The sequence below is a fragment of the Amblyomma mixtum genome, chromosome 2, assembly GCF_055824585.1.
Source record: "Amblyomma mixtum isolate Tamu chromosome 2, ASM5582458v1, whole genome shotgun sequence".
Taxonomy (NCBI): Eukaryota; Metazoa; Arthropoda; class Arachnida; order Ixodida; family Ixodidae; genus Amblyomma; species Amblyomma mixtum.
Genome location: NC_143013.1, coordinates 38108384 through 38252562, shown reverse-complemented (window position 1 = coordinate 38252562; position 144179 = coordinate 38108384). Strand labels below are relative to the sequence as shown.

The following is a 144179-nucleotide window of genomic DNA, read 5'->3' as shown; positions in this document are numbered from 1 at the left end:
AAGGTACGAGTGCTAGAGGAGATGAAAATGCGACAAAAACGTTTTGTTCATGAAGCGTGTCTGCATTCTTCAAGCACAAACATCAGGGAACAATTCCAACAAGCATGGAACAGTTTTTATTCGCGCTAGTCTGACTACGTTTACATACCTGTAATGCTTGATGCATCAGTCCTACTTTGAAGTTCTTCTCTTTTTACCATCTGGCCATTCTCATCATCATCATGAACAACAGCAGCAGCAACAAAATCCAGTTTTATGCAAAACAAAGTCCTCTACTAATGACCTGAAAACCTTGCCTTGCGCCAGAAGCGGCTTATGTAGTCTAGCAAATCTTCTGACATCACCTCTCCATCTGAGCCAACCTTGTTTGTGTTTTCCTTTTATTGGTAGTCTTTCTGAGGCTATAATCTGCCGTAGTGCTTAATTTTCTCGTAAGGACATTTAATTTGGCTTTGCGATATTAGTGTCACAAATAAAACACATACGCACGTGGAATCTAGATCTAGTACGATGAAGGGTTGCTAACAGCGTCCCTTCGGAACGGGCTGGTGGTGGATTCCACCGGGAACACGTTCTACTTAGGGCAGGCAGTGACTAACTAGAAAATGAAATGAAGAAAGAAAGTGAAATGACTAGAAAATCAGCAATGGGGTGGAGCTCATTTGGCGGGTTCTCTCAGGAAGTTTGCAATATCTCTCAAGAGAAAAGCATACAACAGCTGTATCTTACCGGTACTCACCATAGGGGCAGAAACGTTAATGCTAACAAAAAGGGTTTAACTATGAATCTATGAAAAGTAAAATGATAGTTGTAACTTTACGAGAAAAAGAGTGGGTAAAATAGGTCAGCGAACAAACGCAGGTTAGTGACATCCTAGTCGAAATCAAAAAGAAATCGACTTGGACAGGGCATGCAGGCAGAATAACCGACGGCCGTTAAGGACAACGGAGTGGACACCAAGAGAAGGCAAGCATGCCTGAGGGTGGCAGAGAGTTAGGTGGGCGGATAAAATTAAGAAGTTTGCGGGGAAAAGGTAGCTGCAGTGAGCACAGAACAGGATAACTGGAGAAATACTGGAGAGGCCTTTGTCATGCAATAGGTGTAGTAAGACTGATGATGATGATGATGATGATGATGATGATGATGATGATATTACCGCATTCTATATTCCTTCTCTCGTTTCTCAGCATTTATATACGCTGACCTGTATTCATATACCCTAACCTGTCGTATCCTGCTTGGAAAAGATGGTTTATAGAAATTTTGAATCATTGTCATTCGTTCCACCGGATTCATTAACTGTAAATATGATAGCATTGAAATAATCTACATGGTGTACTAATTGAATACCAGTCAAGCTCCCCAATTGAATTAAAAAAGCACTCTTTTGAATTTGACTTCAATAATTTCAGGCTGCCCGGTTTGCTCAGAGTATGCGAAAAATTCATTGTGAGTGTGGCTTATGGTTTTGGCTTTTGAAGCACAAAAAAAAAATATCATAGAGAACTTTCAGTAATGCTCCTGAGAGTGTTCGTATCACGACCAATACGCAAATAATAACAGCACGCACTGAATTCTGATTTTCTTTAAGCATGTTTTGTGATGCTCGAAAACACTAGTTAGCATATTGAGATGATATCGTCAACTGTGTTCCTGTGACCTTTATTTTCCGGAACGAAAATTCCAGTATTATAGAAAATTATTACAGCATAACAGAAAATTAGTACATAAAATTAACAAGTAAACAGGGGGGATTCTTGTTTTCACAGCGGAAGTGCAGTGACCGGAAAACTAGTTGCCGGTGAGGAGGACGGACAACTAGTCAGCACTGGTGATGGAGGGTTCCGGTTGATTAGGTGTCGCCATGACGTGAACGAGGGCTCCCGAAAGACTCTACCTCCTGCCGACTACTTTCGCGGGCGGGTACAGCTGTGTCTGCGCAGTGACTGGACGGAGAGTTTCCATTTGCTGCAGAGGCTAATCAAGGCAGTAATTACTTATCGCCATCCACCCGAATGCCGCCCCTCTTTCAGGCCAGCCTCTCGCATTGCGCTGAAAGAAGGGCAGCCTGAAAGGAGCTGTTTCAGAATGCTGTGTCGGAGACACCGAGGACATCTCCATTTGGTTCGGGGATTATTCACGAGCTTGCTGCGAACGGTGGTGCCATACTGTGATGGACATAGGCTTTCATGGACATGAGCCGCGTGACTTAAAGTAGCTGGTTCACCGCAAGTCAGAGTGGTCGCGAGGGTGGTGTTGTGCGCATCATGATTTACAGGCGAGGCGACATGGTCAGCCCTACGACAGACTCGCTCTCATGTCCTGGTAACGGCACTGTCTATGAGCGCAGTAGTATAAGGCCTGCGATAGTTTGGAAAGTATAGGTATAATTCAAATCAGTGACTTAGGCGGAGCATTTGCTAACAGGCCACTTTTAAGGCTAATCCCCCCAGTAAGTATGAACTTTGACATCACCACCAATAAAAGGTATAGGTCGGAGGCTTTTGAGTGTCCAGATAGATCTCCATTTAAACCGTATACAGTATCTCTTAAGCTTCAAAATCCGGGCTGTTACCAATAAAATCTATGCGAATGAATTTCAACTATCTTTTTTCCCGTTTACATAGCAAGAACTGTTTCATTGACTCTTCTGAATGACCATTTCGCGAAAGCACGCTGGACACAAAACGAGTACATAACAAAGGACCCGTCAGCTGGGCCTGCGTTTTCGTAGAGCGCCTCATGTCAAGTAGAGGTCGTGCGAGGAGATTTGAGATATTTTCGCCAAGCCGTGAAGGCGCGGATTTATACTGAGGTCGTAGCTTTTATTTTTATTTTTGCATCATTTCGAGTACTTAAAACCAGCGCTCCGCTTCATCGAAAGTGTCTCGAAAGCGAGTCACGCGCAAATAAGCTTGAAACGGGGTCACTGCCTAATCTTTCGAACCGGGCCCGCCGGCTGGCTTTTAAGCACAGCAGGCGCGAACTCCCCAGTCCAGCTATCCCAGCATCGGCGCACTATAACGCGCTTAGCCCCGTACGGTCTACTACCTACATCAAAGGGTTTACACACTTCTTCCGCAAAACTCCTTTACTCCCCGACTCCGGAGATTGGCCCCGCAGAAGGCGCCCGACGGCTACGAGATTGCGAATTTAGTCGACGGCTCTGCACAGGTGCGCTCAAGGGTCGGGGGTGCTGAAACGAGCCTGGTCGCAGTGGTGGTTCACTATTACTTTAAAGCGGCGTAAGCGGAGTGGAGGCGGCGCGAACGCTCGCATTGCCTCCGAGCTCAGCTGAAAGGAACACACACACACGCGCGCGCGCGTTGGCCTGTAACGCCTCTAACGCGAGACGCCGTTCTACTCCCTTCCGATAGCGGCGCCGGGCTCGGCGGCGTTTCAGTCAATATTTGCGAAAAAGCGTAGGGCGGCGCCGCTTGGCGCGGCGATACGCGCGCCTTTCGTGGTGCCACTCGCCTCTGGTGCGGGGTCGGGAAAGAAGGTCGCAAAACCGGGAGAGAGAGGGTAGCTAAAGCTCGCAGCCTCGATCTGAGAGCCTGCGGGTGAACTGAATCCGGCCGAGGGAGCACTAAAGAGGTGGAGGCAAGAGGGGAGTCATGATCTGTTGACATGGCATCTGCTTGGCTCCTGATCTGACCGCTCGAACCTTTACACACTCCCCCCGTACCCCTTTTTTCCCGGCGAAATGTTCACGTGCCTACCATACGCCGAGTCCCTGTATTGTCGGAGTAGGCAGGGCATTTCAAAGTGACTTTTGTAATGCTGGAGTGTGCGGCTAAAGAGCACCAGTCTTCTTCCGCACGCAGGATTATATTGTTTTGATTTGTTTACTTTGCAGGCGCACTTTCACATACTTGATAGGTTTAATACTTCTGCGATTTTCTGCGTGAGCAAGCGTGTTAGTTATAGGAGTGCTTAGACCTTCGTAGAAATCGCGTGTCTTTCCATCCGTCATTCAGTGGCCGAGGGCTAAAAACGCTAGAATTGTTGTTACTTGCACAGCTGTGACGGTGCTCCGGTGAACCAATGAACGTACAGTCAGCAATGTCTACGGAACTTTCTTTCACTTTTCTGCTCCTTGGAATCCCAGAGATTTAGAAAGAGAACATAGAGCTGGACATTCAACAATACATAGAAAGGAAAAGGTTTCACACATCAGCTTGTTGATTCATTCACAGGTTCATCATCATCAGCCTGACTACTCCCACTGCAGGGCAAAGACCTCTCCAATGTCATTCAAATTAACCCTGTCTTTTGCCAGTTGCGGCCAGTGTATCCCCGCAAACTTCTTAATCTCATCCGCCCAGCTAACTTTCTGCCGTGTCCTGCTACGTTTGCCTTCTCTTGGAATCCACTCCGTTACCCTTAAGGGCCAGCGGTTATCTTGCCTTCGCATTACATGCCCTGCCCAAGCCCATGTCTTCCTCTTGATTACAACTAGGATCTCATTAACCCGCGTTTGTTCCCTCACCCACTCCGCCCTCTTCCGATCTCTTCACGTTACACCTATCATTTTCCTTTCCATAGCTCGCTGCGTTGTCCTTAACTTAAGCTGAACCATCTTTGTTAGCCTCCATGTTTCTGCCCCATAGGTGAGTACCGGTAATATACAGCTGTTGTATACTTTTCTCTTGAGGAATATTGGAAAACTACCATTCATGATCTGAGAGAACCTGCCATATGTGCTCCACCCCATTCTTATTTTTCTAGCTATTTCCCTTTCATGATCAGGATCTGCGGTCACTACCTGCCCTAAGTAGATATATTCTCTTACTACTTCCAGCATCTCGCTACCAGTTGTGAGCTGCTGTTCCCTTGCTAGGCTTTTGAACATTACTTTGGTTTTTTGCATGTTAATTTTTAGCCCCACCGTTCTGCTCTGCCAGTCTAACTCATTGATCATGCTTTGCAGTTCTTGTCCTGAGTGAGGTTCATCCCTGTCGAATTCACGAGAACTAACTTGACTAGCTCGACAACCTTCACACTAATTCGTACCTCAACCCGCGTGGAAATATCCTGTCTCTACTTCGGGCACATCAGTGCGTCTAGTACTGCCCATAACACACCTTTAGAGCTCTTTGAATGTATCAAGTTGGGCGAGTTAGCAGCGCTACAGCCAAACGAACGAGTTTGTAAAGCATTACCAGAGCAACAGCACGAAAGGCACAGACGAAAGGGAAAGAAAACGCAAGAAGAGCGCTCAGTCGCAACTGTAGTTTAATCCCAGGAAACCTGACGAATATGAAGGAGCCGCTGTAAAAAAAGGAAGCGACTAAACCAAACGCAAGTTGTGCTACATAGAATCAAGGTGTACAACTTCACTGTCGTGTACGAAAACAGAGGATGTGCTGATTCACAATCTTGCTTTTTCTTTATTTGGTGCGCTTCCATAACTTACCTTGTTAGTCGGGCTACATGCTTAAACAATATATCAATATGAAGTAACTCGTCCCGTGTTTCGTTTCCTTTCATCCACGTCTTCCGCGCTATTTCCGTAATAGAGTTAACAACATTACAGCATAGTTAATGGGAACAGCGAGATAAACTGAACACATTCAAGAGAACAACACCTCCTGTGGGGTGCGTGCATTTTGTGATGCTCCATATAGGTTTTGATGTTGTCATGAATTCAACGAAACTAACGATAGCAAGCGAAGGGGGTTGAGGCAAGAAATACGCAGCTACTGTCTCACTCAAAGTGGACGGAGAAAGAGATGAAGGAGGATGTGACAGGTGACAAAGACGAAGCCACCTTGGATTGGGCTCGGGATTAATTTCTATAACTTTGAGCTCTTGCACTGCAATCGCAAAACACGGACTGTTTTCATAATTCGTATCACATCAAAATGAGGGCTGAGCGACTGGGATTCGATGCCAGCTTCAATGTAGGTTTGCACAGCGGACTGCACAGCTTAAAGGAGTCGCCACTATATTGTTCACCCTGGAGATCTGGCAGAAGGTTGTGGCCGCATTTTGACGCGGAGTTCCTTAACTAGTGAGATTAAAGAACCCCAACGCGCATCACCCTGAGTGCTTCGTTTTTGTTGTCTTGCAGCCAGGTCGGAGAGACACGCTTGTCAGCTTAATAATTGAACGTGCCGTCATCTCGAGTAAACAAGTTTCTTACATCGCGCCGACTCTGCCAGCTAGGCGTGCAAACGAGCTTACTGCGAAGTTTTTTCAAGATTTGCGAACTCGGGACACGGAAAAGCAAAAGAGCAGGGCGAAGTGCCACTGACTCAGGGTAGTCGCATGATGGCGCAGTCGTCGCATCGACCGGGGGAGCGACGAAATTAACGCGCTAATGCGATTATGATTTGCTCTACCCTGTCATCTGCTCCGGGCGCGGGGCTCGCCGTTGCCGTCCTAATTGTGAACCGCGTGTGCGTGCTAGGCGCCTCTGATTATCACTTTGGCCGAAGCAACTAGGCGCCTCACCCGCAATCCCGAGCCGTGACAGTCATCGTGGCCTAGAACGGACTCAGTCTTGGCTGCTCTTCATATTGCTGAATTTGGATATGCCTTCTTTTATTTTTTCGATGTTGAAATTTCTTCTATGTCGTATAAAAAAACAAGATCGTTGGAGATAGAACAGAAGTCATTCAGCACACACGCAGAGGAGCGCGCGTGTGCTGTGCGTAATAAGGCCCATTTTAACTGCGAGGTTTGATGCGGGGAAACAACCAAGTGAAAACTACGTTCAGTCCTTGTTGCGGGTCAAAGAATAAATGAGTTGCCTGCGCGTGAATGCCGTTACTTACTAGAAAAAAGATGAAGTAGGAGGTTAACGAGAAAAGGGCAGCAACTGTGGACGGAAGAAAAAATACGCAGGTGATCATATAAGGTGATGCGACATATGTGCGTTTGCAGTACTTGTAGGCTTCACTGCAACCATAGTCATCTTTAGCATACCCTGTGCCGTGCTATCGTTACCGTTATTGGAGTACCAGGATCCTGCACATCGTCTGCGCGCATGCGCAGATCGCTTTGAGGTGCGCAATGTACCTGGGAGCTGCGTTCACGCCTACTGCATCGGGATCAATCAACGCATGTGCACTGGCGGTGGGCTTACTACCGATATTCCGGTAACAGTAATAGAAAAACGGCATATGGTATGCTGAAGGTGTCTAAGGATCCCCTTCCCTTTGTGGATTTGAACTGCATTTCGCATACGCTTTTCCGTCCCAGTGCTGAGTGGGCTTTCTGTGGCTGCAGGCATCTAGGGAGTGGAAGTGAGGGAATGGGTAGTGGGTAAGGTCTTCTGGAGGATGCATGGCTGGTGGCGTGTGAAGCTTCGGTATGGAGGAGGTGTTCCGGTTCGTTGTCGGTGGCAGCTTCTTGACTATGAAGGATGGCGGGTAGTGAGAGGAGACCTTCTGGAGGAGGGAGCTGGGTGGTTGGTGGAGTAAGAAAATTCTCTCAGGCGAAGGTGTGTTATTTGGTGGTGGGCGAAGGATTCATGATGGTGGAGATGGGTGAGGGCAAAAATGACCGGGTAGTGTTTCAACTGTCTGTCTGTGATTGTGATTTCTTCTTTGACTGTGCTGTGACTGGTTATTCTATGTTTTCTTGTTTTTTTTTTACTTGCCTGCTTGTCTCTTTAAATTGTGTTTTTTTTGTAGCGTTTAGCTCCTTTTCATTTTCCTTGAATTGGCTTTAAGCCCGGTGAAGCACTGCTGGTCCAGGTTCCCTCTCTCTTTATTATGTTTTTTAAAATATTTTCTTAAATGTCCAATAAATAAACGGTAGTGGACGGAAGCCTCCAAGAAAGTGGCGGCATCACGCAAAAGCCGACGGATACATTTTGAGAAAGTAAGGGCAGTAATGCTAACGCATGAATAGAAATTGGTTTTGAGGAAGGGGACTGTGCACTGTCTCACTTCTTGGTGGACACTTCAACGGGGTCATTAGGGAAGAGAAGAGCGTAAGAGTAAAAGAAAAAAACAGAAACCAGTGCCGTAGTGGAGGGCTCAGGAGGAATGTCGACCGCCTGGAGATCTTCAACTCGCACCGACATCGCACAGCAATGGGCTCCTTTTGCGTTTCGCCTCCATTGAAACACGGCCGCCGCAGCCCGAATTGAATCCGGATCCTCCAGGTCAGAAACCTAGTTGCCTAACCAGTGAGCAACCCTTGGGGGAGGGGGGGGGGTGTTCTGGGTGAATCCCGAAACTCTCGTAAGGAAAATGATGAAGAGGGGAAAGAAGGAATAAGAGAGACGAGTCAAGAAAGAAGCGCATTCAGTCAAGGATACATAGTTATGGGAAGAGTCAAGTGTGAAAACATTGTCTCATTCTCTTGCAAACACTCTCCACTTGCTCGCCAACAGTGGAGGGAGCCTATGGGGCAGCTCACGAAATGCATCCGGTAGTGTGCGGAAGAAATTGGCCGCAAGTAGTACCACAGATACTTTTACTTGGCAAGCTCCGCCGAAAGTTCTGATAGAGGGACAGCAACTGCAGCTAGGAGCGTCGCTGACCGTCTAAAGGCATGAGATCGGCACCGACACTGGCGCCTTGTCGTGTACGTCGCAGCTTAAAATATCTGTGTCGCATTGCGAGCGAAATTAATCGCATCCTATTTGTGTGGAACAGAGATTTCGTGGGTCTTACCGGCCGAAATCAAAGCTTGAAGAAAAATTTTAGCGTAGGCAAACGGAGGTTATATCAACTATGCAATATTGCGGCGGAATAACAAAGATGTTTCTTCCGGCTTTCATACACGCGTTTGACTGGTTTCGCCATTTGACTATCATACATCGAAGTTAAATTCGAAACGGCAGCGGTAACGTCCAAATACTGCGTCCGATAACTTTTTAGTAGCTTTTTTGTATGAGAGCCCTTTTGAGAACAGAAAGGGGAGCGTTCTGGCAAAATAGTCTAAAAGTGAAGCTGTCATCTGAAAGTCACGCAAAAAAATTTTGCTCCAGCCTGAGAGTGCGGTGAACTACGCACGCAATCTGTATGCAAATGAGACGCATAACTCTATGCAGCACGTGACTCGAGAACGGGCGTGTCTCGTTTTTAGTCTTTAAGCGAAGGAATTTATGCGTGGAGAATCGTATTAATGGTTGTATACGACCCGGCTCGAGTAACGCAATGCTCTTGTGTCGTGCGCATCCCGTGGGCACTGGTTAGTGCGGCATTTCACGAATGGTTGAAAAAAAAACTTTTGCATCTGACCTTCATCGCCGGAGCTTTTATGCAAGGATTGCATTGCTTCGAGCCAAATTTGAGAACGCTTCTTAGCTCATTCGGTTTCCCTTCCTCTAGGGAGGAGCCCTTCATGCTGCCTTTACTCAACGAGGCATTGAAGAAAGCCATTAAGTTTAGAACCGTCCTCAGCCGCTCCTTGGAGGAGGAGGCGCACAGAATGACGAGGTCACGCTGATGGTTTGGTTTGGTTTATAGGGGTTTAACGTCCCGAAGCAACTCAGGCTATGAGGGACGCCGTAGTGAAGGGCTCCGGAAATTTCGACCACCTGGGGTTCTTTAGCGTGCACTGACATCGCACAGCACACTGGCCTCTAGAATTTCGCCTTCATCGAAATTCGGCCGCCGCGGCCGGGATCGAACCCGCCTCTTCCGGGTCAGCAGCCGAGCGCCGTAACCACTGAGCCACCGCGGCGGGGCTCACGCTGATGCACGTCTGGCGCCCAGAATATGTGTCTAACACTAGAAATATATTTGTACAGATTGAAAAAATAACAAGCTGACGTCTTTATACCCTTATATTTATTTTGCAGTACGTGAATAGGTGCGCTCGTTTTGGTATTTTCTTTGTACTGTTTCAATGCCCTAATAGGCTTGCCAAGAAAACAGTGCTCTGGCAACATCAAATTGCTTACGGTGCAGCGGCTCCAGTGGTCGGTGGTACATCACTGTCGGAGACGAACATGCATGCACACTGCCATTCGCCAACTCAGACGCAGGGAAAGCATACCTGGCGAACACTTCGAACGTGCAGGCTGCGGTTACGAAGTCTATGATTGAAGAAGCCGCCATCTTGAGAGGAGGAGAAACATTCATTTAAACCAACGAGATGATTGATCGCGTTCGAATCGTCGTGTGGGTGGCTTCCTCATTCGAGGATTCCACTAGCCATGGCAGCTAGATGAATTTGCTGGACGAGCGCCTTTTTTCCAGCCTAGGTGGCGCCGGAATGATGTCCCTCCCATCGCTGAAATGTCATGCTAGGCGTTTTTAAGTGTTAAGGTTTGTACCCCCACCCACCCACCCTTCTTTGAGATGTGGAAGAGTGTGGGACGTGTGGCTATGCACCAGGAGCAGACGCGGCGATATTTAAGTGGGCACACTTCGTTGTTTCTGTGTGCGTTTGGAAATGTATTTGCTTCAGTAAATTTGAGAGCTACGGCGTCTTCAGTGCTGAGCTTTTTGTGGAGGGAGGATAAATCTTGTGGTTAAACCCTGGAATCTCCAGGTGTTCGCCGTAATTGCATGGCAAGGGCACGAAGGTAAAAAGTGGGTAGGGGGTTAAGGCGAAGGGGAGAGGGTAAAAGGTGGCCCACCCTGTCGTGGTGCTTGATGACTAGCGCCGCGCCTATGGTTTCAGCCGCGGCTGGGCTCTTTGCCCTGACGGAGGACGGGAAGGTCGAGGGGTTATTTCTTCACCCTACTGTGCAAGCGCTGAGTGAGTGGTTATGCAGTGAAGCGTGTGTTCAGATCTGCGAATGAGGTAAGGAAGCATGAAGGTAACTTTGTGTTTACCTCAAGAAAACGGCACTCCAAGAAGACCTCCTTAGTAAAGCATATTTAAAAATGGACCTAAGGGAGATCAGCCGATCTTAAAGCATCCTCACTGAGGCAAGGAGGGTTAGTGCGACCTTGTAGGTAGTCACTAATACGATTGAAATTAACCACTTGAGATAACAATTATTCTTCTAAAGTGGTTATCCGCAGCATGTATGAAATCTAGAAACATAATCCGCGTGCCCGTCAAATGCCAATAAACAAGCTTGTTTTTATTGCACAGAAGAATTAATACAGGACATCCTGCACATAAACCACTGTGTAAACTGTACCCGCTTTCTATGAAAGTTGCGCACTGGTGACACTTCATTACGTTTCGGAACTCCGCACTCCAGTTTCCTACCTCCAATTCTTTTTGGCGCCATCAGAGGATCTATATTTTAAACAAACAATAAAATGCATTTATATTGTTACTGGCTGATCAACCATCTAGTGCTCTCACACAGCGGTCGTCTCACAGCCAGCATCGCTGACTTAATTCTTGCTTTCCTTGAACGCGTGGTTGTGGGCTAGCGTCTCGTACAGATCGCACGTGAAATAACGCTTGGTCTCTTCTATGAAGTAAAGGCGCGGAAAAGTGCGGAGGCCTTCAGTGGAAACACCATTCGCAACACCTTCATTCGCGACACTTTTTGTAACAGCAGCTCCGTAGAGCTGAATCATCAGCAAAATAGCCATAGAATCGACTGTTGTGATCGGCTGACGCTCTCGGCGGCGTTTTGCTCATTTTCGCTGCTTTATCGGCCTAGCTCTTGATTTCGGATCAGGAACTTTTTTATTTTGAGTGGGAGGGTGGGGGGGGGTAAAAAACAAACGTTATGGTTTTCTTACTGTTTTGAAACGTGTTTTGCAAGATAACAAGGAAGATGACATCCGAGCCCACCCCAGTACAGTGCAAGGTCTGAACAGCCAAAACTCTACCATATTGGCGCACAGGAGATTCGTGACAAGTACTAAAACATCAAGAAAGTTTCCCTTCAGTGCCCACTGCCGTCGATAATCGAACAGCCACACTGTTGAAAGCGCCGTTCCGCAATTCACGCATCGTGCGTTAATTACTAGCCGTTATTCGCATTTTATACAGTCCAGCGCGCTTTAGCTGTCTACAAATGTTGGCGCCATCAGAATGCACTTTATTCGGTTCTTCCTCCAGCCAACCCGTTAACTTGCCCCCTACGCTGTATCCCACGCGGGGCTGTCAAGGCAGCCCGCGCGAGACGCCTACCGCGTGAGCGAACAGTAACTCGCTGATGCGTGCGAACGCGACTGTCGGTGGCGGCAAGTTCGACTCTGCGCGACTGTTCCACGCGCGTCGCGTCTTCTCCGAAGCGCACCAATCATCGGCTCTCTGGGCTGAAGCAGTGCGATCTCGTACGGTGAGCTTCCGCCGTGTCCTGCAGTTGTTCGCAATCCTTTCCCTCTCCTACTAGGCCTAGCGACACTAAAAATCTGCAGCTCTGTGAAAGTAAGAGCAGGCTCCAGTTAATCGTGGGCCAAATTCACAAATCTGTCTGCAATCAGTTGGCACCATACTTATAGTGCTGGTGTGCTGACCTGTAAATCCAACCTGCGTCAGTCATCCGCGAACCGTTTCTTTAATTAACGACAACAGGTCTTGGCTACTGATTGGCTAATTTCTCTTCTAGCCTGTACAATGCTGCACGACTTTTAATGGGAGGAGCGAATCTTCACTGCAATAAGTATTTGCGGAAAAAAGTGACTGCGCTAGCTTGAAGCCCCGTAGGCAATGCCCATAGGCAGGTTGAGGGAGGCTTAGTACATATGTAGGGAAGGGGAGAGAGGCAGGGAAGGTGGAGAAAAAGGGGCCAGATAGGGGAACGCAACTTCAGCAGGGCCGAAGCGGCGCTCCACAGCGCGAGCAGGCCGCACGCTCGTGTGGCGGAGCTAGGCGCGGCTAGCGCGCGCGAAACCGGAGCCAGTCATTACCGGTCTTTTGTGCCGGGGATAACTGGCTCGTGAAACGGCGTTGCTGGCTGGCGGCGCTCAGAGCGCACCGGAATTCCAGCGGACGCTGCGTCCTTTGTGCTTGCGCCCAAATTAAGGCGAGCGACGATAAGCGGTCCGAGCTGCTGCGCGTGTCTGTGCTGCGCTCGCATAATCGGCTAGTCAGCGCGACGCCGCAACGCTGCGAGTGAATTAAATCGGCGCTTCGCTTCCGGTGGGAAAAACGTTACACGAACGCCGCTGCTGCCGGCCGTGAGTGTGCGGGAACGGCGAGTTTAACGCGGAGGCCGCTCTGTAACTGGCGCGGTATCGCTGTCCGCGCACCCGTGCGGGCTCACCCCACCGTAATAGATTCACTGGTCCGGGGCTGGCACTCTGGCAAGCTGACGTGGACGGCATTTGTCCACCAAGGCCCGAAGGCCTCGTGGAATGCGCCGGTTCAGATTGAGCTAGCAATCGCCGAGCTGATAAAATGGATTGGAGTATAAAGGGTAGTATACCTTGTCGGGCTCGCTGGAATGGGCTATTCCGGAGCGGCCGAAATCTCACATTGCTATGCCAACGTTAATTGTCCGTATAGAGTCAATTTAAAGATGGTACTACGCACAATGAGTGCGGATATAAATACAAATGAGGTTTTGGTCTTTAAATATTTGCTTCGCGTGTAGTACCATATTAGTTAAGTAACATCCTTTAAAGGCGTTACATTCAAATCTGAGTTTTGATTGTCCTCTTTCTCAGAGTACAGCACTTTATGACGCAGTGGCAGTAGTCTCTGCATACTAGGTTAAAGGAATGAAGACCTTTCTTTTCTCTCACCCTACCTACACCCCGTACCTCGTGCCATCAGCTAACGTGCACTTTCGGAATATGAGAGAGCATCCCAAGGGTACGCCATTCATCTCAAAAAAAAAAAAGACATTTCAAAGGTGCTGCTTTTTAAGTAAAGCTTTAATTACAATGCAGCACCTTTGAGTTCCGTCACATGTTAACTCAAAGTAAAATCTGAAGGAGGCGAAACTTATTAAACTTTTCATATCTGTAGGAAGCTTTCAAAAGATGGAAACGCGTGCTTTCAAAACATGAACGATAAAAGATCTGTTCGGGACGTTAAGTGTTTTTGCTACTAACTCACAGTACGTAGCAGCAGTGCTCTCTCAAGTTATTCAAAAATTTTCTAGTTTCAATCTCACCACCACTTCTCTCGGTTGCCATTTTCAACACTCCTTTTGCGAAGCAACTGGGACTAATATATTTCAGCTGTCCAGCTCACAATGTTTAAAGTAGAGGGACGTAAGATATTCATGACGCTTCAGTGCGAAAATGTACACACTAAATCTTATGGAACGCAAGGTTCTGCGGATAGACGCACCGAAGATTAAAAGAAATAATTTAGAGACCATTGTTCGCCTTGTTTGTTTTCTCCGTACAAATACAAACACTCGGCCAGGGGGTTCGAAACATCAGCCGTTTTTCGCTGCCCGGGGGAAGAGCGCCGAGTGCGGCAACGTTTCACCTCCCGGGCGTCTAGATTTGTGGCGGCAATTTCTCGAGGGCGGAAAGCTGTTCCAGGAGGATGTGGAGGAGACACTGATAGCAGCAGGGAGAAGTCTAGGCTCAAGAACGGCTGTGGTGCCATCTCTAGAGTAGCCCCGAGATACAGTTGGCAACCGTAGAGCGCGCTCGCGCAGCTGCAGCAACTCGCTCGCGCTGCTCGACCGGGCGGAACACGTTTTAGAAAAGGGCTCGTCCGGAGATTGCGGTCATAAATTCGCTTCCTAACGCCTCGGCCACTTCTCCACCACTCTCTCAAGACACTCGGCCGCCTCAGCCGTCAGCTGGGTGGTGGGAGAGAGGGGGTTGCGTAGGAGAGGGTTTCTTCGAGCGCCGCCTCGGCCTTAAGGTAAGCGCACGCCCGCGCGCAATAATGAGCCAGCGGCTTCCTGTAAGAGAGGAGGAGGAGCAGCAAGAGAGGAAGAGGTGGCAAAGGGGAGAGAGGGATAGTGAAGGGGCAGAGGAGGGTTTAAGCTGGAGTTCTAATGAGACAGGCTCGTCGTCCGTGACGAAGAAGTGGGAAAGGGTCAGGCACAACGGCGGCGCGTCGGCGTTCTCTCGGGCTTCCCTAAACGGTCATTCGTCTTAGGAGTCCCAAAATCCTCGGCTCGAAAGCTCTCCATGCCACGCACGGAAGCCTGCCTTTTTTTCTCTCTCTCTCTTCTCTTCCCCTCGGCTGTGCCTTCAGCGAGCTGGTCGGGATCTGCCTAGGTCAGTTCTGGACGGCATCACCAAGAAGCTCAGTGCCACACTCCCTCCACTCATCCGAGTCCAAAGAGGAAGCAGGTTGAGCTTGATATAAGCGATTGGCGAAGAACAGATATGAAGCCGTGCCGAAAAGGGAAGAGGAAGAGAGTGTCAGGATGAAAGTAGGTGCGCGAGAGAGATAGTGAGGGAGGGAGAGGGATAGCCGCCCTCGTTTCCCGAACCGTCGCGGCCCCTCTGGTTCCAGCTTGGCTGTAACCGGTGGCACTGAGCGAAAACTCAGCCTATGCGTGCCGCTAGGTGGCGTGCGTTACCGACGCTGCCAGCGCTGCCGTGGCGGAGGCCTCTTCCCTCCGTCGCAATACGGGACAACGGAGGCGAGTGCGGGCCGCGACTTTGAGATCCAGAGTCATCCATCTTTGTCAGAGCCGAGATCCTAGCTCCCTCTCCCTCCAATCGCCTCCCCCTTTTCAGGCTTCCAGTAGCTGAGCAGTGTTCCGAGGGGAAGAGAGGAGAGTGGTCGTCGGGAAGCGCTGTGCCATCGGGCCCCGATAAATAAAGTTGCCCAGCAGCTCGCCCGCGCGAGTATAGGGGCCTGGAGGGGAAGCGTGCAGGCATAGGAGGCTGGCAGTTCGCGCTGACGGCCGGCCGAGCGTAGACGGTGGCTGCGCGATACATGCCGCCGGCCGCGAACAGGCTGGCCCTGTATTGAATTTGCATGTATAAACTCTGGTCCCAGGAGTGAGATGTCCGACGACGTCGGGCCGCCCTAACAAATATTGCCTGTCCGGGAAAAAATAAGGAAGAAGGGATGATGGGGTCGAGTATGTAGCCAGATGGGAGAGGTTTATGCGCCTTTACTTTGCTTTTTTTCCATTTTCTCGGAAATCGGTCATAGCACAACGCTTATTTACTTGTCTGTCTTTTTGCTTTCAGTTTGCGAAGTTATTTCCAATGGTTTCGCTTCTCGCGGCTGCTGCTCAGAGCGTCGCGGGAGCTACATGCATTTATATGTAAGTTACGGTCATTTCGTGGTTCCGGGGCAAGAACGATCCAGGTTTTTTGTACCAGTTAGCCTTGAATGTTCCCTACTAAACATTAACCTAAACTTGAGAGGTTAGTCTCCAGGTTTTGTACCTTATCAAGAAATCGGACACCAGAACTCGGTATCCTGTGCTGTTACTCTCCAAATGTTTTTTACATGGTGAAGCAACTTGAAACCAACCTCACCTACAAGGTCAGCTCTCAGCATCCTTAAGTTTACCACCCCGTTGCGATCAGAAAAAGAAATTCTTTTAGAGAAACCAAATTCCCTGACGGGCGTTTAGTAAAAAGAAAGGTATGAGTGGGTTTTAAACTTTTCTAACATCTTTATCATCCAAATAGTAATATATAATAAACACTCAGTTTGACCAATTCTATAAGCTGAGTCGAAAGAAAGCATTAAAATTACTGTAAATTAGCCGTATGAGCTTCAGTAGGTTGTAATTGATGCCTATGTACCTCCTTTTAGAAACGAGAAAACGGCAACAGAAGATCGATCATTTGGTCGTTTGCGAAGCATAAGTAAGTTGATTGGTAATTATGTTGGACGTATTGGATGCGCCGCATTAGAATATCGCGCTTGATAAAACATTAAAAACATGAATGATGACTATTGCCAGAATTAATACCCTTTTTGCTACTCTCTTCGCTAATACGGGTAATATAATTTTTTAGCTTTTTTTTTTCGTAGTAGCATAAATTCAGTGGGGGACAAGTGCTAAATTAAAGAACAAAGCTCTATTAAGGCATTGGGGTGACAATGCGAAGAAAACAAAATTTTACATTTCCCTATATTCGAAATATCGCAGTGAATGTTTGTCATTGTGTCACTTTTTTCTTCTTAGCTTTTTTCTTAGTTGCAATGCTAAAGTTCATGCTTACCGTTTACTACACGGCAAGTTGAAGTCTGAAGTTAAATTTGGTTTGAGTTTTATTGATACACCACATTACGTGCCTAATTTGACTTCGAAGGTTCTCGTTAGCGTTTCGTGCTTTTTATCACCAATATCAAGTCTCTCTTCTTTCATTTTTTTTTTTACAAAAACCTTTAACGCACTCAGAGACGCCGTTTAGCAAGAAAATAATGGTCCGTGTAATTATGCATATGATACTTTCGATGACAGCTTCGTTGCAACGACCACCCTGGCAGTGAAAAAAACAAAAAAGAGTCTTCAATGTCTCTTGGGCTTTTTAAAACCCTTAATTGTGAGTGTCAGTTCTGCAAGACACCTTTTATTTTTTCTGAAGCCCTGAAGGCCTGAAAGACAAATATTAATGAGAAATTTGCAGATCTGTCCTGGAACGTTTCACGCAAGCGTCACTTTCGGCGGCATGAAAAAAAAAAAGGGCGCCTGATGTGTAACATTTTTAGCATGTTTTCAACTTGCCCGCATCTGCAGCGCATCATAGGTATCAGCATAATGATGGCACCTAATTAAAACAGACTACATATATATTTTTCGCGACCATCTCGTGTTTCATTATCAGACACTTCGAGACTCCTGGCGCCTTGTAAGCGTTATAAATCGCAATGCTATAACGGGTGAGCAGGACTACTGGTAACGGGAGACGCATACATAACAAAATCGAAAGGATGCCATCCAGCTTCATATTTCGCGAAGTGTCAACACGTTTGCAGCGCTTGTCTCCTTAACATTTTCTGAAATAACAGAATCAAAAGGGGAAATAAAAAAATAGGAAGAGAACAATGAAAGGTGAGCCGGAGAAAAAAGAGAAACGAGAGAGAGAGAGCTTGAGAGAGAGAAAGAGGAAACTCCTTTAATGCAGAAAGAGACGATGCCGCTGTCAGAACTGCAAGCTTGCGCGCAATCATCCAGGAGCTGTCTCGTGTTTCCTGCCTTTCGCAGAAACGAAATGGGGGCGTGAGAGAAGAACGGCGGGGGTAAAGGAGCCGAGACACTGAACAAGGGCAAGTTCAATTTTTACACGGTACATAATGTCGAGCAGGACTCTGTAACGAGGCGGTACGAGACTTCAGCGCAACCAACTACTCGCCGTCGCGCCTCTGCTTGCTGCGCAATGCTTCTTTTGCACGCTTCCTCTCTCACTCCCTCTTTCCTTTCCTCTCCTCTCCCAAGCCTCCCTTGCACTCTAACGAGTAGCGCCGTTCAGCGTCACACGGCGCTCGTAATAGACGGCGCGGAGCACACCGCATTTGAGATGACGAGCGCCGACGGCGACACGTAAATTGCACGCACGTACAGCCTCTATCTCTTTCTTTCTGTGGCTTTCTCTTTCATTCTTTCACCGTGGAAGGGAAGAGAGAGAAGCGAGAAAAAAAAATGTACGCGTCCCTGTCGTCCCTTTCTCTGCGCCGCCAGTCGTTGTCCCCGTGACGAGTTCATTTCGCGACAGTATGGAGCGACGTCGATGAAAGCTATGATTGCTCCACGTGTAGCGGCTGAGCGGACATCGTCCCGGGCTGACGTCGTGGCGAGCATCGTCACGTATCTCGTCTTAGTTTATGCCTTTCCCTTGCGGTGCGATGCGCTGGGAGGGGGGTGCTGCCTACGAGCATCGAAAAAGAGCGTCTGTAACACGCTCAGAAAATGCCCCATATACTTGGAGAAATAAGAGAGAAGGAAGGTTCCCTAATCGTAGAGAAGTAGCCGGTAAAGACTGAGAACAAAAAATTCGGCACAGAACCTGCCGTCTCAAAATGTGTTGGCAGTGGAGTTGAAGCGACGAGTGAGACGGGGCGATTGCCGAGAGCCTGACAAGAAAGCACTTACATAAAAGCCATCGTCTCGAATTTGTAACTTCCACTTCATTTCGTACAATACTGAGGCTTGGATATGCATGGCGTACGGATGGCTCTAACACTTACGCCGTAGTTTTCGCGAAAGGCCTCTTTTGCAAGCAGTTAAAGACAGAATTTTAACACAAAGTATCTGCTGCGTTGTGCATTGTGTACCACGATGACAGTCTTTTATATGTCCGTAATAACAAACATACATAGTTCTTTTCTTTCGTTTGGTTTTTCAGTTTTTTTTCCCAGATTAATGCGACGCCATGTAATTGATATTGAAAACAGTTAGTACGTAGTGCTGCCGCTTGTGGAGCTGTTGTTGACAAGAGTATTTCTCTCAATCAACGTGAAACATGTGAAACGATTAATAAGTGCGCAGTCGAGCAGCTCGCGCACTAATTAGTTCAAGTAAACTGCTCATATTTAGCGTTGCTCAGTTTGGTCGCAAACGATCGCACAATAATATAGGAGCCCGATGACAAAAACGAAAGATAAAAAGTGTTCGTTCAGCTGCAGCTCGGCCAGATATATTTTTTTCCCTTATTCTTTCCAGAGAACGTTTTCTGGACGGCCTCAATTAAAGGTTCTCTCGAAGAGCACCGCCTCACAAATTTCCCCGCTTGCGAAACGCCCCAAGACAACTCTTAAGATAGCCTTGTAAAGACAATAGACAATAATTTCTAACCGATTATCTTTTTTTCCCATGATTCTTTTCCTCTGTAAATAGGGAAGACGCTAGAGAAAGAAAGCTTCTCGAGAAATCCACCGTCTCCTGTTTTGTCGTATGCACTGAGTTTTTTAACCCCCGCGAAATGCCGGCGCCTATGATAAGTGTTTCGTTGGTGCGCCCGTGCGCAAGTTCTAAATTTCCCTGATCACGTACTCTTCACCTCCGAAATTTTTGTTAGCTTGTTTTTCTTTTCGTTTCTCGCTCGAGAAAGTATACTCTCAGTTTCAGCAGCAATTCGCTCCATTCGTTACTTTTCCCCTTTTTTTTCTATTTTTGTTTTTGCGTCTGTACTCCCCGGCCATGCGAAGCGAAGGGCAGTTGTGCAAAAGAAACGTTGCAATCGTTCTTCCAGGCAGCTTTTCTCTGAAGCCGCCTGCTGCCTTGTTTACCTTATCTGCCGCACCGCTTGGCCCCATCCGCCGTCTCGTTTCTCGAGAGCGGCCCGGTATTTTCAAAATTACAGCCGTGGACGCTGTGAAATATATCCGTTCTAAATGAAGCTGCTGCGAGCGAGAACGAGCTTCTGTTCTTTCTATTTCATCATGTAGCGCACTTGATCTTTCCTGCCTGGCACAGTTTTCACATTTTTCTTTTGTGGCCTGAAGTTTCTTTTTCTTTTCGGCAAAGCTTCTTGCTTCCAGAGTTGGGCGGTATTCGTCCTGTCCTTGAAGTCTATTGTTCTCTTGAGAGGAAGTAAAAAATTACAATCACAACGCTCTATAAGGAGTGGCCTATTGTCGATCTAACCTTGCTTCTGCGCGAGGAACTGAAGAATTACGACAAAATCGACAGACGAAGAGCGGGCTATATTGTCTGTCGGGCAGTGGAGGTAAGGCTGGAGTGCTGTCGGAATGAGCCAGAGAGTCGAAATGAGGTACAGACGCTGCTCGATATGTGTGCGTGTGTGTGAATGTGCGTGCTTTTGCGTGTAAAGGCTTGAACGCAGCTCTTCAGCGCAAAATTTTAAATAACCAAAGAAAAATGAGAAAATCCCACGCTGAGCCCATCGATGAAAATTTTAATGTGCTTTAATGTGTACACATAAGATTCTAGCGTGGGAAGTACAGCCATTTGCGCCTGTTTTCAGTTTTTTGTATTAATTTAGTTTTCTCGTTATCTTTTATATTTAACAGTTTCGTTTTAGATACCTTCGATCATCTTTCACTTGCAATGAAGAAATCACTTGTTTTAGAAATGAAGAGCATTTTTTCGAAAAAAAATGAAGCTCTTTCTCCGAAATATTGATTCCCGTTGTACTCATTTTCGTAACTTCTGTGGATTTGAAACCGTTGGTACCGCCGGCGACCTTTGCAGCACATTCGACGAAACTGCGAGACCATTTTAGAAGCGTAGAAAAGTATTTCTGTGAATCTTAACGTGCCAACTGTCTATAACTGCCACAGAACTTCTCGTTAACCTAACCTAGGAGCTAATTTTCAAAAGTTCGCAACGTTACGGAATCTAACGCCCGCCATGATTCCTTTGGTGAATCCGCGAAGCACCTCGCGCTCGAGCCAGCAACTAACTCATCTGTGACGCTCAGAGAATCCGTATGTCGTCCGCAACCTCCCGAACAAGGAATGAATTCGTTACGAACGTGGAGGCCAACCGTTTTCACGCCATTAAAACGGTGAGAATTAATCTACTCTCGAACTTGCGCTTTCACGGCAAGCTGCGTACCAGAAGAGGCTAGGGTGCCTCGATGCCAGCGCCGCCGTCCAGGGTGGTGACACGCTTTGGCATGCGCCGCGCCGCCGTTTTCTCCGCGCTCGCCATCTTGGGGCAAGTCGCTCTTCGTGCCGCTGCTGGGGAGGGTTCGAAGCTGTGTTTTGCGCTGGATTCTGAGCTGATGAACTGCTTTAATTCACGAAAAATAGCATGCCAGGGTGTTGTGTTCCATTGTGTGCCGGCTCGGCGAAGAAAGGAGCGCGACGTTTTCTTTTTCCACGGGATGAGGAACCGAGAAAAATATGGGAAGCGAAAGTGAAGCGTGAGAACTGGAAGGCGAATGACAACGCGAAGATCTGCGAGGCAAGCCACAATGTCTGTGCTGTTTTTATGCATCATTAAAACTTTTTTTTGGCTAGTTTGTTCATATAGATAATGTAAAAAATTTAGCGCGAACATACACAGACCACGAGGAAGATGAGACACACACACACACACACACAAGCGCTTGTGTTTGTGTACCGTCTTTCTCTTGGTCGTTGTCTGCGCTAAAGATTTTAGAACTTTTTCTAAATGTCGCTAGCAGTTATGTGCTTTCAGTAGGAATAACATTATACCACACCGCTCCGCCCATCCGCTTGTAAGCACTGACTTTGCGCGGTTTGAATATATGTTTTTGCCTTGTTCGCCAAACTCGCACTGTGCGCAACAAGAATTTTTGTGTGCCTTCAAAGCTGCAGCTCGAAGCGTAGTTAGAAACGTGAGTACAGCACGTGTTGCATCGTATTGCCTGGCATTGGAAGTAGCGCGCTTTGTTTTTGAGGCGGAACATTTTGAATTACCAGTTATGTGAAGGCTTACAAGCTAAATATATGAATCATTGCGTCTTTTCACTTTCAGTGAGCTACACTCATTCCGTATCATTCACGGAGTGTCTCACGATGATCTTTACTCTCTCGCGATCGCACATTTTTTTTTTTTTGTTCAGAGCCGCGGTGAAAACACGTGAAGCAGGTGGAGCCCGGTATTTGTCGAAGGAATGCGCTATTGTACTCTTTCAACAGCTGCCCTTTACACTCGATCTTGCGAGGCTTCCGGTTCACGCAGATTAAGGAGCATTCCCCTCTCTCCTTTTCAAAAAAGAATATAATAGAGGCTGACGGGTGAACCTCCCACGTGCTACCTACCCACTTTTTTGGCCAGAGTAGGAAGTGAAAATGCAGTCTATGAACAGGGAGTTTTGGTTGCAAAAACCTGCCTACGAGTCAGCCGTCCTGGAATTTTGCAAGTGGTCTTTTCGCAAGTGCTAAATTCTGCGCAGCACAAATAATAAGCCCCTTCACCTTCCTTTTCTCAAATTATTCGCGGGAATAATTTTTCTAGGTATTTGCGATTCGCAACGAACGCAAACGTTAGGCCCTCGCGAAAATTAAGTCGGTTGCAGTATATGGCTGGCAATCCGACAAGTCGCGAAGAAACTTCTATTGTGAACTGGCCGTCGCTTTAAGAAAGCGGTCGCGAGGAAGCAAGGTGCCCGCGCAGTACAGAAGTTCATCCCGAATACAGCTCTTTCTTCTCCATGTAATGACACATCGCGAGGCGAAGTGCACCGTTGTCAAACGCGCAAATACCGGTCCGAGGTTAAGCCAAATTTAAGTGAAGTTAAATTTGCCCGTCCGACACCCGAATTAGTGCTGTCGCTTGGTTGGCGTCCACAGAAATACTTCGTGATCCTGTGCTTATAATATCGCACCGCTTCCTTAACGCTTTTTTATTATCTCATTTGTTTGCGTGCACACGACCAGGGGCGCGAAATGACAGTTTCATCGTCTCTCTCATTTTAGCGCCACTTCGAGGAAGATCAGTTTGAGAGAAACAGAATGGATGCACGGCGGCTCTTCAAGTCAACGGCTGTCCCGACGTTGTTTGATTTTAGACGTGTTTGCCCACATTCGGCTTGCTAGCCTAGTATCCGCATCAGATAATCTGAGGAGCACTAGAGCCTCGGATATGTTTGGGTACTGATGAATTAATTTCTTTCTTGCGCAAACAGCGCAGCCGAAGCGAAGAAAGCCGCCTGCACCGCGGCTTTTTCCTGGTAGTTCTACACCTGACGCCACAAAAGGCTCTTCGCCAACCCCTGAGACGCCACCTGACCAGGAAGAGACCCGAGCCGACTGCGATGCAAAATATTTTTGATATGCGCGGCTGACTAAAACGTCAACTAGTTGTTCATCTGCATCAACAGACGCAGTTAAAGCCTTTTGCATGTCATGCACCTTATAAACTCCGTCATGCTCTGGCAGTACAAAACGCATTGCTCTGTAAAGCAGTCACTGCAGTTAAAATAACCGCTTTGAGCATCTGAGACGGCCAAAAAGTAAGTGCTGTCCTAGCTGCACAGTGGTCATTTGCTCTAAAAGCTGCGCTTGTAAGCACAGGCTAGCTCTTTTCTCATTTATATCACTAAGCAAAAAGTGCTCAGAACTGTGAGCATATATGAGAAACCTTATACAGCTCAGCCTGCTAGCGAAAGCACGTTCTAAAGAAGGATACCGGCCGACGCTCCGTAGGCCCGCATTTCAGCGCTTGCCCCAATATGGCGCCCACGAAGGTCGTGTCTCCACCCTGTACGGCGCAGCGCTGGGCATCGAGGCACCCTAGAAGAGGCAATCTGCAAAACTGCGAGTGGGAGTGAGAAGGCGTACGCAGTAAGAAGGAGGGAGGGAGAGCGTGGTCTGCATTCGTTTCCGTAATTACTTCGCTGCGGCCCATTACGCGCAAGTAACTAAAGCCGACAGGCAGAGCGCCCGTAAGACTGAGAAAAACGCTTTTCGACTGAAAACGAACGACGGCGTTCAGAGCCGGAGGAGCAGCACCTGATTGCGTCTTGAAAACCTCGCGCTCGCGAGCGCTGCGCCCGCCGGCAAACGGCCGTGAAACAACGCTTCCCAACGTGCCAGAGCCATTGCCTTGCCCGATGAGGCGCGAGGAGCCGGTTTCGGATTGAAGGGGAAGAGGAGAAAAATGAGGGAGAAGGCAATGGCTCCACGGCGCTATTTTCGGAGGCGGCTGGCATGGGGAGGGGGGATCCGCGATTTCGGGATTTCGGCTCGCGACGTGAGGACATTCGTTGCGTTAGCAACGACGCGGAAGGCTCCTTCTGGCTCGCAGATATCGCCTTCGGCACGGGCCTTTTGTTCGAAGCGCGCCTGCCGCTCGTTTCGAGGAGCGATGGAAATTGGAGAAGTGCCGGCGGTATGGCGACGCTGCGCGCGTACGCCGTCGGTCTTGCGAGAACGCAGCGAAGTGGGCTCGAATGTACAATATTCCTTGGAGCGGCCCACGCGATATAGAGCTGCAACTTCGTCGTTCCGCGCCATTGCTATACGCCGCCGGAGGCTGGGAAGCGAGAGGTCTCAGTGCACTCTCTACGTCTGCTTGCAAGGCCAGCGCGAGCTTGGTAGCATTTCGTCACCCTTCCGTTCGTGGGAAGATAACGGCTCATTGAACACGTCATCACGAAAATATGTATGTCGCTGCAAGACGGGCGTTCTCAGTGAGGGGAATGAGCTGTGGCAGGATTTAGTAACGTTCATCGGTGCGCTTGACGACACGATATCAGTATAAGACAAAGAAGGGAAACGCGCATGCGCTGAGGGCGTCTCACCAATTCTTTCTTCCTCCCTTGCTTTCTCCCTGTGTTGTGCTGGAGCCTTCCGAGAAGGCATGCGGAATGAACTGGATCACAATAGTCTGCTGTTCGGTGGGGTTGTCAATTTTTTTGTGTGCATGTGATTCGGCAAGCTTACATATGCCTTTCTTTCGGTTTTTTGAGCTGGCGGTTTTTATGTTATGCACTGCGTACCAAATGTCTCCTTTGGTTTCGAAGATGATTTCGGGCTTGTTCGCAATCTTTTGCCGCTAGACAGAACTCGTAGTTCAGGAGATCATGAAAAGCTAATAATAGAAGCGATAGAACCTACAATCGATACAAAACAAAATATTTGTAGTACCTTTCGCTTGTAAGCAGATAGCAGGATCTATTGCTATGTGTTACGGAAAACGGCTTCTAAAGTATCCGCCCTTCTACTGGGCAAAGATATGACCTCGATTATTGTACGGTAGGCAGTGATGTCATGTAGTGTGCAGTTAAGAAAAAGAGCAAACATAGCGATGGCGGGGACCGAATCCAAAGAAGCCTTGTCCAACATAATTTCTTACCAGTTACTGTTTCTTTTTTTCTGCCCTTGAAAGTCTGACTGACATTTGAACTTACCAGAAACATTTACAATGGTGTTGGCTGCGCAGGAAACAAAGAAGTTTGTGTTCGCGTTCACAAGCACTTTACAGATATGTGTTCAAACCCATCCCGTCTAGTGCTTCATAAGGCGTACCGCTAATGCTACGTATCATCTGATTTTGCCATGTTTGTGACAGCGAAGTGTTGCAATACTATGTCCCATATCACATATCGCCTCTTCACGGACGTCATGAGCAACCTACGCCAGTTGTTACAGCCAAGCCCATGTGAATCGATATGTGCAGGTATTACTTTATGCCAGCAGGTACGCTGTTGCAGTAAAGAAAAAAAAAACTTGTCCAAAATTTTACACGAATGCCGCAGAACGGCATTGTTTTCAAAACCCGCTGTGTTGGCTCAGATGCTACGGCGTTCGGCTGCGGAGAATCAGTTCACAGGTTTGGCGTGGCGTCGAAACTAGCTCGGAGACTTCTACCATCACTAATATCATAGTGTGTAAAAACCTAATTAAAAATTAACCGCCAATTATTAATGAACTGGTGTTGAAAATGCATCATGCAACGGCTTATTCCTTCTGAGCAGCCGAGAGTCTCGCCGATCCAAACCACCTCCTGGAACGAGGACTCTCGCAAACTCCGATCGTCGTCTCTTGGAGCAATCCAAACTCCATCGGCCGCTCTCGCCCGCGGAGTAGGATTTATGGGGCACCGCTTGAAACGTCGGTGGGTCGCTGGCAAACAGCGCTTGGGAGAGAGCACTTACAAGATTGCACGGTGCCCTTCGGGGGGTCGCCCCAGCTGGCAGCGAGTAGCAGTTTGCTGGAGCAGTGTGCTATTGGTCGTATATATACTGCCGCAGCCGAAATGGATCGTTTGATCAGTCTACATGCCTGGAGCCTTGAGTAATTCGCTTCAAGCAATCATTGAGTTTTCGCAAGAGATGGCGAGGAGGGCAGCAGAGCCCATCGGCTTGATATTGAAGGGAGGCGATTTCTGCAGTGCAAAAAAATTCTTTAGGTAGCGCACGTCGAGGCACGTAAACTAGTTGAAGTACGCAGGGATCGTCATTTTTGACCCACTGTTGCACACAATCATCTCTGTATTGGTTGGTTGGCTGTGGTATATTTAGGATACCTTAGTCTATAAGTTCCTAGAGTCCTACATTTAGGACACAGCTTTTTTTTTTCTCAGTAGCTGGAAACGTTGACTGCGTAAGAGCTTGCACCCGTTACATAATGTCCACGACGCGGTTATGTTTTCTTGTGCAAGCACTGCGCAATGTGCATTCAGGTTTTTGTGTTGTGTGCGTTCGCTAAGAATCGCCAGTATTGTTTGGAAGCAGTCAGAACACTCAAGCCCATTGACTACATAGATTGTGATTCCACAAGAAAAGTAAGCAAGAATTGCTCATTATCGTGAGACAACCACCACGCATGATGTGACATTAGGGTCGATGTTACTGATTTCTAGCTATACCATACGTAATAGGTAGTGATTTGCCTAGTTTTCTACCTTGTAGGGCAGCTCAAAGTTGCTGGGGTAAATATCTCCAGCAATAAAATTATTATTCTGAATCATTAAGTTTTCATTAGAATTTTATATCAAAAATGCTTTTATTTTTAATTCCTTAAAACTGGGCACATAGGCGTCAACACCGGTAATTTGAAGCCATGAAAATGATTAGCCTTAGGTTATCGCCAAAGGTATAGACCTCACTTTATTTTACTTATCGATAAATCTGGCTATGAATTACTGATTACAAATTTAAATTAGATATATATTTAAAATAATTGATGAGTATTTTTCTTTGTATTGTTTTCTTTTACGGAATGGTGGTTTTCTGGGGTGTAAAAATAAGAACTATCCCAAGGGGTATACTTACGTCTGATCGAAATACAGTCAACGTAGGATCCATAAATTCACGTTTCTTTGATGCGGGTACACGAAATATTATTCGCACTACTTACTGCGGTTGGGGCAGGAAGGCAGCAATTTTTGTCTGATGTAACGAGGATGGCAACACATTGCTTTTTGTCCATTTGTTGCCATCTTTCCATCTCGTCTTTTACCTCTTTCTAATTGCTCGCAAGGGGTTGCGTATCGACTCTGCACTAAATGCTTCACTCGCTGGTGGAATACCAATTGCATTTTGCAGATTTGAACAAATTTGCAATAATTGCAGCCCCCCCCCCCCCCCCCCCCCCCCACCCCCCTCGCCTGGAAAACATCTCTGATGGGTATTTGCAGAGCATTTCTAAAGACTGAAAAAGAAATAGGAAGTGTTGTCTGTTTTGTGTGATACCTTGCCTGCCTTAGAAGTAATCTGCACAGGCACTTTTTTGAAGCACTTCAGGTGACTGCAGTTTGACCTTTTTTTTTAATGCTAAAACATTACTCCACCCATTACGAGAAAAGCCGTCGGCGTGTATGTGTTGGTTTGTGTACTCGGAGATGGTAGAGAAAATCCCAGCGATGGCAAGAAAAGTAGGGTGACGTAATGAAGTGGCCGTATGACACCCACAACAAGCCAAGCACCGCAACTTCAAACAATTACGTACATGTCTTTCGTCTATATATACTTTCCACTGGCCGACCTTGATGTGGCGCCAGTTTTCCCGACAACATTCGTGCCAAAATTGTGACGCAATCTTTTCTTGCACAGCGTTCCCGGTGGTGTAATGCGATTTCTCGTTGCATATTGTTTACATGGGCTAGTCAAGTTGCAGGCTAACTTGCGACAGGGATTCGAACCGAATACATATGAACCTTCACATGTATGCCTTCTCATACTTTGTATGTACCTATTCCCTTAAGGCGCGGTTGAGGTGTCCACCGAGATGTGACAGTTACTGCGCCATTGACTTTCCTGAAAAAAACAATTTTCGTACGAAAAGTATAATGCAACAGTTCGTCACACAGCGTTTCGGGTATTGTCATACGCGCATGCGTGTGTGTGTGAGTGGGTTTAAATGCTTCGTGTAAGAGTACTGCTTTCGCATTCAAACACTTAAGCAGTCTTAAGTGTGTGGGCCGAATTTTGTTTTTGGAAAAAATGATTGACATCATATTTCATGACCAACAAAGCAATACGAAATACTAACTGATCCTATTTGGAGATAAGAATATTGCTCTTTCGCTTTGCGATTCCGAAAGCAGGGTCGAACTCTCCAGCAGCAGCGGGAGCAATAGAAAACGAGAAGAAAGCGTGGTTTCTCTCTTGTATGGGCGAACACCCTGTGTGTGGAATTCTGTGACAAGCACACCGGCAGGAAACAGCTGTCCACTGGTGTCACATGCACTGAGGACGCAGTTTCTATGCCTGCAGGCTAAGATTACGCCACCTGTTCAAACTCTCCTAACCCACTTCCTTTTCGACCGGTCAACTCGGTACTTTATTATATGGGCTGGCAGGTTTATTACTCTGAAGGCACAATCACACTAGTGTGGAGCTGGATTGATTCGAAGTCGCGGGACTTCGGCTGCAATATATTATACAAAACCTGAAAGAGGCATAATGCAACGCTATTGCGAGGTATTTCACAACTTGCTCAAGCGGCCCCAAATTGCAGCAGGGCCGCCATTTAGCAATAGGTACGAGGTCACAGTGAAGTCAAGCTTATCATTAATATACATATTCAGAAATGTACGTAGTACGTATACATGTACATCAGTTTTTGTGACTGCAAGATGCAAATATTCTGTTAGCCCACATCTCACATACTCCACAAAAGCTTGCAGCCCTACGTCGGCGCTCTTGTCACACTATAGGATAAAAGCGTGAAAAGTCCTCAGTGCAGGACCGCCAAATCCGTACTTGCCAGGTGCAGCGTCGTTCACAAATAATTGCCTTCAGAAATCTCGCACAGCTGATAAGGTGAAACAGTTTTTCTCCTCGCCTTTTTCCTTTGATGAAACAACTTAATGAGCGAGAAAAATGGCGGTATCAAGCGCACAAAATTCTGCCCTCCTGCCTGATGTAGAAGTGTCTCCGTGCACAGGCTCTTTAAGAAGCAAGGCACTTTAACTTGTGAACTGTCAAAAATTTCGCAGAAATATAAGGCAGTGTAGGCAGGAATGCGTTCACCATGTCTCTTCGAGAAAAAATTAATCTTTGGATGCTTTGTAAGAAGCAGGTTTTGGTACAGTACGGGCGTATGAAGATTTCCGCACAACGGGCGCAGGTTACGAGACCGTTCTGAAAATCGCCAATGGAATTATAGTGCATAAACGCTGTTGAGGACGTGTGAAGGACTTTCACGCCTTGCAGGAACTGCCAGCATTCTCGGCGCATGCGCATGTGTTATGCCGCATTCTTCAGGAACCTAAACTGAACCATCGCATCAAGAGCTTTGAGTATATTAGCTTTGAGTGGCAGAGTTCTGGCCTCTTGAGATCTTGCTAGGTATGGGCAATTGAAGACCACCGGTAGAGACTCTTTGTCCTGCAGCGGCTGCAACTGAGTCTTGGGGTTGAGTGTTATCAGAACTTGTTGTTGGCTGTACGATTGGCTGTATCGATTGTGCGTGATTGGCTGTATCGCTTCAGAATGGGCGGTGTTTTGAAGCGTGGATGACGAAACGCCCAAGAAAAACATGCACTGGCGCTCTCGTAAACAATCTCTGCTGTTTTCTTCCTTTTGGGTTGCATAGCATATTAATTAATAAGGAAGCCACAATACCAGGATTTGAATTATCATCAACACTTTATTACTGAAGCATTCAGCTTTTAACCAACTTTATCGAAGTATAGATGGACATTTTTTTTTCCAGTGGGAAAAAACGACTAAGTTTTCAGAGTGTTGTTGTGTGAGTTCAATAGATATCTTTCTTGGAGGCAGTTTTGTTTCATACTGAACCACAAATACCTTAGTGTGTAAACAAAAACTGCAATGTAGAACGCTTTGAGAAAAAGAGAATGGGGGCAATGAGTAATGGTTTCAACTCGACAGCCTCTTTGTCTGACTTGTATGCTAGCTGCATACGTCTTTATGAGTAAATAATTCTTAAAGGGACGCTGAAAATAATTTTATAAACGGACCCTTTGTGTTCTCACGCATGAACAAAACCTTGATAACCCCTAAGTGCACATGTTTTCATTCCTTTTGTTCTTACATCACTTGTGACGTCATCTGTGACATGATAATAGAAACCATTTAGGCCGTGATTCGGGTGGTAATACTTGTGATAGAATCGCTTTCAACAGCGTGTTAGCAGCACAAGGACAGAGCATAAAAAGACACGAAGACCAGCGAGCGCTGAACTTTGACATTAATTCGGAGAATTGTCAAACCACTGCACGTGTGCCCGCAGAGACAAAAGGAATGATTTGGAAATTCTCCGAATTAATATTGAAGTTCAGCGCTTGTTTATCTTCTTGTCTTTTTGTTCTCTGTCCTGTCCTCGTCCTGCTACGCGCTGCTAAAAACAATGCAACACCAACTAGCCCGGCAGGTGGTCCTGTTGTGACGGAAGGCGTGTGCATGGGCTGAATTAATGACTATGAATCAGTGAATGCCGGTGCCGCTAGTTGAAGGGTCACTGTGGACCACTCCATCCAGTTTTTTGGTCTTATTAAAAATGAACTTCTCTGCCTTTGTGCCTCTGTTGACGGCCGTTCGCAAGCAAAATATGAATTTTTTCGCCGAGGAAATTAGGCTTAAGAACACAAGGTTTATTTCCCACCTCTCGATTCAAACTGGTGACGTATATGTTCGGAGAGAAATGCACCGCTGTCAATGGAGTTAGTTTTCGAAAACGGCGTGAGCTGGCGATACCGTGTTGCAGTTCGTGGTATTTTTAAGCTTTAAAAAGCTCCGATTTCCGCACAAGTAACTGTTTAATTCGATAAAGCACGCTAATGTGTCGTTATATAGAAAAACTTGAATTCGCATACAGTGTTCTATTTAAGGTAGCGTGCTCAATATAAATTGACCAAATAAACATGAGATGTATATTACACTGTCGGAGGACTACCCTACGCAGACAATGTAGGAATTTCCAAGGAATTTTCCTCACTTTTGCGCTTTCTGAATGAATGAAAACCCTGGTCAACGACTTTGATTTTTTTTGTATTCTATAAACTTTTTAACCGACTTAAATCTAATAATAAAATTGACTTCAGTGTCCCTTTAAGATTGGAAGTGCCAAATATACTTTAAAAAGGTCTGCTCCGCGAGGCATACGTAAAGGCTAGGCATTGCGAGCGCAGACTGAGATCCAAATTTTGCATTATTAGTTACCTCCCTGTATTGCAGTGTTTGAGCACAATGACAATTCAAGGTTTCTTTATTCGACGTGTATCCAAAGCTGGCGTGAGATTAAGCAGTATCGAAAGTGTGAAGTTACGTCCATGGAGCTTCGTGTCTGTCTGTTCTGAAGGAAACTAAAAACGGACTCCACTTCACTTGCGATACAGCTTGAGCGATGCAGAACGACCAGTATATATAGTTAGCGCAAGCACGAAGTTCACTTCCAAGCTTCGTGTCTGCACCTTCTAAGAGCGGCCCACGCTTCGCTGGTGCTCTATCGCTGGCGATGGGAGTCACGAACTAGATCGAGTTTCTACTTTGGAAACCACGATTTGTTTTATCATCTCAAAAGAACCCTTTTTTTTCGGACGCGTGTGCTCGCGCTCGTGTCTGTGTGTTTTCCCGAAAACAGTACGTATATATTTGTTAAGAAAAAAGAAACAACCGTTAACGTTATATTACAAGCTACAAAGATGTTTAGCACAAGTACCGGCAGTACGTAGGCGTGCGCATGCTCAGCTATTCACATTGTGCCGCAACGCAGTGCCCTCCCTCTGTTGTCTCCCACTCGAAAGCCAAAGCCCGTGCACGAAGAAGCTAAAGTTTACAAGCGCATGCTCCGTTACAATGGTAATGATTGAGGCGTCACCTACACGCACAAATGAAAACAAAAAAGGAACGATAAACTCGCAAAGCAAGGGATGCTACGGTGAGCTTACGTGTCGGAGATGCGATACTTTGCTTTTAGATGATGTCGTTGAGTCCTTTCTGCCACCTGCAGGCGCATTTTGCTCTTTTGTGTGCACCACGAGAAACTTGTAGTCTAGTCGAACGCGTTACCTGTCTGCGCTGCGAACCATTTCGCTCTCGCAAGAACTTGAGGTCGCCTGACAAACGGCTCTGAGCACAAGAACCCTCATACTGCCACTATGTTTCTGAACCCACTAAAATTTCTTTCCCGCCTGTAATGACTGACGAGTTTTTAACCTCAGGAGTACTCGTCTTGCCGGGACTGTCGAGTTAGCATTAAAAAGTTGCCCAGAATACTTATTAGCAACCCAAGAATTCTGACAGCGCAACGTCCCTTACCTGTGCATGTGGAACACGCTTGACACGAAATGCGTAGCTTTTCATTTCAAGACCTATCCCCACTACTTTCAACATGGCTCCCAGTTTTTTACTGGTTTTGATAACGGTTCCAATCACTGGAAAGCCCATTCTGAGTCTCGCGCCGGAAAACTATCATCACAAATCACTTGGCTGGCTGCAAAGTGAGCAGTTGTTTCAATAGCCCCGTCTTTTACAAGCTTTCTGTGGCTCGCGCATAGTGTACTCAGTTTGAAACGTTCGTGCGCTTGTGCTGTTAAACTTGAGCCTTAATTGTGTACTGGGCTCCCCACGGTTCCCGGACGGCGCTACACAAACTCGTTGCGACTCTTTTCGTGCCTCTGCCCCCAAAGGCTCAACGGGCGCGTCGAGCGTTCGCCAGGCGACAGTCGTACGCCTTGCTGGCGCAAAACGACGCGCAGTGCGGGCCCTCATGAGCCTACGTTGGCCATGAGTGGACTGTACAGACTCTCGAGCGGCACGACCTGCGAAGCGGTATTGCTGACGAGCGATTTCTGCGGCGTCTCGTACTGCCTGTGCTTGTAGCGGCGCGCCGCCATCGTAGCCCCGCACAGCACGAGGATGGCGGTGGACACAATGCCCAACACAACGGCCACGGCCACGTTGCTAGTGTAGTGGATGCCCTGGAGCATGAAGCTAGCGTCCCTAGTTCGGGCGCGTGTGCACGATATTTGGATGTGCGCGTCACCTTCATCGTCCTTTACGGCGATGCAAAACACGTAGCTGGTCTCCGGCTGGAGGTTGTTGATCGTGTACGACCTGTAGAAGCGGCTCACAGTCACGGACTCGAAGCGTCCTTCTTCGTCGCGGCTCACTGACTTCGGACTCGCGCCGACCAGCGAGTCCTTGCCGTCGTCCGGTTTGTACTGGATCTCGTATTGGGGGAAACTGTTGCGCGCCGTGCCGTTCCACACCACTGTCACGGACGTGGAGAGGATGCCTTGCGGGAAGATGTGGATGTCGATGTTCTCGACGACGAGATCGACCACCTTGACCACGCGTCCGTGCCTGTTCTCAGCGATGCACGTGTAAGCTCCCACGTCGACCGGCCTTAGGTGGTAGATGGTGATGCTGCCGGGAGGCTTGAACTGGACGTGGACGTCGTTGCCGGTGTCGTTGCAGACGCGTCCGTTGGGGAGCAGCCAGCGGACTTTGGGCGGCGGGAGGCCGAGGGCGTAGCACTGAAACACCTGGGCGTCACCGATCTTTCGCTGCACCGTGCTGTTGACGGTTCCGACGAGGAAGGGTGGGCACTCGGTCGGCATCTCGGCCAGGGATATGTTGAGGAGGCCGCGGCCGACCATGGGGGCCGGCTTGTGGCAGGCCAGTTCCTCGGGTTGCATAAAGCGAACGGACGTGTTTGATAGGGCTGACACGGCCTCTACCACCCAGCGGACGTTGCAGTCGCACAGGAGCGGGTTGCCGTGCAGAGAAACGTTCAGAGGGGCAGACAAGTTGCGGAAGAGCTCTTCGTTGAGCGCCGAGATGTTGTTGCGATGCAGGAGCAGCTGGCTAAGGGACGGAACGTTGACGAAGGCCTGCGCGTCCACGTACTGCAGCCTGGCGTTGTCGTGCAGACGCAGGATCTCCAGTCGCGGCAGGTCCCGGAATGCGCCTCTTTCAATCACTGTCAGGGTCGGCACGTGGTCCGCTAACAGCTCGACGATAGGCAGGCCGACGAAGTTACCCGACCGGAACCCCGTAAACGGATTGCTTCCAACGTGAAGCGTGTGCAGGCCATGCAGCTTCTGCAGAGCCGAGGCGGGCACCCGCGTCAGTTGGTTGCTGTCCAGGTGCAACGTGGTGAGATTGTCCAAGCCCAGGAAAGCCTGATCGCTGAGGCCTCGGATGCGGTTGTGAGCGAGCGACAGGTAGCGCAGCCGGTGCAGCAGTAAGAATACGCGAGGGTATACGTAGGAGATGTGATTGTGCGACAGGGACAGACTCTCTAGAGCAAGCAGGTCCTGGAACCATTCGGGATAGATGGAGGGCAGGTGGTTTCGGTCCACCGTCAGCACTCGCAACTGGCGCATGCCGTCGAACACGCGCTCTTCGATGAACTTGATTTGCACACTGTTCATGAGGAGCGTCTCCAAGTGCACAATTCCCCGGAACACGCCGTTGAAGAGAGTTTTGAATTCGTTATGCGATAGATCTAAGAACTTAAGCCTGCTGATGTTGTGGAAGATGATGCCGCGGCCGAGCTGCTTGATATGATTACGCGAGAGGTCCAGCTCCACCAGATTCCGCAGCGTCGGTATTTGGTTATGCAGGTCCGTCAGCTGGTTGCTGTTCAGCAGAAGCGCTTGCGTGTCAGGTGGCAGGCCGACCGGCACGGTCCTCAGTCCACGCCCGGAGCAGTTGGCTGTCCGCAGGTTGAGACCCATGTTCATCGAGGGCTCCACGCTGCACTTGCACACCACCGGACACTGCACATCCCACGCGGCGTCACCCGTTGCGTTGTGGCACAGCGCGTAACCGCACGAGAGTAGAAAAACCACCAGCTGGTCCAGCCTGGCGAGTGCCTTCTTGGCCTGCGGCGCCGGCACTGCCGTCGTGATGAATGAGGAGCTTGGACGGTTCATGCTGCGTCACGGGGGATCCAGGCGACCTGGGCTCGCCCATATGATTCAGGTGTGCGGCTTGGAGGCTTGCCAGCGGTAACCGTCTGGTGTTGGCCAAGCGGTTGCCGGCCACCTCATGGTGTCATCCAGGAAGTTCATCTACGCAAAGCAGAGGGAGAACAGAACATGAGCACTGAGCAGAAAGTGATGCCACCTTGCAAGTGGACGTCCGCGCGAGAACTAAAATGCGCGCGAAGTAGATTCAGTCGCACATATTCTTGCATTATTTGTCACTGGTAATATGTTTAGGGGAATCCTCCAATGTGTAGTAGATTTGTAATAACGGAGTAATTACTCATTGGCGTCAATTCGCTCTCACCCTACCACAACCTTACCGTTCTGGTTAGCTCGGTACTCGAAGAGCTACGGCTCCAGAGAAATGGTGGTCCTGCGATCTAACACGTGACCAAGACGAATTCTTTAACTACGAAGTTTCTGAGAAAGCCGTACAGCTTTCCTGTGTAGCCGTATGGCTGCTCTTGGGTGGATGCCAATGAGTAATTACTCCTTTATTATATGTCCTTGCATGACTCGTCCTAAAATCGCCTCGGATTAACTTTCTTTTGAGGTGATCTTTCCCAATTTACCTTGTATCACGAACCAACTGTCCCAAAAAGCTGCGCTTGAATCACCTATATTCGTGTCACACCATTTTGTGTCTTTCATATCACCACGAAAGGCTTCACGGGGAAAGAGCAATTTACGGTCCTGTCGTTCACAGTACCGTACCTTCCAATTTTCTAGATATATACTAAAGGTGTTTTTAACCGAAGTCTAGACGGCTGTTTTCATTTTACCGCACCCCTTAATACGCACGAGTAAGCACACAGATTCACATTCAAATATAAAGAAGTGAGGCAGCCAAAGAGGCAGTAATATAACACACCACGACGTTCTTTAACCCGCCTGTTTCAAACTTTGTTCGGTAAGTGCCAAGCGGGCGGAGTTGAAACGGGGAAGAGGGATTGAGCCGTAGGAAGGTCGCAGAAAGGGGCTTACAGGCGGCTCTTCGTGTCAAAGGAGTTCCAGCGGTGCTTCTAACACCTCCTTGCTTCACCACCCATTTATAACGGCACAGGAACGCACGCAGCAACAAACGCACACGCGCACATACACAGCTAGAAGAGCTAGAGGAAGGACAGGAGCCGCGTCGCTTCGATTGGAAAACCGAGGCCGGTGGCGGAGGAGGAGGAACGTTCTCCCTCCTCGGCGCGGCGTGGAGGTAACACGATTTCATTTTCTCGGCTCTGCTCTTCGGTCTCATTTCGCTTGATGTCGACCGCTCCTAATGTGCGCCTCGGAGCCGCTGCTGCCAGTGGTGTGGGTTGGCGGGGCGCCTTTATTCCTCGCAATCCTTTCTCCCTCCAACTCCTTTCCTTCCCCTGTTTCTCTCTTTTCTCTGTGTTCTCCAACTGGCTTTGTTTCGTTTTTCACCCACCGCCATCTCTCTCTCTTTTTTTTTCGCTCTGTAAACGCTTTTTTCCTTTCCAGCTACGATTCCCCGACTATCGATTCTTTTTGTTCCTTTCATATACCCTTATCAACTTCCTCCCCTCATATCCTTCGTGTCCCGTTTCTTTTTTGCCCTTCCTGTGTGCGTTCAGACAGCGGCTTTATGACGTTTTCAGGAGCTCTCCCGAAGCCTTTCCGGACTGTCTTTTCGCTTTTCTTTATTTTATCTCACCGACCTTCCTTTATTTGTCCTCTCGCGCAGCGTTCAGCAGTCTACATTCTCCCCCCCTCCCCCTTTTTTTTCATTCTTACTCAGCGTTTCAATTCCTATTCCCCTTTTCTCTCCCTTTCTTTCCTTATTCGGTGTTCCCTAGTGCAAGGAGTAGGAGAAGGTGATGGAAGCGCGGCAGGAAGAGGAGGGAGGAAGTTTCATTTACATTAGTTTTTTTTTTCTTCCCCGTATATCTGGATTGCGCGTCTTTTGCTTTTACCGCCCAGCTCATTCGTGGCAATCGGTCATGGTCGGTTGGAGTGTGTGCTTGCGGTCTTCTCACTAACGCCGCTTCATCGGGGCTCATGAATTCCTTGCGCCTATTGGATAAGAGATTGCCCCGCTGTAGGCCTAAGTGTGTGCTTTCGGGATTTGGTCCTATATATTTCCTCCCTTACGCGTCTAAGGGCCCTGCCGTGGCTGCTTCTATTCCCTCCTAATCCACTTCTTTTCCCCTCATTTTATGCTTCTCCACTTGGCTGCTGCTCCCCGTTACGACACACAAGTCGTGTTGACTTTGCTTAGCGTCCTTGTTATATAGCCCCGTCTTTCTCGTCAGCGGCTCCCCGGCCGTGGCAGGTCAAGCGTTGTCAGACGTGGACTGAGTGACGCCATTGTTTAGACCAGATTTCGCAACGAATATTGATGGGTCACTTAATTTTCTCTTCGCCTGTGTTATGAGGTTTGTAAGGAACTGTCGCATAGCCTATTAATTTCCTTAACCACGCGCATGTCGCGCTGTCTTCGTTTTATCCTTTCTGTTTTTCTTCTTTCTATGTGAGACGCGTAAAACTTTCGTGGCGAACCATATCTCGGCTAGCTTGCTTATATATGATCACGTTGAAAAAAAAAAACAAAAACAAAAAAGCCTGTTTGCCACCGGTTTACAAAGGCTTCCGAAGAGCACGCATCAAATATAAGGCGGCTCAGTTTTTCGTTTTTCTTTCTGTCGGAGGAAAAACACTTTGGTGGCTATATAGACTGAAAATTGGAACCGCTGTTTCTTCACATCTGTCCCAGGAGAGGGCAATATACAATGCAAAAATAACAAAAAAAAAAGATGAAAACTTGCATAAGAGAGACGTTGCGCAAGCGAGATTGATCTTTCTGTTCTTCCTCCTCACCTCCGCTACGCGTCGCGGGGGAAACGAAATGATCGCCCGCTGTACACGCGGCGCGAAGAGCGTTGCGAAACGCAGGACATATGGTTATGAAAGTGGATGGTGAGGTGATCCACTCTGAAAGGTGAAACAAAAATAAGTTGGCGCTTGTGGGCTCTGATGTTAGCTGCGACTTTTGCCGCGTTGCGAAGAGTATTGTAAGATCGCGCCTCGTACACGACTACGCTGGCTCTCCCCTTTGTACTGCCCGCGTGGCTCGCGCAGTGCAGCAACAAATGCGGAAGCAATTACCGGCATGGGGAGGACGCCACTTTGGAACGCAGCCGTGACGCCTCGGGCAGAGGGCGCGCATGCGGCGTGGCCTTGCCGTCCCGAAAGGGGTGGTCTCCCTCCCACCGCGACTGATCAAAGGACTGATCCGCTGACTGATAGCGTTGTAGCCATGCGGGGAGGTAGACAAAGGTCTTCCGGTTGGACGCAGCACGAGAGGGTGGCCGCCTTGAGGCAGTTACGCACGTGCATGCACTTAAGATGAAAAGTGCGTTCTCGGGGGGAAGGCGAGGGTGTTGCGTGGAGAGCGTTTTACGAATGTTTTCTTGATTTGTTTATTTATTTATTCGAGCCCTGGTTTCGAGGCTATGCCCAACCCACAGGGCCGTGGCTACTGCGAAATTAAGTAGCGATTGGTTGATCAAAGACTGGGGCGGGTCAAGAGAAATGACCGCCCCAGCGCCTTTGTTTATGTACGTAATAAAAACGGAAGGAAAAGCCAGGTATGGCAGTCCTAAACAGGCTCCGTGCTTCGCACGTACGGAAAACTTCTAGGCTCTAACCGAGACCGCCGGTCGATGAGTAAGATTTTGCGAAGTCGCATCTCTGTGTGAGATAAGTCCCAACCAGGCTCCGTGCTTAGCACGTAAGGAAAACTTCTAGGCTCTAACCGAGACCGCCGGTCGATGAGTAAGATTTTCCCGAAGTTGTATCTCTGTGTGAGATAGTATCTCTGTGTGAGATAAGTGCCTTCTAAGTTGCAGTACTTGAACGTCTGTGTGACTTCACGCTTCTGCAACTGAGTTTGCCTTGTATATACTCTGTAAATATAATTTCCCTTTCGTACCTTCTGCTTCTGGACTCCTGTGCTTCAAAACACCACCGAACAACTCACGTTTGGAGGAGGCTGAACTCCCCCGAAGAAAAGCAAACGAACCTGAAGAAGGAAGAGAATTTACTAGTATCATTCTGTCTCCAGTGATCTGCCACATAATTCACCATGTGAGAAACTGTCTCGATGGTCGGAGTTGCGATAACTGTCGCTAATAGAAGCGGCTGAGTGAAAAGGCAAGTATACGTATATCAGGTGAGCGAACAGGGTGAAATAGGAGAGACTGGGAATATTTTTGGAAAAAAGATGCGGCTAGCTGCCGGCGGCATTATGTGGCGGGCTAGTAGTAAGTCCTCGCTTGCTACGTGAGCTTAGGCTGATGTATTACTCACTACCGCGATTACTTAGCGTTGGTGTACCGGCCATGTGACACATCGCTTTTACGTAACAGAGCTTCCGCCAATTAGGCCGCTGGTTGCTTCACAAGAAATAATGTACTGACGCCTTAGAGAGAATTCTGCGTGCCTTCGGAACTTTCTGGTGGCAAATGTTGAGCACGCGACATGTGAAACCGCGCGTAACTTTCGGCATCACCTTTCGTGTGTGACTTGTTAAAGAATGTACCGCAGTTCTATATGTGCTAGTAGAAAGGCTTGGCGACATCACACCATCTGTTTACCCCTCCCTTCTCCGAAACCCTGCTGCTTGTGCTCTTCTCCTTCAAATGGTTCACCTCATAAGTAGTACAATTCCAAATTATTCACGCTGACTTCTGTCTTTCCTCTAATCCCTCTTCCCCAAGCTTTGCACAGCGGAGCGCCCCGTGCTCCTTTATTGAGCATAGGTGGCTTTGTCGCGGCGTGACTGTGACTGTGACTACGTACTTGACTGTGTGACTGCGACTCTGTTTTGACTGCGTATCTGTGACTGTGTCCTTGACTGAGTGACTGTGACTTCGGTTTTTTTTTTTCTTTTGTCTTGATTATGTTTTTATTTTTTCTGATTTTTATTATGTGGCCGGCGCTCAGTGCTTTCTTTGACTGTTACGGTGACAATGACTTTGCAGTGACTTCGGTTTTCTCTTTTTTTTATTACTATTATTTATTTCGCGGACTGCACGCTGTGCTTTGGCTATCTGCCTGCGTCTAACTTATTATGACGAGACTTTTGTTTTCTTTTCTTATGAGTTTTTTTTTTAATGCTCTGTTTTTCGCTTAATTTTTTTTTCTCTCTTCTTTGGAACATTTAGTTATTCTTCATTTATTTTGAATTGGCGTTAAGCCTGGCAAAGCATTGCTGGTCCAGGCATCCTCTCTCTTTCTTTTATGTTTTTTTACCTCTTTTTGAGAGGACCAATAAAAAGGGTAAAAAGGGTATTGTCAGGCGTATGTACCGGTGGCAGTAGTGATTTGTTTTAGAATGGAGACAGTCTTGTCTTTCAAGCGTTACTGCTCTGCAACGTATAAAATATAAATGCTTCAGAAAGCAGCATCTAGAGGGGAACTTTTTATAGAATATTTAAACGAAACCGGGGGAAATTTTATCGTTTTAAATTCAGCATAACATAAGGTCATAGCCGTGTATGCTCCGCTTTAAAGATTTATGCATCATTTAGAAAGCGTACATTCTACGTCTGTGTAACTGAAACTGAAGTTTTAAAATGAAGTGTACCTGGTCGGAGAAAAAAAAAATCACACATGATAAATGCAATGCATGCTGCCGACAATGCGATAGCAACAGTTTCCCTCCCGAACGACGCAACCGCTGGCGGGTTCAGACCATGCGAGTGTGACGTGATCCAGTTTATCAGTCGCCGTGATACATGCCTAACCACGGCTCTACTCTCCCAATCCAATGCAGCAAGCATTGCGACATGCCCCGTAGCCCCCTTTCCATCATCCCCACCCCTTAAGCTTATTGGCGACCGCGGTGTCTCTCTTGCCACCCACCCTCTCTTTCCCTTGCCTCTCCCACTTTTCCTCTTTATCCTCTCCCCTGAGAGCGGAAAGGGCATTTCATTTTGTCTAGTGCGAACCGAGGCTTGACACTCCAATGTCAGCGCCGGATACTTTTTTTGATAATGAACGTTTTGACTCTAGTGCATTAAAAATGTGCTTCTTCTAGTCACCTGGTAAAGTTATTAATATATATTTATTTTATGATAATTTTTAAAGTATGAGGCTATCAGATATTAAAATATTAGCCATTTGAAACGTGAAAAATTTTGGTCAGAATGGTTAAAGCCGTGACAAAGTCTATTCAATTGCATCATTTTTTAAAAGGCAGTTGGGTATAAATCAAATGTAAAAACTAACACGGATCAACGAAAAACAACGCCTCTTCTCGTTTCTGTGGCCCTGACTAGGCGTTAATACTTGTAAGCAATTTTTGCACGCCGTAACTGCGCGTAATCACTGAGGTGCTCTGCGGGGCCTGCTCGAGTTTTTAAATGAGATATGCCTCCACTCGGGGCTACGGAGGGGGGGGGGGGGGGGGGGGGGGGGGCTTTCCTGATTATGCGACATGTCACGATCGGCTACACTCACCCTCCTTCTTAGGAACCCCTATTTGCTATGTACGCTTCCTGATTTATCTTCTTCTTCCTTGGATTTTAACGCTTCACAAAACTTCGGTGCCTAAGCCCTTAAATCTGTAATCAATAAATTGCTCTATCAAACTCAAAAAGTAACTTAAAAATGAGCAAAAATACTTCTTCGGCACGTTAGATAAGAACTAGGAATTTAAGGGGAGTAGAGGATTTTACCGTGTAATTCAGTATGTTATTAAACTTCATTTTCACATTACATGAATAGCATATAAGCGTTCTCGTGGAGGTAATCTTGAATCCTACCCAGTTCTAGGCAAATATTTCGAAGCTGCGAATGCACTTTGAGATAACACAATTCAAATTGAAACCTCTCTCTCTCTAGTGCGTCGACCACTGTGCATAGTTCATAAGTTTAAACAAGCAGTAGAAAAAGTATATGTGAGAAGACTCAGACAAGGCTAACGGCCCGTATAGAAAGTGGAAGAAATCAATGCGAAAATGCACGATAGATGAAAACATCCTTACTTTTTTTGTGAATGGTTTTTTTTTTTACAAGGTTAGTACTTTTGCGTAAGAAAAATCCGTTCACTGTCTTTTTCTATGCCAATTCTCCGGCTGCTATTTTTTTAGTTTTTGGTGTCGCAATGTAGATTACGGGTGCCATTTCTGCGTTTTCACTCGGATTTGAATAAGACATGGCAGCGTCCAAGTCCTCTTCCAAGAGTGAGAATTGAATAACGTCGCCGAAGCCATGATGGCGCCGTTCCAGAAAGGACGGCGTCTTGGAGCTTAGGGCTGCGTCCTTCTTCATTTGCTTCACGCATCTTGGATTCAGTTGCTGCCTGCTGTGGCGGCAGAATCTTTTCAAAAGTGACATTCAGAGCAAGTGACACAAGGCGGGAACACTGATAAAATACTGTAGCCATAAATAAAGATATAACGGAATCATAGATTCTGGCATTTCGTATTTCACACTTACATTAGTTTGCGAATAGCGCGACAGAAATAAAAGCGAGTGAGGAAAACAAGGCCAAGAGCTCCAGGGCAAGCTTCTTGAGTTATAATTTGTGAAATTAATTTCCAAGGGCAAGGCAGGAAGAGAATATGGTATAGGCTCTGATTTGTTTATGGGATGTTATTCTTGCCAAAAAGGCGCTTTTTGAAGAACAGCGTCCAATGCTGTCTGTGCATAGCGCACCTTAATTGGTGTTCATTTAAAGTACTAACGAAAGAGAGTCCCAGTGTACGCTCGCAGTGTTTATGCACTGATCCAGGACATTTCATGCAACAATACAAACGTGGTTTTGGTTACGTACATTGCGAGCAATTAGGTAGTACTCCATAGGAACAAGTATTTAGGAAGACTAAACAGAAGCCGAGGCTGAGTCGCAGCAGGCTTAAGGAAACGATAAAGTTAAGGCCCACCATTGGGAACACACCACAGACACGTCTGAGAGTATCAGTCTTGCTTTGATAAAAGCTAGTATTCAACTACATGACTTGTTTTTGTCGTTGACTTCCATAAAGTTTAGAAAGAGAACGTCAAACATAAAAAAAAGAAAAAAAAAACACAGCAGGGCTTTGCAAACACGGGGGCCGTTGTTATTATTCTCCGGATATTTACTCTGCGTTGTTTTCGCTTGTTCCGCTCCTGAGAAGCTTCCGGAGCCGTTCTGGGCGGCAGCGCATGAGGCATCTCTGGGGCACTTTATTCTCTACCCAACCCTTTCTCTCTTCTTTGCTTACTTCTGTTTTTCGGCATATCTTCGTTTAACGTTTCGGAGTGCGCCCCCGGAATCAAAAATTGAAAGCGTAATCCAGAATTGTTTCGCTTTCGGAGGAAATCCGATTAACGCACCAGAGATAAGCGTACAGAGGAGCCACGGGGTGGGAAGGGAACCGACGGAGGCTTTGGGGGGAAAATGGGGAAAATAGGGAAAACTCTGGAGGCAGGCGTAAAATTTGGGAGGAAGTAGACGGAGAACAAGGATCTTTCCGCAGGGCTGGAGAAACGGATCACGACCGAAGGAACTAGGCCTCCGATTGAACGCTGCGGGTTGTACCTCCGGCCGCCGAGGCCGTTCGCGAAACAAAGAGCTGAAAAGAAACGAACGAGGGAATAATCTGCAGTATGAGGCTCCATGTAAGGACTAGAAGAATAAGGCCAGTAAAATAACCTATATTTCTCTCGTGTGGGAGTGAAAGAGAGAGACGAGAATGCCATTTGTGTTTGGCTGCTTTAATCGGCACTCGTTCTTAAAGAAAGCCTCCACTTATTCCAGCGCAAGCCTGCACCACTAGGTTGGGCTTGTATGGCAGTGAGCAGTACACACTATACCGTCGAATGGGGCGGCCTAGGACAGACATAACAAACATAAAGCAAAGATGTGGAGGGAAGCATGCTGCCCCGCATTATTTTCCTTGCAAAGCTAGCGACAAGATAAGAACGCTATTGGAGCAGGGAAGAGCCGACGCGTATTTGGAGAAACGCGGTACAGGCAGCGCCCTCTGAAAGCGCGCTTTAAGCATCAGCGCTGCGTTCGCACTTTGTCGCGCTCGAGCAGTGAGGGCGTTTGTTGATCTTCGGATAGAGTGGCGGCGATGGCGAGCAGTTCACAAACGCACACGGGGTTTCGCGGCGCCGTAAGGAAAACACAGCTCTGTGCTTTGCCGCTGCTGGTGCTACTGCGTGAAGGCAGCAACAGGGACGAACAGTACGGCGCCGCTTGGAATGAGCGCCGCGAAATGAAGAACGAGAGAAGGCGGCTGAAAGAGAGCTAAGCGAAGAAAACGAGAGCGAACACACACAGATGTGCGCACGTACAGAAAAAGCAAAGAAACAGTGCTGGGTGAAAGGGGAGGCAGAAAGAGGCAGAGAAGAGAAGGAACACGTTCGCGCTTCGGATCTTGCGGCGAGAGAGAACGCATTCCTGTCCTGGTTCGATGGGGGTCGTTCTCTGCTCCTTCCAAAGTGGCCGGAATTGAAACCCGAATCCCCTGTTTTCCCGAGAGAAGGGAGAAAAGGAAAGCGCGGGAGATTGAGGGAGAGGAAGTGGCGAGGAGCTGAGCTGTACACCAGGCGCCTGCCGAGAAGAACCACGGCTTCAGTTCCCCCACGCATTCTCTCCAACCTCGCTTGGCTTCGCGCGCCGGGCGTAGCTTGTAGGCGCTAGCATCGAAACGGCTCGTGGTCGTCGCTCTACGGCGTTCCTTCCGGCTTTCTCGCCTCGCACAGACGCCCGAGAGTGCCGTCGACCATGGCGGACTAATTTCCTGTTGTTTTATTGGGGTTATTTTGGGACCGGGGAAGAGAAAGGGATGCTCCGACGCAGCGTGTTCAGCGAAAGGTGCGGTCGCAAGATAGAAGGCTTGAGGCGGGGGTGCGTTGCAGGGAAGGAGGTGGTACTAGTCTCTGGGGGGCGCTAAACTCGCTGCGGAAAGTCGCTGTACCGTTTCGACAGTGCCGCGTAAAGGTTGTGCGTTTCATGAAGACAAATAATTTGTTCTGCTCGAACGGATCGGCTCGGCATTCTGGAGAGGAAATGAACTTGTATTCTAGCTTTCTCTTGAAAGCTTTTTTGCTTTCAGCTTTCTGAGGCTCACTTTCAATTTTTTTTTATCAAGGGCGCTTTTCATATCACTCTGCGGTCGGCTTTTTTGAACAAAGTAGACAGCTTTAGAACAGCCGTGAACTACATGGCGACGCCATTGAAGGCTGAGGAATTCTGTAATATGACTAAGCTGAGAGCTTTCTATATGACCTGTGTCGTCCAATTTATTTATATACAATCGCAATTATTTGGTAGTTCAGGAGCAAGGTAGTCGGCTCGCATTTAAATTTCTTATATGTTGCTGCACCCTGCTGGTGATTCGAGATGTGCCCCCCCCCCCCCCCCCCCCCCCTTTTTTTTTGTCAGGCGAAATAACTGGACTTCTAGGGGAAATAACAACCTCAAGCCAATAAACGCAAGAAAATGTGTATAAGTTTCTTTTAAAGTTTCGTTAAAATAAAAGCACCATGGCGGAAGATGTTTAATTGTTCTTTTCTTAAACAGAAAGCAATGTGATGTTGCTGTTGAAACTCACGAAGGGCACAAAGTTGAAGCTCCTGAGAAGGAGACTGACCTTCAGCTAATTCTCCGGTATACCAGAAATAATAACGTGGCATTACGTATGCACCAGTTTCACTATCGAAAGCGTTTGTGATGATATCGGCAGTACTAAACAGCCCGTAACGACAAAAAAAAAAAAACGCACGAAAATACAATTATGAGTTGTAAGAGCGTTCAGCAAGCATTTCTGTCTAAAACTGAATGAAAGAAAGAACAACTCGTTCCCACTTAATCTTGTGTTCATCAGACCAAAAACATGAAAGAAAAATTAATTAAAACACATGTTGCGAATGCGATAGGAATAAAGTCTGAAGTCCAGTCGGCCTCATTGTTCTCCTTCGTCATTGGTGCTCGTCGCACACAGTGAAGCTGTGCGGCCGCCGATAGTCAATCCTCAGCTACATAAGTCGGTAGCCGCCCTCTCCTCTTGCGAAGATTTTCCTCTACGGCAGACAAACGTGGCGTTGATTCCGCCTTCATTCCAAACTGATTAGCGGAGCTGTCTGCACCCGTCTGCACATAACTAAGCGCACCTGCCAACTAATGCCGAGCACTGCCCCCCCCCCCCCCCCCCCCCCTCGCGCTCGGCCATGTCGCGTGACCATCGCACCTACCAACTCGGTCATTTCACGTGGTTTCATGACGTCACTCACCACATCGCCCAATCAGCGAATTCAATTACGGACAACTCCCGATGCAGCCGGGTTTTTTCTCTGATTAGGCTGTTATTGTAATCACATTAAAAGCGGCCAGTCTTCTCAGGAGCATGCACTCAAACAAAATTATGAGATAAAATTACAGGCGAAATAAACCGCTCTTTGACAGAGCTTCTATTCCGCTTCGTTACATACAGACGGTCTTCGCCTTCGAAGCGGGACTAGGCGGCGAGTGGTATGAAGATCTGGGCACTAACGGCGGAAGAAACAGATCTAATTGCTCAGAAGTCGCCGTCTGGGCAGGAGTGGCTCGGCTTAGCGGCTAAAGGCATCCTAAAATTTAGCCGTCGGCTCCTTTCACGGGTTTCTAATTGAGCTCGAGACAGGAGCGAAGAATAAAAGATGGAAAGAAAGAAAGAAACGATGAAACTATCGTTTCACGCACGTAACCTCGTCTCCCGCCTAATCTGTGCACACCGAATGCCTCCGCTTTCCTCTGATAAGGAGCTGAAAATTTTAATGGAGGACAGGCTCTCGCCCGCGTAGTTTTAAATCCCTCACGTCTCAACGCTGCTGTAGAAAGTGGACGTGCCGAGAGGACGGTCATTTCATTTGCACCCGTCTTAAGACCCACACTTTTCTCATTCTTTCCTTCTCTCTTCCCATTCATTTGTCTTTCCTTCTTTCTCGTCACCCTCTCTCTCTATCTTCGCTGTGTCTGGTTGTGGTTGATTTATGTTCCCTCACCTTTCGAATACTGCGGATGCGGTAAAGCAAAAAAAGATAAAAGGTCAGTACGAAAAGTGCGCACACAAAGCCGAGAGAGGGGAGAGGAGGAGAAACAAGGGGGAGAGGGGCAAGACGACAGGAAAAGCTTAATCACTTAAGAGCGCGGAATTGGGCGCGCAAAGTGAGGAGAAAAGTTTGGTCTTCTTGATGAATTCGCTAATGGCGTGCCCCAGCCCGCTCGCATGCATTTCGAGGCTCAGTCATGACTTATATGAGAATGAATTACCGGGGTCGTCCGACAGGGCCCCAAAAGGGAGGTTGCACCTAAGTTCATTTTTCACGATTTTGTTTTAATGAACGTTTTTATTTTTCGTTTGGGAATTGCTGTCAGAAGCTGTTGAGTGCATCGCTTTCGGCCTTGGGGCCTGCTTTAGTCCGCTGGTCGGTCCGGTTTATTAAATCGGAATATTTCGTAGCACAAGCGACAGCTCTCAACAGTTCTGGCACTTGCGTAGACTGGACAGCTAGAATACACACACAAAAGAAATTAGACGTGCAAGGGACGGTAATTTTGTTGGTGAGGAAATTGGCAGCCAGGATATTAAGTGAAGGTAAGGAGGAGGCTTGTCCCGTTGTCTCTGCATTAACTTGCTCATTTATATTTATTTCTCCGATAAAAAAGCTTAAAACTGTATTAGAGAAAATAGTACGATTAAGAAGCTTAAAACAAAATGCGTGTCACGTGCTGATCTTCAGCATGCCCAGCTATCTGGAAGATCGTTTTTAATTCAGCTACGACAGTCTGTGCCATGTCTGTGCTGGTAATGCAACAGCCAATGTGCCCATTATCAAAATTTGTTCGCGTAATTACGAAAGATAGGGACAATATTATAGCAATATAACACTATCGTCAAGGAAATTTGTACCTTTTGCAAGAAATCAAAACTTTAGGCATTACTGCATTCTTTTTTGTTGGAATCTACAGTGAAGATATCAGTAAAACGTTGGCATTAAATGTTTGAAAACACGCGCACGTGAATCAATGTATTAGAACTTCACTGCTCTAGGCCTCAATAAAGCACATTTACTCTTGCATCTCCCGCAGCCTGTGCTTAAATGAACGAGTACGAGCACAAGTCTAGAGACAGTGAAAAAGTGATAAGAAGCGCATATTTCGTGTAGTCTTCGGCGGAATGCCAATGACTGGGGAGGGGAGAGGCGGGAGAGGAGGCACAAGTGCGCGTGGTATAAGCTTCATTCTTTGTGGGTTTATCTTACACCGAGACGAAGAGCATCCATACATACAGGACAGCTATCTCCCGGCAACGTGGTCTTACGTAATCCCTCGCTGTGCACATTTGCACCCCTTGTCCCGAGCGCCTATTGCGTGTGGGAAACAAGGCGACGCCATCGGCGCTCAGGACATAACGGCCCAGACGGCCATGAACAAGACTCTGCGGGCCGGCTTTGTGTTCCCGCGGCTTTGTTTCGCTTAGGCAAGAAAAAGCGAAATTGCTTAGAAAGAAGGAAGGAAACTGGCAGAGAAGAGAACTGAGCAGTGCCTCTTCCCCCCTTTTTCCCTGTCTCCCCTTCTTTCCTTGTCGGCCATGGGTTACGGGGCAGCGAGTTCCCGGGAGAGCCCTGTCTTCTCCGCCAAAATGAAGACAAAGCTGAACGTCGTTCCCCAGCCTTCAACCCTTCTTCCTTTTTTCCCGCTGTTTTCCTGGGTTCCGAGGAATCAGAAGACGATAGAGGCTAACGTCTTCTTCCAGCATGCTTGTATGGCACCCGCTTCAAGCCTGTTGCGAGCGACATTCGAGTTTGACCCCGTTCGGTAATCTTCACCCACCCTGCTCATCTTACTGCTCCCACTTCCCCACTTCCTTTACCCTTGGCTCCCTTCGCCAGCTGTCCCCAAGTCCCTTAAGCTCCGGCTCAGAGCCTAATGCGGAAGGGGACTAGGGTATTCGCTCGAGCGTAGGAAAAGTTCTCGTATAAGAGATCAGATTAGCGGGAGCGGCTTTCCCGCACAGCAGCACGCGGCGTTTATGGGGAGACAGTTGGATACGACGGCCTTATCTGGGCCCGAATCTCGCCCGACGACTGGGCTGTTTTGTGCGGCTCGGCTAATCAGAGTTTGGCTCCTATTACGCTTGATTTGAGCGCCGTCCACATCGTAGTCCTTCGATAGAGATACCAGAATCCAATCTCTTCGGGAGAAGAGGAGCAGGGGAGATGGAGGGCTTCTTTTCGGCGTCACTTCTTATATAGTTTCGCTCGATTCTCATTTGCCCTGGACCGGGCGGTAAACATAGGCAAGCAGGGGCGCGCTGGGTCCTTCGAGAAAGTAGTGCAAAGCGAGGGCGCAGGATGGTTCGACCTCGCTGTAACGAGTTTGGGTTCCGTTCCATGAGAGGCGGATAAAAAAGGAACTGTCGAAAGGCAAAAAAGCAGGGCCCGCTCATTAGGAGGGCCGGTACACTCGAACGATATAAAATAAATACTGATGTGAGTTTTTGGAGCAACAGGCCACGGTGCTACATCCTTTTGGTCTTTGCGCGTAGCGTTTCTGGTATTAGCATTGTATGCCTGTTCTGTGCTGCACAAGTTGCGTGGTCGTACTCATTAGGCTACGCACTCTTTCCTATTCAGAAGCAAGTATCGCTAAATTATCCGAAAAGGCCAGGCCTCTATTTAGTTAGGAAAGCGGCACCAATTCGATTTTTTTTTAACAGAGATGGACTTTATTTAGTGATTCCGTTTACATTGAGGACGACCTGATAGCAAGTCGAACATACAAGTCACCGATGGGAAGCGCACCGCCGACCTCAGCGTGTCCCGCGTCGCATTTTACCAGCTGAGGAGCAGAGATGGTTGCCTCGTTTTTTATGTTCATCGCATACTGACGCATAGTGATGCTATTACCAGTCCTAGCCTGTGTTAACAAGCACCTTCACTGGTAAAAACAGTCAACGAGACTGAAATGCATGCTTCTTGTGGAATGTGGCCTAGTTAGTACTCTTTTTAACATGCTGGTTTTTTCCTGGAATGTTACATGTTGTACTAATACAGTCATATTGGATACTCTAGCTTTGTAACTGATTGACAAAAAAAATTAATGCGTCAGTGGCTCTTCAGGTACCTATGACGCACTTTCTTTTCACGCGAAAGCCCTCTTGAAGTTTCCCAACAGTTGAAAAGTTCAGCCCTGCATGTTCAAGTTTAGCTGCTTTTGCTTGACCATGTTATCCAGAGAAGCTTTTCATAGCCTATTGCTACAAGCCCCAGTCGCAGTCGGCGTGTTGCATTTTAACCGTTCAAGAAGAGAATTTTTCTTTTGTTAAATTGAAGGAGGTAGGATGACACTGAAATTGTTTTAATCTTTAGGTGATCGGTAGATGCGTCGGTTGTATTGCCTTGAATCAATCAAATTGATAAAAACTTATTTTATCCCTGTGAACCATGCCCCCACCTTGACCTATAGCCACAGTAGTGGGGAGTACACTTGCGAAAACGGTCTCGATATTTCATGGAGAAATCCTTCTCCTGTTCTTCTCTTGAACGTAACTCTAGAGGTGACGGTGAGGGTCTCAGATGTGAGGTTTCAGTCGCTACTAAAATACTGCCGTATTTCTTGACTAAAATCACCAATGTATGCGCTTATAGGCGAACTTGCCTTAGGAGGAGCACCCTTTAGCCCCATGCAGGTGTATTTTCCTGAAAGGACCCTTCGCTTTTTTGTCATCGATTTCATCATTGGTGATGTCATCATCGTTACACCGTCGTCAGTACCACAGTGGCCGAAGTCTTCATAACTGCAATTTTTATCGCTCATTTACGGTTTGGATGACATTTATTCAGCCGTTTTATTTCCTTGGCTGTGCACCCAGGCGCATATAAAGTCCGCTGGAGCGCATCAGAGCAGCCACAGCATACTCAATAAAACGTGCCTCAAGGGGTCGTTGGGCAACAGAGCTCTTTCGACTCCTCGAACGCGGCCCATCGAAGTTTCGTATACGGAAGAGAGGAGTCGGCGCGGCGTCTGCCGAACAGAGCGCACTCAACCGCTCGCAGAGCAGTAGAGATTCTCTGTTGCCATCTTTATACGATTCCCACGAGCAGCTCCCGCAAATAGATCTATGCGCGAGTTGTTTCATAAGCTGGCGGCGCAGCGATGATCAGCGCCGGCCCGGTTAGAGAAAGGCGATGAAGGACTCAAGGGGAGAAAACAACGCAGTCGGCCGAGGCGTCGGTTACGTGAACCGTGTAGATCCTCGAAGGCAAGCTGCCGGTCTCTCATGCGGAGACAACCGCTCTCGGCACTCTGGTCTGGACTGGGCTCGGAGAATCCGCGAGAATAAGCTTCGGCAGAGAGGAGATGGCAGGGTGAGTGAGCGAGAAGGAAAAAGAGACTGGATCTGAAGGCCCGAAGGCGCCGATGGAGCGCGTAATTTGATCCCTTGTGTACTAAGGGAATGCTGGAAACAGAACCACCAAGAAGTCTGCTTTGGGTTCTCTCTGGGGATTTCTTTGTGTGGCCCTGAGGTACCGGGGGGGGGGGGGGGGGGGGGGGCATTTCGCTCTCTCTACCCGAGCGCGCTTATGTGCGCCGTTTTGCCTGTGCGTTTTCCTGGCGCATTGACGCTTATATATACATCGCTGGGTGCTGGAAGTCGGGAGGAGCTATTGGCTCGAGCACAACTGCACTTCCTTGTACAATATAGACACAGCGGAGGAATCGAATCGGAGCATGCGCAGATTCTACTGCCGCTTGCAGGCGGAGCTTTGATCTTGCGCCGCAAGTGCCGGGAGAGGGAAATGACACGATAATGTAGTAGAGGCGTTGTATCAAGCTGTCTCATACAGACACTTGCAAACGCACATCTACTTTGGCCGCTGACGGCGCTGAAATCGAGTTGTAGGCTCGTAGAAGGAGGGAAGATGAATTTTTTGTTTAGTAAAGGTAAAAATGCCTACTACTGTTCCATTTGATATGAAAATGAGGGCGTTCACTCTGGCTTGAATACCAGTGAATTTTGAAGAGAAACACTTTGCCGTGAGCTCGCGAAGCCGGTAATCTGCTGAACTCAACGAGGCAGGTCAGTCAGCCCGAGTCTGGTTGCCTTGACGAGTTGTGTTTCGAAAGAGAAACGTCATCGTTGCGGCCTTCTTTTGTTTGCTTGGCTCTTAGGAAAAGTGACACGGGCCTTTTGTTGGAGTCTTACGTCACAATCGAGTACCTTTCTCGTCTCCGGTATAGGCTCGGACATGAGCTGAAAAATAAACGTTGTTTCTCTCTCTCATCTCCGTTCTACTGTATTTGTTGATTTTCTGTTCTCGCTAGAATAAAGCTGCTCCTCTGCCTTGAATGCGCCTCGATTCAGCAGATAGGCTTCAAAACATTCTCTCTTTATTGCGTTCAGCTTGAACGCGCCTAAGAAAAAAGTGCAAAATAAGATCACCGCGCTCTTGTAAACATTCTCTTCTTGAATGCAGCAAAGTCGGAGGCGGGACGCGATGCAGGATCGTAAAACCCAGGCATCCTGAGACGGCAGAGAGCTCGACACGTTACAGACAAGACAACGGTGCCGTCAAGCTAAACGGAGCACAGCAGCTCCGACGCCTTCTCGTTCTAACGCCGCAGTCGGTAGGTAATACCGTTCGTTCCAAACCTCCATCACGAAATGTTGACCCAGTCCGGAGCGGAGGGGTGAGACCGGGGAGGGAGGCCGACGCGACGCTGAAGCGACTGACGACGCCGGTGGCGTTCCGGTGAGCGGCGAAGGAACTTAGCGTTACGACTTTCGGCCAGCCGGGCTGCTCGAGCAGGAGGGGGGGGGGGGGGGGGGGGGGGGGGGGGGTCTGGAGAGGAGAGGGGAGAGGCGATGCGACGGTGGGGGATCGCTAATGGGAAACGAATTTCCCCGGAGACCGCCACGGCTTCGGGCGGCAGCCAGCGGGCCAGCCGCCGACGTCGGAGTAGATAGACACGGCGTCGTCACTCTCTGATGGAGTTGATTCGCCCAAGTGCGGCGGTGGCGGCGTCGCGCCAGGTGATTGCTCGCTTTCACCGCTTACGCAGCAGCGAGAAACGCTACGGATGCTGCTTTGACGGACGGGATGTCAGCCAGCTCGCCGGCCGGGATACGCATAGCTTGGGCGCTGAGGGACGCCGTTGCTTTGTGCGCAAGTCTTCTTGCATGATGTAGCCGTCGGGAGAAAGTACCCCAAGTGCTGCAACTTAATGCGCGCAGCTCATATCGCGTATGAGCGGCACACCTATCACTGTGATAGAGCCAGGCTGCACTGCCCGTTCTTATATAGCATTTTTTTGTCTCTTCCGCAAGTGATGGTTCTTTATATCGAGAACATGCGCGCACAGGATGACAATGATACGAATGTTTTTAAGCAGTCTAAAATATTTAAAATGAACAAAAGTTTGATAATAATTGAGCAGATGTGTAGAAAAAACGAATAGCTAAATTCTGCGAACTTTTGAAAGAAAAAACAACTAAAATTTTATTTTTACTATTCTGGAGGTCCCTAACGATAAAATTTTGTAAACGCCTTCTGTTGGGGGCTTTAAAGTGGGCACATTTGACAATCTAAATGTGATGCTACGTTTAACATTTTTTTTTTATTGAAGAAGTTTTGAAAACTGATAGAGCCGCCGCGGTGTCTCAGTTGCTATGGTGCTCGGCTGCTGACCCGAAAGACGCGGGTTCGATCCCGGCCGCGGCGGTTGAATTTCTTCGCAGGAGAAATTCTAGAGGCCCGTGTACTGTGCGTTGTCAGTGGACGTTAAAGAACCCCAGGTGGTCGAAATTTCTGGAGCCCTCCACTACGGCGTCTCTCATAGCCTTCGCTTTGGGACGTTAAACCTCATAAAACCAAAACCAAAGCAAAACTGATAGAAGCCATTTGGCATTTTTCCGCTGCAATTTAAGATGTCAGGGTTTTCAAGCAGTGGACATTTTGAAAAAAATCATTACCTGCTTTTATTAAAAAGAACTCCTTGTCTTTTGTTAAGTATGATTGCTTAACATGCCCAATGCACAAATATTCAGCCTATATTTTAGTGGATTAGCTACAATTGTTTTAAAACTAACATTTGAAGACATTCAAAATTTAGTATTCTGACCATTTTGTTAGGAAGCATTAGAACCCGAATTTGAAATGCAACCCCGCAGCTGTGTCCAAGTGATTTCGGCATCCGCTTCTTATGCCAGAGGTGCGAGGATCGATCCCTAGTGTCGCCGGCCACCCCCACCGGTTTCCAATGAGTGCAAGCTTTCCCCTGGCCTGATGTCGGGCTTTCCTGGCGTGGACTGCTCAGAAAATGGGTCTTTGAATCCGTCTTAAGCTGACCAAAATGCTTTGTGCCATGCCGCTGTTTGACCAAAACTTCACTTGTGCCATTAAAATTCATCGCTATGATCCTCAAATTTAAATACATTTTGTGCAGTCGCAGAAAAATAAATTTTACACTGAAACAAACAATTGCCATTCAAAGTGCAGCGTTTGTCCCTTAAAAATATAATTTCCACAATCTACTAGCAACTTAAGGCGAAAACCAGTGTCCTTGATAAGCAGCTTCTTATGAGGGCTTGCTGACTGTGACTAAACTGACAGCATATTCCGTCTTATGTACCGTATAAGTCAAGCTTCGCTGAACCCACCGTGATGGCTTAGTGATTTTGGCGTCAGGCGGTTAATCCTAAGGTTGCAGCATAGAATCGTCGCCACTGCGACCGCACTTCGATGGAAGCGAAATAATAATAAAAAAACGCCTATGGGCTGTGCGATGAGAGCCCACAAAACTACAGTCGGTCTTAATGAATCCGCAGCCCTCCGATATGGCATCCCTCACTGCCCATGCTACTACGCTCTACTACTCAGCTTTCCTAGTCATCACCAAGTAGCGTCATCTGTCGGCCGCCAATAGCGAACTCGAGCTAAAAAAAACTCTGGCCGTCGAAAACCAATGAAAGAGGGAAGAAAAAATAAAATAATTTTTCGGTTCGTGTTGTTGAGCAGCAAGCAGTCTACTTCGTGCTTCAGATTCGATCTCTCCAATAAAGTTCTCCAATATTTTCCCTCGGGGCTCAAACTAGAACGAAATTTACGGGCAAGACTCGGACCAAATTGCAATTGATTCTTCTTCAACGATATTTCTGCCGATAGTTATAAGGGAACTGATCCTCTTCTTCCTTTCCTTCAACGGAGCTTCGGATATCCAACGAGAAATAATCACGTAACCGCACCACCGTCGGAACGAGCGGTGTCTCCCGTTTCCCAACGACGTTATTTACTAAAAACAGCTCCCTCCGACTTCGACCGAGGCGCGCAGAGGAATCCTCCCACCAGATTTTTTTTTTTTCAAAAAATTGATATTGATGACGACGGCAACTCGGCACGATCCGCACGGAAGACGCGCAACGCACACCGAGACCAGAGGCGTGTTTTCGAATGGCGCGGGTTCGTGCAAGCCATGCGTGGCACGCAATTTGGAGCCCCGCGCTTCGGACGCGATCAATACGTCGTTACAGTCGAACGCGGCGCCACGATTCAACGGGAAAGAGTGAGTAAGGGCTGCCCGGCGAAAGGGAGAAAGCTCGGGAAAGTTTGAAAAAAAAAAAAAAGTGTTTGAATAATAAAATAAAAAACAAACATCAAGGGAAGTAAGAACACACGAGGAACGGATCAGAGCCCAATGTAAAGTTTGGAAACAGGATCTTCTTCCTCTGTCTTAAAGCCTAGGTGGCCTTGCAACTGCCCGCGTCGGCTGGTTTTGTTTATTTTGCTTTCGTCGGCGCCGGTCGAGCTTTCCGTTGCGTGATCCTTATACCATCCGTCTTTGTTCTTCTGAAGCTCATCTTTTTCTGCAATCCTCGCTCTATCCTGTTCGTCCGGGCTTAAGCACCATTTCCCCTGGCGCGCCGAGGTCGCCGGGTACTCTGACAGGAAACTCTCAGAGCGCCTCTCATCCCGTTAAACTGGCGCGCGCGTGCGAACGTGGGGCTATTTTTTTTTTTTTTTAGCTGTAAAAAATTCCATTTCCTCTTCGTGATGACGAATCGACCCGTGGCTATGCGATCGCGTGTATAGAAAAGAAAAAGAAGCAGCTTCGACGCCTGCTGAGCATTTAGTATTTATACATCCTTTCGGCCACTGGGATTTTTATCTGCGTAGCTTGAAGCGACTGGCGTCGTGTGTGCTCACTTTTTGTTTTTGTAGTTTTGAGAGGAAGAGGGCCTCCCGAGGAGGAAAGCAGTTGAGTTTTAAATGAGTGTTTGTCATTTGCTTTTTCGATTCCGTGCTTATCACGAGGCGGTAATGATTGGAACAAAATGCCTTCCTGTACCAATTGCCGCGCGGCGGAATTGAGATACGTGACAACGAACGCAATTAGGTCCTCTCGTGTTTTTTTTTTGTTTCTTTAAAGATTACTACGAGGTGACACCTTTTGTTCTGACCAAATTGGCCGGCCCAATGATCATTCGCATGTTCTAAAGGTTTTTTTTTTGTTTTTTTTTTTCAGAAGAAATTTTCAACGTTGGTTCTGCCTGGGGTATTGGGAGTTGGGAGAATGTAATTGCTCTGTGAGACCGGAGTACAGCCGTCCCACCTCTTTTTTTTTTTCTTTAGAAAGGGGAAATAAGAACACAGTTTTTTCGTCGTATAATGAAGGGTGCTCCATTCCAGCCTGGACAACGAAGAGAAGGTTTTTTTTTTCTTTCGAATTCATTGGTGCCGTTACACCAAATATCGAGGAAGAGAGAAAAGTTCCAACGTAGATTATATTAGTTTAGGTAAAAATCACTGGAAAAGCTAGACTATGGCAATGAGCGCAAAAGAGAATTTTCATGGAGATAAAAAGAGATGCGCGATTAGAGTAGAAAATATAGCAGTAGATGTCATACGTAAGTCGTTATGTGAAAAATAGAGATCGCCTCAGAACAGTTCACAAGCAACAAACAATCAAAACACAATGGGGACCAGAAAACACGCAACTGACAGAAAAAACACTAAATCAAAACACAATGGGGACCAGAAAACACGCAACTGACAGAAAAAACACTAAATGCACGAAAAGTATGACAACGGCTCGCATCGTTATTAACTCTGCAGAACAAACCTAAGGCTCTGCGAAGACCCAGTCGAGGCATAACGCAGTCACATAGGAGGTGTTTAAAAGAACCGAAACGCTATATGGTTAGTTGTTATAAGTACTTCGCTATAATCCAGGAGCATAGTACTAGGCCTTCAAAACAGAAAGGATTCTGATAGAGTCATTCGTGATTTTTAAGTTTGCTGTATTAGGACTATAGCCCCGCCGCGGTGGTTCAGTGGTTACGGCACTCGGCTGCTGACCCGAAAGACGCGGGTTCGATCCCGGCTGCGGTGGCTGAATTTCGTTGAAGGCGAAATTCTAGAGGCCCGTGTGCTGTGCGATGTCAGTGCACGTTAAAGAACCCCAGGTGGTCGAAATTTCCGGAGCCCTTCACTACGGCGTCCCTCATAGCCTGAGTCGCTTCGGGACGTTAAACCCCAATAAACCATAAACACATTAGGACTATAAACTTCACTGCCAAAGCTGCACATCGACTCTATGGCTTTTCATAGACAACAGGATCCAGCGATCACTTGCCATAAAGGCTTGCCAGACCATACTTAGCTTCGTAATCGCATTGCGCTTGCGCGGAACGTTCTGACGATATCTCAAGCTTGACGTGTCCGTCGTTCACGTACTTCAGGTTTCGCTGTGCTTATTTTGCCCTAATTTCTATTTTTTGCTTGCTCCCTTCAATCTTCTTCCTCTCTCTCTCTCTTTCTCTCTCTCTCTTTATCTATCTATCTATCTGCCTCTGGTGATCTTTTCAAGAAGTGACGTCATGGTTCCTGTGCGTAACGTTGCTCTGCGTCCACGTCTTTAACTTCGGTGCAGTTTGATACCACAATCCTTATCTCTCCATAGAAGTTGTTCTAGATCCATGCTTCGTGGGCTCTGCAGGCAAAATGAGGGGTGCCTTCTCCGTATAACCTTTGTACACGAACAATCGATTTCTGAGAAAATTCGTTCGGCGAGATCGTTAATCCGCGAAATGGGCAGTGCATCCGAATCCAACAACGCTTCTCCGCAGGCTCCGCCTCGCTTACGGGAGGTCCAGGGTTCGATCCTCAGTGCCGCCGGGTACCACCGGCGGCACTGGGCACTTTTTACTTCACATATTAACTACTGTCACCTAGTGTGGGGTACAACTACTTTGTCAAATATTACTAAACTTCACCTCCTACAAAAAAAGGCAATTCGTATAGTTGCAAACGCTGCATACGATAGTCTTACTGCACCTCTCTTCAGGGAACTAAACATTATCACACTTCCTGACATTTATGAAACAATGCTCCTTAAGCGTTATTCTAACGGAATTAAACAGAATAAAAACATTCTAGGCGGCATAGCAAACCTGACACCTAAACGAAAAACACGAAATACCCGCAGTACTGAACTGTGGGAAATACCTCGAGCACGCACTAACTATGGATACCAGATGCTACATAATATGCTCCCGTCGCTTCTAAACAAACGAGTTGTTTCATAGCCACAATACTGTTTTTTTTTTTTGTAAATATATCATAGCCACAATAATTGCACTTTCTAACCTTTTTCTGTATTGCACCGTACATTGTATACTTCATTAAACACTCTACTAATCTTGTAATTGTTTTGCTTATGTCTTGATTTTGTGCCACATCCTCCCATGTCTGATGCGTTGTGTTTTTATTCTAGTTTTGTTGCCAATGCCGTGATTTTTAGGGGCCGTGAACCCCGTCAAGCCCAGTTAGAGGCTTTTTGTTCACGGTCCTCAGCATCTGTAATGTTGATGTTGGAATAAAAATGATGATGATACAATGGGCACAAGCTTTTCCTGGCCTAGTCCTCGGCTTATTCGTGGTGAAATGCTTGGGAAATAGGTATTCGACGCCGCCTTGAGTAAACGAAAATACATAGCGCCATGGCGCTCTTTGGCCGCAGATGTCCTTGCGCCATAAAAATCATCATCATCATCATCATCATCATCGACAAAGGAAACAATCTCGAAGCACTACGTTGTCGCTGCAGCCCGAGCGAAGGGCGGCAGCGACAAAGGGAGAGAGAACTCGGAGACAATACCACGATGCGTGTGTATATGAGCGGGGTTGAAGTTAGTGAACAGCGGAGTGTCCGCGCTCTTCTCGCGCCATATTTCGCCTCCCGTTGTAGCAAGCCAGGACAACGGCTACGCTATAACCTTTGCAAGAATCATAAGGTACTGTATCTTCATTTCTATTCCCTCAAGTAATGACAGTTAAAAAAATAAAAAAAAAACACAGCACAGCGAAATCGAGGCTGGGAATAAAACGTAACTACAGTCGGTTTAGGAATAAAGAAGAATGTGTTAAGTGATAAAGTTCTCTGCTTCGACTAGAAAAGACTGAGTTGCAAATGTGCTTTATTAGAGAGCGCTAGTTTAAGTTTCGTCTGCAGCGAACAATTTAACGTTATTTCTAGCGGGTCATACCATTTAATGCTTTATTCTGCGTGCGTTGCTTTTTGTTACATTACGCTTCTCAAGCCCATCGCCACTGAAAACAGGCCAGCTCTCTGGAGTCTTTCGGTAGAGTGCGTAGCTTACTACTGCTCTTTTTTAAAGGGATGGCTAGGACGACATAACATGTGCTTTTTGGTTCGGGTACCACGGAAATTCAAATATTCTCTCAAAATCCCGCTTATAAGCCTTCGTCGGATCAAACTGGCGTGCGAAATATTGCTCGAGCCACTGCCCATACAGACCGTGTTCTGCTTCTTCTATTCCTTTTCTAACAATGAAAACGCAGCAGCAGCAATGAAAGGGTCGTCTCTTACACCGGCCTGTATACTCAATATTCGTGAATAAGTAAAAAAAGCAGGAGAGAGAGGTGGGAGAGGAGGGAACAATGTCCCCGTTCGCGCGTCAGACCCCATGCGCGGGGCGACGCACGATATTGAAGGAGCAGCGAAATTACCTTTGCCGCTCGCGCGCGCACGCGTAAACGAACATAAACACACGCAGAAACGCAACGCACACGGCAGCAGAGTCCGCAGAGAGTCCCAGAGGGACTGGGGAAACCACGTTTTCCAACCGGAAGTGAAGATGGTTCCGGCGAGCAAACTTCCGGACGCGCGCGCGGAGCGAAGCAAAGCGGAGCGGGGCCCGAAGGCCGTATGCGAATGCAAACCTGCGATGAAGCCCCCCCTCCCGTCTCTGCCCATGAGAACGTATGGAGCATGAAAATGGACGGGACTAGCGCATACCCTCCCACACAGAGGCTCTGTTCAGCTAGTTTTGTTCCTTATGCAGTACGCCTGTGCATGTGGAACTGGTGTTTGTGTTTCTGTCACTACTTCCTTTCTACTTTCTCTTACTCTGCGCTGAAAGCGAACAAATGAGAACTTGTTGCTTCGTACTTTTGTATTTCTATCTCACAAAAATACGTGCAGTGTGGAGAGAGGAATCTTAAGCGCGCGCTGAGCAGTAAGGAAGCTTTTCGCATGTATACAAGCGGCCTGTAATTAAACGCCACTTTAGCTGCCGCATCAGAGGCTAATGTGATTGGTCAATTCACGAGTGCCGACCTACAGCGAGGCGTGGTTTCTTGCAGCCAGCTTTGCAGACACAGCATCTGATTGGCTGACGACGGCAGCATCTTTAACAATGCTGCACGCTTTTCTCTTGCGCGCAGGGTACCGTCAACGTTTTTATTTCCCTTGTCGCCCGACCGGGATACATCCGGGCCCAGTAATTGCATTCCAGGGGCGCAAGGAAAGCGCCCAACGGGTGGAATAAAAATGTAATCTGCGGAGGTGGAACGAAAGTGGAGCATTTCAATTCCACAGTCGCACTTAGATCGCTGACACCACTCGTGTCAGCGCGGCTTGGCTCCTGACGAATATTGTAATGTCGGCAGCCGAACTCGACAGGAATGAATAGGCGGTAAAAGAACCAGAGGCTACCCATGCATTCTGCGAGCATGATGAGAGAGGGGTGGTGCTGTGGTAACTCAGACAGAAACTGCTGCATCGCCCATCTTATTCCCCGCCTTCTTCTACCCTCAATTTTTCTTTAGCTTTTCTCCGTTTAATTTTTCAAATCACTTTCAGCTGACACTACGCGCTCTCGCACCCGCATATTTGAAGCCCAATGCCTGCGCGCACTCCGCTAGCTTGGATCAATGGTCTGTGCTGACACGACAGATATTTCGATCGTTCGTCTCTGTGTAAGCGCTGAAGTAATTAGCGACCACCCGCATCAGATCTGTTCATTTCGCTGAGCCGCTGAAAAGAGAAAAAAAGAAAGAAACGCGGAGGACAAAGGAAGTGATCAAAGGAATGATGTTTAATAGCACACAAATCAGCCCATTGCGCCAAACGATTCATTTCATGGATGGTTTAGTTCTGATCGAAACTTGCACCGTTAGCCGTTTCTTAAGGTTAGCTACGTGGAATCTTCTACTAAAGTTACACCGTAATGAATTTCTGAAGACACGGGCTTTGCGAAGAGCCGTCTGTTTGCCAGCCGCCCTTTATAGGGATAGGGCGGAACTTATGCGGGACTGCGCTGTAGTTTCCACACAATGCTCGTCAAGAATGATCAAGAATGATTGGCCAGCTTGTTTCTGCTATGAAGGTACTAAAACATTTTCAGCGTAATGAAGGAACGAATAATGACAAACAATTAGCATTCCTGGCCGTACTCGCGTTGAATAAATCGGCGACATCTGACTAAGAGGTTTACATATGTTTATTGGAAGCTTGTTTACTGTGTAGGTATCTGTGGAATGTAAAACTTCGCGAGAGCTCATTCTGAAAGCCAGATGCGGCAGTTTTATTACCTTGTAGGATGTTTGTGTTTTTGGCTGATCTTATCCAACGGCATGTAGCATCGCCATGGTCCGTGGAATACAATGCAGGGTGAACACAGCAGTCTTTGCTTTGTATATTCTTTCTGAGGATCATGCCTAACGTCACGGTCATGTGACGTCACGGCCTTCATTTTGGCGCCCAACACCGAGTCGGAGCAGGGGAAGATAATCTAATTAGACACGCACCGTAGACTTTCGCCATGCTGCATGGACTCTCAAATGGCGGCTACTGTGGCCTGAATGCATATCTCTATACAAAATCCGTTCCTCGTCGTTACTTAACTACAATCAGGGAGCACGCGCAATAAACCTCTGTGGTCAGAAATTCGATTAACCATGTATGACCACGTATGTTAACGCTATTGTCACCGGCAGTGACAAGGGGAAAGTTTTTTGATTATGCATGCCCGTTCGTTATTCATCTCTTTCTTGCGCACGCAATTGACACTAGGCCTCTTCACTTCTGCGCTTAAGCTCGTTCTCTTTTTTTATTCAGTAAATGGGCGTTTAAGGCGCTTCACTGCAGGCATTATATGTACTGATTTCCTTCGACAGGAGCCGCGGATCTATATTATTTCATTTATTGGCACTGTTTCGCTCTTATTTTATTGTCATCCCGGCGCTATGGCCATTGTCCTGTGCCCGTGTACCATGTAGACTTCAGACACGCACGACTGGCTCCAGAGAAGAGGTAGCGTATGAGGAAGTAAAGATGCTGCTGCTGCTGATGATGATGATGTGCATGAAGTATCCGGTATTTGAGAACACATCCCAAAGCGACTCAGGCTATGAGAAACGCCGTAGTGAAGAACTCCGGAAAGTTCGACCACCTTGGGTTCTTTAACGTGCACTGACATCGCACAGTACACGGGCCTCAAGAATTACGCCTCCATCAGCCGAATTTCGATGGAGGCGAAATTCTAGAGGGCCGTGTACTGTGCGATGTCAGTGCACGTTAAAAAACCCCAGGTGGTCGATGGCGGTTGCGCGACCTAGAAACACACGTTAGCAAAACTTAACAAATGATATTTCTCGTTTGAGAGTGCACCCTTAAGGAGGCCATTTGTTAAAATTTGGCGAGTGCTTTGAAGAAGAGTGTGACAAACCGACCAAGAGTACTTTGTCACACTCTTCTTCGAAGCACTCGCCAACTGTTAACGAACGGCCGCCTGGATGAGTGCTCTGTAAAACTAGAAATAAAATTTAGTAAAAGATCATTATGGCAATCTTCCTGAGCAATGCCGGGAATGTAGCAAAAAAGAAGAGCAGAAGGGGAAAACTTGTAAACCGATTTTTTCTAGTACCGTCATACTTTTCAGACATCGAGATCAGCGTGTACGCGAGATAATGGAGGCATACCATATTAGGAAATGTCGGAATCCGTGTATCAGTGAGCCCTCTGTTAACTTGGCAGACTGTGAAATCGATTTTTTAGCCTTAGCGTTGCATTGAATTCCTTTTTTGATAACGGTTTTTTAACTGATCTTCCGCAGCGATGAGTGGCGCCTGATGCTTCAATTTCAATTTTTTCCTCTGACTTGGTCTTTCCAGGAGGGACTGTTTGTGGTTGTTTTTGTTTTATGTTTTTAAAGTGAATACCTTATATTGCGCGCGTCAGCAATAAACCTCAGTTGCGAGTTAGCGCTTGTCTGCGTCGTTTACTTTCCGTCCCGTGTGTTCCCTGTGCGCTATTTTTTACATCATGAAAATTTAGTAAGTTTTGCTTACGTGTGTTTCTATGGGTCGCACAACCGTCTGGTACTACCAGCGGCGGGCGACTCCCATGCACAGGTTTCGCGCTGTTTTAAAAATGCACCCCCTTCGAAATAGCGTTTCATACGTTCAGAATCTGTTTTAGGATGAACGCAGTTTCCTTCCCGAAGGGACGACATCATAGGTGCGCTGTGAAATCAGAGAACTCCTTTGGTCCCATTGGCTTCTATGTAATCCTATGTGCGCAGAGCATATTTTGCAGCCCCAGTTTTATCCCAGTCATCACAGCCGGCGACAGCAGTGCCACCACATCTTGCTTATGACACAGATTGGCGTTGGCCTATAAGCTCACTATCCTGCCGTTGCCACAGTGGTTGCATAGTGGTTTTATCATATCTGGGGCTGCTTGCAGAAACAAATGGAAAGTATCTTAAAGCTGCCTGAAATGCAACGATAGCACAGCTTTTCTAATACAAGTCGTTTTTTTTTTCTTTCAGGCATCACTAGTGCACATAAGGGGGACATACGTCGTTCATCTCTGCAAAGGTAAATGCTTTAACTTTTTTTTTCTTCCGGTTCAGTATAGGCGACAAATTGCGGGTTCTACATCTCACTTAATTTCATGTGTCACCTTGCTCATTGTAGTTGCGCCAGAAAAGATTTTTAAAATAAGGAAAAGAATCAGGCGGCGGCTTCATCGCGTCATCTTCTCACCTTGGTCACGCAATGGGAGCCTAACACTGTCTTAGGCAGGCAGAATTACGAAAGTGCCACGCCCCCCCCTCTCCTGCTTTTTGCGCTTTCGGCGTGTGTGGTAATTCCGTGCTGTTCAATAATTAATGACTTTCGAAGTGCGATCACGCCCTTTGGCGGAAGACAATGTGAATGATTTAGCTGTGCTGTGTGTTCTACTTCGGAGAGATACCGGCTCTTTGCGGCCCTTGATCGCCGGCGCTGCGCAGCGGACCGTTTTTCAGGGACTTGTAATTAGATATGGGTGGTGGGTAGATGTCGGGGCAGTGTCCCTGCTGACACGCCTATGTTCCTCACGTATAACTTTTCTTTACTTGTTATTTTTTTTTCTCCATGTGATTTCGACACGTGTGCGTTCTAGCACGGAGGCCACATTACACCTTATGGCTAAGACAAGAGGGCTTTTTCTTTGTGTTTCCGAGTATTCGAGGCTTCGACGAGATAATGCCACGTTTTTACAAAATTTTCGAAAATTTTTACTTCACTGTGTGCTCTTGCTTCACAAAACGCGGCTGAAGAAAGACGAAATATTAGACGACTTTGCTCGGCTCTGCTGATTATAGCTATTATCAGAAAGAAAGTCGCCTTCCAACGATTGCGAGCACTCTCCGCTGACCTTAATACCTTGTTGCAAGCGGATAAATTCTGAAGTAGCGAATGATTACGATGCAGCCAAGGAAGAAACCAACCCTGCAATTACTGATGCTCACGTCAGCATAGAATTTGTATTTGATACCCGTGTGCGGGCTACAGAAGTAGCGTCTCCCAGTGAATAATGTTTTTTACCAGCGTTTATATCTTATGAAAGTGACGTGTCGTTGATGGCTACGTTCTATGCTCGAACCCGGAAAATCGAGACAATATAGATGTAGTTGCGTACAGCTGGGATAATGAAAGGCTGTTCAAAACTACTAACCTTCCTTTGTGTTTTACAAAATACCTGCAAAAGATATCAATCCTATAATTTTCGAGGCTTAGTTTCAGGGCTCGTTGTTCAACCTGCTTTTTAATAATTTTGCAAAAAGGGTGTTCCCGTATCGCCTGAAAACCATCGTGCTACTCAACAGCCGGATAAATCCTATGTTTTGCTACTTGTGTTGTGACCACGCAAAAAAAAAACAAAAAAAAAACACTGGGCCATTCTATTTTTTCAGCACGTTTGACTGATGTGCGCCATAAGTTGGTTAAATGTGTGATTGCCTGAATACTGTTTTTCTTGCAGCGATAACAATTCTGTAGGTGTGCGAATATTCGAAATGTTTGAATAGCGAGTCGAATATCTTACGGATATAACAGTGCGTGCTCAAAATTAATCGAAATGAATAAATGTATCAGATACATTCTCAAGTTTTTTAATACGTTTAGAATGATCGACACGAAGTTCGAATAAAGCATGCCGTAGTTCTCTAGGAAGATGGCTTCAAGAACAGAGCCCATTGCGACACCGCATAGCATGCCGCCGCTATCGGTTTGCGCGAGATGAAAGATTCAGCGCCACGACGCGGTCTGTTCGTGTGGCGGCGTTTATAGTGCTAATACAGGGCCTCCGAGATTTAACGACGCTGCAAAGCTCAGGCAGGTTTAAAAACGCTTTCCTTGATTGATGCCTGAACTTGATGCCTGAGGCCATGACTCATACGTAGCTTCCGCCACTTCCAGATACTGTGATATGTCTTTACTTTTCGTCATTATCATCGTCATTAGGAGTCGTCATCAGTAGCACAGGTAATTTTCGTATACACATAACGTAAAGGTCATAGAGCTAACACACTCATTTCAATCTCTTCTTAAGTAGCAGCTCTGTACTATAGCGCCCCAACTAACACCTCTTTATTTGGCATGGCTTAACGGCTTGGTACCAATATTCGTAACTTGCGCGAATATTAGTAAAAACATTCAATTCGTATTCGATTAAGTTTCTAGCTAGACTAATGACATTTGATCCGGTAGCAAAGGTTAACCAATGATTTTGGGTTCGGCTTTAAAAGACTGCTATTCGTCACTTCTTGTAAATGATGCACCGAATAGTTTTTTTTTTTCGCAAAGAAAACGTGGTGCTTTCGAAAACGTTGAGCGTGCCACTTTAAAGGATTTGCCTTGTGCACAACATGAGAACTTTTCCATACGTCTGGCGTCTTTGATCTTGCCAGCACTAAAGAAGGCGTACCAGCTGCCAAATATCTCTCATCAGTAATGACTGCGGCGTCTTTGTGCCACTCCCTATCATCTTCTCTACATTCTCTTGCGCGATATTAGACGGACTTCAGTAGCCTTCACAGATTAATCGGCGGCCGCGTCATCGTCAAGCAGAGCTCATTCACGTCAGCGGGGGCCACAAAATGAAAAGCTCGTCTCGTAGCATTCGCGATGAGCTTTTTCTTTTCTGCTTCGATCATCCACAAAAACGCAGCAGGAGCATGCACCCGCGCGTGAAAGAAGCTTGCAGAATAGGGCCGAAAAGAGAAAGACGAAGCATGACGCCGAACTTCACCGCAATGAAGAAGCGGACGACACCAATTTCACGCCGGTCTTCCTTCCGTCTACGTTCTTTTGATCACTGGCGCCCGCACCACGACGACAACGAAGACGCGTTCCGATCAACTATGGGCAACTCGTCCCGAGAGGCAGCAGCACCAGTACTTCAAGCACACGGCGCATAAAAAATTCTGGGCGGGGGCAAAGCGGAGCGATGTTGGTGGTAGTGGTGGTGGTACCACGATGCCCCTTCTCGTTTTGTTCGAGGGAGAGCGATCCAGCGGGCGGCTGTGCCGGCTCACCACTCCGCTCTTTCACACGCGTTTTCCGCTCTTGGCGCGCATAAAGGCCCGTAGTGGTGAAAGCGGCAGCACCGGTAGCCTGCGTGTCTGCCTCTCTTTGTGCCCAAGGGTCCGACTGCCCTCTGGGGACCACTCGTTCATCTCCACGCTGCGCAAGAGACGAAGAGGAAGGAAAGAAGGGGAGAACAGGGGAGGAACAGGCGAGGCTTCGTGTATGTGCAGCCGAACACGTTCCTCAAGAGCAGGCCCGAATAGGAGCAGGCCGAGAAATAAGCACCAGAGACGGGGGCATCCAAAAGAGAAAGGGTGGTGTATCGGGGGAAGATGGAGGTGGCCTGCAAGGGTCGATGAAAAGGGCCGCCATTCCGTGTCAGTCCTGATAGACCAAGGGCGGCACTGTTTGCAGTCTTTGATGAATCGTTCCGCTGTCGGAGGGGGTTTCCTTCCATTTCCCTGTTTTCTTGTCTTTTCGCTCCACCTTACATTTCAGTAGCTTCGATCGCTGCTGCCCCTTCCGTCTCTCGCTGGCTGGTCTTCTTACCCTGTCTCGTTTCGTTGCTGCGTGGAGAGTGTGCGTCGTCTATTTTGCTATCTTGCTGCAGACAGCATCGTTCGACTGTCAAACGGAAGAAGTTGATTGATGTCGCTAATATCGAGTAGAGATAACCGTGTCGGTGAGCAGTACCGGTTTAACGGAGGCGAAAGTTTCGATATAGTGCTCAGAGCATTAGGAGATAAAATTGTACATGAAGGAACTGTAAGGTGGGGTCCGCAGGGGATAAACAAAGGAGGAAATGTTGATTGATAAACCACTTAGATTGAATAAGCTGAGCGCAGTGATTACCCAGCGCTAAGTTGCTGATGTATTTGTGGCGCCTCGAACTGTCTTCTCGTCAGAGGCAACGACTTAACATCCGTAACAGAAGGAGATATTCGTGAGTTTTCCCAACTTTACTACACACCATGTGGCATGTGGTATCAACTACCTTTTCGGACCAGTTATAGCTATCAAATTCTTCACTTTCTAATCCATAACTTTGTTAATTTGCGCAGTGAGTCTTCAAAACATGGCTATGAACTTTAATTTGTTGTTTACCTCTTGAATAGACTTTTTTTTGTCGTGAAATGTGTATTCGTGTTGCCCTATTCTTTGTATCATTCCCGTTATTTTGATGCTTGTAAATTAGTTCTTACAAGGTTATTACGCGCGAATATTTAGCGGCGTTTACTACGTAATCTTTTTCTTTTTTTCTTTATTCTGTTGTTGCCGCTTTTTTTCAGTTGTTAAGAGTTGCACTCCTCTGTACAACTAGTTTTACGCTTTCTGTGTGCTCTCCTAGCATAACGCTTTATGTTGAAAGAAAATTATTTGCATTTTTTAACTAGTATGCGGAAGCACTCTCTTTACATTGGAAAAATATTTTTGAAGATCTCCTGAAAAAGAAGTCTGTATGTGTAAGGAGTTCTTCAAGAGAACCCGCTAAAGAGACTTAGTGCTGAGAAGCATAATACACATTCGGTGTCTTCAAAGAATATGCTGTTTTCTTTGATGATCGCTGGTGAAACGTATGTCAGCGTCAACATGTTCAACCCTCCGACTCAATGTTGCTCTTATGCTAAGACGTCAGTCACAGCGTTTCGAGGGCAAATGCTTTCTGGGGTGGAGGATAACAGTTCATTTTGTGTAACTACCAGGTGGTTTCATTTAAACAGAATCCTAAAAGGCGCCCATAGACTATCATTTTGCAGCAGGTCTCCATCACAGTGACAGTCAGCAGTCGTGTAGATGCCTCGATACCCAAAATCACCTAACTTCTTTAATTCGCCTAAATTTTTAAATTATAGCTGAACAACCTGATTAAATGCCTTGTCACGTCACTCAAAAGCTACTTATATGAAAATAAATATTGCTATGCGGAAGCAAGCACTAAGCAATACAATCACAGCATGCCATCTGAGGCCAGTTCCTGGAGCTTCTTTACCAATAAAAACATACCCTTATTGAAATCGCCCTTACATTCAGGTTAAACACAGCCGGACGTTACAACTGTCTAGTTAGTCTCAGGCAACACGTACGCAATGAAGGCCGTCGCATTTTATGCCAGCGTAAGGACTTCGAATCTCGCTACAAAGGCAGACACGAAGTCTTACAGAAGAGAGCGCAATGAATATATTAATTCTTTCCTTATTACTTTTTAATCGCTTTCCCATAGTGCGGCACGAGCAGCAGCGTAGAAGAACTCAAGCGACCACAGGAGAAGCGCAAGAACGAAGTTAGCGCGTACTTGGGAATTCCGATCTGAAACGTGCCGGCTCGCACACGGGGGAAGAAGTCGAGCCAAGAATTCGCGCTGACTGGGAGGAATTCCTTCTGGGAACGGTGCGGTCGGACGTTCGCTGGGCGGATAAACGAGCTCGGTTATTCCGTGCGGGCGGTCTCCGAAGCGGCCCATAAATGATATTGTTCCGCTCGTTTCAATATGTGTGCCGGCAGTGCGCGGAGGAGGAACAGGAGCAATATCGGCCGTCGGGGGGACCCCGGTAGGAAGCATATTGCCGTGCATACTTGGCTGGGGCGAACCGACGGAGCAGCGCGGCCACCTGGCCGTATTGATTCGCAGTGCGGGGCCCGCTGCCGGCGGCGTGTAGGGAAGCGGCGGAGGTGAGCTACATCGTGGCGGAACCGCGTGAAGTGTCAGAGCGTAAGATGACACGGACGAACAGTTTGCTTTGTCGTCTGTCCTACGTGCCTGACCCTTCGCGATGCTTTCTTTTTGTGTGTGTGTGATCTGGCAGGACCGTGGCGAGGGAGGCGAATCTAATCGGCAAACATGGCAGTAGATGAATGCATCAACTGAACTCGGCTTATTTTAGCCATTCATGATGCTGTTAATAAAAATGTTAATTTATTTTCAGCCTAATTATTGAACAAATATTTATAAGAATTAGCATAATGGGTTGGGATGAATTTGACAAGTGACTGATCTTATTTTCCTATAACACCCATGTTATACGGGCAGCTTCAATGGCCGTTTAACTGATCGACAGTTCAGCTTTCCAACGACAGTTGGACTCACCGGAAGTTGGCTGGCTGTTGTTATAGAGCACATAACAAGGAGTCCAGCTCAAACTCTCAGTCACATCATCACGTCACACGCAGGTCATTATCACTAAAAAAAATATTCCTTCATTTTAGTATTTATATACCTGAACATAAATTTCATATCAATACAAGTAGCAATTTCTACGCAAGCTTCAAGCTTTGAGTTCGCCAAAGCGGAGCACTGTCCTGAAGCAAGAGAATCCAGCAAAGGCCTGTGTAGCTGTGTAACATGCAATTGGTCGCATGTTTTCTCGAACTCTTTTGTATGTTGGCTTGATTATGTGAACTAGTTCAGTGAAGACTGTATATTTGGTTGCGTACCAGGAGAAGCGCGCTCTTTTTGGCAATTTAGAAGAAGTGGTGGCCGTAGAGCTGTAGAGTTTGCTGGTAAGTTTCGCGACCGAGTAACCACGTCCAGCTTGCACACTTGCGCACACGTCAGCTAGCTACCGTTGAAGGCGTCTGTACAGCACGGACGTGAGACGCTATATCCCTAATATTTACTGCGCAAACTCAAAACACGAGATTGATTTTTATTACGTTATATTTGCTCACAGTGCAAAAGAGGCTTCATACGGTTTGGAACTCTCGTGAGGGATGACGTCTGATATGTTGCGATGTCCATGTCTGCCTAGTGGTTTACTATGGCCAAATCATTGAGGCCATCTTGAAAAAAATTTATTTAACGCAAAAGGATACTGATAAGTATCAACTAATGAGAACCGCTGATTACCTTCACCACTGTTCGAAAAAGAGTACATATAGTCATATATGAAAGTAGAATAAAAGTAAATAGTCCCCTCGTTCGTGACACTGAGAATCATTTCTACAATATCGTTCACGTCATTTGTAACTTAGTGAATGCTATCATTGCGTGAAGAATACGCAACAATACATGCAATATCAGACAAAATGTCCTGAGGACGTTCTGGTATATATCTTACCTTGCGGAAAATGCCTTAGAAGGAGAAGAAATTAAGAGAAAGACGCTCACACTGCTGGAGTGCTTTTTTATGCAACCGAGGTGCGCTAGGAGTTCAACAAGAAATTCTGAGTTCTTTCGATTAACCTCGCGTTTGGGTTTTCCCGCGTCGGGAGGTAAAAATTAGCAGCCCCGACAGTCTGGAGCTGCCGCGAGGCAGCAGCAAAAAACGTTCAGGGACGAGACAAAAAGGGGAAGCCGAGCTGTCTCGAGCTCATACAACTACCGAGAAGCGACGTCGGGCCGTGCCACAGACGTGACACATTTTGTTGCGACCAGGACCGGTGTTAACGCGTCACTGCTTCTTTCTTTCCTTTCCACCTTTTACCCGGACGTTCTGTTCAGCCAGCGAGGCTCTCTGCTCTCCGTACAAGACCCACACGCACGCACACACGCGCCCCACTGTCATGTCCCGCTTCCCAACGTGACACGCGCGATGACAGCCGTCATTTTCTCGCGGCGCCGGAAACTGCGGTGGCGGCCGCGTCGGGTGAAGAAAAGAACGCCGACCCAGCCAGCCAGTCACGCCGACGCGGGCCTCACGTAATTGGGAAAACGCCATACAGGCGGCGTTCGCGCTGGCGGAAGACTTTTACCGCTCGCCCGTTTCTGCCGCTCTTATGTGCCGTCAATACGCGAGCAGAACAAGTTCAGTTCCGATGAAAATGGCGGCCGGAGGAGGTCGTCGAGTTAGCACGGAGGGAAGTGAATTCGTCCCAAAGAGAATGGGACGTGACGTCCTCCGGGTTCCCACTGAAGGAGCGGACAGAAAAGGAGGCTTTTGCCGTCGTCGCTGGCACATCCAAGGCCGGGGCGGGACGAATGCCGCGGTTCGTATCCTCGCTAGCAGCGTCCCTGTCACTGACGTGCGTATACATCGCACTCGAGCCGATACGACGAAAGGAACACCTGCGATGCGTCGGCTTCGTTGTCGGGCTGTCAGTGTCAGGCGACAGCGACGTGCCCGACAAGGCGGCGACGGCAATGCAAGAAGAAGACGTGCCAACTCCAAGGAGAATGGAGCCTCGTCCTTTTCGCTTCGAAGAGACGGACAGGCAGGCAGGCTCGCAATACGCGCTTTTCCTTCACCCTTTCTTCGCGCCATAGGATCAGCGGCCTTCCCTGTTCGATGTCCGGTAAGGAGGACGACCGGACACCACTGCACACCCTCCTGCTCTCTCTTTCCACACCATCGCTCCCTTTCCCTTCGTCCTCACGTCCGCCGGAAATGGAATCGAACACGGTTAAGTGGCTTTGCTTATCTGCCCGCTCCACACTCCAGTCCCGTCGCTCGCCCCGGCTCCACCGATCTTTCTCTCGCCTCTTCTCGTCCCTTTCTTTCTCAATCTTCTCACTCGCTCTCAGCGCCTGGTTTTCCTTCCTGTCGCTTTCTCTTTCACCGCTCACGCACGCCCGCGATTGCTGATGTTGCTGCTTGCCGAGTATCTCGCTCCGTAATGGCCACCGTGCCTGAAGCCGTTGAGAAGCGTCTTCACGCTCGCAAGTCTTTCCTTTCGCAAGCCTTTCCTTAGTTCCTGCAGTTGTTTCTGGTCCAATGCTGCTCGCTTCGTGGTTGTTTTGTTAGCCAGCACGCTGCCTGCTCCCATCCACCACCCTTGGTTCTTCTGTCTTACACCCTCTTTTTCTTCCACGCCAGCAGTCCTAACGTCTTCTTCGTTTTGGGCATTGGCAGGGCTATCTGTACGAGCTGCTCCGCTTACCGCAATGTTTGCTCCGCTTTTTTTTTTTGCACTGGCTTTTCTCGGGCCCTTTTTTCTTCCGCAGTAGCCATGAGAACCCCGCATATTGGGAAGGAAAATCCGGGCACTTTAATGCACTGTGTGTGGCCTGTCGGATCATGCTGGTGGCCGCAGAAAAACGACAGTACACGTCACGTCAGCGAGACAGCGCGAATCTTTTCGCAGACTTTAAATCTAGGAGGGTTTTCTGACGGTAGAAAAGTTCCTGATTTTGCTCAAAGAAGGCTAGTGTTTGGAGACGGCTGAAGGTGGGTTCCAATTGCTTCTGCCGCCACTTGCAGAAAAGGTAGAAAAGTACTTACTGAGAACTGTTTACCTTTGCCCCAGAAAGATCTTTGAAAAGAGAGCATATTTTATTGCAATTGCATTTAGGTTGCGTCTTGCAAAAACCACCCGGCTTCCACGTAACGAAATTCCCTAATTGGTCTATAGGGTCATGACGTCATCAGCACTACGAAGTTTGAAAGTCTGAATTCTGGAATGTTCAAGTATCTTCGAATGGATTGCCATACGGTATTATACTAACCCAATCCACTCTTCCACCTTGTTCCATCCGATAATCCCCACGACGCCAACTTAATCTAACCACGAATGCCCACTAATACATACTAATCAACCTTAATTCAACCATTAATCTCCAGCAGTCAACTTTAATTCATTTTCTGGAGTTGGCCTGCTTCCGAAATTTGGGTCTCTTTTGGACTATTTGGTAAAGAGCCAACTTCCAAATGCAATCGTAATTTCTTTCTTAATTTCTTTCTTGCGCTTAAGAAGGCCCCAAGTTTTCCTTTACCTGAAAGGTTGTCTAATGAGCAAGAAGAAAAAATTTATTTTATGAAATATTTGTTTTCATTGCTTCTCAGATATCTTCTGTGACTATCAAAATGCCTTTTCTCTCTATATCTGCTAAGATAGGCCCATCGCGTCCTTTCCAGATTGCCTTGACCCTTTCTATACAAGAAGTAGGCATTCGAATGCCATCCACGGCCTCGAGGAACTCTAGCGCGATTAGACCTCAGACCTCATTTCGTCGTGCCGCAAGCTCGATTCTGATGTGTAAAAGCTGTCGCAGTTCATCGCCAGCCGCAGCAAATTGGCGCACACAAGATGGCATTTGTAAAGCGTGCTTTACCGCAATAAGACCCTTAGTGCACAGAAGAGACATTTACGAAACTGCTGAGGGGTGTGCAAATATTACATTTTCAAAACAGAACTGGATACGAATATTCTGGCGTGCTACCGAATAAAAAACAAATCGTGTGCCTAAAAACCGAATCGAATACGAATCGAATATTGATTGAACTCAATCGAATACAAATCGAATATTTTAGTGCGTTAGCACTGGGGCCCCTCCTATCCGATTTCTCCGATGTGTGTCCGTCCCTCTGCGGCCTTGAAGAGCTGGGCGCCACCGTTTGGGTGGAAAGAGGGTCATCTAGGTCACGTGACCTTGAGAGGTCATCACAATCTGCTCAGCTTATTGTGAAAACACAAGTGATGTGAAAACTTCCAACCATCTATGAATGTGAAAATGTAATTCCAATAAATAATCAAGTTAAACAAAGCACGACTAGTGCTGGCGTGCCTACGTCGCACTTGGCCTGACCATGGTAAATTTTCTGTCATTTTTATATGAATATTCGTTGCGAAACATTTCTTTAACTTACGAAGTTATAACTGCAGCTGTGAAAAGGCGCATCACTGATCCCCACTATGGGGTACGCGGTACAACATGAAGGCAATCGACTCTCTGACCGTGATATAATACCTATGAGAAAATTGTTTTGTTACTGGTGACGACCGAGAAGTGATGTCATATGTATGAGCAATTTACCTTTCCCTACTGCTGACGACGGCGAATAAACTGGAGTCACACTTGAGTTGTTGAGCTGTGTTGTAGTCACGGATTACGAGATTCGGCATCAAGGCAGGTTTGCTTAGCCTGCTTGAGTCCTGCCACATTGCCCAATCTAAGAAGCCGTGTAAGAACATAATGAGCGCCACTGCGCGAATGGACCACGTCATAGCGCTAAGCCTTCCTTGCGGCGCTGATCAATCGCAGCAGCACTCTGTGCGGCTTCAGAGTGGGCCCTGTTTTTTCAAATAGTCTTCAGAGAAACCTGCGTCTAGCTCAGTGGTTATGGCGCTCGACACTGACCCGAAAGAGGCGGGTTCGATCCTGGCCGCGGCGGTCGCATTTCAATGGAAGTGAAATGCTAGACGCCCGTGTATCAATTCCGGTTGACGGCACGTAGTGAAAAAACAAAAAAAAAACTCCACAGTTTAAAAAATATAAAGAACTTTTGCTTCAAGACATTGCGTCTAGAATACAAAGTTTGGCGCTGTAAGACAAAAACACGGGGTTAATTTTGGCAACTTGAGTTTCTTACCAGCCACGCATGTTTTGTAATTTTGGTTCCATCTATATTCAAACTTCGTGGCGAGGATTAAAATTCTCAGCCTTGCATGCCTAGTGACAAGCCACAGCGCCTGAGATTACGTTTTCTTTCCACAACAGTTTGCGCAGAATGGAGCTTCTCTAAGAAAGAAAAACTGATATGTGTCATTTTTTGAGGTATAAATAATAAGGTTTTGTGGTAAAATTTTGTCTTTGGCTTTCTGAGAGAAATAAAGCTCCGTCGTTACTCCCAGATATGAGCACATAAAGAAGCTCCATACTCAGTGCGTCTGGCTTGCGACAGCAAGAACTTCTCACTCGGTTTTCAGGAGCAAAATAACTATAATTCTTTCCCGCTTGGTACAAGCACAATGTCTGGTAGGAGGTGTCGGGTGCACAGCCCGCTACGCACAAGCGAATACTGCGGCCCGACTGATATAGAGCGAGCAATACCCCATCCATAGTCGTAAAAAAAAAAAAAAGGCTGCATGCGCCTGAGCAAAGGCGTATCTAATGGCACGCATCATTCTTACGATCCCACGCAGTCTAGCGCAGTAATATCGCTCCATTTCTTTCCCACCCCCCCTTTAAAGTAAAAGTAAGCATAAGATGGTTCTCCTTAAGTGCCTCACGGCTGCTACGTGAGATCATTATTTCGCCCGCACAGGAGAGTGAGAAAGAGGAAGAAAATCCGGAACTCGAATTAGGTACCATTTATTCTATCCCAATCTCAGCTGTAAGTCTTTCGCGCTCGTTTTTTTCGAGTTCTGCTTTGCACGAACCGTGTTTCCCGTCTTACGCTGATCCGCCATAGAAACTTTTCCAACGGTGGCGCTTCGAAATCCGCTTATGATTGCTTCGCCTACTCTCATCTTCTTCGCTGCATGTGCTCGGCTAACCGTTTCAGCCGCCTTTGCGCCCCTCGTTCATAAATTTACGCAGCCACGGCAACCTGCAGCTCGGGCCGCTTTCATGCGGGCTCGAGCGTCTCTACGTGTGGTGCGCACCCAAGAGAAAGGCAAGAGGCATACGAAGGCAGGGGGCTGAGGGGGGGGGGGGGGGGGGGGGGTGGAGAGGGCTCTAGCAGTCGTTTCATTAATTACCGGCAATTACGCTCTAACGGCGTCCAGGGAAGGGAGAACGCAGAACAAGAGATGCACGCGACGCGGTGGGGACTCGACCGCTTGGAGGACGCACACCGACGCTGGGTTTTATTTATGTGACCCCTTCGCGCCTCGCATAATCCCCCTGCGCTGCATTGCTCTTCCCTTCGGGGAAGCGGTTAGCGCTGTACGTGCCTCTGTTGTTTCTTCACCCGTGGGCCATGGCTTTCCGTGGCCGAGACACAGAGCGCGCGTTGTCCGTCTGACTGCTATTGCCCTTTTATCTTGCGGGACATTACCGTAAAGCGCGCGGCCCATTATAACCGCCGTATAGCTGGAATCTGGGTCTAGTCAGGAGAGCAGCGGCTGTTTGAAAAACGTTACCGGCCTCATTTTAGGGCTTAAAACGCATGCGGAGAGATTGACATAAATTGTGAAGCCAGCCTGTTTTCCTTTCTTTTCAGCTGCCGGGGTAATATTTGCAAATGTAGGGTGTGTACCGACCAAAAATACGAGTATGTCGAGTTAAATGGCGCTATACTGCTGTCGGTTTTGGGGGAACAATTGCGTCATTCTAGTGAAGTAGGGAATCGCTTTAAGCGTTTCGGACTCTGAACTGCGTATAAATATAACAGACATAGGCGTGCACAGATGAGGGCAAACGGAGCATCAGCTGCCCTTATAGGACAGGGTTAATTGGAGAGATGCGGTAGCCCGCCTTTGTCCTGCAGCGGGCGCAGTTAGGCTGATAAGGATGATTACAGGCACTGGAGAATAGGAGGAAATTATCTCCCGTGTTGCTGTCTCACACAGAATACATGAACAGGACCTTCAACGAACTTGGCGCCAATTACTCGACAACTATTATAAAATTTAAGCATGGAGTCTATTCGTTTCGAATAATTTTGAATACATATGTCTTTAACCGGCTCTGACATCACACGGTATGCGGGCCTCTAGAATTTCGCCTTCATCGAAATGCGACCGCCGCGGCTGGGATCGAACCCGCTTCTTTCGGGTCAGCAGCCGAGCGCAATAGCCACTGAGCCACCGCGGCGGGCAGTGGCTCAGTGGTTATCGCGTTCGGCTGCTGTTCCGAAAGACAGTACAGAGGCCTGTGCAATTTCAGAGCACTTTAAAGAACACCAGGTGGTCGAAATTTCTGGAGCCCTTCAGTACGGCGTCCCTCATAGCATGAATCGCTTTGGGTTGTTAAACTCCCATAAGCCTCACACACTGTTCGATGTGGTCAGCAAATCGAATTCAACAAAATTCAATTCGCTATTCGAAAATTTTCAGTATTCGCCCACCCCTAGAAGTAATCGATGATGAAATCCAGTTTTTAGCTACCTTTTTGCAGTGTGGATTCCGTTGTTGAACAACCGCAAGCATTCAATACCTTTCAAGCCTACCATTATCACATGCCTCATTATATCTACTGTAGGGAAAAAGTCTCTCCTAGATCTCTGCGGCGATGAGACCACATGCGGTAATGAGAATATGCGTGGCGGTGTTTTCAGAGGGCTTCGGATTACTCACGGCTGCCTGGGGTTCTTCAACGTGCACTGACTTCGCTCAGCAAACGGACGTTTTCGCATTTTGCGTTCATTAACATTCGGCCGCCGCGACTAGGACCCAACCCGGTACCTCGCGAACAGCAGCAGAGCGCCATCTACACTAGCCTAAAGAGGCGGGCTCAGTGAAAGCTGCAACGAAGTTCCACACTTAAGGTCCTTGCACGTAAATTTCGTGCCGTGTTGGAAGACCACGAACGTGAGTACCTGGCTGGCGTCTGACCAACTGGACAAGCGTGCTTGGTTCTCCATGCCCAATACCTTTTTATCGCGTAATATGTCGCTCGCTATTAAACTGCTTCCCTCTCTCTCGATCGTGAAACAGCGAGCGGAAACTAGTAAATAGAGAGGAGAAACAGAAGGCAAGAAGAACAGGCCGCACATGTGGAAACCCAATGGAGAAGACGGGCGAGAAAACAAGCCGCATTCGGCGATGGTGAGGAAAGCCGCGCACGGCAGCTGCAGAGTAAGGAGATCACCCATCGACCGAGAAAAAGCAGGATTCGGAGCGACGGATGGAACGATGAAGAAAGAGAAAGAGAGAGGCAGAAAAAAAAGGACTGCAACAGTCAGCGCGCGCAAAACGAAAGATGGAATGCGCGCGACACGAAAAAGCGCTTTCGACGACGCCGCTTGCACGGCACGTACTGATTCACAAATAGCCTCGCGAGGCGTCCACGGGAAAGCGTGGTGGCTAGAGTGAAGGCATTGGCATCGCTCATTTGCATGATGAGTTCGCCGCTCCCCCTCTCTTGACTCACGCTTCCATCCGTGCGCCACCTCCAGTTCTAGTGTTTGCGGTAGGGCTTTTGTGTTGTGGACAGCGAGGATAAGGAGGTGAGGTAAGAGAAAGGGTAAGCCTGCGTCTAGCTTGCGCATAGGTATAATCTGTTTCGCCTTTGGATCTATATATTGAGCCAGCGACAACTGCTCGTAACTGCAGCAGTCTCGGTAGTTCCGAGAGGTACTGTTAGTCCTCGCGCAGCAGTTCAACGGTAGTCAGCACGTTCCAGCTATATAAGCGAGATGCCCATAGCGTGCTGTCGTCAGCAAGCCGCGACCAACCGCCGCTTTTAATATGTGCGGCGGCTGTGGGGGATTTTGGGCTCGAGGGGATGCGGCGATGACGTCGCTGCTGTGTCCTGCCTTTCTGCTGCGGCTAACGCGAGTGGAGAGTGGGAAACAAATTACAACGGCACGGCGCGGCTGTCAGATATGCGAGATCTTTTTATATCGCATTGCATGTCTCTCGTGTTCCGTGTGCGCTGCTCGCGGCTGACGGTGGTTTATATGGGGCCTGTTTTATATCTCCCCACCGCGCGTCCCCATTTCCTCTCTTTTCCCCGCATCGTTTCTGATGCGCTTGGAAGTCAGGAGAAGCGTTAGAAAGCGAGGCCGCCTCCTAATGCAGAAAGCGTGTACTGGTCCGAACCACCGGAGGCACTGCTCCCTTTCGTTTGGTGGACGATGTATGCTAATTCCGGGACAGGCGCCCACAGGTGTGGAGGAGTAAACCTCTATGGCAATGCTTTTCCACGTTTGGATGGTCAGTAATTTGCTTCTTTTTTTTTTCGTACACCATCCCTACATTCAAGCTGAAAGTACAAAGAAAAGACAATGTCTGAATGTTTTTTTTCGCCAAATCGAGAATGCTGTCACTAACAATGCCACCGAGAAGCACAAACGGTGCCTCATGCTGTATTGCTCTCCCCCTTCCCATGCGTGCGCGCGCGCGTGTGGGTGTGCGTATGTGTGTGTGTGCGTATGTGTGTATGTGTGTATTTGTGTGTGTGTATGCGTGTGCGTGTGTGTGTGTATGCGTGTGCGTGTGTGTGTGTATGCGTGTGCGTGTGTGTGCGTATGTGTGCGCGTGTGTGCGTGTGCGCGTGTGCGCGTGTGCGCGTGTGCACGTGTGTGTTGGTGTGCGTGTGCGTGCGTGTGCGCGTGGGTAAACGTTCAGGAAAGACGAAAGAAGAAAGGAAAAACCTCAAAAGCATAAAGAAAAGCCAGCATTGTTTCACAGCTCAGATTTCTTCTTTACACCCAAAAAGCTGCTCAAAATATTCTCTTTTGCAGCCAGCAAGTAGTTGTAGAGGGCGGGGAAGTACACCACTTTAAAGGGCTGCGGCCACAAAGTTTTCGGGTGTCCGCTTCTTGCCTTGAAAGGGCCCTACTGGCCTAGCAATCATGAGCATGAGCTCAAAACACCTGATCGGTGCGAGAATAACTGGAAACGATTTTGTTCCGGATGTCGTGGTCTAGGTCGACGCCAGCGCTGTTGTGCACATTGAGGTCCAGCCAACCTGGGCCACCACATTCCTGATGACGCCGGCGCCACTGGAAAGCAGCACTGGTTGTTCATTTAACCAGTCCTTGGTTCGGTGACCCACAATATCTGAAAAACGATTTAACTGCGCGAAAGGGTTAGGACAAGGATGACACAATCACGACACTTAGAAGCGCAGACTGACAACTTGTCCTAACCCTTTCGCGCAGTTAAATCGTTTTTCAGTAATGAACCAACTAGCCCGGCAAACCCTTTTGTGACTCACAATAATTGGGGCAAGTGCACTTTGACATCACTGGATGCGAGTGGAATTGCCGGATGGCTCCTTGGACAAAAATCAAAAGCATATTAAACTATGTTCCACTAAATGGCAGCAACTGAAACTTGCTAGAAGGCTTCTCATGAGCATGAAACAAGTAATATCGTTTGTTCGCTTTTGAAATTATGTGTCTGTAGCACTTTAACGGTCGCTCATGGTAATGGCCTCAGACCGCGTCCAACATTATTGCACAAAAGTTTTGAATATATGAAAACTATAAGGTTCCGTTATAGAAATATTGAAGGTAATGGTCCATTTCTTCCAATTAGTAGAAAAATATTCTTTTAAACTTTTCCATCGCTCGCATCGAGCAGTTAAGACTGTCATAGAAAACTAATGTGGAATGCTTTTAACAACAGCAAAAACTTTCATAGCAAGAAAATGCAAGCCCACCAATGGTAGATCTGCGAATATATTGATTGTTATACTGAGATCTTACAATATAAGAAAACAATGCGCTGATAAACTATCTTCCTATCAAAAATGCTTTTTTCCAGATTTGTTGCGTATAAGCTTGCTAGCATTCTTTACGTACATAATTCAAGCTGTCCTGCGTCTGGTAAAGATAGGGGCTGGCTCTCAACTGTACCACTACAAGGTAATCGATGAATTAACTCTTTTCACCACTGCCAGCTTTTCTTATGCCAAATTCACAGCTAGCATTGACGAAAGCAACACTGAACAACACACCGAAACAAGTGTAGCTGCTGCCACGCTGTTTAAGTTTTGCCACAATGCGGTACATCGTGTGTAGCGAGCAATTCCTGCGTGTGGTAATTTGGTAGGGCTGCTGACCCAAATAGGGCTCTTTGAGCTTCGCTTGAAAATGTTCAGCGGCGGTGCATTTTTTCTTTTTTTTATGTGCGCTTAGTTAGCCCCGCTATATATACCCTTCTGCTGTTGTTTGCGGGTACGCAACATTTTGTGCAATCTTCGGGACACGTGGCTAGAAAAGCACTGTCAGTATTTACGAATGCGAAATTCGAACTAACGGCGTACACAGCCCCATAAAGGGCAGAAAAAGAAGAAAGATAAGCACGACAAAGTTCGATTCTTAAACTATTCTTGCGAGTTTTGTTGCGAAAGAGAGCTTTTCACTAAACTCAGGCTACCTCCGACCAATCGTATAAACAGAAATTTACTTCCGCCGTGCTATGCCCGTTGCGTCTCAGGGAACGCGAGAGAACGCATCGAGGGCCGAGTAAACAGGCCGGAGAGCGCGGGAATGAATTATTAACCCCGCTTCTTTCAATAAAAGTCTGCAGCTACTCTAAAACCGTCAATTTTTCTTTCTCTGTTCGTACTCCTATCGGAGAGAATCAAATATGCAAAACATCCGCAAATTGAGTTCTCCTAAAAGCTCGATACCGCTTTTTTGTTTCTTCTTGACGTTCCATTCTCATCAGACTCTGATAAATAGAGAGGAGAGAGAGATAGAACGAGGGAGAGGAGGAAAGCCTTCTTCTCAGCATTCGCATCGTTCGCATCAAATTTGCCGAGACAGTGGGCGCTCGCGGCGCGCCGACGGGGAGCGGCGGCTCCGGCGGCAGGTCGGTTGTGCGGTTTTATTAGCGGTGGCTTTTACGCCCGAACAGGCACTCGAGCCGAAACACTCGCGGCCCGCCGAGACGCGACTGGAGAGCCTGCGCGGGCTCTGCTACGGCGCGCCGGGGCTTTGGCACGCCCCGGTGAATTTGGCGACGAACCGCTTCACGTAGCCTCGGGAATGGGCGCCGCGCCGCTGCGTGCGGCGGAGGCGGTAGCGTAGCGGTTTTCAAGTTTCTCATTAGCTGCTGCATTCCACCGCGCACGGCGTGGATCGGTGTCGGATACACGGTTCGTAAGGCAAGAACGAGAGCGGCCTGTGTGGGGAGAGGCTGATGGTGTGGCTTCTAGGTAGAATCCGATAATTGCTGGCAACACGTGAAAGAGGAACCGTATACCTTTTTCGGATTTGCGCGAGGATGTCGAATTAGAGAGAGAGAGAGAGCGCGCCTCTCGTCGATTTATTGAACTCGGAGTGCCCTCGGCGGTAATTTGAGTGTCGGTAGAGCGTTACTGGTTTACGATTTGCAACGTACATGTTGAACGCCGGCGAATGCAGTTTTGCGTTAATGCAGTCAAGAAACTTTCGCAACCAACAGCTTTGATGGCTTAGCTTCTAAACTTCTCTGCTTCGTTCGAGGTGGTGAGTTAAAAAAAAAAAAACGCTGCGGTGTCCATTGGACGCAGTGCACCATGACGCCTTTTTTCCCTGCTCTTTCAGTGCACAGAAGCGCTCCGAGCTATTCAGCACTCAAAGTCGTTATGAATTACGCTACAATGTTCCTCACGGCGTATCTTGTGGGCCTACTTACACGAAACACTTGAATGACTTAGATTGAAGATTTCGAGAACTATCGCAAGGAACGTAGATCTCTAGCGAAAGGATCCCACAGACTGCTGTAAATTTAAATAGCTGTAATGTCAGACATGCACTGCTCCACCTTACCACAACAGCATTATTCCAGCAGAACATGGCTGCAGTTCCTACCTTCGATGAGCCTGTTTGGCGAAAGATTACAAACAATGTTCTTCGACCCTTCATTCGGCGCTGCTCAAAACGACGGCGGCTCTCCGCAACAGTGGGACTTCTAAACCGCAGGCCAATGCGTGACTTTACAGTCTTTCGGCGTCACAACACCCGCGCACCAGTTCACAGGGCTAAGAAGGCCCTTCTGCGGATTCCCAAAGCGACCGACGAGTGACAACGCTTCTTTGGTTCCTTGGGCTCACATGCAGAAACTACGCTTTCTTTTTCTTTTATCCCCTCTCCGTACTTCTTTTTTCCGAGCTCTGAGTTTAGGGTAGCAAAGTAGATCCGGATCAGGTTAATGTCCTTTCGTTTTAATTATTCTCTTTCTCTTCCTCAACGATTATTCCAATGATCGACGTATCATTTATTCATATGTTGTGCCTGATGCTGCTGTGAATGGTCAGAAATTATTCGCAGAGTAAATTATAGATTAATGCAGAATGCTTCCAAATTGAATGACATCAGTCTACTGCAGCAGAACCGTGATTTCTCACCGCCAAAGTGTATGTGTGCTCGGTTCACGCTATTTGTGTCGGTCGTTCACATTTTGCGGTCGCAAACTTTAACACTCAGTTCACACTCGGCACAACCGGTTCTCTCTTTTTAACCTGCATCCTCCCCCGGGGTGTACGATAGCTTCCCGGGAGCAGAGGTATTTGGCGACATCAAACAGGCCAGACCCGTGTCAGACCTGCTCAACGCTGCGCGCGCCGAATAAAACACGCCTCTGCAGCGGCGCGCTCGAAACCAGCAGCCGCGCGGCGCCCACTGAATGGCGCTCAGGGCATTGGGATCCCGGGTAGGGCAATCCGATGGGGAGGGCAATGTCCCCTCGCCACCACCGGGACAGTGGCCCTCCGCTGTTCGGACGGCCCACTTGGCCGAGACGAACGATCCGCTGACGCGAGCAGCCAGCGCTGTTTTCTTCGTTGCTCCCTTTTTCCTGCTAGTCTCTCTTTTGCTTTCCTTCATCCGCGAAGCCATTGCATTGTCGCTTTCTCTGTCCCAAACATCGGCGCGTTCTTTCGCTCCTGTTGTTGTTGTTGTTGGAGAATTTTCGCTTCCTCGGATTCTTCACTCCTGGACCCAATTCGCTATACACTCCGCATCCTCCCCCTTCAACCCTTCACCCCACTCCACCGTCTCCCCCTTCTCCGCCTTGCCCGAGGCGTTTTTCCCTGCGGTTCTCACACCCTCGGCAGCGTACTGCACGCTCGGCTGAACTCAGTCGCCGTGTCCGAAAACGCCAACGTAGACGAAAAGCAAACAAACAAACCGTGTGCGCGATAGCCGGTGTCGGGGAATGCCGCCGCGGGGCTCCGCGCTCTGCCTCGCTTCTAGCAGCTGGCCGCTCGATCGGGGTCACCCAACACAACGCTTGCCGCCGCTCAGGGAGGCGATGAGGACGTAGCAGTTGTGCGTCAGATTGGCGGGCGTTTCCACCTTTTGTGGACAGCGTGCGCGCTGTGTTACACTAGCACAGTGCAGTTAGTGCAAAGTCTACCGCGAGCCCTCCGGTGTCGACTGTCCAGGGCATGTTGACGACGTCGGGGAGCCCACTAACGACGCCCCATTACTCTTGGTCTACTCCCTAGTTCCGATACACTACCGACTGTGACCATATGCTTTCGGAAGCGATTCGCGGCGAAAGAAAATAGGATTGGGCTGCCAACACTCATTTCTTACAGACTTCTTATAGACTTCTCTGTGAGGAACTTGAAGGAATTGGCAATGTCCGGGGGGCGAAAAGAGGTTGACAGTTCGGCACAAGACAAAGGAGAGAATGACAGCTTATCCCTTGTTATCTTTTTGTACCCTCCGATTGAAAAACAAACGGTCACTGCGTAGCTCTTGCTTGGGCCTGTCCACTTAGTTATGCGTGAGGAGTGCTTACTCTACCGTTCGTGGAACACAGTGTTTAAATAAACACATATTGCACTTTTTGGCTACTGGAGAGTAGCCAAGACGTAGGACGTAGATTTCAGCTAAAGAAAGCAAAGAAGTGAAAGCAGTTTTGAATAGCATTTGCATATTTTAGCCTACCTCTGCAATAACAGTGCTTGTCTTTTCATGGGTGCAACAAAAGAAATTACATTCCCGGTAGCTTCATCAGATTAGCAAATATTCTGAAAATCAGTACTGAGTAGGCCAAGGTGCCCGACAGTCCTTTCAGCCATCTCATTACCTAACGCGTTACGAAGCCTTTTGTTACGCAGGGTGAAAAAAAAACAAACATGTGTTGCAGGACAGCTATATCCACTTTTTAAAATTTTTTTATGCTACTTATGTGTAGAGTCATGCACAAGAGATAAAGCGGTTCATAGCTTCTGCATCAACCCTTTCAAATTTTTTCTTCAGCCTCACTCAACCACCAGCGATAATGTGTAGAACTCAAAACGGAGCAAGAGGAGCTGTGCGGACTCAGCAGAAATGCCGGTTTTGAGAAGCTCAAATAACAAGAGTGTTGAGTTGAAACGTTTGGTGCATGCTCAAAGGAAGAGCGGAGCCGTTCGCAACACACACAAAGGCTTGTCCCCTCCAGCAGAAACATCGTGAATTAAATCCCGTAATGTTTTTCAATTTCTGGTGACTTTATCTTGTATTTATAGATCAGCTGCCAAGAAATCCCTTTATATATACATAGCATGCTCATTTACCAGCTGACTCACTGTTGCGTAGAGCGCGAAGCGCTTCATGAACTAGAGCGAGCGCGAAGGTCCTTCCGAATGGCGTCGCTTTCGCTACGCATAGTGTACAAACTTCCTTTACAAATCGCAGGCACCGAACCAAAACACTTTATTTAGATTTTTTGTGCTTTTCTTTCATCGTGTTGAAAAGGACGAAGGAGCGCTCCTTTCAATTTTGTTTATTATGAATCGTGGTCCGGGCGCGGGAAGTGGGAGGAAGAGAGCTGCGCTTGTAGAAACTTAACGTGCCTTTCTCTCTTTCCTAAAAGAAAGAAAATAAAATGACTGAGAAAACAAAATTCGCATGCAGCGGAAACGGCTAGGAAGAACCCAGGCGGGGCCTGTCTCAAATGTTTCGCCCCGTCTGACTCGCCTGTCTGGAGAAAACGCAATTAATGGCAGTTACCTCTGCTCGAGGTTTGATAGTTTTACATCCGAGATGTCAGAAGCAGGCAGCGCAGCGACCTCAGCGTTTCTTTGCTTGCTTCAAGCTTTCCCGGTCTTGTTCGCTCTCTAGACATTCTGTGGAAGCTTTTTCTTCTTCGTTCGTGGCTGTCAGTAAAGTTGACGAATGTTTTGACTCCCAACTTTTCAAGCTACCGTTTCCTGTTTGCTCCACAAAGTCCTCAATGTCTGCTCTTCCGTACCTGGCTTAAAACTCGCTTCTTTTGCTCGCGAATTGTAAAAAGTTCTGTGTCGCTTCAGGTTTATCTTATAACGAACCGGTTCGCTTTCCTTCCTGTGTGATCAGCGATGCGCTTATTCCCTTTTCCGAGGCAGCCAATGAAAGCGAGCAGAGAAACACGTACTCTGCGTCAGTAATACCATGCAGCGCTGTCAAAGCGAGATCTTGTCACAGCTAATGAGGGGCCGAATCCGCTAAGCCATACACACGTAATAAAGCTTCGCCGTTGGCCGGCTTCGACGCGACAGCCGTTCAGTATAGGCGGTGACCCCGTAGCCAAGGCGCTGAGCAATCCTGATTGGTGTCCACACGTAAACAGCTTTACCAACTCGTGCCCTGATTGGCTGACGCTATCGCTATAGCTTCCCCAGTGCTGCACGGTTCTAGCGAAGGAGAAGGAAAAGAAAAAGGACGCGAACGAGGCACGTAGCGAGGGGGAAAGAACGAAAACCCAGCTACGAACTCGGCGCCAGCGTGCGCTTCCACCGCGGTGAACGGTGGCCTCACAAAGAGAATGATTTACTATGCATTTCGAAGCACGACCGTGGAAAGATGAAAAATTTAAACGCTACACTGAGGAAAAAAGCATAGAAAAAGATGGGCTTTGGAAACGAATGAATGAGAAAGGGAGAGAGATCAGAAAGAGGTAAAGAGCAGCAATGGCGTATCCTTTTTGCCGGAAGGAATTCTCTCGCCATCTTTCTAAGAAGTTTTTTTTATATATTTCGTTCCTAGTTTTACGACTTCACTCTTCCTTACAATTTTACTGTCTCAATTCTCGCCAGTTCATTTGACACCCAGTTGCCTGAGAGGGAAGGAGCCTCGCGATTGTGCACCAATGCGGACAAACGAGACGGTCGATCTGTTGTACTCTTATACACCTCAAAGAGCCATGCCTTCTTTTTTTTCCCCTCTCATATTCTTTTTCATTTCGGACTGCCATAGCGTCAATAAGACCACCTCGCCTGCCTTCCCCCCCCCCCCCCCCCCCATATATTTTCCCCTTTCTTTTCAGCCTTCGGAGATCACAGTGGGGTGCGTTTCGTCTTGATACACGTTCCACTGCTCGCTCTAGATACTCGCAACTCCCTCCCACCTCCTCTCGGTCAAATCTCGCTGAGCGCTTGTCACAAAAGATTTCGGGCAAGTAGCGGGGGCGTTGGTCTTATCTTTGTAACGTTTGTGGCTTTCCTACCGTGCAGTTGCACTGTGCAAAATGTTCCCGGTGCTTTATCAACACGCTCATTTTCTCTTTCCCCCTCACCTCTTTCTCTACTCCTCCCTTCCTCGCCTGTTCGCTCACTCTTCACTCGCACTTTCTTGCTGCTTGAGGCTTTCGGTAGCATGACCAAAAAAAAAATGAAAGGGTTGAAAAAGAAAGAAAAAAAGGCATGACAGGGGAGGTTGGAAAAATAGGTGCGTTCGGAAGAGGGAAGCCGCTCCACTCTTGCTGCTTGCTGCTATCACGGTTTTTACATCTTTCATCTCTGATTCGTTTTTTATGACTCTTTCTTTTTCTTCTTCTAACTCATTACGCTCGTCATGCAGTTCTTCAAGAAAGCCCAACATCGCTCTTCGCCCCCCTACCATTCTCGTCCCTCCTGTCCCGGTGAGAAATAAATGCATGCTCAGAGCGAGAACGATAAATAACGGAAAGGAAGATAAAGAAAGCCGCCACAGTACGTGCTCTTTCTGAAGAGCGGTTTCGCGCTTTCGTCCAAACAGGCGCGACGTTTGGAACGGCAGTTTGTTTCCATGCAAATCTGGCGTTGCGCTGAGTGGTATATTTTTCCTTGCGCTAATCTCCCGGTGTGCTACAGAGGGTAAATTCTCTGTTTTTGTGCTGGCTAGACTTGCTTCTTTTTGTTTTTAACGCTTGTCCTATTCTCCTAACGCTGTTTCGTGTGTGTTTTTTACTCCGTCCATGAATTGTGAGCAGTAGAAAGGCGTTAAGGATGAGCGCTGTAGTCGCGGCGACGGTAATGAACGGCCTTATTGCGACGCCGAGGTGTCATTAATGTTAATGCGATGTTTAAGTTGCCTGTCCATATTTAGAGAGGGTGTCTTCATGTTTTTGCTTTTATGTTTTTGTGTGTGTGTGTGTCTGGGGAAACCTCAGTTACTACAAGCGAGAAAGTGAGGAGGAGCTTGGAGGCATAGAGAGCTTTACTCTTTCTCGATCCCAGCCGACACCTCTTTGTTTGAAGCTTCGTCAACCGTAAGGAGGCCGGCGCCCGGAAATAACTCTGCATCCGGACGCATAAAAGGCGGGGCCCTCAACCCGTCCCCTCGCTTCGCGGATAAACAATGCACGCAGAATGAATGATCGACGAGTGCCAGCATGCGCATGCGTCATCGTTTCTTGGATTTACTATGCCGTCACTTTGATAATGCTGAGTCTGAAGACTTCGTGATGCCAAGCTTCAGTTTTATTTAGTATTTGTATTTAGGCGCGCTCTTGGCTCTAGTTGTGTTTACGGAGTTTGTGCATCCAAGGCAGGAAAAGTAATAAAGAAACAGGTAGCATGCCGAGCTCACGCTCTTGGCGTTGGTGGAAAGCATCGGTCCATCGGTTTGACGGATTGTGGAAGGTTGTATCGATTCGCGTTTTCTTTTTTCGCGCAGCCACCGTGGCGACAAAACGCACCGCCACGATGACTCCCGATATGAGATGCGCGATGCGTCGGCCCAGAATTCTCGCCATTTCTTTTTCTCTTTGTATATTTTATATTTCCTGCCTTGCCTAACCAAGAGAATATTTTGGACGCCTTTCAATGCTTTTGCAAAGCCCTATTTGGAATAACTACGGCGCAAAGACGAAAGACGAAATAAGTAGTCACTAGGGTTTTAGTTCTTCCAAATAACTCCTGCTCGTGCCTTTGTCAAACAGCTTTCTTTTTTGATGCGAAAACATATTCTGAAGGGTGAACTACTCTCAACATACTCTCAGCATACTCAACATACGCGCCACGTACTCTGCACCTTCTCCTTCATCTACTAAGACTACTATGAAACTAATATTCGCTCATTGAGTTATGTGGCTGTAGTGACAGAGATGTGCGCTGCATGCGCTGGCGTGGACACCGTTGTGGCAGAAACACGGCACTAAAGCAATACGCGTCGGCATTGACAACATTGCTGCATAAACGCAGCACTGGAGCATAGGCCGCTGGCGCACACTGGGTAAATTGGCACTGGCGATGAAAAAGTTGAAGACGCGCATAACTGGCACCCTGGGCCAGTGGACACCTCAATCACGCTTTCGGGCACGTGGCGGTGGTGTCCACCGGCAGGAAACTGTGCTTTCACGCAAAATTTTGTGCTTAGCAATGCTAAACTGCAAGCCATTTTGTTTGTTTCTAATTTTCAAAATCTTAGCTCACGCCCTTTATGTTTCGATCTTAGGATCTTCGTGGGAAATAACATAAAACAGCAAGACCACATATGTAATTTACTGGTGAGATAGCTTTTAAAGCCCTTGATATGAGACCGAGATGATTGAAACTTCATTTCCTATAGCTACACCACAGTTCTAGTGACCTTTAACTGCCACTTCAGCAGATCAAAGCCTGCGAACGATGAAATTACACGCAGAAAAGTTGCAGGCGTCAGATTATTTTTACTCTAATCTCCCTGGCCGAGATACAGTGCCGGCCTTGAGGAAGCCGGAGCTGACGGCAAGCAATCAAGGGCTGCAGTCAACAATTAGCCGTTAAGAAAGAAGAATGTTTCGGGACTGGCGCGCGCGCGCCCTTACTCTGGCTGGTCAGCCGCATAAGCCGATGTGTTTACTAACAAGCATCCAGCAAGGCACCAGCGGGACACCTTCAGATATCTTTGTGGTTAAGACACTCGATTGGTTGCAGCCACCCTCGTCTTCCGCAGTGCTACGTAACCTCTGCACAACTCAGCGTTAATCTGGTGTAGTGTAAGAGATCACTTGAAAACGCTCACGCCGTGCTGCTAAGTGGCAAAACATAGCGAGAGCCGGCGTAAATGTTGTCTGTTTTTTTTTTTAAATCTCTGTCTCTTTCACTCTTTCCTTAATCCTTCTTTCACTGTACTATCCAGATGTCCCCCCACCGTAGAAATTCTTCCCCGCATTGGCTTATTACTCCTTACAACTCCCTTAGTTTTCAATCCGGCCTCCGCGGTGGCACAGTGGTTAGCGCGCTGAGCTACTGAGTCGGAGTACCCGGGTGAGGAACCGGCGGCGGCGGCCGCGTTTCGATCAAGCCGAAACGCAAAAGAAACCCGTGTGCTGTGCGATGTCAGTGCGCACTAAAATCCTCAGGTGGTCGAAATTTTTTCGGAGCCCTCCACTACGGAAACTCTTTCTTCCTTTCTTCTCTCACTCCCTCCTTTATCCATTCCCTTACGGCGCGGTTCAGGTGTCCATCGGGATGTGAGACAGTTACTGCTTCATTTCATTTCCTTAAAACCAATTTTAAATCCAGCTTTATCGAACTCTTACACCTCGCATAGATTCTTTAAAACTCTGCTCAAGCTCGATTTCTGCCCGAACATGTGTGTCTGCCGTTATAAATATTGTGACAAAACACGCGCAAAACACGTAGAATAGGTATGTAATTGTGCTCGCAAAGTGGGACTATGTGCAGTGGCACCGGCAACTTTGAAGCAAAAAGGAGATTATATAAAACACCCACTGCACCAAAATCTACGCCTCTTCCTCCGTTTGAGGTAATACGTGCGACAATAACAAAAGGTCTGATAACAAATGCATGTGACTTTAAGTGCCACAGCTTGTCTTTAATTCGATGCAAAGAGCATTTCCGGAATACCAGCTGCAGCAGCGACCTGGACACAGCAGCAAGTCATGGCTGCAAGCACCCTAAACTGGCGGAGGATAAATAAGAAGTCTGTCAACTTGAAAAGACGAGAACAACCAATGTGTCCTTCTCAGGAACACCAGACACTGAGAAAACAAGTATTAAACAAATTTTTTAGGTTTCTCCTACGAGCGTTAAACGTTGCTGATCTGGAAACAAGCCTGAGATGCTGCGTAATAGGCTCCCGTTGCTTCTAAACAAACGATTTGTTTCATAGCCGCAACACTGTTTTTGTTTTTGTAAATATATTATAGCCACAATAATTGCCCTTTCTACCGTTTTCTGCATTGCACCGTATATTGTATACTTCATTAAACACTCTCCTAATCTTGTAATTGTCTTTGCTTATCTCTTCATTTTGTACCAGATCCTCCCATGTCTGATGCGTTGTGTTTGTTTTCTAGGTTTGTTGCCAATGCCATGTTTTTGGGGCCGTGAACCCCGTCAAGCCCAGTTAGAGGCTTTTTGTTCACGGTCCTCAGCATCTGTGATGTTGATGTTGGAATAAAAATGCTGATAAAATGATGATTAATAAAGAAAAAAACTTTCTTTCCAACAAGTAACTGAGCAAACAACGCAGCCCAGAGCAGCAAGTTTGCGGATCTATCCTCTAAGCGTGACGACACCTGTTGGGCAGAACAAACCTCACTGAACTCGGTCATGCAATCCGCCCATCTCGCTTTGTGATCTCAGCCGGTGAGGCTTCGATCATGGCGGTTTTATTCGCCGAAAGAAACTCTAGCATGGCTCTGTGCGTGCTTAAGCGCCGGCAGGACATCACGCGCGGCGTACTTTCGAGTGCATCAGTGCAAAGTTCTGCCCAGACAAATCGCGTTTCCCTTTTGGGCCCGTGGGAAGCGACGCACTCGAATGAGCTTGCGCGCACGAAACGAGGGCGCGTTTTGCGAGTGGAGCTTAGGCTGGAGCGAAAGCCGAGTCTGAGCTGGTCACGTGCTCGAAAGAGCGCGCGCCGCAGCAGATAAGCTGATTACTTTGAGTGGTTCCCGAGGCTAAAGAGACTTTTAATCTCCGCGTTTTATGAACGCCGCAGCGGGGTACGCTCTATGGTCGCACTGAAATCTTATTATGTAACGCCCTGTAGAGCGGTGGTTTTAAGCGGTATAGGCTGTTATTGCTGGGAAAATGCCGTTCCAATTGAGAGCACTTAGGCTTCTATCTGTGTTGGAGACGGAAGGCATAACAGGGATTGCACCAGCCGACATTTCTATGAAACGAGGGGGGAAGCGTTTAAAGAAAAGACAAAAGGATAAACACATTACCTCCACTATTCAGCGCTCAAGCTCTCCAGTTTTATACCGCTTCAGCTCTAATCTTCATGTGTAAACTCGCCAGTTTTGAAGAAAAGTTTAAAAGGACCTAACTGTGCAGCTACCCATGAGTTTCTGCACCGGTTGTCTGACCTAGTCTTAGTAAGCAGCGCAGAAAATGGGATCACTCAAGTGATTAAGCTGGAATCGCAGATATGAAACGTGAAATCAGCACTCAACATTCACTGAGTGTGTACCTTTCCGTTAGGCACCCGCATGTACGTTTTTGCTTTTATTTGGTACGTGTCTATCTATCATATTTTTGTGTCCTTCACGAAGCACACTGCAGCTCGAAGTAAGCATGAAACGTTCTGTGAAAACCTTTTTTAGTAAACACGTAATGACAGAAACATGAACAACGTCAGCTCAAAGCACTGTTTTTGTGCTGTTATAGGTGCACTTCATCGCTGCTTCTATTAGTCGCTAAAGGTCAGCTCCTGCGCTTATAGCGATTGTTTCGCCTACGCTTGTCACAAGCGCATAAATAAAGAGACAGCAAAAACAGTGCATTCTTTGAGTTTTGGAACCAGAAAAATTTATCGCATCTTATGGTTAGGAGGCTGTTTTGACAATTCACAAACATGCGGTAAATTGAATTTTCCCATGCCCTGCTAGAAAGAAAATGAATAGGTGTGCACTACAGTTACTTTCCTAAAAGAAATACGTTACGCTGTTACAACTGAGTGTACTTCGCGAACGAAGCTGATTATCCTGCCGCCTGACCTTTAAATAAGTTTGCCCGTCGAGCCTTTCCTGGTTTTCCGCGCTGCACCTTCGAAATTTCGGGCTGCATTCACTGGATCTTTCAGGTTGTTGGAACCAATAACTTAATACAATGAACATACTAAAGATACAGTAAACGGCGCATTCATGACCATAACATGGACAGCCAACTGTCTTGATTTTGCACCATCTGTAGCATACTAGTCGACGCAATAAAATTCAACGCGCTTAATTAGCACACTGCGTGTATTATTGAACATTTGAGGACATCCGAATTTGTAGAGTATCCGATGCACACAGGGTGCTACGTTGAATTGAATTTCGAGCAGAGCATTTCATATTGCAACATACAACGATGAAGAAAACTGTTTTTTTTTTCACCGCAAACGGGGCTAGGTGCTCTTTTCGCTTTTCTTCAGAACTTTGGCATTCAAATGAAAAGGTCTGATGTATGAGTTCCGGGCATCGAGTTCAGCTTGAGACATTCGCCATTTGCCTCGGTTACGAAAGGTCGCATTTTCTCTGCTGAGCACATGAAGTCCCGTTGGTTTCTCTTGAGTGTTATAAGATATGACATTATGGTAAAGATATTACTGGCAGAGATTACTGGACAATTATTACTGGCAGACCAGCTACTTTCCGCGATTATAACACCGTGTGTGTTTTTCCGTCCTGCAAAAGTCTAGAAGTCATAGCCTTTCGAACGGCTTTGTTTAGGGGCTTGCAAACAGAACTTTTTAAAAACCGAATCGAATATGGCTTCCATGAATCGTTCCACGAATCGAATAGCAGGGTATTCGCTACGCTCATCGAAAGTTTGTAACCATCGCACACCCTTAGTTTTGTTACTTGGTGGACACCACCGCCACGTATACTTGAAAGCTCGATTCAGCTGTCCACTGACACAAAAAAGCAAGTTATGCGCACCTTTTTATCATCAATGCGTATTCACGCAATGTACGCTGGCGGCCTATGCTCCTGTGTCGCGTTACTGTAGCAATGTTGTCAACGCCAACGCGTGTTAGTCTATTGCCTTGTTTTTGCATCACTTGTCCAAGCCAACGCATGCAGCGCACATCTTTTTGTTACTACCGCCACATAGATCAAAGCTCCGATATTATTTCGTTAGCAGTATTCGTTGATGAAGACGATGGACAATGCACATCGCGAGAGTGCGTGGCAGTTTAACACGAGGCATGATCGGCTGTGGTGCTAGCCTTCACAAGGTTATGTATGTCAGAAAGGGGGTATATGCAGATTATTAACAATGCGCGCAGATAGTGACGGCACTGCACTAGCTAGACACAAAACAACACAGCTAAAAGGGCGGCAAAGGTAGACGCCGCATCAACAGCGGAAAGCAGTCCGGTAGGAAGTCCCTCTCGTCATAAATGTAATGGCATCTGGCTGAAACAAGAGGTTCAGCGTTGCGGTTCTGCATAAGCGCTTTGCACAGGCTATGAAGTCCAATGAGGAAAAACATAACCTCGTGTAGTAAATACATGCTGAAAAAGAAAAAAATATGCGTCAATAGTCTAGTGCTCTCGAGCAGCGGCCAGTTAAGCTAATCTTTTCGCGCTGTCGTGGGATCGAATCCCAGTCGCAGCAATATTTATTTATTTATTTATTTATTTATTGCTTTCCGAAGGTCACCCTCAACGTGAAGCATCGTACAAACCGGTGAGCCGGTTTTACCTCATGAAGTAGTGCTTTCCCTCTAAAAAAAAAGAACGAAGCAGGCAGTCTATAATTACGATACGCTTTTATGGATGAATGGATGGGGCTGTAGTTCTGACGTAGCCATTACCGTCTTCAGGGGCTGGTGGTTGCGTTTATACACCTACTTTCGTCCTTATGTCTGTTTGTGCGCTAATGTTTACAAGTATGTCGAGCCAAGGAATCCGGCAATGCGTGTTAAGCATATTAAATCGTTCCGTCCACCTTCCCCACATCGGGTGAAATGAGCCGTGCCGTGAGGTTCCGTACGCACTCGCTGTGTACTCTTCTCGTCCTTGTTTATATGTGCGCGGTACCCTTTGCTTCGCACGCTTTTGGGTTTGGAGACACAGCCACTTCAGCTCGCTTTCGACAAGCTGCGCCACGGTAAGACAGAAGTGTAGAAGACAGTATCCCTCAAAAAAGCAAATAGCCTAGAAGCGCAAGCTCTTCTAGGCTTACGCTGAGAAGAGCTGTATCCATGCGGTTAGAGAGATATATTGAGCGCAGGGCACCTTAGCCGGAAGAAATTTCATTGGAAAATGAGCCCTAAACAAGGTCTCTGCTTGCCACGTGCAGTCACGACATGCTATTCTTCACTTGATATACGAGGACATTATCAGCACTACCGGAACTCAGGATTCGCATCTTGCAACGACGGCATCCTTGATTCATTGGAAATTCGGCGGAAACCTGGAAATTCGGTTGCGGCCGCCTATATGCCGTCATAGCTGACAGCTAGCAAGAAATATTAGAGAGATTCAGCAGAAAGCGATTCACGGCCGCTACCGTTATGCGCTTCAGCGCACCACCAGAGCGCATGCGCTTACTGACCCCACGCGGAAGGCGTGAGTGCAGCCGGCCGGCGCCTGGCGCCAACTGGTGATCTGAGGCCGACCTGCGACTCAGTAGTGGACCAGCGGTAGCGGCCGCGAATCGCATTAAGCCGATTCTATATCATTGATTGCTGGCTCCGCGGCCGCTACCGGCTCCGTTACGAATTTTCGCAAAAGACGACCTCGGGTTGCTGTTCTGCGAGACTTAAGCTGGAACATGTGTAAACACGCCCCCGTGGACAGCAACACAGAAGAAAGAAAATACATATGACGATTACACATTAGTGGTAATGTCGACGTTGCGCGCTAGTCATTTGCTTTATGATTTAAGCGTCTTTCGCTGGCGCCTTCTGCCTCGAGTGACAGAGGTGGGGGATACTGGCCTCTTTCACGGTAAGCTTCTGCTTGTAGAACCCATACCCGTTTGGCATCTTTCGTGGGCGGCTTGGAGATCAAGCTTCCAGACAATGGTGTTTGCACGCGCCTTACGCTTGGCCCCTTCCAGCGCATTCTGGAAACAATACTCCTGTGACGTCATGGCACCTTACCCGTTGGACCATTCCATACCGTGAATTCGGAACAGACGACTCAAGCCGTTACGGCCAGCAGAAGTGGATTCGGTATGAGCGCCTCGCGAGCTAGGTGGAACGAACACGCCGCATACAGACTTAATTTGCAGGTCAAAACTGTCTATGTTCTTGACACTTTATACACCAACAGGCTATCACAACGCCTCGTTCGTTTCACTCCTCCTGCGTGCGTGCAGGTGACTCTTCGTCTGCGTGCATAAGCGACACGCTTACGCTCTGCTCCTACCTATACTACCTCCGCTGGCTTCCACCTGCGCTTCGTCAGGCGTATGAGCGAACGCTTGGTGTTGACAGACACGACTACTAAGCCTAGACTTGAAATCTTCGCCTTAAGAGCTAGCTCTATTTAAAAGAACTTACAGGATGCAGACCACTATGTAATGCGAGATTCAGCGACAGCTGTTAGCCATGGTTGGTTTCGCTGGTTTATAGGGTTTAAAATCTCAAAGCGGCTCACGTTATGGTGACCGCCATATTGGAGGGCTCCGGATAATTTCGACCACTTCACGCTCTTTCACGCTCACTAATATCGCACAGTACATGGGTCTCTAGCATTTCGCCTTCATCGAAATGCGACCGCCACGGCCGGGATCGAATTCGCGTCTTTTGTACCAGCAGCCGAGCACCGTAACCACTGTACCACCGCGGCGGCTTTGTCTGCAGATCGTGAATACAATATTGTTTAAATATTATTATTTGTCTTTTCGGCCATAGCTCGCGTGACGCAATTAGGATGCCACTCGTGACCTCACTAGTTCTAGTCTAGGCGTGGTGCGTTGGAGTCATCACGTCGGACGCCACAGCGTGCTGACCTATCAACAAGGCAGGTTGCAGTGACCTCATGCATGACGACACGGCATCCTCAACAGTCAGCCTACGCCGTCGACCCCGCGAAAGGGTAAAGAAGCATTTAACAGCTGTCGCTGTAAGAGTGACTGAAAAGTACAGCAAGCGGAAGCAGCAGTGACACTTTGCTTTTCTCTGCGAAAGCATAACAATACCAGAAGCAAGCGGGGGGCCATCGAGAAGAAAGCAAGCTGCGCCCGGTCCTTGCACGCGGGACGCATTCCCGAGCGCTAATCAGCTCCGCTCGGCTGGCCGTGGGGGGCAAGGCCGCGGGAGGGCAGCGGGCGCTCTTCCCGGGACTCCGGGGCGGGCCGAATCGGCATCCCAAGCCTTCAATTAGCGCCTCGTTGCCCCGAGAACCCCAGCGGCCCCGGTGCCGCTCTGCGGCTAAATCCCCCCCCGCGTGCGCGCGCGCGGCGACGCAACAAACAGAGCGGAAGCGGCGCGACGCCGCTCTTCCCTCTTCTCTGTATAGCCTCTTCCTTGACGACGAAGAGGCTCAGCATCGCGCTGTAAGAGCACGTCGCTGAACTAAGTACTGCGGTGAGCACGAAGGCGGATGAGGAGGGAGGTGCCTAAGAGCTGCGAAAAGCCGCTTCTGCGGTCCCGCAGCTTTTCCGCGTTGGCGCGTCTTGCCGCGCCTTCAAGGCGCTCGGGTTTCCTGCCACTGAGGAGGATGTGTCAACCACCGGGCCCCCACCTCCTGGGGCCCTTCGGCACGCTGTGTTGTTGTTTTAGGCTGCTACTGCCGATACGCAAACATTCTAAGCAGATAACTCACACAAACACGACCAGCAGCCTGAAAGGTGCGCGCACTCTTTTCATTTTGCCTTGGTTCGGTCTCCCGTTTCTTCATATAGCGGGATGAAGCCGGGAAAGCCGCTGCGTCCCTGTGTCGCGGCCAGCACAAGACGTCGCCAGTTTTCCGCCTTCCTTAGCGGCTTAGCTGAGCTCCCGTGTATGTCGTCGAGAACAGCGGTAGTGATGCTGCCAAGTGCGCGCATGTTATCTCTCGTGGGGGCGTGTGTGTGTGTGTGTGTGTGTGTGCGCGCCCGCACGCAAGCGCGTATTTTTGCTTGTATAGCGTGGGGTCGTAATTACTTTAACGCGTCGATCGAGGTAGGGCAATCTAGGGAAGGTGTCGATGAGTTGCGCTTCTTTTTTGATCGCGAGTTTTTCTTTTGCTTGTGCATGAGTCGCTGAGGTGGGACTAAGATAGGTTTTCCTCGGCAGCTAACTGCGGTGAAGTGATTGAAAGAGGCAGCTTTCGCACGCGTGCTTATAACGCCGTCTTACCGCTTTCGTTTCGTTTGCTCCTCGTTGCGTAAGTATCGTCGGGATCCCTTTAGAATGCGCACATGTAAGTCGTTTTTATTCTCCCGCTTGCGTTAGAATGCGGAAGAATTCTGGATAGTGCAGGGACTTAGCGGGATTTAAGCAACTAAATCTGTTCTAGCCGAAGCACGTTAGGGAAAACCGACTCTTGGGCGAGTTGGTAATCCGTGATTGTAGACAGCGCGAAAAAGACGGGGACTTAGGAAGAACACAACATGTTAGGGAAAGAGCTTGGCGAATGTGATATACGCGAGATTTAGTAGACTTCTTGTTGGGCCGCAACGCAGGTTCGACAGTGACCACAGCTGCCGCATTGCGATCGAGGCAAAAGGCTGGACTTGATCTGGAAGCCTGAATTTATTAACCAAGGGCACCGATTTTTGTTGCTCAGAACCGTACCACTTCAAGAGGCCTGCTGCGATTGAAGTAAAAGTAACAAGCTATTGTGAGAGTTATACTATGCTATACTGAAGCCGGCGCATGCTTGCGATATAGGCGATGTATTCCGCGCGTATGTATGTTACATTAAAGCACTGCGAACAAATCAATAGAGCAAACCATCATCATCATCAGAATACATCAGAGAACATAGTAAACGAAACTGACGCTTGTTGTACTGACTGTGCTTTGGAAGATATTTAGATGCCCGGAAATGGGTAGCTCGGATTTGGTTACCGCCATTTCAAGTAGCAGGAAAGACATGCCAGCGCTGCAGTTGAAACGTTTCCGGGGCTGTGCCTAGTTTTATACATGGTGCATTTCAGTGGCGACACTGAAAGCGATACGCGGTGCAACATGTTTGGCGGATTTTAACACTTGGAAGAGAAAAAAGTTGTGATCGCGAATGTTTCCAGTATTGCGTTTGATAAGGTATTAATAGAAAGTTACGGGTGCCTGATGTTTAGTAATGTTGTATCGGCCGCTGTGTCATTGTGCGGGCTACACACTGCGCAAGCGTAAAGTTTTCTTTGTACCTCGCCATGTCCCCCCTTTCCATTTCCCCTCTCCCCTGGAATACTATATAATCACCCTCTGTTGCAATAAACGTCGGTTTTCGCTTGTCTCGTTCCCAGGCGTGTACGCTCGTTCCGTTCCTGCCGTGGCCTATCGGCCGCGGCTATGTTACAGTGGCGACGAGTCAAAACGACACCCACGCTGTCAAGGCAGACCCAGACACTCCGGCCCTGAAGACAGCACTGCCAGCGACTTCCATGGCCTTCCAGATGCTCCCGAGCTTCGACGAAAGCACAGATAAGTGGAAGCCGTACTTGATCAAAGTGGAGGCGTATTTCGAAGCAAATGGCATCGCTGAGTCAAGTAAGAAGAGAGCACTTCTTGTGGCTGCACTGAGCACGCAGACTATTCAGATCCTTGCCGGAAGGGTGGGTCCTCAGGCGCCGAACTCTTTGAGTTATGATGAAGTGATCAAAGCCCTGAATGAATTCTACGACCCAAAACGGAATGAAATTTCGGAGAGCTACAAATTTTTCAGTCGTTGCCAACTGGAGGGAGAATCTATTCAGGCTTTCCTCGTCGAGATCCGCCGCATCGGAGACAACTGCAACTTCGGCAGTTGCCTTGACAGGATGATCCGAGATAGAATTGTCTGCGGTGTACGCTCAGGTGCAGTACGGAAAGAACTCCTGGCAAAGAAAGAGTTAAAACTAGACGAAGCCGAAGCGATAGCTGCTGAAGCCGCGGAAAGCGATGCGAAAAAAATTTCTCCAGAAGTAACACCACTACTGAAAATGCAAGCGCGACGCCGGCCAACACCGAGAGAAAGCGCCGAAAATGCAGCGTGTCGGCAATGCGGCAGATGTGGAAGCTTGAAGCATGACGCTAAGAGCTGCAGCTGGGCCAAATCGCGCTGTTATCACTGTGGTCAACGTGGACATCTTGCAAAAATGTGTCCCAATCGCCGTGACAAGCAACTCTGGGCTGCTGCACCTGCGCCTCATGGCCAAACATTAACAGTGCAAGAAACCACTTCGGAATATTGTTATGAAAATGCTCATATCTGGACTTTGCTGTCGGCGCGAACGAAGTGTCTCGAGCCGCCACTTCGCCGCACATTCAATTGGGGCGGTGTAGAACTGGCAATGGAAGTAGACACAGGATCACCAGTATGCGTCATAGCGCGACAGGTTTTCGATAAGCATTGCAAACACTGGCCAAAATTGAAGCCTTCACATCTGAAACTTTCGTGCTACGCTGGAAGGCTGCCTGTGTTAGGCGAGCTTCAGCTAGTTGTTGCGCACCAAGGTGTGTCAGTTGAATGCACACTCATAGTGCTAGACTGCAACGGACCAAGCCTGTGCGGGCGAGACCTGTTAACCCTGCTGGATAGAGCTGGAGTTCCGGTACTGCAAGTCAGTAGAGGTGAAGTGCCATTCGCGGCAGAAGCCATCAGCCGCATCAATGCCTTACGGAGCAACTACGAGGATGTATTCTCGGAGGAATTGGGCCTGATGAAGGGACCCCCAGCCAGCTTGGTGCTGAGGGACGGTGCAGTTAGCAAGTTCTGCAAGGCAAGACCGCTTCCGTACGCGCTCCGCGACAAAGTGGCAAAAGAGTTGGATCGGCTAGTGTCGCTAGGCATAATATCTCCTGTAAAATATTCGGACTGGGCGACCCCCATAGTACCAGTGCTTAAAAAAGATGGCACAGTGCGGATTTGCGTTGATTTTAAAGCCACCTTGAATCAGGGTTGTGCACTTGAGCAGTATCCCCTTCCGGTGATTGAAGACATGTTCGCGTCGTTAAGCGGTGGTGAAGTTTTTAGTACACTCGACCTGAAAGACGCCTACAACCAGGTGCCACTAGACGAAGCTTCACGCAAGCTGTGCGTGATTAATACGCACCAAGGGCTCTTCTGTTACAACAGGCTGCCGTTCGGCATTTCCTCTGCTCCTGCCATATTTCAAAGGAAGATGGACACCATTCTAGCGGGCCTTCCTGGAGTTCAGGCATACTTAGATGACGTGCTTGTGTCTGAAAAGGCGGCAGACAACGGAGCTCGCCTGAAAACTGTGTTGCAGCGATTTCGAGAGCACGGCGTAAAGCTGCGATACGGTAAATGCAATTTCGGCCAGCCATCGGTTACTTATCTGGGACACCGTATCGATCGTCTCGGTCTTCACCCGACGGAAAAGAACGTGGAAGCTATCATGAAAGCACCGAACCCTCGTAACGTGAGCGAGCTGCGTCCGTTCGTCGGAATGATAACATTTTATTCAAGGTTTCTGCCGAACATGTCAACCGTGTTGTCCCCGTTATACCAGTTACTGGAAAAGAATACGCGATGGCAGTGGAACCATCCCCAGGAAACTGCGTTCGTCAAGGCCAAACAGTGTCTCAAGGATGCCGAAGTGCTTGCCCATTTTGACCCGTTAAAGGAGCTGAAGCTAGAGTGCGACGCTTCGCCACACGGCATTGGCGCAGTTCTATTTCACACAGTAGGCAGCGTCCACAGACCGATCGGATTCCGTTCAAGGACTCTTACTAAAGCCGAGCGGAATTACTCGCAACTGGAGCGTGAGGCGCTGGCACTAGTTTTTGGGGTCACCAGATTCCGAGACTATCTGTTGGGCCGTGCATTCACCTTGGTTACAGATCACCAGCCTCTCCTCGGATTGCTAAGACCCGACCGCCCGACACCCTCCATGGCTGCAGCCCGCATTCAGCGTTGGGCACTCTATCTCGGAGGATATCGGTACAAACTTCAGTACACTCCCGGAAGACAACTGCTGAACTCGGACGCCCTCAGCAGGCTTCCTCTGCAGTCACCCGGTCCTAGTATGGAGCCACAAGAGCCGCAAGAGTACGTTTTTTCTTTGGAAAGCCTGGACGAAGGCACCGTTACGACACGAGAACTGAAGGAACTCACAGCTGTCGACTCGACACTAGAGCGCGTCAAATATTACGTGCTACACGGTTGGCCGAGAAGCTTTAAAGGCCTTGAGCCGTGCCTGGCGGTATTTTTTTACCGTCGACTTGAGTTGTCCCTGGCACATGGGTTAATTTATTGGGGACATCGAGTGGTTATACCTGCCGGTGCACGAAAACGATTGCTGCAGCTGCTGCATGAAACCCACCAAGGGTCTTCGCCGATGAAATCCATTGCGCGATCATTGTTTTGGTGGCCAGGCCTTGACCGAGAGATTGAGGAAATGTCGGCTCAGTGCAAGAATTGCATCGACAATTTGCCCATGCCACCAGCCGCTCCACCAGCAAGCTGGCCACAAACGTTTGAGAAGTGGTCGCGCATCCATGTGGATTTTGCCGGACCGATAGAAGGCAAGATGGTGCTTGTGCTAATCGATTCGCACACCAAGTGGATAGAAGCAATCCCTGTGAAGCACGCTACCACGACAGCTACAATCCACTGTTTGCGGGACATATTCAGCCGATTTGGCGTGCCAAGAACGATCGTTTCCGATAACGGAACACAATTCACTAGTCGTGAATTTGCAACATTTGTCGAGAACAACAACATATCGCACGTTAGGACCGCCCCGTTCCACCCGCAATCTAACGGGGCTGCCGAAAGAGCAGTCCGAACGGTGAAAGATGGTCTCCGGAAGTTGAGGCCTGGCAAATTGGAGCACAAACTTATGCGTCTACTGCTCAATTACAGAAGGACGCCCCAGAAGAGCGGCAAGTCGCCATCAGAGATGCTTCTAGGATACCAGATTAGATCGCACCTGGATACGTGTTTCCCGAAGGGTAGTGGAGACGCACCGTTGGACAGCCAGGAGTGGCTGCCCCAACTGAAGAGCCGTGTGCACGTTCGCAACTATGGGACAGGAGACAAATGGATACCAGGGCATGTGACATCTACTTCTGGGACCAGAATGGTTACAGTAGAAACACCTGGAGCAATTGTCCGGCGGCACGTGGACCAGGTACGTCTTCGGCATGCAGAAACGCAGTCACCCGGCACTGCGGAAGACGCGCGCCCGGACGGCAATACATTCAGGCCAGAGGAATCCGCATCACGGCTCGATATGAGACTGGAAGGATCTACTTCGCCGCCTGCAGTTGGGGATCATCATGCTGACGGCGCATTCCCGGCACTTCCGTCATCCGGAGCAGTAGTGCCAAGCGAACCCGCTCAAGCCTTACGACGCTCGACGAGGACGAGGAAACCAGTTGACCGATTTTAGGAGGAAGAAGTGTTGTATCGGCCGCTGTGTCATTGTGCGGGCTACACACTGCGCAAGCGTAAAGTTTTCTTTGTACCTCGCCATGTCCCCCCTTTCCATTTCCCCTCTCCCCTGGAATACTATATAATCACCCTCTGTTGCAATAAACGTCGGTTTTCGCTTGTCTCGTTCCCAGGCGTGTACGCTCGTTCCTTTCCTGCCGTGGCCTATCGGCCGCGGCTATGTTACAAGCAACCACGAGTGAAACTATGTGACCATATGGGTAAGGGCGCGTAATTACACCTATATAGCGGACTGTCGAGCAACCACTTCAAACTGCGTTGCATGCAGAAAATCATTAGTCCTGGGATTTTAGTGCACGCTGCAGTTTCATACAGAATAACCTTGCGTCGATCAGGGATCCGTACGAAAGAAAGTTTTTTGTCTTCCCAAGCATTATCCTAGCCGAGTGCACTTTGCACTTTGTTGCGCGCGCCTCGTGTTTAGAGTGCGGAACCGCGAAAGCTAACTCACAAAGTGAGCTTTGGATAAATTTACTTTCATATTCAGCTTTTTAGGTGTATGCTTCTTTGTACATCACCAAAACAGACTGGCGGAATGAGTATTAACTGGTATTGACAATAGATTCACATTTTCACTCGGAGTACTTTCAGAATACCGGAGGCCAGTTGTGCGAGTGCGGCGCTAAGACTATTCCCGTGTCTGTGTCGACTGAGCAACGCGAGAAACATGTTGTAGGCAGCGAAGACATGTAGTCCAGCGTGCCAGGTAGCGGTGCGCGTTCGGTTAATTTAGCTGAAGGAAGGTAAAAGCAGCGCAAATAAACGGGGACGCAAGAGAGACACAACCAACAGGACTGGCGCTGTCCTGTTGGTTGTGTCTCTCTTGTGTCCCCGTTTGTTTGCGCTGCTTTTACCTTCCTTAAGATGAACCACCGACTAGCCCATACAAAAATTTTGATTTAGCTGACTTGGCTGCAGCGAAAAGAACAATAGTCGCTTTAAAATTTCCGACTTAAAATCTTCTGCAGCCTCACGATCGAACCGCATACTTCGGGATATATGCAACGTGATTCCGGAACCGTTGTTTCAATTCGGTAGCCGAGGAAGTGAAAGAGCAAAAGAGAGCCCAACCTTCCCACCTCTTCCGTACTTCCCCTTCTTCCGGGCGGGTTACCGAAGACCGGGCCCCTCCGTATTTAAACTTCACTCGACCGGAAGAACGCATGGGCAGCCGCGGGGCTGTCCCCGTCTTCCGGACCAACGTGAAGGAATTGGGCTGACGGGTAAAGGAGCAAAGCGCTCCCCCCTTCACCAACCAAACCGCGTCCGCGGTGCGGCCGAGTCGTCCAAGCGAACTCGCGGACAACCCGACTCGAAGCCGTAATTTTATTACTCTCGCCCTAGCTCAGCAGCCGAAATAAAAGACCGCGGCACGGCACACCAAGAAGGAGGAACCCCGGCCGCGCGCTCTCGCACGCCCGTGGTTGGAACCTTGCGGCGCGGCGGCAGTCCGACCTCCGTACAGTATTGAGCGCCCAACGCGGTGCCTGGCCGAGATTTACTTGTTTTGTGCGGCCGACCTCGTTTTCTTGCTGCGAAGGGAGGAAGGTCGCCCGTCCGCTGCGCCTCTCAGACACAGCCTTCGCTCCTCGCAGTGTTTCTTTTTTCCTCGCTTCTCTACACGGCCAGCATCCCCCCCCCTCCCCCCTTTCTATTTCTTGTTTGTTACTTTTTTTAGCTGCTTCTCATCTTTGTTTTGGCTCCTCTCCACACCGAATAACTGTATATACCGCTTCCCCCTGTTCCTCACGTCGCCCGGTCCGCCCCGCGCACGAGTCCTCCTCGACTCTCATTCCTTACCAAACTCCAGCCTTTTCTTGCCCAACTTATTTTATTTGTTGTCGAGGGGATTGTTAGAGGTTGTGATCGGGGCTCCCCGTTAAGCCGGAGTTTTCTTTCCTTTCGATCTTTCTTTTTTACTTTTTTTTTTCCTTTTCTCTGCCTACGTTTTCTCCCGCTCACCCGAGTTGGTTGGGTTGCGATGTTTGACGGAGGCCCGGGGTATCGCCGCTGGCTTCGTTTGGCGCTCGCCTTTTGTCGGACCAGCCTTATTTGTCAGCCGTATCTGCAGCACGGAGCGATTCTTTACGTCTCCGGCAGAAAAGGGGGGGCGCTCGTGTCGGACGGATTTCTCCCGACACCTTCGCTTGGACTGACCTAACGTGTGAGTGGAAAAGATCTCATCACAATGGGAAGTAAAGCAGGAGACATATCACTCGGCATTCCACCGCCCCTCTGCGTTAACAGCTTTTTTTTTATTTTGTCACGAGGTCCTAAGCACCTGTACCAAGCCTGACTCAAATCTATCGATGATTCTTATCAGCTGTTTTTACTCACCGATTGTAGTCCGCAAAGAGAAAGTGAAACAGCAGTTTCTTCTTTCACACACTGCTTTTCTTGACAACTCGATAGCCGCGAGTGTTCATAATTTACTGCTGTTAGGCGAGGTATGAATGCGGTTCACAGCAATCGCCTCTGATTAGCAGCAGCAAAGTGCGTCCTTGTTATTAGACACCTTTTACTTAGAGGAAACGAGTAATACTCAGTTTTCCCGCCAATACATCAAGGTCGTCCCTGTAATCTAATCGTCCGTTTAAAATCATCATTCTTAGTAAGCTGAAGTGCTCGAAGATAAATTCATTGCCCTTGAAGACTGACGTCCTGCTAAAGGTAAAGAGGCGCCCCGATTTTAAAAGCGGCCTTGAAGTAAAATTGTCTGTTTCTGTTGATTTCGCTAGATGACCTAATTTGGTGCAAACTGATTTTCGCTTCCGGGTGAATCTGATCCCACATAGTATTTCGGGCGATACTTCAAGTTATGCTGCATTTAATCCTATGTGCATCGCAATGGTCAGTGCAGTGATGTCGTCAAAGCGACGCATTCAAAGAAAAAAACTATGGGGACGCTTAAGTTACCTAGATAGTTGACTGCGATGGCGTTAGATTTCATATTTGTGGCAACTTCTGTTTAAGCTTCTGTATGTGTTTGCGTCAGTTTCGTTAGAATTGTTGCTTAATCAACTGCCATTATCCGACAGCTAGCTGGCGCTGTGGCCGCGCCGAAATGTGCATATATCACATTCTTTTCTGTTTTTTTTTCATTTCGATTCTCTTTCTAGGTTGCTGTTTAGAAACAAGGGTACTCACAACCTGGTGGGCAGGTTATGATGAGGTCACAAGGCCGCGTGACCTCGCTCGACCAATCAGGGTAGCCCATTAAGGCAGGTTGTGAGGACGTCACAAGATCACGTGACGCTCATTACCAATCAGCCAGTGTCGTTACACCTAACATCGACGTGGTTTTGGCGTGACGACAACTGAAATGCTGCCGCGTTAACAGAGCAAGAAAGATGGAATTCTTCAAGAAGCACAAAGTCGAACAGAACGAGAGAGAGACCTGTGTATGCTGACGAACATTTCGACAAGGTAACTCGTTTTCGTGCTGTGCGTTTAAAAAAAGCGCTCAAGAATCTTACCGGTAGAGGGTATTGCAAATACTCTCGGTTCTAACATGTTATCGAATACACTGTTTTTTACTCCTCTAGTGATAGCCTTGTCTTCGTTGATTCGCTTCATCGCCTCATACGATACAGCGAAGCCCCTGACATTTACATTGAGATCTCGTTAATTAGAACTCGCCTAATCCGAAGTACCAGTTTACTCTAACTAGCCCTGTGGTACAGACAACGTTCCGTGCAACAAGAGAAGCCCGAACGGGTTCACGATATTTCGAACTCTGCGTAATTAGCATAAGTGTTCAGTCTTTTTCGAGAATGAACTGTGGACATTCAACTCTCTTTCCAACTGTTTTTTTCACGTCAGAACTTGTGTTGGCGTCCTGAAAGTGCTTTATTCTCCTGTCAACAAACATACCACTATTTCCTTAAACGAACCGAGGCTCGGGTTTGTTTCTTCGAAGGAAACAGGGTAAAGTGAAGCACTACGGAAAGAAGAACCGTACCGCGAGAAACTCTGGAAGCCCGGCCGGGCCGACAAAGAAAGTCCATACGCCGCGTGCGGCGGCTAGGAGCAGCCCGTCAGGCTTGTTCAAAAGGAAAACCCGCGAGCGCAAACGGAATACACGGCAAGCAAGCGCGCTGCAACACCTAGCGCTGTGCGCAGCTCTGCAGCGTTCGGCGCACTCGCCAAAAACAGCGGTGCTCGCTCCGGCACACGTACACAGAGCAGGGAAAAAGACTCGCACTTTAGAATTGCGAAAATGGGGGTTCGGTTTGAGAAAAAGAAGATAAAAGAAGGGACGGCAGAAAAAGAAAGATAGAGAGAAGCTCGCCTGTTCGAATATTGTTTACTCTGCGGAAATTTTGATGGTAGCCCGGCAGCCACCGACGTTGCCGCATATGGCAGCGTTCTCTCGAACCTTCGCAGTGCGGTTTGCATGCACAAAGGTGCTGGTTGGTTGTTTGGGCAGAGTTAAGACATTTTTTTCGCTTTTTTTTTACTTGCCAGCGCAGTTATCTGTGTTTCTCTCCTTTGTTTCTCTCTTCGTTTTTGCTGGTTGTTGAGCGAGCTTGACTGCTGCTTCTGGTTAAAGAAATGCGGCAGAATTTGAAAAACCTCTTTCCGAGCCGTGGGAGTGAAGTTGTGCGTGCCTCTGTGCGTGTGCTCTGGCCTCTCTCTGGTGGTGATGTTTCTGTGCATTGTAGTGTAATGCTTAGTCGGTGGTTTAATGTAATGGTTAGCTACAATCTCTATGTGGTGCGGTGTTTGGAGCTAGGGTGGCATCTGGTGGAAGCTGAATACTCCTAGCAAATTTCGAAGCAAAACTTGAAGATTTTTGTTAGGACTTGATTGAACTGTAGATTGCCCACCGTTACATTTAATCACGATAATAAAAAGGAGAATAGATATATTATAATAATTTTTTGTGCCGGAGTGATGGCCGCGTTCTGGACCTTTCATAGCCGGCACAGAAAAACGACGTGTGTCCAAGCGCTCACGGACAGCTATTTACTTGTAAGAGTGTCTTTCGAATGATCGTGACCAAATACGTGAGATACAAAGTCGCGAAGATGAAAGTGGGCTATGGGTGCGACGTTGTAGTGTAAGGTTCCGAATTAAGTCGATCACCTGAGGTTCTCTACCGTGCGCTGTAATCACAGAATGCATGGGCGTTTTCACATTTCACCTTTATAGAAATACGGCCGCCTTTGCCAGGATTCGAACCCTCGACCTCGTGCTCAACTAGAGATCATTATATAGCTATGCATTGAATCACTTGAGTGGTTGCTTCTAAGAGTGGTGCGGATAGCCGATGTCTACTACACATGCGCTCGTGGCTATGATGAAAGAACTAAATTCTTTAATGTTTCCTTACTTAGCTCTCTTCGCAGTGAACTTGATATTTTGTAGAGATTTCCTCGCATGTTTTGCATTATTTTTGTAGCACAGCATTGTTCCGCTTTTAGGCTTGTTCGCACCGTAATCAAATGAGGATTTCTCGTGCCCGCTGCAGAAAGCCCCCTATATGGCCTCCTTTGTGATGCATAAGCGCTTTGGGATGCGCTCGCTAGATAAGCGAAGAAAACAACTCAAAAGCATTAAACACGATCTTGTGCAACCGGTTTTCAGCCGAGAGACACGTGGTCCAAAAAGAGCAAAACGCGCCTGCTTTGCGAAACACCCAGCTCGTTTCTGCCGGGGAACGTTTTGAGAGAGTGAGGAAAGTTCATGTTAAAACGGTTTCTGACCAAATTTCGCTCGCTTTTGCGCGCGACGACGCTCAGCTCGTAAATGTGTCCAGCGAGCGACAGTGTGAGGAAGAAAGTGGGAAGAATGGCGTGGAGCAGTGACCTTGCTCAACTGAGGGAGCTTACATCGTCTCGACCCTTATACGATCGTTATCTGAGACATATACACTTTGAGATGGAAGACAGCTCTTCTTAAGGTCGGAGCTTCGAAATGTGTAACGTTTTTTATTTGCTTTCATTTCATACAAGTCAGCATTGGACGGCTGCAAGCGTAGTAGATCGCACGCAGTGTTTTTCTTTTTGAAATTGGCATGCCGCGTGAAGCCGGTGCTCCGAAAACTCAAAGATTGCTCATATAATGCTAGCTCTCAGTCATCTTTCGTGAATTCCTTGGCGGCTTAAATGGGGCGTCATTTTTGCGCAGAAACAAGCAGTATGACAGGGAACTCTTAATTCTTGGTAAAGAAGCAACTTTTATTTTTGCTATTGCACCTAACTTGATAAGGCAATAAAATGATTACGCGCCTAAGTCAAAAGCGCTTAGGAAAATCAAGAATTGTGCTTCTTACTCAAACTTCGGGAATATCATTTAACAACGTGCAAAAACAGTGTTTCACAGCACTTCGACCAGTATATAGATAAACTTCAGAATGAAGTCATTTGATTCCGGCGAAAGAACGTGCATGCATTGAGAAGTGCATATAGCACCGACATTTCACGAGCACAGATTTTTGGCAGGGAAAACTTATTCTGTTACTGTGCTACTCCTATGACGACTATGTAATGGCCGCATAATCAGCGATCAGTTAAATTGAGATGCCTTACCGCTATGTATATATAAATAGCAGCAGCCACTCCGGCACAGGCACTCGAAATTAATGGTCATATTTCAACATTTAGTAGGTGACGACTAGAAAACTGTGAACGCTGCTCGATAATTTGATCGCAGCCAGTTTGATAGATGGAGAGCGTATAAAAATAAGAGCGTAACTATAAAGAGAACCGGTTCACTGAAATAAGCGACGAACAAACCGAGCACAGAGGAGTCTTCGACCTTGGACACTGTCTCCAGGAAAAGCGTTCTTTAAGCAACCTAAATATATGCAAAGCAATACTGTCAACACAGTTTTCTATTAGTTTCTTTTTCACTGACTCTGCTTAGGTGTAATTTCACCTGGCGCTACGTTGAAACAGCTGACGTGTACCGTGGAGATCTGTACCCCGCTACACTGCCCCGACGCTAGTTCAGAAGAAGCACGTGAACGGACATCCCCTCCCAAAGTCTCGCCAGCGCGCTCGCTCCGGACCAGTCCGAAATCTGTCCAGCATTTTGCGCTATCTGTCACGCTTGTTGGCAAACCCACCACGCTCGCTTACCGTTGGGCAGTGCTGAGTCGTCTGGCTGCAAACGTCTCTGCCTCCGAGCTACGACGGGAACTAGCGTGCAGTCGATGCCGCTGCCCGAAGGGAGGGTGGCCGAGTGCAAGACGTCTTCTTCGTCGCGGTCCCAGCACGCTTTCGCTAGTTCAGGGAGGCGAGGCAGAGCGAGGGCAACAGCAGCAGCAGCAGCGCGTCGACGTTCCTCGTCGCTGGGTTGCGAGCCACGCGCGCCGCGCCCGTCAGGCGCCGCCGTCTCGCTGCGGGAGAGGCCCCCTCTTCCTTGTTTTGTTCGCGCCCGCGCGTACTTGGCGCCCTCTTCTTATCCTGCTGGCGTCGTCCTGGGCCGACGCGGCACACAGCGCCCCGCTGCTCTGCTGCTCGCTGCCTGCGCGGTGCGGACCGAGCGGAGCTCTGAGCGGACCGGGACCCCACTCTCGGGAACCCCGGGATCGATTTCCCCACGCTCCTCCGGCGCCGCCGCGCCTCCAACGCGCATGCGCACATCCCTTTCTCGGTGGCGCCAGGAGTGGAGCGGCCCGGAGAAGCCCGCCCGGCGCTGTCCCGAAACGGGGGCACGCCTGCTCTCCGCCGCTGCGCTCTCCCCCTCGTTACAGCGGCGGGTGGCAGAAGTCCCTCCTCATCCTCCTTTCCCGCCTCTCATCCCCACTCCCGCGTGGAAGCGGGATGCTGCGGGTGCTCCTTCTTCTGTGATGGGAGCGCGCGCACGCGGGATGAGCGGCGGCGGTGGCGGCTCGCCGCTTGCCCGCACGCGCGACACGTGGGCGCTTTGCTAGATGAGTAGGCAGCGGCGAGTTGCTTGGCTTGGACTGTTGTGCATAACCCACGTCGCTGCGAAAACGGCTGCGCACAATGTGCCGCGGCGCCCTGTCTGAACGAGCGAAATGGGGCACGTCTTTCGCAGTGAAACGCTGTGCGAGAGACAGCGGGAAAATAAGCAGAGGCAGAGGTTGTGCTTATTTATTTCAGTGTCTCTACATTGCTGGACACATTGATATGTTAGGCGTTGTCGGTACTCTCTGCGTCACTTGCCTCTTTGTTATAATCAAAACGAACCTAGCGACTTGATGCGGATCTGCTATAAACTGGGTGAAAGAGAAAGACTAGCAAGAATAAAGTCCTTGCCTTTCTAGTAAGCGCTTGTTCTGTGTTTGATCTATCATCATCGTCTCCCCCTCCTTATCCAGTGAATGCTGAAGGGAACAAAAAAATGAAGGTCGATTAGCGCTAGTTAGGCCAAATGTGAATTGCGTCACTGTGGGCGTTGTTTTTGCATTTTTTATCTGGATTTTGCATTGTTTATTGTGGTTATGCTTTCTTATTAATGATATTGCTATGTGATTAAAGTGTTATACTAAGTGTATTCTGTGCGTTGTTTGCATGGCATGGAGGAAGCGCAGTAGATACATGACACTATGTTTATTACAGTCTTTCTATGCTTGCGTATGACTCACAGCTCCCGTTCTGCAAAAAATCCAGAGTCGTGGTCGTTTCTGGCATTGTGAAGTGATTTTGAAAGCATTGTAGCCCGTGTCCTTGTGAAGTAATCATAGCCTGCACACCGTCCCAGGCGGCGAACAGCTGTTAACCGGAGAACCAGAACAACGAACGGCCTTTTCCGTGAACGTGGGCTCCGGTACTAGTGCACTGAGAAGAAGAGCACTAACACCTAATGATCTACGTCTACCACTTGAAGTTGTTATAATCGTGTCTGGACGCTTGCCCCCCCCCCCCCACCCCCCCGCCCCCCCAAAAAAACTTTCACGTGAGGCGAGAATGCGCTGGTCTCTTACGCGTGCTAGTTCAGTGCATTGTCCCTGACCAATTTGTAATGAGTTGAAGTCACCCATGTTGGCACAGTTTAATTTTTGCTTACGTTTCTATACCATTCAGTGTCGCCGAAGTTTTACATTTGTTTTGTAGGTTTTTAATAATTTTCTTTAAAGTTATTTTGTTTGGCAACTGAAGCTAAGGCAACCAATTTGTGTTGGCATCGTCTGGTATGTGTCAGCCCTTGGATAGCCAGTTAACATGTAGAAAAAGATTGAAATCAAGAAGTTAAAATTTTGATCTATATTGAGATCGGTGAAACGAATGTTATCAGCGGTTAACGTATGCTTCTGTATGCTATGCCCCCTTTGTGGGATGGAGCCCAATTTTGCGGGAGAGCACTGTTTGTAGCGTACGACGCCTTTGACTTTTGATGAGTTCTAGTAATCTCCTCAAGAGTAAGATTAAGAAAAGCGTTCACAGGAAATCGCTTGTTATACAGCTCGTATTTGATGAAGACGTACACAAAAGTGATTCGTTATATTCCGCTTATAAATTCACGGTCGATTACCTTTATTTCTGTTCAATCGTAATTAAATTATTGTTCATCACATTGAGGTAGCTTGTGCAACATATGAAGTCGATATTTTCAGTTCACATAAGAACAGGAAGACACGTGCTAGGACATACAGAATAACTAATTTTTTATTCAAAGTTAGTTCCAGTTTTTGCACAATGATGTGATGAGGCTCGCGTAAAGAAAATATTTTCGTTCATGGCTGAATTTTTACTAAATTTATGAGTCTTATAAGTTATCTGCGACACTGGAAGACTTTGTAAATTATTGGCCCATCTATCTTTGCTGTTCATGAGCTTGTTGAGGGGCAGCAAAAACACAGACAAGCCATATCGTGGCGATTGCCTGCTATGCTGCCGTTGGAATAAAAATATTTTCTTTTTATTACAGCGGGTCGCAGGGTTTAGTAACAAACCTCTGGGCTAAATATTCTCTTACCAGTTAAAAACTGTGTTCAAAAGTACTTTGCCAGCATAGATTAGAGGAACGTACATGCGGTTTGTAGCGGCAAGCGCAAGAAGCTGTAAGCACTCATTCAAGCATAGTTGTCAATGCAGAATGACTAAGTGGAGACCTAAGCAAGTCCAGCAAGCGAGGACAAGAATAATCCAAGCGGGTCAAAAAAAAAAAAGTTACCCAAACTTGCGTCTAAGCTGATATGGAGTACCAAAAAGTTAAGGTATGCCCATGACTTTAAAATTCTGGAGTGTGAAAAAGCCGTACACTAATACGAGTGTCATGAAATTGAAGGTCCTCACCTTTGCTGGGGCTTGGTTCGTGAGTAATTTTTTATTCTTCAAGGAAATACACCATCAGAAATTCGCCACAGATCGACTCACATGCGGAGTTAAACGGCAAAAATGAGCCCATTATGAGATGACGTTATAAATCAATGTTATTTTAACTGTACTTCAATTTCGTCATTTTATATCTAACTACTCTAATTTCTGTTGGAAAAAATTTATCGAGAGTTTGCCTCGCTACTTTCTTTTATGTTCCTATTGCATGGCCTCAAGTCTAGCCGAGTAGACTAAGGGCCCAGGTGATTCACATGTGTGCTTTTCTGACTACAATTAGCGAAACAAACCTGAAAAAGAAGAACATGACAATACTGCAACACCAGGCAATGTAAACCGGCTGTATGCCCACACAAAAGAGACGAAACCGGTAGAAGAGAGAGAAAAAAATGTTCATACACCTGATCCGCAATCTGTCGGGGCTCAACCACGCACCCACGCCCTTTGAAGTGAAGAGTGCACCAAAAAGAAGCCCCTGACAACCGTTCCGGACTGCTTTCATCATGCAACGTAACGCGTCAAGAGGCCCCTTTTTCGCAGCCTATAGCACGACCTCATGGCGCTTGCGTCACTCGCTCGTCTCATGGCGTGGCGCTTGCCCGCACATTATTGAAGACAGAATATCGACGTTTCAATCAGTGACGTCACACCAGTGTCAAATACGCGATGTAGGCTCGGCATGAAATGGCGTTTGGCAGTATGTTGAAAGCAGCAGTGTGAATAAATTTTTGACCTGTCTTAAGGTTTCATTTAGTAATACTGTGACGGACTAGAAGACGACGAACTGTGCAGTGGCGCGGGCAAGAGTGCTGGCGCCAGGCCGTCCGCCATTAAATCATGTCGTAACCATCTGTCATCTCGTCTCGGTCATCGGTTTGCCGTAACGTAACGATATAATCACCTTTCTCGTTAATGCTTAAAGCCACTAGAAGACGTTCCTGGGGATTTTTCCTGGTCATAGAGGGGGAAAAAAACCATCCCTTTCAAATGAGGTCATTGTATACCATGGCCTAATAAGACTGCTGAAATTGTAAATTGTGGAATCTAACGTCCCGAAGCGACACATGAGCAAGGGGAGATATTGTTGTGGAGGGCTACGTATTAATTTAGACCATTTTGAGTTTCTTAATTTGACCGGACCTTAATTTAACCTACATCCAGCACGCGGGTGTTCTCGTCCTTGTATTTTGCCACCGTAGAAATGCTCGTGGTGCGGCCGAGATCGAACCCGCGATCTTAAGATAAGCCGACGAAATTCAAAGCCACTGAGACATCGTGATAAGTTTCAAAGCACTGCGTACTTATGACAGCATAACCAGCGGCTGGTGAACACAGGGTGTACGACTAAGGAAAATTATAGCTGCTAAGAAATGCGTCTAGCAAAGTCGACAGTTCTCTTCTCTAGAGTTACAGGAATGCCTACACCAAGTTTACAATGGCGAACAAAATCGCTCTAACTCAACTTTGACAGAGCTAGGACTACAACCAAAACATCAAGAAAAGTGGTCTGCGTAGCTTTTCCGGATCCGCCGCAGTTTCTTTTCGGTTCACAGTGAAGCGAGTTCGACGCACGGCAACCTGCCTTCTATAGGACGCCTCGCGCGGCAGATCACGTAAAAAACAAACAAACAAAATAGCCGACTTGAACGCTGCCTTGTGTGCCGCGTTCCGCATCCTTCGCTTCCCTACATTTTCGTTTCCTTTTTACCCGCCCTGCCTTTCCGCCTTAATTTCCCTCGCACTGCAAGTTCTCTCGCGCGTTTGCCTCACATTTCGCTGCACCACCCAAAGTGAGTCGCAGCAAAGAGCTTGGGTAGAAAGTGCCCGGCGGCCCCAACGGTTTAGCTCGCAAACCCTTTTTTTTACATCTTCTCTCTTTTTTTTGAATCCGATTGCGTATGCGAACTCTCCGCTATGTACTCTTTGCGTACAACCATTGCTAGCTTTCGTTTCTTCATTTTTTCTTTGTTCAGCTCGAAAATCGCCTTATATTCATTCTCTTTCTCTCTTCTTCCTCGCTTCTCCTCCTTCTTCCGCTCGAAAGTGCGACTCGCTTCTCCGTCGGTGCGCGCATGTGTGTGTGTGCGTGAGAGAGGCCAGGCGGCGCATTTTGGAAAGTGCTCGGGCGCCCGGTACACGGTGCGCGCGGCTTCGGTTCGCGCCGCAACGCTGTTGATGCTGGCGCCGCCGGCCGGGCTGAGTTTGAAGGATTGGACTCGCTCGGATGAGCATCGCGTACGGGCGCGTGAGTTGCTTTCGCCGGAAGAGACTGGGGGAAAGAAGACCCCCCTGGCTTTCGCGCGCTTGCCGCACCTTCTATCACCCTGGGCGCACCAACGAAATCTCGCCGCTTGTTGCGGCTGAGCTTTTCCGGAAACGTGGACGGGCGGGGGGGGGGGGGGGGGGGGGGGGTTTAACGATAGTGAAAGGTGGGCAGTTTTGGAGGGGGAGACGCGTTTCCGGCTTGCAAATTCAAGGATGAACGTGGATGAAAGTCAAACTCTGCTTTTCTTCTTTCACGGCTTAAAGGAGTGCAGGCACCGAATTTTCCTAAATAACTTGCGGTTGAGTGTTCTCTCTCACGTATTTTCGGTTTCAACAGCCGCGCATTGGCTATGATGTCAACAACTGACTTCCGATCACGTGATGTGTACAGAAAGAGAGATGTTGTGGCTGGTTTGTTCATTTCTACTCACTGTGGCTTATGGGGCAGGCGGAATCAAACTAGGAGTAGCAAATTAAACAACTAAGCAGGGATTATACTTAATATTCTTATGCCTCCTTGACCTAAAGCCAACTCTGATGTCATGGCCGCGGCTCGACTGTTAGAACTTACCCCTTCACAATACAAGAGGACAAACTGAATGATAAATTAATTTGCCGACCATGGATGAATTCCACGTGGTACAGTCGAGCCCACTTATAACAGCCGCAGATATAACGAACGCTCGCTTAGTACGAACGAGGGCGGTGCTACCGTCAAAATATATATTGGGGCAATGGCACAGTGTCTCACATAGAACGAACTGTTGTGGCCTCAACACTCGGTTAGAGCGAACGCGAAGCTGTCGGGCCCCCGTAGTTGACCGAGCCGGCGGTGTTTGGCGCGGTTTCGCTCGACTGCGAACCCGCGGCAGGCGAATTTCGCGCACTTTGTGTTCCCCTCGCGTCGTTGGCAACGCGTCGTTGACACGCAGCTGGCCGGACCTGACGTTGCCTGGGACGATTTCATTTCTGCTGATGATGACGCCGACATTGCGGAGCCATGCACTGACGAAGCTATTGTGCGTGAAGTGCGAGCCCTTCCTGACTGCCCAGAGACCGACGAGGACGATGACGAGGATGCTGCTCTACCGCCGGTTGCTGTGAACGCTTCAACCGCGATCGGTTACATCGCGTCGCTTAAAGAACTCGTGTGCAGCAGAGGCCTTGGCGATGAACATATTACCGCGCTGGAAAAATTAGAAACGGCAGTGTTGCGATCAGCTTTGAAGAAGCAGACATTCATCACGGTCTTTTTTCAAAAATAAAGTTAACTTTCGTCTCGCTTGCTCTTTTAGCCCGTATTATAGGTGGTCCACTTACTACGAACTTTGGATACAACGAACAAATGCCGCGTGACGATCAAGTTCGTTATAAGTGGGCTCAACTGTAGTTCATGTGTATATTATTAACGCCTCAGACGTAAGACCAAGATGAAAGACACGGTACTATACAAGTAATGTTATGTGCATACTTTTTTATGTTCCGTTAGTACACCGGAATATAATATAGCATACTGAAGAATAGCAAAGTGTTTTCGAAACAAACACAAGGCGTTCTTCATAAAGCTGTGAAACATTTTCAAGGCCACGCAGGAAGATATAATTGTATAAATGTGCCGCAGAAAAAAAAATGAACAAATTTTGGGGGTTCCGGTGTTCGCACGCTTCTTCTGATGATATGTTTGGAAAGAGCGGGATAAAACACGACACAAATTTGCCAATCGTCATCATTATGTTTTATTAACAAACACAAACAAATATAAATACGGCCGAATTGTTCTAAACAGCACAGGAATCATTCTCACCGAGTATGAAAAGTCCAGCTGAATAGGAACACTGTAATTTTAATAGGTTCAAAGCGTCACATTTTGGCCTACCCAAGTGGAAAAATGAGACGCTCTTCTAAAATCCCCATATTACTCATCCTTGCGAAGAATGCGCACTAAGTTGGCGCCATGGACATCTAGGAAATCCTTGCGAGCCTAATTCGAATGACAGACACTGTACTGAGACCGAAGCCTTCGCTGTTTTGTTCCGCGTCCCATTTCAGTCTACGCCGTTCTACTACGAGCTCTGCATGTAGCCTGGCGAACGATGTTTTTGAATTTCCTGTCTACATGACAACTTTTTTATTTTTTAGTTTCACTGCTATTCCTCTTTCGCTGAGTCATGTTGCATGGAGATGCAATTTGGTTCTACTCATAGCACGTGAACAGAAGCTTTTTAATGTCATTGTAGGTCAGAACGAAGAGAACCTACTCCATTTTCAGAATGTGCTGTACAAGTAACTGTACATGTCCTCCGCACAGAGCGCAACGCTAAAATTCGCATTGAGTTTTTATACATTTTCGGCTTCTCATATTCTTTAGTCCCACCAGCGTGTAGCCTCCCTAACTATTCGCTGAGCTGAAATTCCTAAATTTAGCATAAGAACAATAACCATTTGCAATAGTTAAACTTTGGTGTTAATCTACGACGCCAGGTAAACTGAGCTACACAGTTTTGAACATTCTGACGTGCCGAATTTCGCGACTTTCCGACTCCTGTATCGTTCACCAAGGCTGAACTCCCAGCATATTCCTCTGCTTAGAAGAGGCCTGTCTGGTCAACTTCAAGACTGGCTGTAGCCGACGTGTGGCGGGTCGCAGCGGAAAAAAAAAAAATCATCAAGTTAGTACGATTGCTCATGTAAAAGTTGGAAGCCCTAAGCGACAAAATTTTGCGTTATGCCACACTGTTGCCCATGTGTGTTGGATGTGAATAAAAAAAATGTAGCGACACTGTCATGTTTAGACCCGACTAGTTTTCGTGCAAGAAACAAAAATATTAAGTACAGATCATGTTGTCACAACACAAATAGAAGAATGAGAACGAAGCTGGTATACTATATGATATTGTAACAGTTGTTACACTGAAAAGGAACTGCAGCGGCTGAACGAGGGCACCAGAGAAACCGACCTACACTTCAGTGTCGTCTACTTCTACCCGCTGCGATCGCTTTCCTCTTCTACTTCAAAACCTCGTGTCACTGCCCCCTCTTCTGGAGCATCGCCCCGATGCGGTGTTACCGTCAGACCGAATAGCGAAGAGAAAACGTGTTCAAGAGTTACACCACTAGGTTGACATCACGGAATATAACTGCATGCGGCCGGAAAGTCACTCAGGGGGTCGCTCGTAGTACGGTTTCATTCGCACCACATGCACAACGTCGCTGCGCTTGCCGTTGTGCGATGAACGAGCTGGCGAGGCTGGTGCAACTTCGTACGTTACGTCGCTGAGGCGGCGGACAACAAGGTAAGGGCCGAAGTAGCGGCGCAGTAACTTTTCGGATAGCCCGCGGCGACGAACGGGCGTCCAAACCCACACATAGTCGCCTGGGTTGTAGGTGACGTAGCGGCGTCCAAGGTTGTAGCGGTCAGCCTCGATCTGCTGCTGACGGTGAATGCGGTGTCTGGCTAATTGCCGCGCTTCTTCCGCGCGCTGAGCATAAGTGGCGACGTCGACATCAAGTTCGCTCTCACTGTCAGGGGGGTCCACGGGTAGCATAGCATCCAGGGGGGTGATAACCTGTCGACCGAAGACTAATTCGAACGGAGTGAACTGCGTCGTCTCTTGCTGCGCGGTATTATACGCGAATGTTGCGTATGGAAGAATTTCGTCCCATGTCTTGTGCTCGATATCAGTATACATGGAAAGCATGTCGGTCAAGGTCCTGTTGAGGCGTTCCACCAAGCCATTTGTCTGCGGGTGGTAGGCCGTTGTACGTCTATGGCTGGTGTGCGTGAGCTTGAGCACAGCCTGCGTGAAGCGGGCCGTAAATGCAGCTCCACGGTCAGTAATGATAGCTGCAGGAGCGCCATGACGCAGGACGATGTTGTGGACGAAGAAGTCGGCGACTTCAGCAGCAGTACCGTTTGCAAGTGGCGTGGTCTCAGCGTAGCGGTTCAAATAATCTGTCGCGACCGCAATCCACCGTTTTCCTCTGGACGGCTTCGGAAAAGGGCCGAGGAGGTCTATGCCAATTTGCTGAAAAGGGGTCTCTGGTGGTGCTATGGGCTGCAGAAAGCCGGCTGGCTTCAGAGGAGGAGATTTGCGCCGTTGGCAATCCCGGCATGTTGTTACATATCTACGCACGGATGGTAGTAAATTGGGCCAGTAATACTTAAGCCGAATCTTTGCCAGTGTGCGACTGACCCCCAAGTGGCCGGCGGATGGTTCATCATGGCAAGCGCTTAAGATTTCGGAGCGTACCTGGGATGGCACAACAAGCAGAAACGTCTCCTTGTTGCTGTCAAAGTTGCGCTTGTAGACGACTCCACGCCGCAGAATGAAGGACTGTAGTCCACGGCGAAACACACGAGGTACATGAGCATTAAAACCCTCCAGATACTTAACGAGTGGCGCCAACTCAGAATCTGCGCGTTGAAGCTGCGTCATATGGGAGATGCTAATGGCACAAAGAATAGGGAAATCTTCGGTGATGTCTTGCGTAGCCGGTTCCACGGGCGCTCGTGATAAACAGTCCGCGTCTTTGTGCTGCCGACCCGATTTATAGACGACCGTAACGTCGTACTCCTGCAAGCGGAGGCTCCATCTGGCCAACCGGCCAGAAGGGTCTTGAATGCTGGCTAGCCAGCATAGCGAGTGATGATCGCTGACAACACGAAACGGTCGGCCGTAGATGTAAGGTCGGAACTTACTCAGAGCCCAGATGACGGCAAGGCACTCTTTTTCTGTTGTCGAATAGTTCCGTTCAGATCGAGAAAGTGTGCGGCTCGCGTAGGCGATTACTCGCTCTGCGCCGTCCTGCCACTGTACGAGGATCGCTCCGAGGCCTACATTGCTGGCGTCAGTGTGGACATCAGTCTCTGCATTCTCGTCAAAATGAGCTAGTATTGGTGGACTTTGAAGGCGGCAGCGGAGTTCCTCGAAGGCTGCGTCTTGGGCACTTCCCCATACGAAAGGTGTGTGATCTCGAGTCAAGGCAGTCAATGGCTCAGCTAGGCGAAAAAAATCTTTAACAAAGCGACGCTAATACGAGCAAAGGCCCAAAAAACGTCGGAGGGCCTTCTTGTCGGTTGGGCGTGGGAAACTGGAGACGGCGGAAGTCTTGTCGGGGTCTGGAAGAACACCTTGTGCGCTGACAACATGTCCTAAGAAACGGAGCTCCTCGAAGGCGAAATGGCATTTCTTTGGCTTGATGGTTAGTTGTGCAGACTGGAGAGCTTGAAGGACAATGCGCAATCGCTGCAAGTGTTGTTCGAAGCTAGACGAAAAGATGACCACGTCGTCCAGGTACACAAGGCACGACTGCCACTTCAAGCCAGCTAAAACAGTGTCCATCATGCGTTGAAACGTGGCCGGAGCGGAGCAAAGTCCAAATGGGAGCACCTTAAATTCGTACAGACCGTCGGGTGTCACGAAAGCCGTTTTTTCGCGGTCTCGCTCGTCCACCTCGATCTGCCAATATCCGCTTTTCAGATCTAAGGAAGAGAAGAACCTGGCGTCCCGGAGTCGGTCAAGCGCATCGTCAATCCTCGGGAGTGGGTATACGTCCTTTTTGGTAACATTATTCAGTGTCCTGTAATCAACACGAATCGCAACGTGTCGTCTTTCTTTTTCACCAGGACCACCGACGAAGCCCGCGGACTTGTTGACGGCTGTATAACATCGTCTGCAAGCATTTCATCGACTTGCGTTCGAATAACTTCACGCTCTTTGGGCGAAACGCGGTATGGACGCTGACAAACTGGGGGCGTGGCCGAATCGGTGACAATGCGATGCTTGGCTACCGGCGTACGTCCGACCTTGGAGCTCGCCGCGAAGCAATCTTTAAAATCAAGTAGCAGCGACGACAGGAGGTTTTTCTGATGCGGTGACAACTCCGGGTTGATTTTAACCTTCTGAAGGGCGTTACTTGGTGCGGCGTCGTCGTGAAGATTCACCTCTACGGGGCACAGATTCGGCAACCTATCCACGTCGTCGAGAAAGGCGACGGCCGTTCCCTTGGCGAGGTGCTGAATTTCATTCGTGAAATTCGTCAAAAAAACTGTCGCACAGCCGTCATTCAGTTCGACAAGACCGCGCGCGATAGCCACACCCTTCTCGAGCAACAGCGAAGGGTGACTGTCCGCAATACCTTCGTAGTCGTGAAACGAGTCGTTCCTCACTAACACCAGCACACTGGACCGTGGTGGCAGCATTACGTCGTCTTCGACTATACGCAGAGCGTTGATTCCTGGGCCTTCTGTGTCACTGTGCGCCACGGCTTGCTTCGTCGAAAATGTGACTCGCGCCTCGTGTAGATCGATCACAGCACCGTTTGCCTGTAGAAAGTCGAGGCCCAGGATCAAATCTCTCGAACACTCGCGCAGGACGACGAATTCACCCACGTAGACGAAACCGCGGATGCCGACTCGGGCTGTGCACCTTCCGGCCGGGCTAATGAGGTGACCTCCAGCCGTGCGAATGCTAGGGCCCAACCATGGTGTCAAAACTTTGCTCAATTCCTGGGCGAGGGTGTGGCTCATCACTGAATAGTCAGCACCAGTATCAAGTAAAGCGATGGTGTCAGTTCCGTCAATCGTCACACACAAATCAGAAGTAGCGCGTCGGATGCTGTCGCTACCCTGCCCCTGTGAGGAATCAGCGTATCGGTATATCGGCGGCGGAGGATCTTCAGTTTTCCCGACAGCAGCGGCCTTGCCTCCGGAGACCGCTGGAACTAGTTTTCCCGACGTGGACTGGGAGAACGCCGCTCAGGATAGCCGGCATCTCGGCGAGGGCTTGGGGAACGGTAACGCAGCGGAGATGACGACCTAGGATCGTAGCGACCGTATGTCCCAGGCCTCTGACGGGCCGACAGATGAGCTTCAATTTCGAATGGGCGTTCGCCATTCCGGGGGCAAGGGTCGTCGGGCGCGAAACCACGCAGACCCACTCGGCGGTACGGGCAGGCCCTGTAAAGATGTCCCGCCTCACCACAGTGGTAGCAAAGGGGCCGCCGGTCCGGTGCACGCCACACATCACACTTCCGTGGCCGCTGGTAAGCTGGTCGAGCAGGCACACGAGAAAGACCAGACGGCTGCGCTGCGTGAGTCGCGGTATTCACGTCGTAGCCTGACGTTGGGGCCCGGCAGAGGACAGATGCATAGGTAGGCCTGACCTCAGTCTGTCTTGGGATCTCAGGCAGTTGTTGTTGCTGTACCCGCCGCGGTGGCTCAGTGGCTATGGTGCTCGGCTGCTGTCCCGAAAGACGCGGGTTCGATCCCGGCCGCGGCGCTTGAATTTCTTTGGAGGAGAAATTCGAGGCCCGTGTACTGTGCGATGTCAGTGCACGTTAAAGAACCCCATTTGGTCGAAATTTCCGGAGCCCTCCACTACGGCGTCTCTCATAGCCTTAGTCGCTTTGGGACGTTAAACCCCATAAACTAAACTAAGCTAGTTGTTGCTGCTGTGCTGCTAGGCGCACCTCGTCCCGGACAACTTCAGACAGCGATGTAACAGACGGCGCGCTGGGAGGCAGCTGGAGGGCTTGTAATTCCTCCCTGACGATCGACCTGATTAGATCACGTAAAACGGCCGCATCACTCCCTATTGGCATCGAAGAAACAGCGGGCCCAAGCGTGCTTACATCCCAATTGTATTGCCGGGCTCGTTGCAGGAGCGTCGTCTCCATGGTAGTCGCTTCCGTGAGGAATCCGGCAACAGTACGCGGTGGACTGCGCACAAGACCGGCGAAAAGCTCCTGCTTGACCCCGCGCATGAGGTGGCGAAGCTTCGTCTCCTCCGCCATGGATGGGTCAGCACGCTTGAAGAGGCGCGTCATGTCCTCTACATACATGCGGACGCTTTCGTTAGTCCGCTGGTTACGGGAGCGAAGCGCAGCTTCAGCTTTCTCCCGGCGGTCTGCGTTGGGGAATGTAGCTAGGAGATTTTGGCGAAATGTCTCCCAGGTGGAGAGGTTGCTCTCGTGGATCTCGTACCATGTCCTAGCGGAGTCCTCGAGCGCAAAATACACGTTATGGAGCTTGCGGTCGTCGCTCCAGCCGTTGTAGCGGGCGACCCGCTCGAAGGTGTCTAACCAGTCTTCCGCGTCTTCGTACACGTCGCCGTGAAAAGATGGCGGTGTTCGCGGCGTGTGGTAGAGGATGGGCGCCGGGGACCTACTATCTGTGGCCATTTCCGGCGGGACCGTCGGTCGAGGCTGCGTCTTCCTCGTCGGGTTGGCAAGAGGCCCGAACTCAGGTGACTCACCGCGGAGGCGGCGGCTTGGGCGCTGATGGACCGGTGTGAGTTGCGTCTTTATGTCGTAGGCGTACGCAGGTCGGGAAGCGTACCCCGCACCTCCACCAGATGTGTAACAGTTGTTACACTGAAAAGGAACTGCAGCGGCTGAACGAGGGCACCAGAGAAACCGACCTACACTTCAGTGTCGTCTACTTCTACCCGCTGCGATCGCTTTCCTCTTCTACTTCCAATCCTCGTGTCAATATAGTTATATGGTATGGCTACTATATGGCTGGTACAGCTGATATACTTGGATAAGCTTTATAAGGTAATCTGGGAACAAATGGAAGCTACCTTGTATCGACAGGTTACTGCGTAATTATTACAGTGGATACTCTCACGGAAAGCGGAGAACTTTAAAAATACGAATAGGTCAAGAACTGCAACACAACTGTTGCTACCGCGGGTCTTGTCCACAATCAAATTGCCGAGCTTCAATGAAGTGCACGCGGATCAGTGAGGCTAGGCTTTACCACCACACGCTTCAAAACAGGGATCCCCGAGACCTGTTTGTTCTTGACTTTACGAGAAGATTGAGTTGAGTGGCGGGAGAACTTATAAATCCAATACTCTCTACAACGAATGTGCACTTCGCTGCCGGAAATGTACTAATATAGCAAAAGAAAAAGATACATAGGGAATCGACTTTTACTCGGAACGAAAGTTGGGTGGGGTTTTCCTCAGTGTCAATTTAATCTCATGCTTTAAGAAAACGGGAGTAATTTAATATAGCTTTAGGTTAATGTAGTCGCAACCTCACTGCTCTTGAGAGGCATTGAAGGAGTGTACGATGGGGGGCTAGTTGGTAATCCATGAACTAAGAACAAAAACCACGCAAAGGACGATACACCGGGAAGAAGAAGACAGGACGAGCGCGGATTTGCAACTCAGTTCTTGAGTTCTTAGTTCTTGAGAGGCAACCATTTTAATCTTTCGGCTGGGTGGATAATTTATTCATAACCTCACTACTTACTACTTCGAAAGCGCACATTGCGTCTAATGCACATGTATTATCATTATTGTTACTATTGCCGCTGCTGCTGCTTCTGCTGCTGTTGTTGTTGATGATGATGATGATGAATTTTAACGGCGCTAAGGAAGCTTTGGCCGAAGAGCACCATAGTACAAGATAATTTTCTTTGCCCAAGGTAGTGCCATAGAGTCTTTTTTCAATCATTTAACTCTGATAAGCACAGCGCCAGGACATGAAAAAGCTTGTGCCCTTTGTATCACCGTTGGGTACCAGGCGGCGCTGCTGATAGAACCTCGCAGCTCTCGCCTCGGATACGGATGCTCAAATCACTAAGCCATCGCTGCGGTGGATTGTTACTACTCTTATTGCTATTGATGATGTTCACTTGTCACTGACCATGGTCGCAAAAAAAAGAAGGATGTTTAAACAACGCTACGGCTCCTTTGCTCACAATGCATACGCCAAGATCGAAAAACTGAACCTCCAAGGTCAAACCTACAACGTAACGTCCCATGGCAACCAGGCACCCAAGCAAGGGGACAACGACTCACCACTACACGGACACCAGTCTAGGCCCAGGAAGAAAGAACACGGTGCTACCGGAAAAGGAGGATGCCACAGCCGGAACAACTCCAGCTCCTTCCCGCCCCTGGGGAACCCTGCAGGGAACGACAAGCGAAGCTCGAGCCGCGGACGCAGCGATAGCCGCTCCAACAAAAAGGTGAGCTGGCCAGCAGAGGCCTCCCAATCTATTGACGCTCGAGAGAAGGAGTTTCAGATCCAACTACAATCACGAGACAGAGAAATTGCCAGCCTTAAAAAAGAGTTGGCTGACATTAAACGCCTGTTACAAGCGCATCAGGTACAGAATGCCACTGCGGCTAGAACGCCACCCACCGCGTCCCAGGCTTCGACCAATAATGCGATGGAAACAGACGCTATTTGCCACACTCCCTCCACCGCGTCCCAGTCTTCGGCCCATAACGCGACGGACCCAGACGCCAGAATAGCAACTAAAAGACCGCTTCCTACAAAAGAAGGCGAGGAATCCAAACGAAAGGCCGAGGCTTCAGAAGCCGACACCCCGCAGCCGTCGAAAGCGCCTACCAAACTCAGGGCAGACATCAATACTCTGTCAGAGAGAACTAGCGCTATATCAACAGAACAAGCAACCTTCCAAGGCCTCGTTACTACCAAATTTGCAGATATAGATATTCGCTTTGCAGCACTAGAGGGACAGGTATCCCAAATAGCCACCTGCATGCAGCAAATAATGGATAGGCTTACAACTATCGAGGCCCGCCTACCCCCCATCTTGGATCTGTCCACGACGCCACAACCATCTATAACCCAACATGGCACCACGCCAAAAATTTGAAATTTGGCAATGGAACTGCAGAGGCTTCCGCCGCAAGCGGGCCCACTTGCAGCTCCACATCCAACAAGCACCGTCTGTTCCAACCCCAGACGTGATTGCATTGCAAGAAGCTAGCGGCAGGGCTACACTGCCAGGCTATAAAGCATATCTGCCACCTCATTATGATACTAGTAACGCAGCCGGCTCCTTCACAGCCACTCTGGTGCATAGAAATATCACCGCAATCCAACATTTTATAAATGGTTCGGAAGAAGATTACACCCTACTTGAAATAGTACCAAGGCAAAAAGGAGACTCAAATCTCTTCATCCTTAATGTGTACAACCCGCCCAGAAACAAAGGCAATGGACTCCCACACTTGTTGATAAACACAGTAAAGCTGGCTGCTGGGGCTCAACTAATAATTGTGGGAGACTTCAACGCTCAACACCCAGCATGGGGATATACCAAAGCAACTCCGAAAGGGAACCTGCTCTGGCAAATCATACAGTCACTAGGGCTCACAACGCTAAACAACCCGAGCGACCACACACGCATGGGTAACAGTGTATGTGTAGACACATCTCCAGACTTATCCCTCTCTAAAAACGTCAAGGACGCAAAGTGGGTCAACACCGGGCAAAACCTTGGTAGTGATCACTTCATCCTTAGCATCACCTTCCCCACGACAAAACTTAAAAACAAAGCAAAAGAAATACGAACCACGGATTGGGACAAGTTCAGGCAACTTCGCGACAAAACAGCTCCAAAGGAGATCTCTATCCTTAGCGACTGGATTATCTCCCTGAATGAGGATGTCAGCTCCACTAGCGTTGTGGTGCCAGTTGAGAAGGAGGAGCAGATTGCAGATTCAAAGCTGTTACACCTGTGGCAGGCACAAAAAGGCCTCCAAAAACGCTGGAAGAAGCAAAAACACAACAAGCGACTACGCAAAAAGATCGCTGAAATCGAGAGGCGAATCGAGGAACATACACTTACTCTCCAAACACAACAATGGAACCAAATATGTGAAAGCGTCAATGGACAGCTCGGAAATAAGAAGACATGGCATCTTCTAAGACACCTGCTCGACCCAGAACAAACACGTCCCGTGCAACAAAGTCAACTGTACAGACTCATACATAAATATGAGGGTACAACTGAAGACCTAATCAAAGAGCTAGCAGAACGTTATCTAAACACGGATGATGGTACCACACAACCAGACTACCGGGGGACTCCTAATCCAAATTTAGACGCAGACATCAAAGACGCAGAGGTCTGGTACGCAATTGGAAAACTGTGGACAACATCTGCGGCAGGACCAGACAAAGTAACAAATAAGACTCTCAGGAACTTAGACGCAACGTCGATCGCGGCGGTTACAGACCTTATGAACAAATACTGGCATGCAGGCAACATACCACCAGAGTGGAAACACGCGAAAATCACTTTTATTCCTAAAGCGGGTAAGAAACTCAGCACTGAGAATCTACGCCCAATTTCATTAACATCATGCCTAGGCAAACTCATGGAGCATGTCATCCTCAATAGGCTCCAAAACTATGCGGAGGACATGAACCTCCTACCTGAAACAATGTTAGGATTCAGGGCCCAACTATCTACCCAGGACATACTCTTGCAGCTTAACAAGGACATAATTGAAGCTGACGAGGGAACAGGAACGAAAGCAATATTGGGTTTAGACCTTGTTAAAGCTTTCGACAACGTCACCCACAAAGCCATTTTGACAAGCTTGTCAGAAATCAACCCCGGAGAAAGGACGTACAACTACATCCGATCCTTCCTCACTAACAGAACAGCAGTGATAACGGTCGGAACAATAGAGTCTGCCCCAATCACACTAGGAAGTAAAGGAACGCCACAGGGCTCCGTCCTGTCCCCTTTCCTTTTTAACCTCTCCCTCATCAAAATTCCCCCCAAACTGGCACAAATACCAGACCTACATCACACGTTCTATGCAGATGACATCACACTTTGGGTAACCAAAGGATGCGAAGGCTACATAGAAGACACACTCCAAGCAGCAGTGGACATCATTGAGGCATGCGCATGGGAATCCGGCCTCACTTGTTCTGAGCAAAAATCTGAACTCTTCGTGATCCGTCGTAAACAAAGAGGTAGGCGTACCACGACATCCCCCCCGCAAATAAACGTCTATGTTAATGGACGATCTGTCAAAGAGGTACAGACCATGAGAATACTGGGGTTGTATTTACAAACAAATGGAAAGAATACTGACACACTCACTAAGCTAAAACGCACGGTAGAAGCGACGGCGCTTTTAATCCGCCGCATAGCTAACCGCAGACAAGGGGTGAGGGAAAGAGATTTATGCCGCCTAGTGCAGGCCTTTGCGCTAAGCAGGATACTCTATGCCACCCCTTATCTCAAATTTTCGAAAGCAGAAAAGGACAAATTGGATAGCATGATACGGCAGGCCTATAAGGCTGCGTTAGGACTCCCACTAAATGCCTCAACCGAAAGGCTTATGAGGTTAGGAATACATAACACCTACAATGAACTGAAAGAAGCCCATTTAATGGCTCAAACAGCGCGATTAGCCAATTCCAGAACTGGCAGGAGTATTCTTACCAGGCTCGGAATTAACTTTCAACCTACGAATAACGATGCTAAAGTAGACTTACCCCGCGACTATAGGACGGCCCTACTAATCAAACCACTCCCCAAAAACATGCACCCCTTACACCATGAGGGTAGAAGACAAGCACGAGCCAAAGCCTTACATAAGAAATACAGACAGTGCGCTGCAACACTTTATGTAGATGCGGCAGAATACAAAAATACCAATGCCTTTGCAATTGTGGTTGTGAACGAGAATGGTGACCACATCGTCTCGGCGACAATCAAAACGAAATCCTCTGAAACGGCAGAAGAGGCGGCTATAGCCCTCGCCCTAGCACATACCCAAGGGAGCATCATCCTCAGCGATTCCAAAATGGGTATCAATAATTTCGCTAAAGGGCGAATTACAAACACCTCCCTTAGAATCCTTAACGCAACCAAATTCTCACCAAATTATTCCGAACTGATATGGGTCCCAGCCCATTCGGGGAATCCGGGGAACGAGGCAGCCCACAATAAAGCCCGAGGTTTCGTCGACCGGGCAGTGGATGAGTCTGCCTCCCTGAATTTCACGAAGGACTTAATGATCACATATCATGATCTCACCAATCATTTTAAATTAGAGAGGAGAATTTTCCCCCCTCCAGACAAAAGACTTACTAAAGAACAAGAGGTTACGTGGCGTCGTCTACAGACGAGATCGATACGCACCCCATCACTCCTCGCGCACATTTATCCAGATCTTTACAACCCAAACTGCAAACACTGTGGCCAACGTGCTACCTACGATCACATCCTGTGGGACTGCAAAATAGAGCCACCTCCGGGTGATCTAGTTACAGCTCCTTCTCTCGAGCGGTGGGAGACCGTGCTGGCTAGCTCTGACCCCAGAACGCAAGTTTTGGCGGTGGAGTGGGCTGACAAAGTCGTCGAGGGCTATGTACTCTCGACCACTTAACGCGACCTCTTGCCAAGCTCTTCCCGGCGAATAAAATGTTTTACAATCAATCAATCACAATGTGATGGCGTAACTTGATGCAGTCGATAATTTGACGGCATACCGTCTGGTCGGAATTCTTGGTTGATGAAGTTTCGACCATCGCCAGTGACCACTGAACTCCAAAACCATGACTTTTGACCAGACGGTATGCCGTCAAACCATTGACTATATTATTGCTATTATTACGCTTTGTGGTAGAACAGAAAGGGCTTTTTCTGTGGTAAACTCCAGTTATTGTGGCAAGCTGGAGCTTTTGTATATAGACTTGAATGGCAATCAGTCGCAGTACTCTTATTTTTTAGCAATTATTTAGCTGCGCAATTAAGTTGTCCAAGTTCCCTGCAGATGTCATATGTCTCTTTCTGTTTCTATTTGTTAATTTCTTGCTCGTTTCGATGTGCGACAATGAATAACTCTAGAAAGAATGAGATGCGCTTGAACTGATTAGTAATATTCTGACATGTAGCATGGCTGCCACACTGCTTAGCTTGCTGGAGCACGTTCTGACCGGAACACGGGATAGGCGCGACCAGCAAGTGAGATGCCGCTGCTGTATTCGTCAGCCTTGGATTACATGAACGCTGGTATGGAACTCCTCCAAGCCGCAAGGGTAGGCGTGGAGCTGGTTTCCAAGCCGATGGGTGGTCAGAGCAAGGTGAACGCGACGTGCGCCGGCGAAAGGAATCGCGGGAAAAAAGTAGCAAAGAGAAAAATCTCTGCTAAGAGTACAGACCAGACGAGAAGATATTACTGTCGTTGGGGTTCTCTTGTCACGTTCCCGAAAAAGCGCACGAAGACACGGTGTATATAGGGACGTATATCGATGACGCGCGGACATAATCATCTCGGTCCTCCCTGCTGAACCGAAGGAGGCCTAGGAGCGGCGTTCTTCCTTACCTCGTTTCCGCATGACAGCGGATTCGCCTGTTAGCGTTCTTGTCTCTGTGGGGCTCTACGCCAGGGCGACAGTATTATCTGAGGATGAGGCGTTGCAATGCGGATCGCAGCGAGATAACGTGTGAAGATGAACGTCAACACTCTTGGTAGATCTGCAGGGGGAACGTTAGGCCAGGAACTGCAGCAGGCTAACGAGGCTTCGTCGCTGTTACCGCTGGACTGCATAGAGCTCGCAAGGCTTGAGGACAGTGTTTCTAGGTTATATATGTTATGAAGCTACAAAGGGGCCCATCTATCAAAATTCGGCACTCTCATTCACCGCGAAACATGAAGAGCAGCTGACCCGCGTGCATTTTCTAAGGAATACGCAGAAAAAAAAAGCACTTGCAAGAACCCAATTACATATAACTGCGAATCGAATATTTGCGCATGCAGACGCGGCTCAGCCTCATAAACTGGCCCCAGTTTCCAAACTGGAGAGATTAAACAACATTCAACGAGGTGAAGTTTTCGTAATAAATTTCAAATGTCCTACTGGAGAGATGGAGAGAGAAAGTAAACTTTTGCTCACCTAAGGAAAAACGAACAGTGGTGGGCTTCAACGCTTGTTGCAGACGGTTTTTGCACGTTAATACACATAATTCACGTAACTTAAGCTTATAATAATTGGTTTTGCAAATAACTAAATGCACAAAAGTACAGGGACTTTACTGTGAAACAAAAATGAAGAAAGAAAATGCAAATATCAGCTCAAGCCTTCGCAGCTTGTTGGTTGTGTACTTTCTTTGGTTTGATTCCCTGCGCGTAATAGTATCCACCGCGGTGACTTAGTAGCTATGGTGTTCGGCGGTCTTATAAACTTGAACAATATAGAAAGCTGGGATGACCGGTAAGCATTCAGAAGACGTCTGAAGAAGACGGTCAGACGTTCAGAAGAAGACGTCAGAAGGAACACAATCACAGCGCTGACACACAGCTGAATTTTTTTTTTTTTGCATTAAACAGTCAATATGTAAAGTAATAGTGAAACGAACAAAACTGATAAGACCGATTTGCCCAGGCTTTTTTTACGCCAATCATCTGAACATATGTGTTACTTGCGCAGACCGCTGTTGCGTTTTTTTTTTTGTTTTTCTTGTAAGTATGATATATATTGTGTGTTTATGGCCCCAAAATTCACCGGAGCGGTACCGCTCTGTTTGGTTTCTTTCTGTTGTACCTGCTTGTGACGGGTAGCAAGCCGCAGTATTAGAGAGTTTTAGTATAGCGTACGTAGACATACGCAACGGCATAGCGTACGCTATAAAATAGCGTCATTCGTACTGCGCATGCGCTAAACGCTATTTCGAACCTAGGTTTTACGTACGTTCGCGTTACGTACGCTATTTTTCGAATTTAGCGTGCGTGCTCTTGCGTACGCCAGGAAAAATAGCGTTGTCAACATGGCGGCGCCCATGTCGCCCGCTTCGGAGAGAATTCGCCAATATTTTGGGTTTTTAGGCATATTTTCATTGCCCTTAAATAGAACATTTGATATTCGCTTTGCCTTCTCTCGCCGACAGCAGAACGAATGAGTGATAAACTTGCCCTATTTTGGATTCTGTGTAGCGATTCCGCCGTTCCTAACCCTAACAAAACACCGCCGACTGTGGATTGGCTTGATTTGGATTTGTACGCCAAGATAGTCATAGCCTCGCCAAAAGTAGCCGTTTCGGCGGTCAGCTGGCCCACAACCGGTCATGGCTGGCCCGTCGCAGTGCTCGTGGCATGTGTTGGTGCTGACATCGTCGCAGTGCTCGTAGCACGACTCACTTGGGGACGCCATGCAACCGGCTATCTACATGATACGACTTGGATAAGCTTGTCCAATGCCTTGTCTAAGCGCGAAAAATATGACACAAAACGTTTTTACATTACAACACCAGATGACGCCACTGCGGCCTTGGCTATCGTTGCGTTCGGGTTGTTGTACGGTAAACTAAAAGTGCTCTTGCGACTTCTGCAGTAACCTCCCGCTAAATGTTTGCGTATAACGTACGTAAGCGCTCATGCGCTATACTAAAAGTCTGTATAAACACCGCATCTCTATTTTCTTTATGTTCTTTATTGCATTGTGGTTCACTACACTTGGGGATATATTAGTTTCAAAGGTAGTAACGCAAACACTTTGCAGATGCCAAAGCGCACAGCACAGCTTATGCTGTGGGAAAAAAAGGAAACAAATGAAAAAGACTGGTTGAAGTCAGAAGTGGGCATCTGACCTGAAATCCCTCAAATAAAGTTTGATAACCTTACTCACCGTGACGCACGTGCAACGTGACATTCAATGCCATTCCCGTGCTGCAGCAGCGAAGTGGCGAGGAGCTGAAGCAATGCAGCACGGGCGGAGCTGAGATCGTTGCATGGTGCGTGCGTCACGGAGTGTCTCCATTTGATTGACGTCGCTTGGCGTGTTCCCACAAGCGCGCTGCTTTCGAATGGTGCGAGAAAAGGCACAATTAAGTTGCGCCACAGCGGCGAGGGCTATCGCGTTTTCGAGATTCTAAAAGCTGAAAAGGTTTTTAGTTACGGCCATCTACAAGCCTCTAACTGCAATCAGGCACCTATCGGTAATAGTTAAAAAGTTAACAACTCGAGTTTAGTTAATGACTTCACCAGTTAGCACTTATTCCCTTGTTTTTTTTTTAGGTTTGCCTACACTGGTATTACTATGCGCAAAAATCTTCTCTTTGGCTCAAAAAGCGTGTTACCTAAAATTTTTTAACTTCTAAAAACAAAACAAAAAACAAAAATCTCAGTATACTTCGGCCAGACGCGCAACTGGTCTACTGTACTAATTTCGGCTTGCAAACCGGGGGTGCGGCGTCTGTGACGACCACCAGCACATCACGGGGCACTTTTCTGGTTACGTTTGGTTCAGCGCAAGCAGTTGTAAGCATATTAGTTTTAATAGACGGCAACTTGTTTCGCGTTTATCTGCTCTTACTGGACGCCTCTCTCGTGAACGTGTGAACCGACAATGAACTAACCTTGAGGTTCGACTACATGAACTGTAATTAGAATTAACTACTTGGGGGAGTATTCTATGCACTATACGCTCCTCAGATTTTATAATGGGCTTAAAATGTCTCGAAATTGGTCTTCATTGATGTGTTTGCCAGTGTGGTGGCTACGCAGGAGCATATAACCAGTATCCTCTCACTTTATACTGCAATCCGCCATAGCGAGAGGAGGCAGAGTAGATGCCTCCTTTCAAACCCCGTTTTCTTTTGCCTTTTAAATTCCCTTTTCTTCCATCTCTATGCACACTCGAATATTTACTATTAAACAGCAACATGTAAGAGTTCTGATTATTTGTTTGCATCAGTAAGCGGCATGATTGTGTACTTGCGATTGTAATTTTAATGCGGGAGCATTAAAAGCCTCATCAGAAAAAAAAGTCGTTGGTCGCAAAATTGGCCCATTGGCTTCAGGGAATTGGCGCCACCAGACCGGATAATATTATCCCACTGGCTGAAAGGAATTAGCGACGTCCCCTGACCGGAAGTGACGTCACTTCCTGTAGAGGCATCAACAGCTTCTAATGCTATCGCAATGCCAACGTATGAAGTAGCCAGGCGTCCCTGTGATTTTTCCATTAATATTTTTTATTGCACCACTCAACTAACCAGGGCCTCTGAAGATCAGGCGCGCCGGTGGTTCGGCGAGAGATCAACTGTACGTGCCAGAGCACCTCCAGCACGCGGTGAGGGAGTTGCGGTCTACTCCGCGACTGTGTATAAAAAGCATGGCTATGATAGGAAGACGGTCAGCTTGTAAGACGTGAAAATAAATTGGATGATAAAGACGTTCCTCCCTGAAAATAGAACTATTTATCCCATTAGGCAGAGGATTCAATCTAGCCATATGTTTTATAAAATGTGAAACTGGTGCGAACTCAGGGTAATCAAGTACAAAAATTGATATTGATAGCACTAGCAGTAAGTTTGTGACAACGTTGCCGCGTGGCACTCGTCTCTGTGCAAAGCGAAGTGAAGGTAGGCCTCTGAGACGTGGAAGTATCTTCGCAAAAGTGCAGCATGATCCAGAGAGCTTAATAGCGAGTGGCTTTTAATGGCAACAAAAGTTGTAAAGCATTAACCGGCATTGAAATTTATAATTTAGGTGTAATATCATCTGAGGTTTGCAAAACACAAAGCCCAAAAGATCACCCAGGCTGAAAACAAAAATTTAAGCTTCGACTTCTTCCCCACCTTCTCGGCAAAGCGTCAAAAGAAGCAGCAACCCCCCCCCCCCCCCCTTCCCCCTCCTACTCTCGTGATACTCCTTATTCCTAAACCCCCATGAATCGCACTGAAAATTCACGAGGTCTCAAAAGTGATGTACACGCAGCAGTTGTAAGTTTCGACGTGCTACAACGCCACAGACCTTTGACGTTCGATGTGATGGTGATAATGCCATGGAGCCTTGCATACTGCTTGCGATATAAAGAACTGCTAAAAATAGTTAGTTATTTATTTACTTGTTTATTTTTGATTGCGCATTACTGCAGCAACCAAAATAATGCAGTGAGGTATTGAACAATGATTATGTTGATGTTTTCCTGGAAGTTCTCCGATGCTTCGTCGATCCCCGGAATGTTGCAGGAGCCGATGTGGACTACGGCTTCAGAAACTATGCTAACTTTATTTGCGTTACATGGATCACAAAAGCTAGGCCGATTGGCCCACAGGCTGCTCAGCCTGTCATTAATACCGGCTCGCTCGGCAAAGTCTGCATCAGCCAAATCCCTCTCCAAGCCACCGTGAGTTCTAAAAGAAAGCCGCCTAAATATGCAGAATATAGAACTATAGTCGGATACAACTAAGAACCACAGGAGAAAATGCCCGTCAAAGGAGGCGCTCCAGATAATGCCGTCAACTGATTGTCATGACGTCGCCGCTAATCCAGTTGGTCCGGTTAATCCGTGCTTATCTCCTTGCTCCTGCCAATGGGACGTCGCGGGGGATCCTAGCTCCTAATTAACTCCGAGTTAATTGAAAAGCATATTTGATATAGCATCTCGAATATGATATATTTCTCAACCTAAATAGGAGTGCTCAACCGAAATGGTCTTGAAGAGACCTGACATTAGGAAGTCACCGAATCACTCAACGCTTGTTGATTAGTCACCTATGCCAGGCGCACGGTATAAGCTAGACCGTCCCATCACCGTGCAATACGGTGTTTTGGCGCAGTCGTGATTCGGGATCGTATATAGGATTGTGAGGAAGTACAAGCAAGAGGAGACCGAATAGAGGTTATTAAGGAGGATATATAAGGGATTCATGTTATGCATCTACTATTTACAATTACTGAACAGGAATACACGGAAGTATAGAGTACGACATGAAGGGAAATACTCCAATCAAAGCCTGCGGCAGTCTTACACTGGTTTTCGTCGCTTCTTCGCTCTTTTTTCGTCCAATCAGTTGGCTTCTTTGTTGAAAGCTTAAGTAAACGCCTTCCCTTGATAATTTCGATCACTCCACTTTCCGTTCAGTAGCCTTGTAATGTTCAGGGGGTCCCTTTGCTCAAATGCAACGCAGCAGTTGGGACTTGAACCCATGGAGCGTTCATGAACGTGACGAGTCAGTCAGTTTGGACCATCATCATGTCGAGGAACTTATGCGCTGCTTGTTGGGTGGAACGTATTTCTTTACGGTATCAGACAGTCAAAACTACCGGGTAGCCGTGAGGTACATACTCTGCACGTAAGCGCTGGCGTCAGGCAGCCTCTACTCCCGTAGTTTTCCAAGGATGGAACCGAACGCCGAGTGCCACTGCACACCGCAGCGGGGTATTTTAGCTGCGCTTCGGAAGGGGCGCCCGTCGAAGCAACCTACGGAAACTGCAAAAAGTCTCGACCTCACAAGCCGACCTCATTGAATGACAACTTCCCTCCACTTCGAACTCAGGCGTGATGTTGAGGTCCGATTGGTTGACCCCATTCACGAAATTTCAAGCTGCCGCTTACGTCACCTCACTCCGTGATGTTGAGGTCGACTTCGTGAGGTAGAAACCACACGAAGATGCCCACCTCTGGTTGAACTACGTGAATCCTGCAGGACACGTGATAAAGAATCTTGGAAGATGACCGCTGCAGCAAACGTTGACTCTCAATACTTGTGTCAGGCAGTGTTCCGTTTTTTTGAGGGCGTCGCGATTCCACAGTGGGCTGCGAACTTGACTTACGCAAAGTCCTAACTTCTCAGCTGCCACGCTTCACTTCTTACTCAATCCGTGTTTTATGCTTTTTCTTTGTATCCGCACTTTTATTCCTCACAGTGCATGGCAGCAAACCTATGCTTTGTAGTTACACCCTGTCCGCATTCCCTTCTCCACACTTTCTCTCCGATTTACTTGATCAAATAAACACACATATAATGAAACAAGCTGTGTCTAGTCATACATACCGAGCGCTTTGATATTGTCTGCGCTATCGCCCGTTTCATTAAGATGATGTCAATTACGCAGCAAGCTTCAGCTGTTAGTGTTTAAGTAGCAAAAAATTTCAAAGGAGATTGACGACAATTGCGTCCAATTTTTGTTGTCGGTAAAAATTGTTTCCAATCCTCTTTCTGGATATGCTGATGCATGTGTGGCAGCCGAAGACGTATTTATTAATTACAAAACTGCATTTAACTATTAATGCGCTAGGATTAGAACCCCCAATCTCAGATTTAGCATACGTTTGTCTGAACCCACTGGAAGGTGGCCCATTTGCCGCATTGGCCGGGTGGTGACCTACCCACCGTGTTGTGGGCAACCTCTCAGCCGAATTTATGACCAATATATGTAAAACATTTTTATGACAAAATACTCTATGGCAGTGAGTGAGTTTTGAAACCTCGGCGGAGCGAACATAATAGTTTCGCCCCCGCAGGGAGGCGTCTGCAGCATGCAGACGTTGGTGAGTGGCGACACCACGGGGTTAACCCGAGCATCCGCAGGGACATCCCCGCAGGGGGATGATGGTGAACAATGCGTCACCACGGACCCGAGCATCCGCGCTTAGCCGTGCGTGGCATCGCCGTGTCCGGGGAAAAGGGGATCCTGGTGGTTGAGCCGATGCCGAGCGTTTGGACCCTTAAGGCCCCTCGGCGGAGGCAACACACCACTTTGTCCCCAGCTTCCTGTAGACGGCACCTCCGGCCTGACCCGACCGGGGGAAATCGGCAGTCGCCTTTTCCTATCCTCCCCTCTATCTTTCACTTTCCTATCCCTTTCTTAGAACTCTCCTGTCTCCTCCTCTTTTCTTTGTTTTTTCCTCTTTTTCCTGGCGGCGAGGGTTAACCGTGCGTGACCAACTACCCTGAGTTGAGTCATATTAGGTTATAGTTAAGGTGTACAGCTGGCGTGGGCAGGACTTGCTCGCAAGTTCCTGTCCCGTCCCCTTGTTGGGCTCCATGGTGGGTGGCTGGCACCATGACCGAAAAACTAGAATTTTTATGGCTCCCCCTTTTTCCAAACTAGATCGCTCTCTCAAGAGAGGGCGGAACGAAGCAGAAGAGTTTTTTCAAAAAAAGAAAAGTCAGTTTTCCTAAGTACCATGTGATCCATAGTGAAGTACAAGATAAACAAGCTAGAATCCTGTCCCCCTTCCTAGTGTCAAAGTGTTTGACAGAAGCCTTGGGCATTGGCTACAAGGTATCTAAAATGGCTAGCGGTGACTTACTGCTCGAACTGCGTGACAACGTCCAACACTCAAAACTCGTAAACATTGTATCTGTTAGGGATATTCCTGTCTCCGTGACGTCACACCGATCTCTGAACACCGTCCGAGGCGTTATATCCGAAAATGACTTTGTCCACATCACTGAAAAAGAGATGCTCGAAGGTCTGAGTGACCAAGACGTGATAGATGTTCACAGAATCAAGATCCGGAAGGATAATAAGGAAATAGACACAAAACACATGATCCTGACGTTCAACACCAGCACACTGCCCGACACAGTCGAAGTAGGTTATCTGAAAGTTAACGTAAGACCATACATTCCCAACCCTCGCCGATGTTTCAACTGCCAAAGGTTCGGTCACGGCTCACAAAGTTGCCGCGGCCGGAAAACGTGCGCGAAATGCGCCTCGAAGGATCATTCTGATCAATGTGACCCAGCCCCGCACTGCGCAAACTGTGAAGGTGACCATGCAGCATACTCCAGGGCGTGTCCGTCCTGGAAAAAAGAAAATGTGATTATCACCATAAAGACAAAGAAAAACATTTCATTTAAAGAAGCGAGAAGGCGTTTTGCACTCACCAACTCATTCTCCTTCACAACAAAACAAAACTTCGCCTATGTGGTGCGTGGGCGCGGCGCACCACACCAGGCTTCGGCACCTGTCCCGGTCACACGTAGTGAGCCTGAGGCGGGGCCATCCGCGCCGTCTGGCGGAGTAGCTTACGCTACTCTGCCAACTCCAAGTGAGGCTGCGCAGACCCCCGGGTCGGCGGGCCTCAAGACCTCTTCCCACAGGTCGAGGTCAAACTCGAACGTGAACGTGCCTTCTGCACAGTCATCCAGCGCCTCCGCAGAGGCGATGGACACGACCCCGGGCAGCCCCGCGCCGTCCACGTCGGACGGTCGGCGGAGCTCTCTGGATCGATCAAAAAAAGACAGGCCCCGAGTCACGGGGCCATCAAAAACTTGATCTAGTTTTTCACCCGATACAAACACAAAAATAAGATGGCTTTCATAATACAATAGAATTGTAGAGGACTTTTGCACAATTACAGTGACATAAAAGACATACTAGGAGCACACGCTCCTGTCGCCTTATGTCTACAAGAAACAAATTTAGGTCCCCAAAAAAATAACTTTCTTAAGAATTACACTGTTTTCCGCCGCGATCGGGAACAGGCCAGCCGACTATCGGGAGGCGTAGCCATCATAGTGAAAAGCGGAGTCCCTGCTCAAGAGATAAGACTGAAAACAAAACTTGAGGCAGTTGCAGTCAGCATTATCAGCTACAAAACAATTACAATCTGATCTGTATATATTCCTCCACATCTCACACTAACAGTCCACGATCTACAAGGCCTCACTGATGAACTTCCAGAACCATATCTAGTAGTTGGGGATTTTAACGCTCACTCCCCTTTTTGGGGAAGCGAGCACTGTGACTCTAGAGGTCAAATAATTGAAGATTTTATCCTCACAAATAATGTATGCCTTTTAAATACAGAAAAAGCCACATACTGCTCCCCTACCTCAGGGAAAATGACCTTTTTAGATTTGTCTTTTAGTTCACCTTCTGTTTTTAACGATTTTAGCTGGGACGTCATTGACAATCCATATGGCAGCGATCATCTCCCTGTACTAATCACTTTAACATCACCACCGGAAATAATCCCCACAAAGCCACGGCGCTGGAAGCTTCACCTCGCCGACTGGTCACTTTTTAGAGCAAAGGCAACTTTAGAAGATATAGTTTTGGGAAATCTTACCGTTGACCAGATAAACGAAAAGTTCACTAATTGTATCATAACTGCCGCACTCATAGCTATTCCTCAGTCGTCAGGAGTGGCGCGACAAAACAATAAAGTATGGTGGACCAAAGGCTGTAAAGAAGCCAAAAAACAACAAAACAGAGCTTGGGGTAAATTCCGTAGGTATCCGACGCATGAAAATTTCCTAAATTTTAAAAAGGCAAAAGCTAAAGCTCGGTATGTCCGTCGCAGTGCCGAAAAAGCTTCATGGCAGAATTATGTTTCAACTATCAACAGTCAGATCCCATCTAAAAAAATGTGGGAGCAGGTTCGAAAAATAAACGGTAACTTTTCACCATTCACAATTCCTTTTTTAACAACACCCGGAACACAAACAAGCATAGACGAACAGGCAGACATATTAGGGGAACATTTCACTGCAGTTTCAAGTTCATCACACTACACGCAGTCCTTTTCAAAATACAAAAATACAGCTGAAAAACAGAGGCTCCCAACAACTGGAGGTGCAAATGAAAAATACAATAGTCTAATTACCCGCCAAAAAATCAACAGAGTACTACTGTCTGCCGGAAAAAAAACTGCTCCAGGACCCGACCATATACATTATGAAATGCTCGCACATCTTTCTGAGCCTGCCATAGAAGCACTTTTAAGATTCTTCAACACAGTTTGGATGTCAGGGAAAATACCTGAAGCCTGGAAGAAAGCTATTATTGTACCGTTCCTTAAACCTGGTAAACCCCCAACCTCTCCTAGCAGTTATAGACCCATAGCCTTAACCAGTTGCCTCGCCAAATCCTTCGAAAGTGTCCTAAATATCAGACTAACCTTTGTTCTTCAATCCTGTGAACTGCTTGATATCCATCAGTGTGGATTTAAGAAAGGATGCTCCACTACAGATCACCTAGTCCGTCTCGAAAATACACTCAGAGAAGCTTTTATACACAAACAGCACTGTCTTAGCGTCTTTTTTGATTTAGAAAAAGCATATGATGCAACCTGGAGGTTCGGGATCCTCCAGGACTTAGCTGAGCTCGGCATCCGTGGCAGAATGCTGAACTCCATTAAAGACTTTTTGTCTAACCGCTCATTTAATGTCCGCCTAGGCTCGACCCTTTCGAGGGACTTCATTCAGGAAAATGGAGTTCCTCAAGGGTGCATTTTAAGCACAACTCTCTTCGTTGTAAAAATGAATTCTATTACAAAAATAATCCCAAGGTCCATTATGTATTCAATGTATGTTGATGATCTTCAGATAGCGTGCACATCTTCCAATATATCCCCATGCGAACGACAAGTACAGCTTACAATCAACAAAATGGCAACATGGGCAGACAAGAATGGTTTCCAGTTCTCACCACAGAAAACAGTGGCCTTACTTTTTTCACTCAAACGAGGCTTGCACACAAATCCAACATTACACCTAAACCAAACCGAGCTGCCTTTAAAAAAGGAACACAAATTTCTAGGCATCATTTTCGACAAAAAACTTACTTTCCTGCCTCACATAAACGCACTGAAAAAGAAGGCGTCGCTAGCACTGAACATACTGAAAGTCCTTTCACGCAAACACTGGGGTTCTGATCGGGTATGCCTTCTACAGATTTATCGCTCTGTGGTACGTTCCATTCTAGATTATGGTTGCATAGTGTATGGATCAGCAAGGCCATCGTACTTGAAGCGACTGGATCCTGTGCACAATTTGGGATTGCGCCTTTCAACTGGTGCATACAGGACGTCACCCATAAAAAGCCTGTACGTCGAAACCAATGAACCACCACTTGCAGACAGAAGAACAATGCTCACATGCACATATATTTTAAAGATCCGTTCCCAGCCTAGACACATCTGTTACCCGCTCGTTACAAAGTGCCCATCTCGAACACTGTTTACCAACAAACCTCTAGCAATCAGACCACTTCTTCTCCGCTTTGAAGAGAAATGCCAAGAACTAGACATAATGAACATATTACCTAATATTGCCCGCAAACCTGATCCACTCCCTCCTTGGTACTGGCTACCATCTGTGTGCGACTTCACATTAACACAATTTCAGAAGAAACATACACCGCATGAACAGATATTACAAGAGTATTTAGCACTAAACGAAAAATACGGAGAATACGAAGCATTTTATACCGATGGATCAAAATCGGCGCACTGCGTGGGAAGTGCTGCAGTTCAGAATAATTGGGAAAAAATAGTACGGCTACCTGAGTGTGCATCCATTTTCACCGCCGAGTGTTACGCAGTCTTGCTAGCTGTAGAAAAAATAATAAATGAGAACATTCAGAACAGTATCATTTACACTGATTCTCTGAGCATACTAAACTCACTTCACCATAGAAATGCAGTGACACCACTAATTGGTGATATCATACACAACATAACAAGCGCCACAATACAGGGACAAGACATAAAATTTTGCTGGGTCCCCAGTCACATTGAAATCACTGGCAATGAGAA

At 48.0% G+C, this 144179-nt stretch overlaps 1 protein-coding gene across 1 annotated transcript; it reads right to left on the bottom strand.

Annotated features, from left to right (window-relative positions):
- Positions 1 to 30222: 30222 nt before the first annotated feature.
- On the bottom strand, positions 30223 to 112051 carry LOC149359019 (leucine-rich repeat neuronal protein 1-like). The gene is made up of 2 exons (XM_089571193.1): positions 111675 to 112051; positions 30223 to 35587 (listed from the first exon to the last, which is right to left on the bottom strand). The coding sequence occupies exon 2, from the start codon at positions 35447 to 35449 to the stop codon at positions 33275 to 33277; it is 2175 nt and encodes a 724-aa protein (XP_089427319.1). The 5' UTR covers positions 35450 to 35587; positions 111675 to 112051; the 3' UTR covers positions 30223 to 33274.
- Positions 112052 to 144179: the final 32128 nt, after the last annotated feature.

Excerpts from the sequence above, each read along its gene's own strand:
- LOC149359019 (XM_089571193.1), bottom strand. The coding sequence starts at position 35,449 with ATGAACCGTCCAAGCTCCTCATTCATCACGACGGCAGTGCCGGCGCCG.